The 121,896-nt window shown below is 42.7% G+C and overlaps 1 protein-coding gene across 6 annotated transcripts; it reads left to right on the top strand.

Annotated features, from left to right (window-relative positions):
* Nucleotides 1-609: 609 nt before the first annotated feature.
* On the top strand, nt 610-106,718 carry LOC140458166 (rho GTPase-activating protein 8-like). Of its 6 annotated transcripts, none has more exons than XM_072552360.1 (13): nt 610-916; nt 50,003-50,069; nt 50,870-51,013; nt 54,650-54,737; nt 56,196-56,327; nt 65,403-65,489; nt 69,688-69,786; nt 73,710-73,820; nt 76,877-76,950; nt 83,712-83,789; nt 87,279-87,407; nt 100,820-100,923; nt 105,357-106,718. In XM_072552360.1, the coding sequence occupies exons 2-13, from the start codon at nt 50,042-50,044 to the stop codon at nt 105,552-105,554; spliced, it is 1,272 nt and encodes a 423-aa protein (XP_072408461.1). In that variant the 5' UTR covers nt 610-916; nt 50,003-50,041; the 3' UTR covers nt 105,555-106,718. The 6 variants fall into 6 exon arrangements, with proteins under 6 accessions (XP_072408461.1, XP_072408459.1, XP_072408460.1 ...); XM_072552358.1 differs by having other exon boundaries at nt 611-916; nt 49,962-50,069; XM_072552359.1 differs by having other exon boundaries at nt 611-916; nt 49,950-50,069.
* Nucleotides 106,719-121,896: the final 15,178 nt, after the last annotated feature.

The raw sequence follows: 121,896 nt of genomic DNA, 5'->3' as shown, positions 1-121,896 counted from the left end.
GCCTTTAAAAAGTAGTAATAGCTGTGCATTAATGCACTTAGACAAAAGTAACTAACCGAAAGAACTCTGGTTGCTGTAAATCAGAGACATTTGTTAACATTAGAAATTACGTAGTTTCTTTTGTCAAAAATAGAAATTGCTGGAAAAGCTCAGCAGGTCTGGCAGCATCTATAACTGAGGAAGGGTCACTCTACTCATAACGTAACTCTGATTTCCCTCCACAAAATACAAAATCAATACCTAATATTGATGACTACAAGTTTAATACCTCAATTTCAAAGAACATATGAAACCTGTTTATTCTTGACTTAATTTTTAAAGGCACTTTATTTAAATTGTTTTATTTTTAAATAGTTTTAACCTTTTGAAAGCATGACGGTGCAGAAATACTCAGCCTGACTGGTGAAGTTTTGACAATGTTTTGATGTGAAATCAGCAAAACAAATGCCGATTGTCTCAAGTTGTTTTCTCTCTTACTTCCACCGCCTCCCAGTGGGGAGGAATTCATTAAGGGCATTTTCAGTCGGCTAAAGAAAATAGAAATCGTTCCCTTTAAAAAGAATAGCTGGTGGAATGTGTTGGAGGAGGTGTGTCGGAAATACCAGCTCCAGCGTTGAGCTGTAGCTGCTCTAAGTGAAGAGTTAGGAAAGTCCGCCTCCCAACAGGTCCTAAGTGGTGTTGGACCTTTGGCTAACTTGTGTTTGCCTGCATGCTGTCTCCTTGCCAACCGGCTGAGCTCGACGTTCACTTTTTGAAGGGCTGCTTTTGCCGAGGTTTATGTGATTCACCTCTTTCGACAATCCTCGCATTTCGAAAGTCCTACTAGAGTTTGCTTCTGTGCAACGGAAGGGAGAACATCAACACGCCGTCTAGGGAGCTGCTTCTCAGGGGTTACCTGGACGGACAGTCGGTACAGGTAAAACTCAGGCTTTACTATTTAGTCTGCACTGTGTAAAGTCCCGGCCCAGAAGCTTAAGTAAATGTTTTTATGTTGCAATAGATAAAAACTGTTACAGTCTACTATTGTCTCCCAAAAGGTTTACATTGGTTAAAAAATGTCTATGTCTCTCAAGTACCTTACAAAAGAATGTTACCACCAAATATTTTCGAAGTTGAAGATCTATTTTCAGAAACTGTTACAAAATAAACAATATAATTGATGTAACTTGGAGAGGTGCTGATCAGGCAAGTCACCAATCGTGTCCATTAGCAGCACAAGTTGTGCCATTGTTAGCAAGTATATCATATCTTAAAATACTCCATGTTGTTTGAAGCTGTGCCAAGTTCTTCAATAATTAACATTTAGTTGCTTTGTGTGTGAGGCAAGAGTTTTCTATAGAATCCCTACAGTGTGGAAACAGGCTCTTTGGCCCAACAAGTCCACACCAACCCCTTGAAGAGTATCCCACCCAAACCTATTGCCCTACCGTATCACTCTACATTTACTCCTGATTAATACACCTCATGTACGCATCCCTGAACACAATGGGCAATTTAACATGGCCAATTCACCTAACCTGCACATCTTTAGATTGTGGAGAAAGTGAGGACTGCAGATGTTGGAGATCAGAGCTGAAAATGTGTTGCTGGAAAAGTGCAGCAGGTCAGGCAGCATCCAAGGAACAGGAGAATCAACGTTTTGGGCATCAGCCCTTCTTCAATCTTTAGATTGTGGAAGGAAACCCATGCAGACATGAGGAGATTGTGCAAATGCCACACAGACAGTTGCCCGAGGCTGGACTCGAACCTGGGTCCCTAGAGCTGTGAGGCAGCAGTGCTAACCACTGAGCCACAGTGCCACCCCTTTTCTCCCCATACCTGCAGTGAGCAGTGATGGTAAGCAACAACAGGCAATATAACCAAAGGGCTTCTGGAGTCGACTTATATCTTGCCCACCAATCAATGTTTGCCCAGTGCGGATTCCACAGTACTAGTACTGGCTGGTGCTCAGGCACTAGAATAATGACAGTCACTGGGAAACAAGTCAGATTCGTCAAAAAGCTCATCAAGATCACTATGAGGTGAAAATGTGTTGCTGGAAAAGCGCAGCCGGTCAGGCAGCATCCAAGGAGCAGGAGAATCAACGTTTCGGGCATGAGCCCTTCTTTCAGAAAAAGGGCTCATGCCCGAAACGTTGATTCTCCTGTTCCTTGGATGCTGCCTGACCTGCTGTGCTTTTCCAGCAACACATTTTCAGCTCTGATGTCGAGCATCTGCAGTCCTCACTTTCTCCTACAAGATCACTATGAGCAGACTAAGTAGGGTGAAATAGATCAGGAGCACTGACACAAGACAGTAGAGAGACCCCTGACATCACAGGAAGGTCAGAGAGTTGATCATTTAGTAAGTATTTTGGCTTTGTTTCTCTTTCCCCAAAGTTGAAGAGTTGGTTTAAGGAGCTTGGAAATTGGCAGCAATGTATAGCATTTAGAGAAAGAACAACTCACCAAGGCTTCTTTACAGCACCTTCCAAACTCCTGACCTCCACCAAGGCAAAGGAAATGGATGTGTGGAATCACCACCACCTGCAAGTTCCCTTTTAAACCCCACACCATCTTGACTTGGAACCAAATCGCCATTTGTTCACTGGTGCTAGATCAAAATCACGGAACTTTCTTCTTAACAGCACTGTGGGTGTACCTGCTACTTGGGATTGTAGCAGTTCAGTAGGGCAGTTAGGGATGGGCAAGAAATGATGACCTCGCCAGTGATGCCTATATCCCATGCAAGAATAAAAAAAAATCAATTAACCTATCAGTGTTTAAGGAAAACTGAAAATGTGAGTAGCGAATGAGTTTTTTTTTTAAAAGCTTTTTTTAATTATTTGATAGATTCGGCCAGTTATAGGAAGGATGTTATTAAGCTGGAGAGGATTCAGAAAAGATTTACCAGGATGTTGCCAGGTGTGGAAGGTTTAAGTTATAAAGAAAGGCTTTTAGGCTGGGAGTTTTTTTCACTAGAGCATCGGACATTATTAGGTAACCTGATAGAAATTTATAAGATCATGAGGTATAAATAGTGTTAAGGATAGTTGTCTTTTCCTTGGTCTTGATGACTCCCATCCTACGGGCACGTTTTTAAAGTGAGAGGATAGTGATTTTAAGAGGTGAGGAGCAAATGTTTTACACTGAGGGTCGTTCACGTGTGGAATTAATGTCCTGAGGAAGTGGTGGATCTGTGCACAATTAGAACATTAAACTGGCATTTGGATAGGTACATGAAGGAAAAGTTTGGAGGGATATAGGCCAAGAGAAGGCAGGTGGACTAACCTAGTTTGAGATTATGTTTGGCATGGACTGCTTAGACCATAGGGTCTGTTTCTGTGCTGTGTGAATGGAAGGGCAGCTTTTGACCCTTAGAGTGCACAACCTATTCCACGTGTGAACTCCTGTCATTTCCTATATGCTGGGTAATCATATATACAGGAAATGTTGTTGGCTGCAGCATCTCAAGCTGTGAGCTCAGTGCGTGAGCTATAGCTGGCGTCACTGCAATCTCTCCATGAGGTTTGAGACCTTGCTGGCTAGCAACTTTACAGACATGGTCACCCTGCAGCTTAAACATATGCGCGGAGAGAGACAAAGGGTGATCACTAGACATCAGGAAGAAGTAGGTAGGTAGTGCAGGAGTGCATTTCATTCCCCAACCAGTGTTTGGTTCCGAATGATCGTGCATGTGATGGCACAGTGGCTCAGTGTTAGAGCATAAGGAAGACCATAAGAGCAATAGTAATAGGATATTTAATTGACTGTTGTGCAGACTAGAATCAGGATGGTTTATTGCCTACCTAGTATCAGGATCATGGATGACTGCAGATTACCCTGAGGGGGTGAGGGTAGACAGCCAGGAGTCATGATTCACATCAGTGTCATCAAATTACTGTAGGTAGAACGAAAGATGTGGTGCTAAAATCAGAATGTATGGGTTTTTAAAGTAAACTTTAAAAAGGAAACAGTTCCATTGATTGATTAGGATATGTTATGACGACATCATCTCTGTTAAAATGTTTTAAAAAATAAAACTTTCTATGGTGATGACATTATTTCTGATCAAATGAATACTGTGGTTGAGACATTGCAAGCTCCAACAGGTTCAAAACAAGTCACTGATTGTCGTGTAGCGGAAGAAATTACAAGCTTAATTCCCCTTGTCTTAGTGAGGCAGAATATGTTATTGTGTAGCATCTGCCAGTGAATAAATATATCCAATTGATGACCTCTGATTTAAAGCATAGTATACAACTGCCACAAACTCATGAGAAAATAGTGGAAATTGCTAGAGAAACTCAGCAGGTCTAGCAGCATCTGTGGAGGAAAAAGAAGAGTTAATTTTTTGGGTCCAGTGATCCTTCTTGAGAACTGATAATAGCTAGGAAAAGGTGGTGTATGTGTGCTGAATACAAGGGGTTGGGGGATGGGTTAAGGAGTATGCAATAAGTGGAATGCAGAGGCAGACAAAGGGATGGAGTTGGTTTTGATGTTATTGTCACGTTTATTTTGCAGTAAGAATACAATAAAATACAGTGGAAAAACTTTCATCTGTCACCATAAAATGGTGACATCATTTAAGAATAAGGGGGGAAAGAACTGATATAGCTTGAAGAGAATTCATTAGCCCTGAGCCAGTTCATCACCCTCAATGATGGCTGTACGTTATCCCGCCGGCAGCACTTCATCGGCATCTACACCAGTCCCAACCAACGTCAAAGTTGCTAATCCTCGGGCACCATCTTTGCTGCTGGGCCATACTCCTTCACCATCACCTCCTTGCCGATTGTACCAGACCAATCAATGTCAGAGTCACACCTCTCGCCCTGGGCCCACCTCATCGATATTGCCGCAATGCCCTTCCACCGTCACTTGGCTGATGTCGCCTCTGCTGATGTAACAGCTGTTGATTCCAGGTCCTGCGCTTGCTGCAGAAAACTAAGACAGGGTTCACTCTCCTCTGGGCTGGGCCTGTTTGCGGTTTGCACCCTGGGCCCGACTGGAAACCACACCACGTCCACACGCTGGGCTCTCACCAATGCCATCCAAGCTCAGGACAAGGTAAGTAAGTAACAATAAAAGAAAAGAGATGGAAAGGAAGAGCAGTCAGAGCGGACAATCTCTGGCAGAGGAGCTCTACACCACTGCCATCTTGGATGGAAGCAGAATGGTAATCCAAGAAGAAAGAAAAGCTGATGATGGGGTCCATGTGTAGGTGAGAATGGCCTGACTGTGCTGAAAGCAGTCCATGTGTTAACAAGAGCCAGGGGTGAGGGACTGGATAAAGGACATGGGGGAAGGTGTTCACTTCTAAAAGTATTGAGATTTCTTTTGTGTCAAAGTTGTATCTTGTTGCAATGATTCTGTGTTATGATTGAACGCAAGAAGCTGCTTGGAGGAAATTTTTTTTTTGTCAATCTTCCCACCCAATCATTTATCTTGTTCATTATTTGCCAGTATTAATTGCCCAGCCCCTATGTTTCTGGAGAAGATAGAGATGAGCCCTGTTCTTGTACCTCTGGAGTCTGTGCTGTCGGTCTCTCACAATACATTTGTTAGGGAGCTCTAGGATTTTGACCTTTTGACAGTGAAGAAACAATTATAATTCCAAGTCAGGGTGATTGTATAATTTTGAAGGGAATATGCAAGTTGCCGTATTCCCATGCCAGTATTGGCCTTGTCCTTCTAGGTGGTGGATGTTGAGCTTTGGAAAGTCTACGTAAAGGTAATAGAAACTAAACAATTACTTTACATTTTAACTTCATAGAAGAAGATGCAGAGAATCTCCCCAGAAATGCTGGGTGACTAGGACTTGTGTAAATGAAGAGCTAAAAGACATTAGTATTAGTAGAGAGGTGATACTGGGAAAAATTAGCTGATCTGATAAATCTCCCAGACCAGCTGCGTTTCACCCAAGAGTGTTGAAGGATTTGATTAGAGGGATATTGGATGCATTGGTGATTACCTTCCAATTCTGAAAGGTCCCTGCTGACTGGAAGACTGAAAATGTGACCCTACTGTTTAAGAAGGGAGGGAGAGAGGAGAACAACAGACCTAATGGTTTCTGACATTTTCCCTCAAATTGATATTAAGTTATTATAAAGGCTCTGATAACTGAACATTTGGAAAAAGAATGTCAACATTGTGCATAGTCAACATAGATATATGAAAGGGAAATTATATTTGACAAACTTGGAGGTTTTTAAGTATCTTTGTTTGAGCAGTGGCAAAGGAGAGTCGATGATTATGGTTGCATTTAGATTAGCAGAAGGCTTTTGATAAGGTCTCACAAAGAAGGTTAATCATTAAACTTCAAAGCACGTGGGATTGCAGGGAGCATTCTAGTACAGTTTAAGAGTTGGTGATAAGAAAGAGAACAGGAGGAATAAATGGCTCATTCTCTGAGCGGCAAGCTGTTTGTAGTGGAGTACTGCAAGGCCTAGAGCTAGGACTGCATCAGTTCACAGCACATATATAAATGATTGGGTGTGGGAGCCAATTATAGCATTTCCACATTTGCAGATTGCCACCCAGTTTGGTGTAATGTAAGTTGAGGGCGATGCAAGGATGCTTCAATAGGACTTGGGCAGACAAAGTGAATAGGCTAGAATATGGCAAACAAATAAACTGGACAGAAGTGTGAAATTATTCCCTTTTTAATAAGAAAAACAGGCAGAATAATTTTTATATGGAGAGCGGTTGGGAAGTTCGGGTGTTCTTGTCCATGACTCACTAGAAGCCAGTGGGTATGTGCAGAAAGAATTAGGAAGGCAAATGGTATATTAGCATTCACTTCAAAGTGAGGATTTGAGTAACAATGTCTTGCTGCAGTTTTATACTCCCTTAATGAGCAATCACCTGGAATATTGTCCACAGATTTAGTGTCCTTGAAGGAGGGGTATGTCTGCGATAGAGGGAGTGCAGTGACTGTCCACCAAAATTAATCTGTGGGGTGGCAGGTTGTTGTTGAGGAGAGCTTGAGGAATCAGGTCTGAATTCCCTCGAATTTCATAAATAAGAGGTGACCTGATTGAAACTTTGCAGAAATTCTTCGAGCATGTCCGGGTGAATATAGAAGATTTTTCTCTTGCTTCATGATTCTAGAACCAGGATAAAGGTTAAGACATTTAAGATGTGATGGGGCATTTGTTCATTCAGAGAGTGGTGACTTCTTGGAATTAGCAGTGCTGTGGAAGCTCTGTTATTGAGCGTATTTAAGACAGAAATTGAGACATTTTCAGACACTAGTGATTTTAAGGGATTTGAAAATTGTGCAGGAAAGTAGCATTGAGCCATGAAGATCAACCAAAATCTAATTGAATGGTGAAGTCTTGGCTCAATGAACAGATTGGTGTTCTCCTGTTCCTATGCTCTTGGGCGATTGGGGGAGTTGATGCAATGCACCATTTTCAAGAGTTTGTAGTGATGAAAAGAGTGAATTTTTCTGGTGAGTGCTGATCAAGCAGGCTTTCTTTCCTGGATGGTGTAAACTCCAGTTTGAGATGAATTTGTACAAGAAAATAATAAATATTCCATCATCCTTCTGACTTTGTGATGTGTAACTGGAAGAAAGACATTGGGGATTCAGGATGTGAGTTACTCACTGAACAACATCCAGCTCCTGACCTGCTCTTGTAGTTGCAGGATTCATGTGGATTTCAGAGTCCAATTAAATTGCTGGTCAATAGCTTCAAAACGATGTTGATGATGGGTGCTAACTGAATGCCAGGGGAAGAGGGAAATGCCTTCTTGTTGAGAATAGCCAAAGTGCAGAGAAGATTTACCAGGATGTTGCCTGGAATGGAGAGTAGGTCGTACGAGGATAGGTTGAGAGTTCTCGGCCTTTTCTCGTTGGAACGGCGAAGAATGAGGGGTGACTTGATAGAGGTTTATAAGATGATCAGAGGAATAGATAGAGTAGACAGTCAGAAACTTTTTCCCCGGGTACAACAGAGTGTTACAAGGGGACATAAATTTAAGGTGAAGGGTGGAAGGTATAGGGGAGATGTCAGGGGTGGGTTCTTTACCCAGAGAGTGGTGGGGGCATGGAATGCGCTGCCCGTGGGAGTGGTAGAGTCAGATTCATTGGCAACCTTTAAGCGGCATTTGGATAGGTACATGGATGGGTGCTTAATCTAGGATAGAAGTTCGGCACAACATCGTGGGCTGAAGGGCCTGTTCTGTGCTGTATTGTTCTATGTTCTATGTTCTATGTTCTTTTATCATCTGTCCTTGTCTGTCCCTCCCCAGCCTGGGTTGGTGACGATTAGCCACTGCCGGTTTGCCACCTACGTTTCTCCACTGGGGTCGTTTGATCTCTGGAGACTATTCACCACCAGAAATGTATATATGTACTGATTGTTTTCCCTTCCGCCTGTTCTTTCAGATTTCTCAGTCCCCTTTTATTTATGCAACAATATAGTACATATTGATTTAAAAAAAAGGTAAAATAAATATCATTTTATTGGTTTATATATAAAAATGAGTTACAAACTTTAACCAGAGAAAGGAAATATATTTTTTAAATCTTTATAATGGCAGTAAAATCTCACATTAATATTAAACAATGAAATTTCAGTTCATTTGATAGTTATGTGCTATTCCTGTAATTTTAATAAGGATGAATGGCAATTTCTTTTCATTGGAAGCTTCTCTACCTTTTCTTCACCCAGAAAATGCTGGAGTCTGATCAGCCCATTTTCATTCCAAATGCAGCATCTGTTTTCAAGTATGGAGGTGCCAGTGTTGGACTGGACTGTACAAAGTTAAAAATTACACAACATCAGGTTATAGTCCAACAGGTTTATTTGGATGTACAAGCTTACGGAACGCTGCTCCTTCATCAGGTAGCTAGCCTTCCTGGTGTTGTGATTTTTAACTATTTTCAGATAGACTATTTATGATTTTAAAACAAATTGTAAAGCGGAAATTTTAAAAAAATCAGACATTGGGCCGAAAGGTTGATTTTCTTTTTAAAGGATCGGGTGAAGGTTTTACGCTTGGGAAGGAAATTCTAGGAAGACAGACCGAAGCATCTGAAGACTTTGAAATCAGTTATTAATGGAATAGGATAATGGTACAGGGAATTTAAGTTATAAAGAAATTATGTAAATAGAACAAGGTGTTTTCATAGACAATGACTTTCCTTTTGAAGAAGACATGAGGATCTTTAATAATATAAGGTCTAAAGACTATGGTTTTGTTTCAGTTTTCTTAAGCAGTAAACTGTATTCCATTCCTCATCACTTTCCACTTACTAATGTATATGCAATAAAAAGCTTACATTTAATATTCTTTAGGAAAGAGCTGACTCATAAGAAATTGTGTAAAATCTGATTTCAAGCAGTTTTTTTTAAGAAATGATTTGACAGTGCCTGCTTAGCACTTTTTTTGTAGTTTACGAAATGTGAAGGTTTTGTCCAGAAATGGTACTTTTGGCCGAAAGATTTTTTAACAGCACCCTGTTGTGTTAGTGCAGCAATCTCATAATTCAAGTCAATCTTCCTGATTTGCTGTTCTCCTTTTCCAGTTGGCTGAATATTGGATGACTTTATTGGTACAATTACTTGCAGAAAAAGTTTCACTGAGGTAATGTAGTTTAATATGGTTTTGTAATTTGCTTCTTGAATGATGCTGCGACCTCCCCATCTCCAATTGCTTCTACTGTTCTCACCACCATTACTTAGTGCTAGTGTTCTTAACTTCATTGCAGTCTCCAGCAAATGTGAATGTCTGGATAAAAGTTATAATTCCTGGATGCGGAACAAGACCTAACGATAATTAGTTAGGAAAAGGTGTCATCATCTGATGTGTTTTGGTGAACCATTTTTTAAAAAATTATTATTATTATTATTATTATTATTATTATTATTATTATTATTAATTAATAATAATAATATTATTCTTTTACTGCCAACATGTATATTAGGTGCCTGTCATGCCCATCATTGTCTGGAGCACCGTACCCTGGCACCAAGGGTAGGCTTGTTAACACGAGCCCATATCAAGGCTGTATGGTTTTCTGAATCGATTCAGTGTTACTGAAAATTCGCAGGATCTTAAGCATTAGGGATAACGTTGGTCTTGAGATTTGTTGCGAGAATGGCTAGTTCTTATTATTGAGGAAGTTCCTCAGTGGGTTGATGAGCTTCAGCCACTTTCCGCTTGCTTCCACAACAAATCTGAGCAATTTGGGATTGAGGGGCCTCTGCTAATTCCTTTATTTGCAAGCCATGATGTTGATACTTGCAACATAATAGGATATTGATCAGGTGGGCCAATGGGCTGGGGAATGGCAGATGGAGTTTAATTTAGATAAATGTGAGGTGCTGCATTTTGAAAAGACAAATCAGAGCAGGACTTATACACTTAATAGTAAGGTCCTGGGGAATGTTGCTAAACAATGAAACCTTATGAGTGCAGGTTCATAATTCCTTGAAAGTGGAGTTACAGGGAAATAGGTTAGTGAAGAAGGTGTTTGGTATCCTTTCTTTTATCGGTCAGAGTATTGAATATAGGAGTTCGGAGGTCATGTTGCGACTGTACAGGACATTGGTAACACCACTTTTGAAGTATTGCATGCAATTCTGATCTCCCTGCTATAGGAAGGATGTTGTGAAACTTGAAAGGATTCAGAAAAGATGTCCAAGGATGTTGCCAAGGTTGGAGGGCTTGAGCTATAAGGAGAGGCTAAATAGGCTGGGGCTGTTTTCCCTGGAGCGTCTGAGGCTGAGGAGTGACCTTATCGAGGTTTACAAAATCATGAGGGGCAGGGATAGGATAAACAGACCAGGTCTTTTCCCTGGGGTTGGGGAGTCCAGAACGAGAGGGCATAGGTTTAGGGTGAGAGGGCAAGATATAAAAGGGACCTAAGGGGCAAGCTTTTTCACACACAGGTGTGTGTGTGCGCGCGGAATGAGCTGCCAGAAGTATTGAGTAGGAAGGGTTTAAAGGAATATGGGTCAAATACTGGCAAGTGGGACTAGATTAATTTAGGATACCTGTCAGCATGGACGAGTTGGACCGAAGGATCTGTCTCCATGTTGTATCTCTGTGACTCTATGACATAAGCCCACGCTGATTGATGATGTCACTTCTGCCCCTCACAATTCCTCATGCACCACACGTGACATCATTCTGCCCCCACATCATCGCTGATGTCACACGCTCAGTGACTTCCGCCCCCCCCCCCCACTGCTGTGTTTGCCACCACTTCCGCCCCTACTAACACCACTCATTTGCATTCTGCCCCCCACAGATCCCACTGTCACCATCCCCGCCCCCCCAGAACCCTGAGGAGAACACCACCCCTGCTCATGACTCCACCCCCATTCCCCCCAACACTGCACCCACTCCAGTTACCAGCTCCGCCCTCACTCCCAGCTCCACACCTCCACCAGATTCCAGCTCCCAGCCCTGCCAAGATTTCACCATCACTCCAGACCTCCCCCTCACTGAGGACGAACGATCAGTCCTTAGCAAAGGACTCACCTTCATCCCCCTCCGTCCACGCATCAATAGATTTAATACACGCCGTGACGTCGAACACTTCTTCTGCCGCCTCCGCCTCTGAGCTTACTTTCACAATCAGGATTCCCGCCCACCTTCCGAGGACCCCTTCGCCCACCTCCAACACACTGCATCCACCTGGACACCCCGCACTGGCCTATTACCTGCCCTCGACCTCTTCATTTCCAACTGCCGCCGGGACATTAACCACCTCAACCTGTCTACCCCCTCCCCCACTCCAACCTCTCACCCTCACAATGTGCAGCCCTCCAATTCCTCTGCTCCAATCCTGCAATCCAATCCTTGATGCTCCAACCATCAAGCCGGCAGATAAAGGGGGCGCAGTGGTAGTCTGGCGCACTGACCTCTACACCGCGGGAGCCAAACGCCAACTCGAGGACACCTCTTCCTACCGCTCCCTCTACCATGACCCCACCCCCCATCACCAAACCATCATCTCCCAGACCAAACAGAACCTCATCACCTCAGGAGATCTCCCACCCACAGCTTCCAACCTCATAGTTCGAGAACCCCGCATTGCCCGGTTCTACCTCCTTCCCAAGATCCACAAGCCTGACCACCTTGGCCAACCCATTGTCTCAGCATACTCCTGCCTCACTGAACTCATCTCTACCTACCTCGACACTGTCCTATCCCCCCCAGTCCAGGAACTCCCCACATACGTTCGAGACACCACCCACGCCCTCCACCTCCTCCAAGACTTCCGTTTCCCTGGCCCCCAATGCCTCATCTTCACCATGGATATCCAATCCCTCTCCATCTCCATCCGCCATGACCAGGGCCTCCAAGCCCTCCATTTCTTCCCAACAATACCCTTCCACTGACACTCTCATTCGTTTGGCTGAACTGGTCCTCACCCTTAACAATTTCTCCTTTGAATCCTCCCACTTCCTCCAGACCAAAGGGGTAGCCATGGGCACACATATGGGCCCCAGCTATGCCTGTCTCTTTGTTGGCTACGAGGAACAGTCCATCGTCCGTAATTACACTGGCACCACTCCCCACCTCTTCCTCCGCTACATTGATGACTGCATTGGCGCCACCTCATGCTCCCGCGAGGAGGTTGAGCAATTCATCAACTTCACTAACACATTCCATCCTGACCTTAAATTTACCTGGACCATCTCTGACACCTCCCTCCCCTTCCTGGACTTCTCCATCTCCATAAATGACGACCGACTTGACACTGACATTTTTTACAAACCCACCGACTCCCACAGCTACCTGGATTAGACCTCTTCCCACCCTACTTCCTGCAAAGATTCCATCCCATATTCCCAATTCCTCCGCCTCCACCGTATCTGCTCCCAGGAGGACCACTTCCACCACAGAACACACCAGATGGCCTCCTTCTTTAGAGGCCACAATTTCCTTTCCCACATGGTTAAAGATGTCCTCCAACACATCTTGTCCACATCCCGCACCTGCGCCCTCAGACCCCACACCTCCAAACGTAACAAGGACAGAGCGCCCCTGGTGCTCACCTTCCACCCTACCAACCTTCGCATAAACCAAATCATCTGCCGACATTTCTGCCACCTCCAAACCGACCCCACCACCAGGGATATATTTCCCTCCCCACCCCTTTCTGCTTTCCGCAAAGACCGTTCCCTCTGTGACTATCTGGTCAGGTCCACGCTCCCCTACAACCCACCCTCCCATCCTGGCACCTTCCCCTGCCACCGCAGGAATTGCAAAACCTGTTCCCATACCACCTCCCTCACCTCCATCCAAGGCCCCAAAGGAGCCTTCCACATCCATCAAAGTTTTACCTGCACATCCACCAATATCATTTATTGTATCCGTTGCTCCCGATGCGGTACCCTCTACATTGGTGAGACTGGATGCCTCCTAGCAGAGCGCTTTAGGGAACATCTCCGGGATACCTGCACCAATCAACCACCCCGCCCTGTGGCCCAACATTTCAACTCCCCCTCCCACTCTGCTGAGGACATGGAGGTCCTGGGCCTCCTTCACCGCCGCTCCCTTGCCACCAGACGCCTGGAGGAAGAACGCCTCATCTTCCGCCTCGGAACACTTCAACCCCAGGGCATCAATGTGGACTTCCAACAGTTTCCTCACTTCCCCTTCCCCCACCTCACCCCAGTTCCAAACTTGCAGCTCAGCGCTGTCCCCATGACTTGCCCTACCTGCCTATCTTCTTTTCCACCTATCCACTCTACCCTCCTCCCCGACCTATCACCTTCATCCCCTCCCCCACTCACCCATTGTACTCTATGCTACTTTCTCCCACCCCCACCCTCCTCTCACTTATCTCTCCACCCTTCAGGCTCTCTGCCTGTATTCCTGATGAAGGGCTTTTGCCCGAAATGTCGATTTTTCCTGCTCCTCGGATGCTGCCTGAACCGCTGTGCTTTTTCAGCACCACTCTAATCTAGACTCTGGTTTCCAGCATCTGCAGTCATTGTTTTTACCTCAATGACAAGTGTTTCATGTGTCCAGCATTCTGCTTTACTAAAAGCAACACTGAGTCATAAATTGCCACATTAAAATCCTGCAAAAACAAAATTATTTGGCAAGGTGTTCAGCAATTGTTTCTGTCATGTTAGTATCATCCATCCTTTAAACACCTCTGTCGAGCATTTTTCTTTGGTGTGCCAGGTTCACTCTGATCTGACCAAGCTGCTTCGTAGAATGTTTTCTTGATGCTGGTTGACAAAACAGGATTGCCATTTAATTTGCTACATTTGGGAAATGTAAAAAAAAATCAAGATTATCTGTTCAAAGATATGCTTTACTTATGCTTTTGATATTTTGATATTCTACATGTCACCAGTTTAGCTACTTGTTATGTATTAGCTGAGTGCTAGGATGATTAATTGAAGGTTTCATCTTTACTTCAGACTTTAAGTTCCAACCCTTCCACCCCAATCTCATCGCTGTCATCTCACAGCCATTTTTCTTCTTTTTCTGCGGGTCATTGTTCGTGCTGTTACCTTCCAACTTGTTATTTAACACTTTTTGGCAGAGGTTTTTATGAAAAAACCTTGCATTATCTCGAGAAGGTGACTTAAAAGAAGTTCTTGGATTTGCATATTAATGAACTGAAACCTGCAGCCTATGCTGAAATAAGAAAGACTTAACAGCAATCAAAGTTTGTTCAGTATATCATTTTAATTACATGATACTGTGATCTTTTACTATAAATTGTGCCTTATGATCTTCCAAATAAACCTGTTCAATGAGAACCTGGTGTTGTGTGAATTTGTTTTTAACTTTGTCCACCTCAATCCAACACTAGCACCTCCCATGACTTTTAAATGTTGTAATTGTATCAGCCTCCACCACTTCCTCTGGCAGCTCATTATACACACACACACACACACACACACACACACACACACAGTCCCTTTTATATCTTTTCCCTCTCACCCTAAACCTATGCTCTCTAGTTCTGGACTCCCCCACCCCAGGGAAAAGACCTTGATTGTTTCTCCTGTCTATGCCCCTCATGATTTTTTTATAAACCTCTATAAGGTCACCCCTCAGCCTCCAACGCTCCAGGGAAAACAGCCCCAGCCTATTCAGCCTCTCCCTATAGTTAACCCTCCAACCCTGCAACATCCTTATCAATCTTTTCTGAACCCTTTCAAGTTTCACGACATCCTTCCGACCTCCCAACTCCTCTACTCAATTCTCTGACCAACAAAGGAAAGCATACCAAATGCCTTCTTCACTATCCTATCTACGATTCTACGTTCAAGGAATTATGAACCTGCACTGCAAGGTCCCTCTGTTCAGCAGGACCTTGCCATTCCAGTCTTCACTTCCAACAAATGATTCCAAGATGGAATGACTCCTCCTTACTCCAACATCACTAAAGCACCTTCAATAATTGTTCCTCTTTCTCTGCTTCCATTCCCCTCTATATTTCTCCACTGTACGATCATTTAATTGCTTCTACATTTTATCCAGTCACTTGTCCTCCCAAAATTTGATTTGTATTGGCTCTGCTGCACCATGTCCTTCAAGTTTGAAGTACTTATCCATATCTGTTTAAAATCTCTGGCTTAACACTGGCCGAACCCTGCCTTCCCCTTGAGGAATCAGGAAAGTCTCCACCTCTGAGCATTGGCATTCTTGTGCTATGCCTTTTTTTTTCTACCTATCACCCCTTTTGACATTGCAGCTTTGTCATCCATTTTAAAATTCTCTTTCTAAAATAACTGATTGTTCTTACACTCCCTCACAAACACATTCTCTCTCAAGGGGATGGAGTGGAAAGTCCACATGGTCTGTTTAAAACATGAGGAAAAGACCAGGGGGCATGTTGGGTGAGTCCTGACAATGTGTAAAATCTTGTCTGTAGATGCGGGGCTTATGCCCTAAACATCGACTGTCTGGCTCGCTGGATGCTGCCTGACCTGCTGTGCTTTTCCAGTGCCACACTATTTGACTATAGATGAACACACATTGCTTAAGAAATAAAATGGATAGTTTGAAACATTAATTTAGCTTAAGAAACATGATTATAGTAGCCATTAAGGATCCTTTGAAATCTGCAGAGGTATATATCTTGAAAGCAATGGTATCTTTCTTCATTTTTTCTCTGGAAATAGAATAGAATATCCCTCTTTCAAATATATCCTTTTATTGTCACATATGCTCCTGTGCTGGAGTACAGTGTGTCATAAAGCTAGTCCCTTTTTTTCCTAAAAGCTGTTCCTTGGCTCAAGGAGACTCTGTCCTTAATTTTTATCGGAGGGGTAATAAACCGGGCCGGGTTCCGATCAGTTTGGTTTGGTACAGCGATGAAAAATATTTTGAGAGGCCTTTTGTTTATATGTAAATAGATGAGACTTCAGGCCAAAGTGGTCATGTTTTAGAAGTGACCTGTATAATGAAAGGGGAGTGGTCAGCTCTCCAGCTAACTGAACTGAGCAGTTCTAGTTCAGTCTTGAACTGGTGAGGAGTTCAACAGGGAGCTGTGTGAAGTCTCACTCTCGCTCTCACTCTTTCTGCCCTTCAACTTCAACTTGTAAGCATGTGTTCTACTTTATACTGGGGTTTTAAAGGGAGTTTGCTTATTGGGACTGTTGTGTATATTCAGAACAGCATAATTAAGTCTAGTTGGATAGGCTGAGTTCTGTAGGGGTTCTTTATTCTGTTCTTTGTGTTTTGTTGTGTAATTTTGTGAATACATGTTTGTCTGTTTTGAAAATCTAGTAGTCAACCTCGCTAACTTACTCTGGGTAATTTTCACTGTATGTTTACTGAAACAATTTGCAAGGTTATGGTCTGAGCTGCCTGCTTAAGAATGCTTTGAGTGGTCTGGCCTAGTCCATAGCAGACTGAGGGCCCTTTGCGGGATTTTAAACAGCGAGTGATAGGTGCTCGTGTCTTTATTTCGGGTGTTGGTTTGGTTGGGTAGACAAAACTTGGGGATAATAATGGCTCTTTCAGTCGCCAAAGGTTTTCTGGATGTGGATGCGATGACTTGGGAAGTTTTGCAAAAAATGAATAAGACCAGGTTGCAGGAATTAGCAGAGAAGCTGGTATTGAAACTGCCTGCTTCTGTGAGGAAAGGGTAGATAAAGGGTAGATAGCAAGAATTCAATTGCAAATGAAGCAGCTTGAGTTAGAGGTGAGAGATAGTGAAAGGGCAGCAGAAATGAAACAGTTTGAGTTACAGTTAAAAGCAGGAGAGAGTAGAGAAAGGAAAAGAAAGTGTTTGACCTTCAAAGACTGACACTTATAAAGGAAAACCAGCTTAAAAGGCTGGGGATAAAGGCTGAGGATAAGCTCAGTGAGGAAGTAATGCGAGTTCATGTGGAAGAGCAGAGAGTAAAGCAGCGAGGTTAGCAGCTGAAGTGGCTGATGAATATGAGCTGGTCCATAAAACATGGTTTGGCTTCCAGAATCAAGTTCAGTCCATGAGGGATAGAAATTGGGGCAAAGAGACATCCTCACTTGGAAAGGGATAGATAGATCTCAGTGAAGATCATCAGCATTACTTAACACAGGGTAAAAAAGAAACCCTTGAGGGGGACAAAGAAGTTAAAAAGCACCAGCGTTTCATTGTAATAAGGTGGGCCACAGGAAATAACAGTGGTGGGCTAGGAACAAGCCCGATCTAGGAAAACCAGACAAGTCTGGAAGTTTTATTGGACTAGTAACAAAAAGCACAAGGGAAGTTAGACAACTGCCTCAGAGCATACAAAATGATCAGAGATTGATTTAAGGATTAAAATACAAAGGCATTTTACTGGCCTGGACTACACAAAGATATAGTTAAATTTTGCCAGATGTGTCATACATGTCAGCTAATCGGAAAACCACAGGCAGCAATAAAATCAGTAAATTTAATAACTATTCCAGCATTTGAGGAACCTTTCACAAGAGTCTTGATTGATTGATTGCATAGCTCCCCTACCCCAAACAAAAAGTGGGAATAAGTATTTATTAACAATAATGGATGTGTCGACTAGATTTCCAGAAGCAATCCCATTACACAACATCACAGCTAAAAGGGTTGTAGAAGAATTACTTAAATTATTTTACAAGATGCGGACTACCAATAGAGATCCAGTCAGATCAAGGATCAAACTTCACATTCAAACTATTCAAGGAGGTTATGAATAACTTGAGAATAAAGCAATTCAAGTCTATCTACCATCTAGAATCATAGGGAGCACTAGAGAGATGGCATCAAACACTGAGGACCATGTTAAGGGCTTATGGTCAGGATTATCCAGATGATTGGGATAAAGGCATTCCATTTGTATGGCCTGCGATCAGAGATGCACCGAATGAATTGACCAAATTCAGTTAGTTTGAATTAACTTTTGGGCATGAAGTAAGAGGACCGTTAAAATTGATTAAGGAGAAATTAATAAATGACTTTGACTTTGATAAGGAGGTTGAGGGGTGGGTTAATAAATTTGCTGATGACACAAATGTTGGAGGTGCCGTTGATAGTATTGCGGGCTATTGCAGGCTGCAGTGTGACACAGACAGGATGCAGAGCTGGGCTGAGAAATGGCAGATGGCGCTCAACCTGGATAAATGCAAAGTGATGTGGGATCTGGGTGTTCAAGTGCATAGATCCCTCAAAGTTGCCACCCAAGTGGATAGGGTTAAGAAAGCATATGGTATTTGATAAGGTGCCACACGGGAGACTGCTGAGCAAGGTGAGGGCCCATGGTGTTCGAGGTGAGCTGCTGGGATGGATTGAGGATTGGCTATCTAACAGAAGGCAGAGAGTTGGGATAAAAGGTTCTTTTTCAGAATGGCAGCCGGTGACGAGCGGTGTCCCGCAGGGTTCGGTGCTGGGGCCACAGCTGTTCGCATTATATATTAATGATTTGGATGAGGGAACCGGGGGCATTCTAGCGAAGTTTGCCGATGATACAAAGTTAGGTAGACAGGCAGGTAGTACTGAGGAAGTGGGGAGGCTACAGAAGGATCTAGACAGGTTGGGAGAGTGGTCCAGGAAATGGCTGATGGAATTTAACGTGAGCAAGTGCGAGGTCTTGCACTTTGGCAAAAAGAATATAGGAATGGACTACTTTCTAAATGGTGAGAAACTTAATAAAGCCAAAGCACAAAGGGATCTGGGAGTGCTAGTCGAGGATTCTCTAAAGGTAAACATGCAGGTTGAGTCTGTGATTAAGAAAGCGAATGCAATGTTGTCTCTTATCTCAAGAGGGTTGGAATATAAAAGCAGAGATGTACTACTAAGACTTTATAAAGCTCTGGTTAGGCCCCATTTGGAGTACTGTGTCCAGCTTTGGTCCCCACACCTCAGGAAGGACATACTGGCACTGGAACGTGTCCAGCGGAGATTCACACGGATGATCCCTGGAATGACAGGTCTAGCATATGAGGAACGGCTGAGGATACTGGGGTTGTATTCGTTGGAGTTTAGAAGATTAAGGGGAGATCTAATAGAGACGTACAAAATAATACATGGCTTTGAAAAGGTGGATGCTAGAAAATTGTTTCTGTTAGGCGAGGAGACTAGGACCCGTGGACACAGCCTTAGAATTAGAGGGGGTCATTTCAGAACGGAAATGCGGAGACATTTCTTCAGCCAGAGAGTGGTGGGCCTGTGGAATTCATTGCCACGGAGTGCAGTGGAAGCCGGGACGCTAAATGTCTTCAAGGCCGAGATTGATAGGTTCTTGTTGTCTAGAGGAATTAAGGGCTACGGGGAGAATGCTGGCAAGTGGAGCTGAAATGCGCATCAGCCATGATTGAATGGCGGAGTGGACTCGATGGGCCGAATGGCCTTTCTTCCACTCCTATGTCTTATGGTCTTATGGTCTTATTTTGGCTTCCATTAACAGGGAGATAGAGTTTAAGAACCACTAGGTTTTGCTGCAACTCTACAGAACCCTGGTGACACCACAGTTTGAATATTGTGTCTAGTTCTGGTTGCCCTACTATAGGAAAGATACAGAGGCTTTGGAGAGGGTGCAAAGAAGGTTTACCAGGATGCTGCCTAGACTAGAAGGCTTGTCTTATGAAGAGAGGTTGACTAAGCTCTGACTTATCTTTCTGAAGGAAACGAGGAGGAAGAGAGGTGACCTGATCGAGGTGTACAAGGTAATGAGAGGCATGAATAGAGTCGATAGCCAGAGGTTTTTCCTCCAGTCTGGATTGACTGGCAAGAGGGCTCATTGTTTTAAGGTGTTAGGAAGGTATAGAGGAGACGTCAGAGATAGGTTCTTTACACAGAGAGGTGTGAATGCATGGAATGTGTTACCAGCAGCAGCAGCAGATTAGGAATAATCCTCAGCACAATATTGTGGGTCGAAGGGCTCAGTGGTTAGCACTGCCTCTCAGCACCAGGGAACCTTGAGCCTTGGGCAACTGTGCAAACTCTACACAGACATTCTCCCTGTGTCTATGCGGGTGTCCTCTTGAAGCTCTGGTTTCGCCCACAGTCCAAAGATGTGCAGGCGAGGTGGGTTGGCCATTGGAAATGCAGGGTTACAGGGATAGGACAGGAGGTTTGATTTGGTTGGGATACTCTTCAGAGGGTCAATGTGGACTCGACAAGCCAAATGGCTTCCACACTATAGGGATTCTGTGATTCAATGATTCTATGTATGGTTATATTGGAATAAAACAAAACTGCAGATACTATAAAGCTGAAACAAACAGAAATTGCTGGAGAGACACCTCCGTGAAGAGAAAGCAGAGTAAAAGTTTTGATTTCAGTGACTCTTTTTTGGAATGATCTTTTAAAAGATAGAAGGTTCTAAGCAGTGTTTCTTAAGGATAGACTACTTGAGAGGGCAGCATTCTTCCACCCCCTCCCTAAGGAATGGACAGAAAGCTCTGGATAATGGATAAACACATTAATGGTTCAAACGAGCTTCTCGGGGGTGTTATTTTTCAGTAAGGGCAGTTATGTTAACATTAAGGTGATGAACAATTGAACTGGCTATGTTCTTTTAGCACTAAAATGAAAATCTTTCGGGCATCTTTAAGATGCATCTTGGCTTTTTGTAGAAGGGGCAGCAATGATTTTGAGTAAAAAGCTTATCAATCAAACTATGCTATATGTTAAAGGTCTGAAAGATCAATATCAAAACAATGTTACATAGATAATTGGTCTGTCTGGTGTAATGTACCAAAAGTATAAGTGAGAAAAGGATCTTCATCCCTCAGGTCATTAATATAGATTGTAACTAGTTCAAGTCAGGTTTGCCATCTTGAAATGACACTTTTCATAAAATCCGTACAGTGTGGAAGTAGGCCATTCAGCCATTTGAGTCACAATGACCATCTGAAGAACATCCGATCCAAACCCACCCTCATACCCTTGCATACCCTTCTCTCCACGTCTCCCAATTTAGTTGAAATGATTCTTCATTGTTGCCTTAATGTTTCGTGTAGATGTGGGCTGTATCACTAGTTATTTCTATCCGAAGGTTATTAAGTTAGTATTGGATTTTTCAGCTACACATTTGCAGTTTTTTGTGGAAAAATGGGGTGTGAAGTGAAGCTGTGACCAAGCAATCTCATGAAATTAGGGCAACGGCTCGAAACGTTCAGGCTAGACTGTTTCTGGGTCGTAACTTCTGTTTATCCCTGGCCTTTTTTTTAAATTAATGTGTACTTTTGGTTCTTCCTCACTTGTTTAAACACTAACTTCAGGTCCTTTCTGGGAGAAAGGTGAGGCCAGACATACATATCATAACATAATTATTGGTTTGTACAAAAGCTTTTAGCTCAGTCGTAGCACAATGTTTATAAGTACTTTTGAAGTCATGTCTAAACAGCTTGTAGAGCTCAAACCATAGGGGAGCTCATAGTTTTCAACATTGCCAACATGTAGAAAATGATGTTTAAAATTTCCAGAGCAATTGCTAGTATTTAAATAAATTGCGTTGTAACAAATCACAGGCCTTGAGCAATGTATTGAATGTTAATAGCTGAAGAGATTTCCTTGGTAAGTAACCACGCAGGCAAACAAAAAAAATGTTCTTGTATGTATAGAGGAAGCTGCATGAGGTCAGAACTTTTATAACTGTAGAAGTTATGAAAGCTTCGTGGAACGGGACACAGCTGTTAAACTGTCACTGAATGTTTGTCATTCATTACTTGCAGGCTTATTGTGAGCCTTGCTTTCAAATGAAGTATGGATTTACAGAAAGTCAGACCATGGTGAATAGCAGAAAGTCTCCTGCAGATCCTCTGGTGTAAAATGTTTTGCCAGATTTCTGCACTTAGCAGGATACAATGATGAGACAACACAGCATCTATTCTACATACAGAACTTATGATAAAGTTTAGTTCAATAAAATGCATAACTCATGTAAAGTAGGCAAAAGGAGACCTTGCAAGAAAATAAAGCACCGAGCATGAGTGAAGCTGGGATTTTGTCAGCATTAAGCAAATTGGCAACAAAGGTAGGTTTAATTGAAGAACCATGGACAGCAGATGTTAAGTTAACTTCTTCAGCACTATGTTATGGACTGGATCATTGATTTTTTTTTAGAAAAGAGACCCAGTGACACTGGGGAGACATAGGTACTGATGTTTGCTGTCCATTTAATTCTATATAGAAGCTCAATCCTTCCATTGCAGGAATAATAATTCTGCACTTGGTTCAACCCCCTTTGTGAATTGTTCCCTGTGACCACTTTGGTGAAATGTTGTTTGTATTAGTGCTATCACTAGTGGAAGTCTGCCTTTAATGCTCCAGAATAAATAAGGCAGCTGTATCCTGCTTCCACAGAGGAACTGTGGAAATGTTTTTCTATCCTGAGCTAGAAGATTAAATTGGTATTATTGGTTACATGGACACATTCTTTTTGATCTGTGCCAAGCATCAGGAAAGGTTCAAGGCTTGAAATGACAACTGACCTTGGAACTTCTGAAGCATTTTGCACATGCAATACTATTCTTGATTTTGTATTTGTGTTGATTCTCTGGAATCTATTGCAAGTATAAACACTGAAATTTTTTTAATGGATGGTGACCAAGATACGGAAAAATTTGTGCATGCGTAAGTTTGATACATTAACATTGTTGGGTGTTTATTTCCGAATCTTCAGTGAGATTCTCAAATTTCCATTCCATGTTAGAAGTACTGAATAGTTCTGTGGTTTATGCGTTCAGGACCTCTATACATCAAATGAGAGGTTCTAATTTGATTATGTGGTTTTATAGTTGCTGCTGGTAACATTCAACCATTGAAGATACGAGAACAGCCATCTCCCAAAGAGTTGTTTCTCTTGCCTATGCCAGTAATGTCACTTTATGTTAACAGTGAATGTGCTAACTGAAGTGGCCTGTGAGCTGTTCTTAAAAGTATAAAAATCTGTCTGCATTTTGGATTTAGTTAAACGTCTTTAGGACTCTACTTAGTGTATATTGTCAACTTCCCTACCTTCTGTTAAGCTTTCATGAGAATTGGTCTTAATTTTTCCTCCTCGGAAATGAATGTTTTAATTGCTTAAGTCTGCACATAGGAACAAACATGTGAAATGGGATGTGTTCCCAAGATGTGGAGGGATTTAAGGCACACTCACCGTGCACCACAGAGGGTGAATGATGAACACACATGGGTCATTCAACAAAAAGAATAGAGAATAAATCTGATATGAAGCTAAAAAATCATAACTGTAATGAGATGGTACTGAGTGCATAGAGCAAGGTGAGTCTGACTTTATACTAATGAACAACCACCATCAGCTCCACTGTAGACATGAGTGGGTGGAGACAGCATTCCTGCAACACTCACTATCCCAGCAGTCATCACTGATTTATGATATTCATTAGCATAATCACTACCTATTATGCTATATTCTCCCCCAAGTGTTTTGTTCTCCCTTTTTTCAGAAGTCTTTTAATGAATAACACTCACATTTAAACAATATTTGATTAAACCTTAACACTCCTGTTACTCCACAACATGTGTCAGGACTGAGATGGTTTCTGACTCTGTTCGCGGTCGTTTTGGGAATGAGACATCGGTGATTCACTTTCTGCCAGTAGGAAGGTACATAATCCGACGTGAGCAGGGTCACCTGGGGCACATCGAACAGGGTGACTGCAGGGAACCGCTTTGGAAGGGTTAATGAGCAATAGACTTGGGCAAACCATCAGCACCTGTCCTGAGGAGTGCAAGAAACTGAACGGTGTTGACAGCTTGCGTCTTCTGGGTGTTGCCCATCTCTGTGAGTACCTAAATAGACAAAGTTAAAACTCTCACAACACCCAGGTTACAGTCCAACACATTTATTTAGCAAATGCAGTAAACCTTTTGGACGATAACCTGGTGTCGTGTGATTTTTAATTTTGTCCACCCCAGTCCAACACCGTTTCCTCCAAATCATACATAGACAAACACACTGCGGAGATACTTAGAGCTCTATAAAACACTTTATTTATTAAGTACTTAAATGAATAGCAGACACTATTAACGACCAGCGATATCTGAATCACTGTCTTTCACTGATTTCTGTAACTGACCCTAAACGATATTAGCTGAAAATGTGTTGCTGGAAAGGTACAGGTCAGGCAGCATCCAAGGAGCAGGAGAATCGATGTTTCGGGCATGAGCAACACATTTTCAGCTCTGATCTCCAGCATCTGCAGTCCTCACTTTCCCCCCAAACGATATTACCCAGGAGAGTTGGCAGCTGGCCAGACTGAAACTCTGCTTGATGTCTTCATGCCTGCTGACATGGGGTACCTCTTGCAGTGTGAATCTTCAAAGTTCTACTGAACAATCACGTTCTGGCAGCTTTCTACTTGTCCTCCAGACCCACTCACACACCATTATTGTATAACAGCAGGTACAATCAAACGCCTCATTCCTTTCATCAAGAGGTTTTATGCTGAAGAGATGCCACAATGAGTGCCTTAGTGTCAAGTATGTGCCTTAGTTAGAATTATCCACGCACCAATTCTGACTGTTTTGTCTGAATGTATGCCTTATTTGGTAGAAATAGCAGTTACTGAATCCCTGCGATCTTAGCTGACCTGAATGCCTGAGTCATTCCACTCCCATAACAACCCATTGTAAAGCCTCTTATCACTTCCTGTTAGCTTCAGCCTTATCCAACATAGGAGACTGTCATCAGCATCTGGAGAAAGTGGACCTTCTTTGAAGCTTTTGAGTAGGATACACTGCTGTAGCCTAAGTTTAGGTTCAAGTTAGAAATACCGAGGCTGTGTCTAGAGGTGTGCTGTTGCTTGAATTTCAAGGAGATTGAAGAAAAATGGAATGGAGCACCTTGGATGGATGTTCAAAGAACTCCACACAATTGACCCATTGTGGCATCACTTCAGCACAGAAACTCTTGTTGACAGGACTGGGCTATCTGACTGCGTACTTGATACAACATGGGGTAAAACCCTCTGCTAATTTAAACCCAACACCGAGAAGCTCACCTTGCACCATAATCTGTTAAATTTCGAGAGGCAAAGAACTATCCCAGAGGTCACTGTTTAAAGTAAAAATTAACAGTTTTATCCTTTAAGTCCAAAAGAGAACACTAAACAACTGTTTACAACTCATTTCTCTTAAACCTAACATTTACCTCCCACTCTATAACACTGGTCTGACTAAAAACCCTGATTAAGATTTACAAAAAAAATTCAAATTTCAAAACCAGCTAACTGTCAAATCTTCTCTTTGTATCTTCCTCTGCAGATTTTCCTCTCATCTTTTCTTCAGTATTCTGCTTCACAGGTCTTTCATATGAACAGATCCCCTTTAGACAGCTATTCAGCTAGCAGTCTGTACTTGTTGGTGCTTGGCAGTTCTCCCCCTAAATGCTCAAAATATCCAGTTTTATACCCCAAAACATTGACTCATTTCATTGGTTTGATGTTATCCCAAACAGTAAAATTCAAATTCGATTGGATTTTAGTATCCAGGACATAATTTCTACAGATTGGCTAAACTTGAATTTGTTTTTATACCATGGCAACACAACTCCAGCTCTTTGTTTTAACCAAGTGATACATTTTTTACCTTGTTCAGCACCCTCTGTGCTTTCAGTCAGTCCTTGCTAACTTCTCTCTTTTAAAGATACAGTACGCCTCTACACTTTCATAATGCAACAATGGTGTGTGAGTGGGTCTGAGGCAGGCGCAAAGCTTTACCAGTGAGTCAGTAAAAAGAGACCAGGGAGACTATGAATGCAGATTGTCAGTTTCTGTGCTGTGTTGAAAGCTCACAGCTAGACCCAAGATCATTACCTTCGAAAGAATCATCCGCACTGGTGGTATCTTCCTTCTCATGCTATCATCAAAGAGCACGTGCGGGTCAAATGTGGTACGCTGAGGCTAGCCACCCACGTGTTCACACACAAAATGAATGGAAGATCCAGAAAATTTGCCTGTGGTCCTAAAGGTGGAATGTGGTCAGCGAAGGGTAGATTGTAATTGTCTGTTAAGGCTGAGTAAAGAAGGTTAAGGATGAGATGGGCTTCTCCATTCACTAGAGAAGATGGTTAATTGGAAATGATACACAGAACATCCATGAATTTACATCCATTACAGTGAAGTGTAGTTTGCAGCTACCCATTAATTTTGATTTGAAGTACCTCCTAAATTTTGCAGTCACAGGTTAAAGGGTTTAAGAAGGTGTACTTTAGGCCAAAGGACATTAGGGAAATACAAACACACTGGCCCTGTATCTAAACAAAACATATGGTCTGGCCATTATCATAAACAATAGATGCTCAGGAGTCCTCTCCAAGTTCCATAGTTTTTCCTAGGAAAATAATTCATCTTGGTCTTCATTAGTATCTGCTTTTTGGGATGGGAATATACTGTTGAGATTTGGGGGTTTTATTGCTATTGTTCAATTCCTGCAGACTATTCTGAGCTGCATTTTTATTGAGTGTCACTCTGCATTCAGGACTGAGGTGTTTTCCCATCAGTGGGGATGTTTTCTGTTGCACTGTGAGCAAGGAACAATAATGGTGACTATGCCGTACTCCCATTGTTTTTGATGGGTACATGGTCAGGCTGGGTTACAATTATGCTGGACAGCCTCAGCTGTGGGCTCCCAGGGAAAAGCCTGCCCAGCTATTTGAACAACCTGGACCATGTCAGGTCCTCTCTCAGCTGTAAGAGATCAGCTCCATTTTACCAGAGCGGTGAGGAGAGAAGGAGTGGTGAAGCGAGGGCTGCCAGGAAGGGTGAGCTTTCCTACATTTAAAAGGGACTTACCTCAGGAGTCAGGCCTCCATTTGCCGAGAGGTGCGAGGGAGGAACGAAGGACTTCTGGGAAGTCATATATTTGTGTGATTGCATTACCCAAAACACTACTCAGGTAGTGTCTCCCACCCATCCTCCTCCTCTAAACAAAAAAAAAGGTTCAGTGCACCAGATTGGTAAGGTAACGAGTTTATTTTTTATTCCTTACTTTTTCAACAGTCTCTTTGGGAATTTCGAATAGTGGGAATGGAGGTTAGGGCAGTTGAATGTTCCTTCTGCAGAATGTGGGAGGTAAGGGTCACCACTAGTGTCCCTGCTGACTACATCTGTGGGAAGTGCACCCAACTTCAGCTCCTCGAGAACCGCGTTAGGGAGCTGGAGCTGGATGACCTTCGGGTCATTTGGGAGGAAGATGGATTTATTGAGAGGAGTTACAGGGAGGTAGTCACTCCTAAGGTACAAGAAAAAGGGGGATGGAAAGGGAACCGGCAGGCAGTGCAGGGATTCCCGGTGGCCGTTCCCCTCAACAATAAGTATACCATTTTGGATACTGTTGGGGGGATGACTTACCAGGGGAATGCAGTGGGGCACAGGGCACACAAAGCAGAATCTGTCCCTGCTGCTCAGAAGGGAAGGGGGAAGAGGAGCAGAGCAGTAGTCATTGGGGACTCCATAGTTAGGGGGACAGATAGGAGGTTCTGTGGGGACGAGAGAGACTCACGGTTGGTTGTTGCCTCCCAGTTGCCAGGGTTTGTGATGTCTCTGATCGTGTTTTGGGATCCTTAAGGGGGAGGGGGGACAGCCCCAAGTCATGGTCCACATAGGCACCAACAACATAGGTAGGAAGAGAGATGGGGATTGAAGGCAGAAATTCAGGGAGCTAGGATGGAAGCTTAGAGCTAGGACGAACAGAGTTGTTTTCTCTGGTTTGTTGCCCGTGCCACGTGCTAGTGAGGCGAGGAATAGGGAGAGAGGAGTTGAACACGTGGCTACAGGGATGGTGCAAGAGAGAGGGTTTTGGATTCTTGGATAATTGGGGCTCTTTCTGGGATAGGTGGGACCTCTACAAGCAGGATGGTCTTCATCTGAACCAGAAGAGTACCAATATCCTGGAGGGGGAAATTCGCTAAGGCTATTGGGGTGGGTTTAAACTAATCCAGCAGGGGGATGGGAACCAAAATTGTAGTTCGAGTATAGAAAAGGTTGAGAGTAGGGAGGTCCATAATCAAGTTTCGGGGATGCAAGATGGCACTGGCAAGCAAGAAGTTGGTTTGAAGTGTGTCTACTTCAACGCCAGGAGCATCTGGAATAAGGTGGGTGAACTTGCAGCATGGGTTGGTACCTGGGACTTCGACGTTGTGGCCTGGTTAGAGCTGGGACAGGAATGGTTGTTGCAGGTTTCAGGATTTAGATGTTTCAGTAAGAACAGAGAAGATGGTAAAAGAGCGGGGGTGTGGCATTGTTGGTTAAGGACAGTATTACAGTTGCAGAATGGATGTTTGGGGACTTGTCATCTGAGGTGCATGGACTGAGGTTAGAAACAGGAAAGGAGAGGTCACCCTGTTGGGAGTTTTCTGTAGGCCTCCAAATAGTTCCAGAGATGTACAGGAAAAGATAGCAAAGATGATTCTCAATAGGAGTGAGAGAGACAGGGTAGTTGTCATGGGGGACTTCAACTTTCCAAATATTGACTAGGAACACTATAGATGGGTCAGTTTTTGTCCAGTGTGTGCAGGAGGGCTTCCTGACACAGTATGTAGACAGGCTAACAAGGGGTGAAGCCACATTAGATTTGGTACTGGGTAATGAGCCCGGCCAGGTGTTAGACTTGGAAGTAGGTGAGCACTTTGGTGATAGCGAACACAATTCTGTTATGTTTACTTTAGTGATAGAAAGGGATAGGTGTATACCACTGGGCAAGAGTTACAGCTGGGGGAAAGGCAATTATGATGTGATTAGGCAAGATTTAGGAAACATAGGATGGGGAAGGAAACTGCAGGGGATGGGCACATTAGAAATGTGGAGCTTATTCAAGGAAAACCTCCTGAGTGTCCTAGATAAGTATGTACCTGTCAGGCAGGGAGGAAGCTGTAGGGTGCGGGAGCCGTGGTTTATGAAGGAAGTGGAATCTCTGGTCAAGAGGAAGAAGGCGGCTTATGTTAGGATGAGATGTGAAGGCTCAGTTAGGGCACTTGAGGGTTACAAGGTAGCCAGGAAAGACCTAAAGAGAGAGCTCCGAAGGGCCAGGAAGAGACATGAGAAGTTGTTGATGGATAGGATCAGGGTAAACCCTAAGACTTTCTATAGGTATACAAGGAATAAAAGAATGACCGAGAGCAAGATTACGAGGAGAAAGTGAGGACTGCAGATGCTGGAGATCAGAGCTGAAAATGTGTTGCTGGAAAAGCGCAGCAGGTCAGGCAGCATCAAAGGAACAGGAGAATCGACGTTTCAGGCATAAGCCCTTCTTCAGGAATGAGGAAAGTGTGTCCAGCAGGCTAAGATGTAAGGTAGGGAGGAGAGACTTGGGGGAGGGGCATTGGAAATGCGATAGGTGGAAGGAGGTCAAGGTAAGGATGATAGGCCAGAGTGGGGTGGGGGCGGAGAGGTCAGGAAGAAGATTGCAGGTTAGGAAGGCGGTGCTGAGTTTGAGGGATTTGACTGAGACAAGGTGGGGGCAGGGGAAATGAGGAAACTGGAGAAATCTGAGTGTGTTCATCCCTTGTGGTTGGAGGGTTCCTAGGCGGAATATGAGGCGCTCTTCCTCCAACCGTCATGTTGCTATGGTCTGGCGATAGAGGAGTCCAAGGACCTACATGTCCTTGGTGGAGTGGGAGGGGGAGTTGAAGTGTTGAGCAACTGGGTGGTTGGGTTGGTTGGTCCAGGTGTCCCAGAGGTGCTCTCTGAAACGTTCCGTAAGTAGGCGGCCTGTCTCCCCAATATAGAGGAGGCCACATCGGATGCAGCGGATGCAATAGATGAAGTGTGTGGAGGTGCGGGTGAATTTGTGGTGGATATGGAAGTATCCCTTGGGGCCTAGGAGGGAAGTAAGGAGGGAGGTTTGGATGCAAGTTTTGCATTTCTTGCGGTTGCAGGGGAAGGTGCCGGGAGTGGAGGTTGGGTTGGTGGGGGGTGTGGACCTGACGAGGGAGTCACGGAGGGAGTGGTCTTTTCGGAACGCTGATAGGGGAGGGAAGGAAAATATATCCCTGGTGGTGGGGTCCGTTTGGAGGTGGCGGAAATGACGAAGGAGATAGTTGTACATGGAGGTTGGTGGGGTGGTAGGTGAGGACCAGTGGGGTTCTGTACTGGTGGCGGTTGGAGGGGCGGGGCTCAAGGGCGGAAAGTGGAGGAGATGCGGTGGAGGGCATCGTCGATCAAGTATGGGGGGAAGTTGCAGTCTTTGAAGAAGGAGGCCATCTGGGTTGTACGGTATTGGAACTGGTCCTCCTGGGAGCAGATGCGGCGGAGACGAAGGAATTGGGAATATGGGATGGCGTTTTTACAGGGGGCAGGGTGGGAGGAGGTGTAGTCTAGGTAGCTGTGGGAGTCGGTCAGTTTATAGTAAATGTCCGTGTTGATTCAGTCGCCCGAGATAGAAATCGGAAGGTCTAGGAAGGGGAGGGAGAAGTCTGAGACGGTCCAGGTAAATTTGAGGTTGGGGTGGAAGGTGTCGGTAAAGTGGATGAACTGTTCGACCTCCTCTTGGGAGCATGAGGCAGCGCCGATACAGTCATCGATGTAGCGGAGGAAAAGGTGGGGTGTGGTGCCAGTGTAGCTGTGGAAGATGGACTGTTCCACATATCCTACGAAGAGGCAGGCATAGCTGGGGCCCATGCGGGTGCCCATGGCTACTCCTTTGGTTAGATTACGACCAATCAAGGATAGTAGTGGGAAGTTGTGTGTGGAGTTAGAGGAGATAGGGGAAGCACTTAATGAATATTTTTTGACCGTATTCACTCTAGAAAACAACGATGTTGTCGAGGAGAATACTGAGATACAGGCTACTAGACTAAGTGTGATTGAGGTTCACAAGGAAGAGATATTAGAAATCTTGTAGAGTGTGAAAATAGATAAGTCCTCTGGGCTGGATGGGATTTATCCTAGGATCCTCTGGGAAGCCAGGGAGGAGATTGTTGAGCTTTTGGCATTGACTTTAAATTGTTATTGTCTACAGGAATAGTGCCAGAAGTTGGAGGATAGCAAATGTGGTTCCCCTATTCTAGAAGGGGAGTAGAGACAACCCTAGTAATTATAGATCAGTGAGCCTTACTTCAGTTGTTGGTAAAGTGTTGGAAAAGGTTATAAGAGAGAGGATTTATAATCATCTAGAAAAGAATAACTTGATTAGGGATAGTCAGCATGGTTTGTGAAGGGTAGGTTGTGCCTCACAAACCTTATTGAGTTTTTTGAGAAGGTGACCAAACAGGTAGATGAGAGTAAACCGGTTGATGTGGTGTATATGGATTTCAGCAAGGCGTGCGATAAGGTTCCCCACAGTAGGCTATTTACAAAATGCGGAAGAATGGAATTGTGGGAGATATACCAGTTTAGATCAGTAATTGGCTTGCTGAAAGAAGACAGAGGGTGGTGGTTGATGGGAAATGTTCATCCTGGAGTCCAGTTACCAGTGGTGTACCGCAAGGGTTGGTGTTGGGTCCACTGCTGTTCGTCATTTTTATAAACGACCTGGATGAGGGCATAGAAGGGTGGGTTAGTAAATTTGCAGATAACACTAAGGTCGGTGGAGTTGTGGTTAGTGACGAAGGATGTTGTAGGTTACAGAGACATAGATAAGCTGCAGAGCTGGGTTGAGACGTGGCAAATGGAGTTTAATGCGATCAAGTGTGAGGTGATTCACTTTGGTCGGAGTAACCGGAATGCAAAGTACTGAGCTAATGGTAAGATTCTTGGTAGTGTAGATGAGCAGAGAGATCTCGGTGTCCAGGTACACAGATCCTTGAAAACTGCCACCCAGATTGACAGGGTTGTTAAGAAGGCATACAGCGTTTTCGCTTTTATTAATAGAGGGATCGAGTTTTGGAACCATGAGGTTATGCTCCAGCTGTACAAAACTCTGGTGCGGCCGCACTTGAGTATTGTGTACAATTCTGGTCACCGCATTATAAGAAGGATGTGGAAGCTTTGGAAAGGGTGCAGAGAAGATTTACGAGGATGTTGCCTGGTATGGAAGGAAGGTCTTATGAGGAAAGGCTGAGGGATTTGAGGCTGTTTTTGTTGGAGAGAAGAAGATTGAGAGGTAACTTAATAGAAACATATAAGATAATCAGAGGGTTAGATAGGGTGGGCAGGGAGAGCCTTTTTCCAAGTATGGTGATGGCGAGCATGAGGGGGCATAGCTTAAAATTAAGGTGTGATAGATATAGGACAGTTCTTTACTCAGAGTAGTAAAGGCATGGAATGCTTTGCCTGCAACGGTAGTAGATTTGCCAACTTTAAGTACATTTAAGTCAACATTGGACAAGCATATGGACGTACATGGAATAGTGCAGGTTAGATGGGCTTCAGATTGGTATGACAGGTCGGTGCAACATCGAGGGCTGAAGGGCCTGTACTGCGTTGTAATGTTCTATGTTCTATAGAGTCTTATCCAGGGTAATGTGGTGTCAGATAAGCCCATTTTATGGGATTATGGTGATCTGCTAAAAGCTGGAGGTTAGGTTGGAAAAAATCCATACTTATTCCTAGTTCCTGGCAGTGAAAATAAACCCTATGCAGACCATAACTCTTATGCCTTAGACTAAAAGAGGTATCAAGAGCTTTAATTAAAGCATCGTATTTTATAGATGTGTCTTCATCTATCTTGAATTGGGCAAGTTGTATCGGTAACAAGTGTCATTTCTTTTCATGCTTTTCTTTATCACATCATTATTGATGGTACATACATGAGTAAAGTAACCTAAGCATTAGCATGTTTAGAGGCCTGAAGTGTCATGGTATAAGGTAAACTGTCCACTGACACTCCTAGTCTTGACAAACCTCATGGTCCATAGGCTCAGGAAGGGAGTTGTTGAGATCTATTGAGTGAGAGGTCAGTTACCGCTGACAAACTATATGGTGAGATCATGTATTACTAAACCTTGATGAGAGTTTAATTAGATTATGTTCAGTCACAGAGTAATTTTTTTTCTGTCATACTGCCTGGGTGACTGCTATTGGAATGCTTTTAATTGTTCTCGTGCTTTAATCTGAGCCTGCTCAATTCCCGAGCTCATCTCCATCACTGTCAATGAAGCCAGTGTGTGTGTCTCTGCTTCTGACTGGGTCTTCCCCAAAGATTCATCTCGTGCTGTTAACTGCGTTGAAGGTTAACCCCATCAGTCAGGAGGTTTTACTGAGCAAGGGGTCCACTACCACTTTACCATGTAGTGAGATTGTACTGAGGTTGTAGAGAGAGAGAGAGAGATAGGTCTGTCTTCTTTGAATAACCTGTTATTAACGGTGGCGGCACGGTGGCTCAGTGGTTAGCACTGCTGCCTCACAGTGCCAGGGTCCCAGGTTTGATACCAGCCTTGGGTGACTGTCTGTGTGGAGTTTGCATATTCTCCCAGTGTCTGCGTGGGTTTCCTCCCACATTCCAAAGATGTGCACGTCAGGTGAATTGGCCATGCTAAGTTGTCCAAAGTTGTTAGGTGCATTAGTCAGAGGGGGGGGGTGGGTTACTCTTCGGAGGGTCGGTGTGGACTTGTTGGGCTGAAGGGCCTGTTTCCACATTGTAGGGAATCTAATCGACTCTTTACATAAATGAACAGGAGCGAGCAACCCCAGAATCTTGTAGGCTCAGCTCTACTTTGAGCTTTGACTTCACATGTCAGTGGGTAACACTGCGTATTCATTTGCAAGATGAATAATTCCACATGAGCATTTAGTAACTCATCAAATAGCTGTGCTGCAGAAGGGGATCTCCGTGTTAGTCATAAACTGGTGTGGGAATGGAAGCAGGAGGAATTCATTCCAAAGAAGACCAAATGCATCATGAGACCAGGAACCATCTACTGGTCTGATCTTGAGCAACATAGATTGGATTGGGTCTTCCACTCATTGGTGATGATATAACTGTTCCAGAAATGCAGTGTATGCTTATACAACTAAGTGGGTCAAATCAAACCCTATGGCCAGCAAAGATTTTGGAGCAACAGCTAATTGGTTTAGCAAATTATTTATGAGAATGTCCAGTGTTGCAGCAGAAGACCAGGATGTCTCTGAGACTAGCAAAACGCAGCCATGTCAAAACTACCAGCAGTTTGTCAGCAGGCACACGCACGTGCACCCACACATCCACAGCAGTAACATGGATGACATGGTCAACAGCTGAACAGTGTACAGAAAACATTCCAAAACAACTCCAGGAAACACTGTAGGAACTGAGGATAATCCAATCTGGATGGTATTAGTCTGCATGGAAAACAGTTAAAGATTATTGTCCTCTTCAAATGGAAATTCATGCTGAAAGTCACATTCCCTGCAATAGGAAATTTTTTTTCAAGTCCATGACAACATTGAGTAGGTGAGGATGGATTGTAATTGCAGATCAATAAAGTTTACCATAGACATCTGATGGGCTACACATTCAGTACAGTTTTTGTGTGGGATATGTTCAGGTCCAATTGAACTGATGAGATAAAGAAAAGTATGGAAAGAAATGACACTTGATTGTAATTATACCAAGAGGGTCAAACATTTGTTGATTGACCTTTATTTTCAGAAGAGCACTTCAACAAGTTATTAAAGGATTATGTTCGTGGTGGACTTTTCTTGCAGAAGACTTCACAAATTGTGGAAATACATGTGCCACCCTCCTTGACAATTTCTGTGGCTTTGTCATCAAGTGTGCATTAAAGACATGCCAAAAAACTGTTATCTGGTCATTCAAAAGATATGGAATATCCATTTTGGTGGATGGATAGGAAGATAATATTGCAACCAGAAATAGCAAATCTGAACCAGAGTGGGATAAGACCATAAGACCATAAGACATAGGAGTGGAAGTAAGGCCATTCGGCCCATCGAGTCCACTCCGCCATTCAATCATGGCTGATGCGCATTTCAGCTCCACTTGCCAGCGTTCTCCCCGTAGCCCTTAATTCCTCTAGACAACAAGAACCTATCAATCTCGGCCTTGAAGACATTTAGCGTCCCGGCTTCCACTGCACTCCGTGGCAATGAATTCCACAGGCCCACCACTCTCTGGCTGAAGAAATGTCTCCGCATTTCCGTTCTGAAATGACCCCCTCTAATTCTAAGGCTGTGTCCACGGGTCCTAGTCTCCTCGCCTAACAGAAACAATTTTCTAGCATCCACCTTTTCAAAGCCATGTATTATTTTGTACGTCTCTATTAGATCTCCCCTTAATCTTCTAAACTCCAACGAATACAACCCCAGTATCCTCAGCCGTTCCTCATATGCTAGACCTGTCATTCCAGGGATCATCCGTGTGAATCTCCGCTGGACACGTTCCAGTGCCAGTATGTCCTTCCTGAGGTGTGGGGACCAAAGCTGGACACAGTACTCCAAATGGGGCCTAACCAGAGCTTTATAAAGTCTTAGTAGTACATCTCTGCTTTTATATTCCAACCCTCTTGAGATAAGAGACAACATTGCATTCGCTTTCTTAATCACAGACTCAACCTGCATGTTTACCTTTAGAGAATCCTCGACTAGCACTCCCAGATCCCTTTGTGCTTTGGCTTTATTAAGTTTCTCACCATTTAGAAAGTAGTCCATTCCTATATTCTTTTTGCCAAAGTGCAAGACCTCGCACTTGCTCACGTTAAATTCCATCAGCCATTTCCTGGACCACTCTCCCAACCTGTCTAGATCCTTCTGTAGCCTCCCCACTTCCTCAGTACTACCTGCCTGTCTACCTAACTTTGTATCATCGGCAAACTTCGCTAGAATGCCCCCGGTTCCCTCATCCAAATCATTAATATATAATGCGAACAGCTGTGGCCCCAGCACCGAACCCTGCGGGACACCGCTCGTCACCGGCTGCCATTCTGAAAAAGAACCTTTTATCCCAACTCTCTGCCTTCTGTTAGATAGCCAATCCTCAATCCATCCCAGCAGCTCACCTCGAACACCATGGGCCCTCACCTTGCTCAGCAGTCTCCCGTGTGGCACCTTATCAAAGGCCTTTTGAAAGTCCAGATAGACCACATCCACTGGGTTCCCCTGGTCTAACCTACTTGTTACCTCTTCAAAAAATTCCAACAGGTTTGTCAGGCATGACCTCCCTTTACTAAATCCATGTTGACTTGTTCTAATCAGACTCTGCTCTTCCAAGAATTTAGAAACCTCATCCTTAATGATGGATTCTAGAATTTTACCAACAACCGAGGTTAAGCTGATTGGCCTATAATTTTCCATCTTTTGCCTTGATCCTTTCTTGAACAAGGGGGTTACTACAGCCATCTTCCAATCGTCCGGGACCTTTCCTGACTCCAGTGACTCTTGAAAGATCTCAACCAATGCCTCTGCTATTTCCTCAGCAACCTCTCTCAGAACTCTAGGGTGTATCCCATCGGGGCCAGGAGATTTATCAATTTTAAGACTTTTTAACTTTTCTAGCACTATCTCTTTCGTAATGGCAACCATACTCAACTCAGCCCCGTGACACCCTTTAATTTTTGGGATATTACTCCTGTCTTCCACTGTGAAAACTGACGCAAAGTACTTGTTAAGTTCTCCTGCTATTTCCTTATCTCCCATCACTAGGCTCCCTGCATCAGTTTGAAGTGGCCCAATGTCTACTTTTGCCTGTCGTTTGTTTCTTATGTACTGAAAGAAACTTTTACTATTATTTCTAATATTACTGGCTAGCCTACCTTCATATTTGATCCTCTCATTTCTTATTACACTCTTTGTTATCCTCTGTTTGCTTTTGTATCCTTCCCAATCTTCTGATTTCCCACTGTTCTTAGCCACTTTATAGGATCTCTCTTTTTCTTTAATACATTTCCTGACTTCCTTTGTCAGCCAAGGTTGTCTAATCCCTCCCCGGTTAATCTTTCTTTTCTTGGGAATGAACCTCTGTACAGTGTCCTCAATTATACCTACAAACTCCTGCCATTTTTGCTCTAGTGTCTTCCCGGTTAGCCTCTGCTTCCAGTCTATTTTAGTCAGTTCCTCTCTCATGCCCTCATAATTACCTTTATTCAACTGTAACACCATTACATCAGATTTCGCCTTCTCCCTTTCAAACTCCAGACTGAACTCTACCATATTATGGTCGCTACTTCCTAAGGGTTCCCTTACTTTAAGATCTTTTATAGAGTCTGGTTCATTGCAAAGCACTAGGTCCAGAATAGCCTGCTCTCTTGTGGGCTCCATGACTAGCTGTTCCAAAAAGCCATCCTGTAAGCATTCCATGAATTCCCTTTCTTTAGATCCACTAGCAACATTATTTACCCAGTCCACCTGCATATTGAAGTCACCCATGATCAATGTAACCTTGCCTTTCTGACATGCCTTCTCTATTTCCCGGTACATGTTGCGTCCCTGGTCCTGACCACTGTTAGGAGGTCTGTACACAACTCCAATTATGGTTTTTTTGCCTTTGTGGTTCCTCAATTCCACCCACACAGACTCCACATCATCCGACGCTATGTCATTCAATACCATAGATTTAATTTTGTTCTTAACTAACAAGGCAACTCCACCCCCTCTGCCCACCTCTCTGTCTTTTCGATAAGTCGAAAAACCATGGAGGTTTAACTGCCAGTCCTGACCCCCCTGTAACCAAGTCTCTGTGATGCCTACTACATCATAATCATTCACTATTATCTGTGCCATTAATTCATCGGCTTTGTTATGAATGCTACGAGCATTCAGGTAAAGTGCCTTAATGCTAACTTCCTTATTAGAGATGTTGTAAGTCATATGTCCTAAGTTATCCTTGCTTTTTTCTGCATTCTCAGTCTGCCTCAATTTTAAATCCGCCTGGAAACATGCTATCCTGCTGCTTATCTTTCCATTTACCTCCATACTCCCTGTTGCTTTCACTTTCCCTTCCCCCCAACTCAGAAGTTTAAAGTCCTACTGACCACCCTATTTATCCTCTTCGCCAGAACATTGGTACCTGATCGGTTCAGGTGGAGACCGTCCCAACGGTACAGATCCGCCCTGTTCCAAAACTGATGCCAGTGCCCCATGAAGTGGAATCCCTCTTTCCCACACCAATCCCTTAGCCACGTGTTTACTTGCCTAATTTTCTTGTCCCTATGCCAATTGGCACGTGGCTCGGGCAGTAATCCGGAGATTATGACCCTTGAGGACCTGTGCTTCAATTTCCTGCCTAGTGCTTCGTAATGCCCAAACAGGTCCTCCACCCTAGTCTTGCCTATGTTGTTGGTACCAACGTGGACCACAACAACTGGATCCTCCCCCTCCCGCTCCAATATCCTTTCAAGCCGGTCAGAGATGTCTCGCACCCTGGCACCGGGCAGGCAACACACCATGCGAGACTCCCGATCCGGCTTGCAAAGGATACTATCTGTCCCCCTAATTATAGAATCCTTTGGCCAAAGTGATTCAAAATGAATTCTTTGCATTTGATGCCAAAGACAATGATTTTTGTGTTTTAAAAGGTTTTAATAGTGATTTAAAGATATCCATCTGTTCAGAAAAGTATGTTCTCATTGACTTAATTTGCATTACCTCTTTATTTCCACATTTCAAGGGATCAGTTTTGCAGATGTTACTAGACATGACAGATGTAACATCAGAATTGCAGTCAACATTTTGAGATTATTGTTGTATTTTGCCTATCGGTTGAAGTTTTAGATTTCCCACACAACTGGGCACAGCCACTGTTTCGTCAAAATCAGCTTAATTCAAATATGCCATTAGCATTTAATGTTTTCAATTAAAATACAGTTTTTGAATTGGGGCTGTATGGTAGTATTCTTTCCCAGGTCGCTACATTGATTAGTGAACTAAACTGTTCAGATTGAATGGTGCTAGGTCCTACAATAGACAATAGACAATAGATGCAGGAGTAGGCCATTCTGCCCTTCGAGCCTGCACCGCCATTCAATATGATCATGGCTGATCATTCCTAATTAGTATCCTGTTCCAGCCTTATCTCCATACCCCTTGACTCCACTATCTTTAAGAGCTCTATCCAATTCTTTCTTAAAAGAATCCAGAGACTGGGCCTCCACTGCCCTCTGGGGCAGAGCATTCCACACAGCCACCACTCTCTGGGTGAAGTAGTTTCTCCTCATCTCTGTCCTAAATGGTCTACCCCGTATTTTTAAGTTGTGTCCTCTGGTTCGGCACTCCCCCATCAACGGAAATATGTTCCCTCCTGCCAGAGTGTCCAGTCCTTTCATAAGCCTATACGTTTCAATCAGATCCCCTCTCAGTCTTCTAAACTCAAGGGTATACAAGCCCAGTCGCTTCAGTCTTTCCGTGTAAGGCAATCCTGCCATTCCAGGAATTGACCTCGTGAACCTACGCTGCACTCCCTCAATAGCCAGAATGTCTTTCCTCAAATTTGGAGACCAGAACTGTACACAGTACTCCAGGTGTGGTCTCACCAGGGCCCTGTACAGCTGCAGAAGCACCTCTTTGCTTCTATACTCAATCCCTCTTGTTATGAAGGCCAGCATGCTATTAGCCTTCTTCACGACCTGCTGTACCTGCATGCTTGCCTTCATTGACTGGTGGACAAGAACACCCAGATCTCTCTGAACAGCCCCTTTACCTAATTTGATACCATTGAGGTAGTAATCTGCCTTCCTGTTCTTGCCACCAAAGTGGATAACCAGACATTTATCCACATTAAACTGCATCTGCCATGCATCTGCCCACTCACCTAACTTGTCCAGGTCACCCTGTAATCCCCTAACATCCTCATCACATTTCACCCTACCACCTAGCTTTGTGTCATCAGCAAATTTGCTAATGTTATTGCTGATACCATCTTCTATATCATTTACATATATTGTAAAAAGCTGCGGTACCCCACTGGTCACTGCCTGCCATTTTGAAATGGAGCCGTTAATCACTACCCTTTGTTTCCTATTAGCCAACCAATTCTCTATCCAATCTAGTACTTTGCCCCCAATCTAGTACTTTGCCTACAACTAACCTGTCAAAATTTTGGTGCTCTACAACATCCCTTGGGGCTCTTTTTATTAGTTTTCATTAACAAACCCTGGTCTGGTTATTGGCTGAGGACACGATTAGGCTCTATTATGACTTCCCAGCAGTCAGGTAGCTTAATATGATAAAGTCACTTGCTGATGGAAAGTAAAGTCATCCTAGTCCACCGAGACCACAGGGCGCCCCTCTCATTAGAGAGACAACTGCTGGTGGTTTAACAGAATGAGGGGAGAGTTTGAGGAGATAAGTCCTTCATAGTGGCTTCAGCTTTTATGGGAATTAAACCCTGCATCATAAACCAGTCATCCAGCCAACTGAGCTAACTGACCTTTGCTGATGTGGGGAGTAGCTGGAGCAGCAGAGTGAAATCTGATATTATTGTTGAGCTGATAAACATTGAGGGACTGTTTTGATTTAAGCAAAAAGTGAAAAGATAGAGAGTTAGGGCTTTTCATGGATTTTAAAATCTTTCAATTATTTTCAATAATGGAAATGGAAAAACAAATGCACACCAGTACTAAAAAAATTATTTGTGTTATTGAATACTGCAAGGAGACAAATGCAAGTATTTTCTTAGAATTATGCCAAATAATTGTGGAAGTACTATTTAATGGCAGATTAAATATTGTCATTGAAATACTAATTTTTTTTTCTCACATCTCTGGTGACAGGAAATTTATTTATCGTCTATTGTGCTTCATGAAATCCATTTGAGAAGTAATCAAGTTGCAAGTGAACTACATTTTATCACTCTGGCAACACTGGTTTTAAAAGGAATCCTTCAATTTAAAAACCAAAAGAGGTTCAGTGTTGTGAAAGGGTACATGCTGTGCTGTACATTTCATTTCTATTCTGTTCAGCCAAGAAAACTTAATGAAAGCTTATGATTTGGTAAATATATCATAAGTGAGATGCAGCATTATCATGGAGGAACAGAAAATGTACCTTCTAAAAAGCAATCAATTTCCTGCATCTGTTGAATAAAATCTTTTTAGCCTTCAAACATCCTGACTACTCTTATTAATATTTTGCATGTTTTAAAACCAGACAGCATCTTTTGTTCTACGAAGTAATTGGAAGTCTACAATCATTTAACTGTTTACTGGTATTTTAAAAAGTATTGGAACTAGCTTACGTGTTTTTGTCCTTTCTTGCCCCATGTGTCAGAAATTGATTTTTGAATTTGTAATAACTTTTGGTATCATTGTGTAGCCCTTATGTAACTAGACCCGACATAGGGCATTGAATTCTCCTCCTGGGCATGTTCAAGGTGGAGTAGGGATACCACCCACCAAGTTAATCTGCCGCTTTTGCGGATAAGTACATACATCATCAATGCAAATTTTGTTCTGGTGCTGGCTTTCAACAAAACTGGAGCCACTTAAAGGGCTTGCATTGCTTTCAGAGCTGCAGAAAGGTTCGATGTAGCAAATGGGATGAACCACTGAGATTTAATTGATGCTCTGAAATGAGGTGCCCCAAGAGGGGACAGAGAACACTGTAAACCAGTTTCAAATGAGGATGCAGAGGCAGTCAGTGCAGTTTGCATTGTCGAGTGTAGTATAGTGTGGCAGTAGTGTAACAGGTTACTTTCTTCTTAGGCACTCCCTTTTGGATTGAGAATGACATTGCCTTCCACTTCTCCTGTTGAGTGACCAAACGGTCAATACTGATCAGTACACTGGGCTGCAGGTGGTGGTTGCTGAAGTGGTGGGTAGTTCTGGATTTTGCACAGTCTTTCTGCTGTTTGGTCCAGATGAAGGACAAGTGCAATCAGACATGCTCAGTGCTTGGCTGCTGCATAGTTGCTTTCTGAATTGGGTGGTCTTGGGCAAGAGCTGAAAATGTGTTGCTGGAAAAGTGCAGGAGAATCGACGTTTCAGGCATGAGCCCTTCTTCAGGAAATGGGCAAGAGTCTTGGGCAAGAGTCGAGAGTGTAGTGCTGGAAAAGCACAGCAGATCAGGCAGCATCCGAGGAGCAGGAGAATCCATGTTCCGGGCATAAGCCCTTCATCAGGAATGAGGCTTGTGGGCCAGGGGGCTGAGAGATAAATGGGAGGGGGGTGAGGTTGTGGGAAAGATAGTTGAGAATGCGATAGGGTAGATGAAGGTGAGGGAGAAGGTGATAGGTCAGAGAAGAGAGTGGAACAGATAGATGGGAAGGTTATGGACAGGTCAGGAGGGCAGTGCTGAATTGGAGGCTTGGGACTGTGATAATGTAGGGGGAGGGGAAATGAGGAAACTGGTGAACTCCACATTGATTCCGTGTGGTTGCAGAGTCCCAAGGTACAAGAGTCTCCAGGCATCAGATAGTTAAGGTTTGGCGATTGGCGGAGGCCCAGAATCTGCATGTCCTTGGTGGACTGGGAAGGGGAGTTAATCTCCAGCGTCTGCAATTTTCACCTCCCTTGTTTTTACCTGTACGCCCACCAATGTCATCTACTGTATCTGTTGCACCTGGTGTGGTCTCTTCTACATCAGGGAGACCGGACGCTAACTTGAAGATAGTTTCAGAGAACATCTCTGGGACACCCGCACTAACCAACCCAGTGGCTGAGCACTTCAACTCCCCCCTCCCACTCCGCCAAGGACATGCAGGGTCCTGGGCCTCCTCCATCACCAAACCCCAAACATCCGATGCCTGGAGGAAGAACGCCTCATCTTCCACCTTTTGAGACCCTGCAACCACACAGGATTAATGTGGATTTCACCGGTTTCCTCATTTCCCCTCCCCACACCTTCTCCTGGTCCCAAGCCTCCAACTCGGCATCGCCCTCCTGACCTGTCCATCACCTTTCCCATCTATCTGCTCCACCCTCCACTCCGACCTATCACCTTCACCCCCAACTTCATCTATCTATCGCATTCGCAGCTTCCTTACCCCCCCCCAACCCCACCCCTTTCAATTATCTCTCAGCCCCCAGCCCACAAGCCTCATTCCTGATGAAGGTCTTATGCCCAAAATGTTGACTCTCCTGCTCCTTGGATACTGCCTGACTTGTGCTTTTCCAGCACCACACACTCGACTCTGATCTCCAGCATCTGCAGTCCTCACTTCCTCCCCGGTCTTGGGTGAGAGAGGCCCATGAGTCGGTGTGAATCTTGCAGTTTTTTGCTCAGGAAAGATTTGAGGGCATCCATGAAAATGTTCCCTTTCCTGTCCTGGTAACTGCTTGCTGTGACATGGATGATGTTCCTGCTCCCCCTAACAATGATTGATTGATTGTAACCAGTACCTCAGTGCTGGGGTTGTTTGCCTGGGAGATAAGACTGGAGTACCTGTCCTACAGGGGCGTTGCTGGTGATGTGTCCCAAGGGACTTGATGTGTCTGATGTACCTTTAATTAAAGTTTCTGATGCATATAACAGAGCTCTGACTCTGCTACCCTGGAAGTAAGGGTCAGGCTTGAGGTCTTTGTCATCAGGCACTCAGTCTCCAGTGTTCCTCAGATAGCCAAAGGCCATGAGAATAAATTTCATTGTCAATGTCTAGCTTCTATCTACCCAAGGTATGGATTTGATCCATATTTTCCAGTGGCTTGCAGTGATCCTGATGGTCAGGCAGTAAGTTTGTGCGGTGGAAGCAGACTGGAATAGGGCCATTTGTCTTCCAAATTACATCCTGAAGTGCACACTCTTATGTTCTGGTGAATGCATCAATGATCATTTTGGAACTCCGTCTCCTGGTCTGTGCACAGGCAAAGATTGTGTGTCAGCTATAGCTCGATGAGAGGTTCAGGGTGGAGTTGGTTCTGCACTGGAGGTTGAAGTTTCTTGCTCATCCTTCGATAAGCTCTAGTCGGAAGCTTCATGGATATGGAGTGGAATGTTCAGCTCAGGAAGATAGTGGAGGAAATTGGTGCAGCCACCCAGCCTTGCTTGACCTCGATTGGTCCACTCATTGGGTCTGTTAGTGAGGACCATAGTCCCTTACCATCATGCAGCAAGTAGGGAGTCTGGGTGGATTTCCATGTGCAGCCAAGTTGGAGGGCCCCACACCACACTCCTTCTCGGGTGACACTCAAACAACTTAACGATATCAACTAAGTCCATGTATACAGCTTGTTGCCGCTCTCTACATTTTTTTTGCTGTGATGATCATGACAAAATACTGAAAGTGGGCAGAGAAATTGGTGCCTCTTGATGGATGGAATCTGCATTGTGACTGATAGGAGCTTTTCAGGCAAAGACAGGAGGCAATTGAGGTGAATCCTTGTAACAAATGGCGACCAGCAGGAGATGAGGCCAAATTGCAGTAATGACAGAGTGGTGGTCTTATTGGTCTGTCGTTGCAAAGGCTGTTGCAAGGATTCTCCACAGTTGCTATCACGAGACACAAGTACTGCTTTGGTCATCACCAGCCTCCTCCAGAGATCTGAGCTGAGATGACCGACCTCGAACCAGCACAGCCATTTTCCTTTTTATGCCAGTATGACTCCAACAGCAGAGAGTTTTCACTCCCTTGGATTCCCATTGAATCCAGTTTTGTTAAGGCACCTTGAGGCCACACTCAGTTGAATGTCAAAGGCTGTCACTCTCAGCTCACCTCTGGAGTCCAGCTTTTCTGTCCATGTTTGAACCAAGGCTATAATAAGATCAGGACCTGAGTGACACTGGTGGGACCCAAACTGGGCGTCACTGAGCAGGTACTGTTTGATAGCACTGTTGATGACAGCTTCCATCACTTTACTTTACTGATGATTGACACTAGATTAAGGTGGTCCTTGGATTTGACCTGCTTTTCATGTACAGGACGTACATGGTCAATTTTTCACATTGCCATGTCCCTACCTGACAAAGTCCAGAATGTGAGTCTTCAATACTATTGGCAGAATGTTGTCAGGGCCCATAGCCTTTGCAAGATCCAGTGCTTCGAATTGTTTCTTAATAAGTGACCTGAAGTTTGGCATCTGTAATGCTCTGGGCACCACTGGAGGAGGCTGACATGGATCAACCACTTGGCACTTCTGGCTGAAGATTGGTGTGAATGCTTCAGCCACATCTTTTACTCTGTTAATAACGTAGGAACAGGAGTAGGCCCTTCAGTCCATAACGCCATTCAAGTGCGCTCATAGAGTCATAAGACTGATCTGTGTACTGATCTGTATCTCCATATACTTGCCTTTGGCCCATATTCTTTAAAACCTTTGTTTTACAAAAAACGATCTCTGATTTAAAATGAACAATTATGTCTTAGCTTTTCCATCAGTGAGGTTTGGGATATTTGGGGAGCCTCCTCCTCCAGTGAGTTATTTAAAATTGTCCACTACAACAGAGGATTGTGCAGGACTGCAGAGCTTATAGCTGATCTGTTGGTTGTGGGATTACTTGGCTCTCTCCATAATTTGCTGCTTATGCTGTTTGGCATATTCCTGTTTTATAGCTTCACCAGGTTGACACCTCAGTTTTAGGTTTGCTTGGTGCTGTTCCATTGTACCAGAGTTGAATTCCTTGCTTGATAGTAATGGTTGAGTGGGGGATATGCCGGACCATGAGGAGTGCAGTTCTGCTGCTGTTGATGGCCCACAGTGCCTCATGGATGCCCAGTCTTGAGTTGTTAGATCTGTTCAAAGTCTGTCCCATTTAACACCGCAATAGCACTACACAAAATGATGGAGAGTATTCTTAATGTGAAGGCAGCACTTTGTCTCCCCAAGGGCTGTGCAGCAATCATTCTCCATGTGGACAGATGCAGCTGCAGTTGGCAAATTGGTAAGGATGGGGTCAAGTATGTTTTTCCCTCTTGTGGGTTTCCTTCACCACCTGCCACAGACCCAGTCTGTGTTCTTTAGGACCCCACCAACTCGATCAGTAATGCTGCTGCCGAGCCCCTGTTGCTGATGGAGATTGAAATCCCCCATTCAGAGTACCTTCTGCATTCTTGCCACCTCCAAGAGCTTCCTCCAAGTATTGTTCAACATGAACTGATTTCATCTGCCAAGTGGGGAAAGGAGGCGGTTTCCTTTCCTGTGAAGGATGGGTGACTGAACCTCATCAAAGTCTGAAAACCATTTTTATATTTGTAAAGCAGTATTGTGAGGGAGATTGATAGCATGGATCACAAGTCCAGAAGGCTGTGCTGTCTACGCAGCACAGGGTATAGATAGCTGCTGTTGGCTGGAGAACCTGCAGTGGGAAGATTTGGATCCACTGGCTGTAGTCCATGTCGATGCTAATGAGATAAGTCAAAATGGGAAGGAGATTCTGCTCAGTGATTTTGAGGAATTAGGTGTTAAAATTTTATAAAAAGCACCTAAACTCCAAGGTAGTAATCTCTGGACTAATGCCTCTAGGTAATTGGGGTGAGTCAGCATGGTTTTGTGAAAGGAAAATCCCGTTTAACCAATATAGCCAAATTCTTTTGAAGGGATGGCACGTACTATGGATAAAGGGGAACCCATCAATGTGCTGTACTTGGATTTTGAAAAGGTATTTGGAAAGGTGTCACATCAAAGAAAGGTGTCACATCTGTTATTACCACAGATTAGGAGCTCATGGTGTGGGGTGACATACTGACTTGGATACAGTGTTGGCTAGCAGAAAACTGTCTGCCGAAACAAATCGGTTTAACATTTGCAGCGTGTGAAAAGGTCTACAATTCACAAATCACATTTACGAAACACGCATAATAGAAAAACTGCTTATATATCTTTTCTTAGATCAGGGTCTCAAAACTGTTCAAAAACTCCGCTTGTAGTCTAACTCGCATCTTGTACTTTTTTTAAGCAAAACCTATCTACTTTTTTTTATTGCATTCCCTTTGAAATAAAGGCCAATGCTGCATACTCTTTCTCTACTTGTATTGTAGAGATCTGTGCTGGTCCCTCAACTTGTTACAATGTTTTAATATCAATGAGTTGGATGTGGAGGTGAATGGCTTGGTGGCTAAATTTTCAGGTGAGACAAAGATAGATGGGAAAGACAATATAAAGACATTGAACAAATGGACAAACGTTCTGCCAGATGGAATATGATGTAAGAAATGGTGAAGTTGTTCATTGTTCAGTAGGAAAATTTTTTAAAAATTGAATGGTGAACAGCTGTAGAGAAGCGCTGATCGTAATTGTTCAAGAATCCTTAGATTCTGGAAAAGTCCCAGAGGAGCAGAAAATATTTTTCTAAATAAATCAAAGGATGAAGGTGTCACTGGCTAGAGTAATGTTTATTGTCCATCCCTAATTGACCAGGGGCAGTTAAGAGTCAACCACAGTGCTGTGGGTTTGGAGTCACATGTACGCTATACCAGGTCAGAACAGCACATTTCTTTCAAGAACATTAGTGAAACAGATGGGTTTTTCCCTCCCCAGCAATTGGCAATGGGCGTTATGGTCATCATTAATTTTTATTGGAGTCAAATTCCACCATTTGAACCCAGGTCCCAAGAATATTACCTGAGTGTGTGAATTAATAGTCCAATGATAATACAGCTAGGCCAACACCTCCCCATGCCAATGTAATACCTTTTTGTTTAAGAATGAAAGGAGACAAAAAAAGAGTAAATAGGCCATTTAGTGCAGCATCTGTTATTGGGAAAGTGTTAGTGTCTATTATAAAGGAGCAGAGTATTTTGAAATATTTAATATGATGAAGCAGAGTCAACATATTTTCACGAAGGAGAAATCTTGCCTGACAAATGAACTAACAAGCAGGATGGATAAAGGGGAGCAGCAGAAGTACTTTATTCGGATTCTTGGAAGGTATCACACATTAGATTACTTAATATGATTGGAGCCCATAATGTTCAATGTATATTAGCTTGGATAAAGGATTGACTAACTAATAGAAGATTGAGTTTAATATGAGGCATTTTCAGGATGGTAGACTGTAACTAGTGGTTGCTGGGGGAGGGGGGATGGCTACAGTTATTTGCAGTATGTGTTAATGACTTGGGTGAGGAAACTAATGCGCTATAGCCAAGTTGGCGGAATACAAAATAGGTGAGAAGCAAGTGGTGAAGATAGCCGAGTCTGCAGAAGGATATAGATTTGTCACAAACTTGGCAAATGGAATATTACGTGGGAAAATATGACGTTATGTATTTTGGCACGAAGAATAGAAGAATATTCATTTACAGAATAACTGCAGCAAAAAGCTCCAGAACAGAGGGATGTGTGTGTCCGCATCCTTGAATGACACTAACCTAGCATCCAATTTCAATGGGAAATAGAGAAAGAATATGGAGCGTTGGCCTCTATTTCAAAGGGAATGCAATATAAAAATAGGTAGGCCTTGCTTTAAAAACACAAGACACTAGTCAAACTGCAAGTGGAGTTTTTGAACAGTTTTGAGACCCTGCTCTAAGAAATGATATACAAGTAGTTCTTCTATTATGTGTGTTTTGTAAATGCAATTTCTGAGTTGTGGACATTTTTATATAGAGCAAACTCTTGTTAGTTATTGTGCAATGCCATCCCCTGTATTACCAGTCAGCTGTTATTTACTCTGCTGGCACATTTATTGCAACAGGTTGTCGTTTGTGTATTTTGTTTTGCTTCTATTTGCGACTAAGGTAGTTTCATTTATATCCATCAGTGAGAAAAACAAAGTGAGAGCCTCGAATCTGCTCCCAGGGCTAAGAGTTTAATTGTTTCAGGAGTAATACCACACCACTCTGGAATGCTTACTGGGATAATGCTTGGAGTTGGGGGATGGGGAACAAGGAGCGTAAAGAGAAAGAGGCAGTGAAAGAAGGTGTGAATGCAACAACGCCCAGCAAATGTTGGAGAGTAAGCAGAGCCTTTTATTAAGCTGAGACTCAGTTGCTGGCTATCTGAAGCTTCAACACATGGTGACTTCACAAAAGAAGGTGTATGTGTGTGAGAGGGGGGAGATTTTTAGGAGAACTACTTGTACAGGCATTGGAGGCAGTCAATGGAATGTTTATTAGGCTGATACCAGGTAGGAGGGATTGTCTTTTTAAGGAGTGGTTGTGTAGGTTGGGCCCGCACTCATTGGAATTTGGAAGAATGCGGGATGACCTTATACAAGACATATGGAGACTTGACAGGTCAGATGTTAAAAGGTTGTTTCCCCTTGTGGGAGAGTCCAGGAGAGGGCATAATCTCAGACTAAGGGGTCACATATTTTAAGATGGAAAGGAGGAATTTCTACTGTGGTAGTGAATTTGTGCAGTTCTTTAACACAGCGGACTGTAGACACCGGGTCATTAGATGTACTCAAGATTGAGACAGACAGTTTTTTAAAATCAGTAAGGGAATCCAGAGTTATAGGGAGAATGCAGAAAAATGGAGTTGAGAATTATTAGATCAACCATGATGTCATTAATTGGCAGAGCAGAGTTGATGGGCTGAACTGCCTCCTTCTGCTACTTGTTATGGTCTTATAGGAGGATACTATTTTTCAGAGTATGGTTCTTTTAGTTTTGGGTTGTGAAACAGCCTAAATGGAATTGGGATAACTTTTTAACTTACTACTGTTGTGAGCAGCCAATGTTTCTATTTAGATTGAACTATGGTAATGACATGAGCAATTATGAAACTAAATGTGTTTTTGAATGACTCACTAACTTATTTGTGAGTCAGGCATGCAATGAATTATGACACACAGCATACGTACTCATTGTTAGAGAGGAGGGAAAATCATTGGTCCTTGTATAGTAATGTAATCTACTTCTGTTTTTAAACAATTTAGATTTCTTTTCAGATTCTAAATTAATCAAAAGCTGTTTCTTCACTGGAAAAAAGACAATTGAACAACAACTCAGTGTGACTCAAGGACCTGACATGAACCTGGAGCAGTTGGCTGAGAAAGGTAAGTGGAGATTCAGAGTAATGGTTAACTTTGAAAGTGAGTTCAGTTCGCTGGAATTTGACATCAATGTCAGAAATGCCTACATGAAAGCCTGTGAGGTGTGAAACAATTGCATTAAGCTGTTGGCATCACCAGAGCTTTTTACAAAAGGATGTTAAAGTGTAACTTTAGCAAAGATCCTGAATAACAAGAGTCTAATAGTAAGTTGTTTTAATATGAAGGCAGCGTAAGGTCTTTTCTTATTTTGTTTTATTTCTTACTATTCTTCAATTGGGTTAATGTTCACTATCTTCCAGAGGCAATAACATTGCCCTTCATTAACTCATGCAGGACAGTGGACACAAATTAACATTCACTTATTATGCTTAGAGCCTAGCAGGAGCTCTGTACACTGGGACAGTAATGTGGTCCTTTTTCTTGAAGTTGGTGTCATTCCATTGTGTATGTAAATATGAAATGCCAGTCCTGTAAATTTAACTTTAGTTCAGATTTTAAAAAACCTCTTGACTCTTGCCTAAATCAATGGAAACATGCTATCATGAGACCAAATGTCTGTTAATAAGCAGCAACAGAAATAACGTGAGGAAGTTTTTCCAAAATCTACGGAAGATTACGTCAAACTGATGATTGACGTACTGCGAGTGAAATGTTCTATGTTACAATGGAAACCTTTCAAAAACAGCACGATGAATGTGGTGGAAGGGCAGAAAGAATGTCTTCTATTCTTTCGCCTGTAAAAAATCTGAGCAACGTAAGTAAATGTGGTGGTACGTAGTAATCTAGATTTCTTTTTTAATCAGAACTTTGTAAAGATGAGGAAGAGCAGAAGATTTTGAGTGGTGCAAGTTTAGTTTCAGTGCTTACTCCATTTGCGGCAGTCCCTCCCCTCGATCTCAGAGACCCATTTTTTGACGTTGCAAGGCATGGAATAGTCCAAATAGCAGGTGAGTAAATAAAATTTAAATGTCCTTGCTGTTGTATCCGTTATGGGACCAAGAATTTTTTTCTTAGATTCCTGTTTATTGAAAATGTAAATAATATGGTATGAAACAATATAGCTGAACTACACTGCAAATATAATCAAATTAGAGTTGAAGAAACAACAAGAGATGCTTATCTCGTGATTAACTTCAAGTCCAAATTATGTCAAAAGGCATGAATGTCACAATATCGCAACAATAATAGAGTGCAAGTGGTGATCTGAGGTTCAATACCATTATATAATGTGGCCACCCAAATCAAGGAGAAGTAACTATCCTTTAGAATCATGTAGCACCCCCACCCCCATCCCTTCCCAAAAAATATTGCATGCAATTCTGGTCTCCTTCCTATCGGAACTATGTTGTGAAACTTGAAAGGGTTTAGAAACGATTTACAAGGATGTTGCCAGGGTTGGAGGATTTGAGCTACAGGGAGAGGCTGAAGCGGCTGTGGCTGTTTTCCCTGGAGCATCGGAGGCTGTGGGTGGCCTTATAGAGGTTTACAAAATTATGAGGGGCATGGATAGGATAAATAGGCAAAGTCTTTTCCCTGGGGTCAGGGAGTCCAGAACCAGAGGGCATAGGTTTAGGCTGAGAGGGGAAATATATAAAAGAGACCTAAGGGGCAACTTTTTCACACAGAGGATGGTACGTGTATGGAATGAGCTGCCAAAGGAAGTGGTGGAGGCTGGTACAATTGCAACATTGTACCAGGCATTTGGGTGGGTATATGAATAGGAAGGGTTATGGGCCGGGTGCTGGCAGGTGGGACTAGATTGGGTTGGGATATCTGGTCAGCATGGACGGGTTGGACCGAAGGGTCTGTTTCTGTGCTGCACATTTCTATGACTATATATATTAGTTACGTTTAAGGGAATATGGAATTTCCTCTACAAAAGCAGCATGGAGCTTGATCATGTAAATCCATCCAAAGCACAATTTGAGAAAGAGCTGAGAATCTGTGGTGGCTGACTGTGGCAGAGTGAGACCTCAGAGAAGCTGTTATTGCAGATGGCCTGTCTCTTGCAGGAAATATTTACCTGTTGTACTGAAATGATTGGGAAAAAATAAATCTTCCCTTTGCAGTATGACCCAGGGATAAATTGTGAACCTCCATCCTGTATCAAAAATCATAAAGAAAAGGAAGCCATGTAGCCAATTATCAATGAAAGATGTGAGACTTTATTCATTCTGCTATTGCCTTCCCTTCTGTCCCTTCTCTCCATGTTGGTCTAATTCTCTCCTATTCACCTAACTGTACCTTGACCCAAAAGGTTCCTTTGGCTTTGAATGCAACACTTAAAAGATGAATTTAATAAGGTTTACATGCACTTCTGGCAACTATCCATTCCAAACTCCTATGTTCACATTCTGCGTGTGTGCTATGAATGACATGACGGTTGCTGATGTGAAGGTGCTGGTATTGAACTGGGGTGGACAAAGCCAAAAACCAGTCTGGCTCCAGGATGAGATACAAGCAGATTTGAAACGTGGCCTCACACCTAAAATGCATTGTCTGACCTAAGGTGTCACCTTTATTCTGATAAAACCTCAAGTTATCTTGGGGCAGCGATTTACATATTAATCAATCGAAACCTTCACCTCCATTCCTACTGATTAAAGACTTTAATTGTGGGCGGCACGGTGGCATAGCGCCAGAGACCTGGGTTCAATTCCCACCTCAGGCGACTGTCTGTGTGGAGTTTGCACATTCTCCCCATGTCTGCGTGGGTTTCCTCCGGGTGCTCTAGTTTCCTCCCACAGTCCAAAAATGTGCAGGTTAGGTGAATTGGCCGTGCTAAATTGCCCGTAGTGTTAGGTGAAGGGGTAAATGTAGGGGAATGGGTCTGGGGGTGTTGCACTTTGACGGGTCGGTGTAGACTTGTTGGGCCGAAGGGCCTGTTTCCACACTGTAAGTAATCTAATCTAATAGCCATCTAGGTTTGTTCAATAAATTTGCATAAACTGTATGACCCTTTGATCTTTTACATCTAAATTCTGTGCCTGATGTGTTCTCTCTCACTAACTGCCTGAGGAAGGAGCGAGGGTTCTAAGAGCTTGCAGTTTCAAATAAACCTGTTGGACTGTAACCCGGTGTCGTGTGATTTTTTTTTAAAGGTGGTTGATGCCTGTCTTGCAGCTAGAGTCATTCTCAACAGAGTCTCTTTCTAATTAGGTTATTAAGTAATGTAATTGATATATTAAATTATTAAAGAAAATATGGCAAAGCAATCCCATTCTTATTTACAATTAGGTAAAATGGCCAACACAAATCACTCTATTAATTTATTTCATTAAAACTGATAATGCACTGCAATTAGAAACTTATACCCTGTGACTAGTATTGTTGTTTGCTCATCATTTTAGAGTATGGGGGTTTCATTTTGCTGTAGGTTTTGAATAAGATAACACAACATTTACAACAATAATTCATCACTTCGTTTTAGATTAGACACAACTCTGTGCAACTTTGAACCATAATGGCCATTACCACCTGAAAGTACTCAGTCCTCCAGTATAAGATACTCATAGGGCTACTCTTGCGGTGTCTCTCTCTACCGGTAAAAAGAATTTATAGGATCAGTTTTCCAGATGAACACTATTGGCACTTTTTGTGATATTTGGCGCCTGTACCAGCCTGTAGTACTGGGTAGGGGTTATTGAGGTAGTCCCTTTTTACCAATCCAGCATTGTTATCTGAGACTATCCACTGATTAATGTTTGTAGCTGCACCACCAGGCAGTATATACAAAATGTAAGAAACTTTGTTGCACAGTTGCAATAACTACTGATCCTTTTGGCTTGGTATTGTTACTAGGATCTGGGACCTGGTACAGATAAACCTGCTCCATCTGAAAGTGAGTGGTGAACTCCTTGCCTCCACCTACCATGTGACATTCGTCATAGAATCCCTACAGTGCAGAAGGAGGCCACTCAGCCAATCTAATCCACACTGACCTTCTGAAAAGTATCCCAACAGACCCCTACCCTATTTCCATAAACCTACATTTCCCATGGCCAGTCCACCTAGCCTGCACGTTCTTGGGCGCTATGGGCAATTTAACATGGTCAATCTACCCAAACCACACATCTTTAGACTGTGGGCAGAACCACTGCAGACACTAGTGGAGTATGCAAACTCCACACAGACAGTTGTCCGAAAGTGGAGTTGAACCTGGGACCCTGGCACTGAGAGGCAACAGTGCTAACCACTAGCCACCGCATTGCCCAGTCGAATGGATGGAGTCAATTTAACAGACACATTAACCCCTTCAGAACCATTACAAATTGCTGGTACATTGTCCAGAGCAGTTGCTGTCCAATACTACAAATTTAAGTGCATAAATTTGCAGATGACCAGCAACTTGACTCAATAGATGCAATAGTCTGATCTGAGTATAAAATATTACTAGCCACAGCATAGATATACTTTGCATTAAATAAAAGCAAGGATTTTTACAGTACAAGAATAGCTGACAGTATCGAAACATGTAATGTATTTGGTCTGAAAAATCCTACCAGTGTCTCTTCTAGATGTATTATCTCTCTTCAGCTTTAAAGTGTTGTAAATTTAATTTAATCTGGTTTCTTTCCAATTAGGTGATGACAATTATGGAAGGAAACTGGTTATTTTTAGCAGTTGTCGAATGCCTCCTTCCCATCAGCTTAACCATCGGAAGTTACTAGAGTAAGTTCCAAATATCTTTCACAAAATCTTTCATTAATGATCTCAAGAATCCCATTGGCATTCCTGTACTATGCTTCCTATGTGTAATTTGGTTAAGCAACTTCCTCTCTTGTTCGGGAAATTTGTTTACTTTGAATTAAACTACGTTTTAAACTTTCTAAAATTTGACTTGCATATTAAACATGTTTCATGCTTAAAACTAATTTTCCACAATTTGTACTTTGGCAAGATAGGATTTTGTCAAATAGGTGACAGGTAGGATTTTGTTAAAAGCAATTTAAATTTGCTTGAAAATATCCCAACAAGTTGAACCCTCCTAGCATACTAGCTGCATTGTTAGTCATAATTATCAGTCTGATGCCTCTGTCTGCAAACTGATATGTTGGAATTTTTCAACCTAGACTTCGCTTTTTCATTCCGCGTTTGAATTAAAAATTGATCTGACAGTGCCACCTTGTGGTTTCTAGCACATGTGATATTGGTATTCTGATGAATCTATCCTGATTCTTATTTTGTCAGTAGTTTCTCGGTCCACTCCACATTATACTTGTTCCCAGCTAAGGCAATGAAGAAAATTGGATCTATTGTCACGTTTGTCTCACCATGTACATTCGGTCCACACCAAATGTAGTTGTTCTTTCCCTCTGTTCAATCATTGAGAAAAGCCACCAGAAATCTTCTATGTGAAGGAAAGAATTTGCATTCATTTTATTCATTTGGCAGTCCGTATTGTGAATGTTTTCATAAAATTATTTCTCTTAAAATGCACTTCCACCTAAAGGTTTTTCTTATCATGAGTTAACTCTGATTTCTATCTTCCAGCAATAGATTGCCTTTCTATAACTCTCCAATTTCACAAAATTGGCTTGAAATTTGTTACCTGAGCTCAATTTTATGAAAAGCATTGATCTGGCTTTGCTACATTTAGCATTGTGGAAAAGTAAGCTACATTTGATAGAACTTGCTTTCAAATCCAATGTTCTGGCAGTTACAATGTGTGGTCTGCATCCTTTGATAGCAACAACTATTCCTTCAGGATTTACAGATAAAAGGAGAGATGATTGGGGCAAGGAGTTGGTTTGAGTTGTAACCCTTGTCATTATTTGCCTTGGTGGGTCTGCAGAAGTTAGATGAGTACAGGCTTCGGTAGAGCAATAGTTCAAACAGTGTCACTGCCCCAACTATTTAAAAATATCAAACAGTTTGAAGGTGAAGTAATTTTCTCATTGGTGACTAAAATCTTTTCATTCCTGCAAACATTCTAGGGGCAAAGTTTGCTTTTATTTTAGATTGGATGGTAACTTTCTATCAATCAGTATCTTGCAAAAGTATTTTCAAAATCAGTCCCTGATTGTGTCACATGTCAAAGTGGAACTTCACATGGGCTTAAATTTTAAAAGTAACACTGACATTTAATTGCTATTTAAATAATTTGCTTTGCTTTCTCCACTGATGCAGGTACCTGAAGTACACACTGGACCAGTATGTTGAGAGTGATTACATTCTTGTTTACTTTCACTATGGGCTCCGGAGTAGCAACAAGCCATCTTTAAGTTGGTTACAGCAGGCCTACAAGGAGTTTGACAGAAAGTAAGGCAATTCGTTCCAAATCTTTCGAAGTGGATCTTTCTGTGTTTGCTTATAAATGGTGTAGGATGAAGGTCCCAGTTTCTTTGCTTGTTTTCCAAAGTATTTACTGCAATGAAAGGAATGTCTGTTTCTTTTCCCATTTTGAGAGAATTTTGCATAGTTCCCTCTTAATGACTGTATCAGCGATACCTCATGCTCCCATGAGGAGGTTGAACAGTTCATCCACTTTACTAACACCTTCCACCCGACCTCAAATTTACCTGGACCGTCTCAGACTCCTCCCTCCCCTTCCTAGATCTCTCCATTTCTATCTCAGATGACCAACTCAACACGGACGTTTACTATTAACCGACTGACTCCCACAGCTACCTAGATTACATCTCGTCCCACCCTGCCCCCTGTAAAATCGCCATCCCATATTCCCAATTCCTTCGCCTTCGCCACATCTGCTCCCAGGAGGAACAATTCCAATACTGAACAACCCAGATGGCCTCCTTCTTCAAAGACCGCAATTTCCCCTCAGACGTGGTTGACGATGTTCTCCACCGCATCTCCTCCACTTCCCGCTCCTCCACCCTTGAACCCCGTCCCTCCAATCGCCACCAGGACTGAACCCCACTGGTCCTCACCTACCACCCCACCAACCTCCAGATAAATCCTTCGTCATTTCCGCCACCTCCAAACAGACCCCACCACCAGGGATATATTTCCCTCCCCACCCCTATCAGCGTTCCGGAAAGACCACTCCCTCCGCGACTCCCTTGTCAAATCCACACTCCCCACCAACCCAACCTCCACTCCCGGCACCTTCCCCTGCAACCGCAAGAAATGCAAAACTTGCACCCACACCTCCCCCCTCACATCCCTCCAAGGCCCCAAGGGATCCTTCCATATCCGTCAGAAATTCACGTGCACCTCCACACACATCATTTACTGCATCCGCTGCACCCAATGTGGCCTCCTATACATTGGGGAGACAGGCCGCCTACTTGCGGAACGTTTCAGAGAACACCTCTGGGACACCCACACTAACCAATCCAACTGCCCCGTGGCTGAACACTTCAACTCCCCCTCCCACTCCGCCAAGGACATGCAGGTCCTTGGCCTCCTCCATCGCCAGACCATGGCAACACGACGCCTGGAGGAAGAGCGCCTCATCTTCTACCTAGGAACCCTCCAACCACAAGGGACGAATGCAGATTTTTCCAGTTTTCTCATTTCCCCTCCCCCCACGTTTTCTCAGTCCCAACCCTCAGACTCAGCCCCGCCTTCTTGACCTGCAATCTTCTTCCCGACTTCTCCACCCCCACCCCCTCTCCGGCCTATCACCCTCACCTTAACCTCCTTCCACTTATCGTATTCCCAACGCCCCTCTCCCAAGTCGTCCACCCTACCTTTTATCTTAGCCTGCTTGGCACACCCTCCTCATTCCTGAAGAAGGGCTTCTGCCCGAAACGTCGATTCTCCTGTTCCTTTGATGCTGCCTGACCTGCTGCGCTTTTCCAGCAACACATTTTTAAGCTCTAAAGTATTTTCCCTGGGGTGGGGGTGTCCAGGGGATGCTATAAATACAGCATTTAAAAGGCATCTGGATGTGTACATGAATAGGAAGGATTTCGAGGGTTATGGGCCAAGTGCTGGCAAATAGGACTAGATTAGGTTAGGATATCTGGTCAGCATGGACGAGTTGGACCGAAGGGTCTGTTTCTGATCTGTACATCTCTATCACTCTGTGACTTTATCAGTTTGTGATACAGTTCTGCATAGCTGACGTTTTGCAGAAATTCATGCTGAACGGGTTGTGGGGATCATCAGTGCAAGCATACTGTCATATTAAACAGAGTATGTAATGGTTTCAGCAGAGAAAGTGAGATGGTCATTGTGCCAATAATGGGTCCGGAGCTTAGATAAAGAAGTTGAGCTTTCACTTTTCTAAGGCAAGGTAGATACAGCTGGCAGCAAATATTAATACTAACAGCATCTTGAGCTTTAAATATATAATTGATAGTTGCCCAACTGGGACCAGCTTGGTATTATCTATTAATTGAATTGATTTGCTATGGTGTGATTTGACCCCATGTTCCCACAGCATTGGCCTGACCACTGGATTACTCATTCAGTGACATGGCCACAACATGACCATCTTTTCTCTGCTGCTGAGTAAAGAAAAGCCAAGGTTAGTTTAAAATGTACTGAATATGATCTTTATGAAAAGAGAAAATGTGATCAAATGAACTTGTATATGCATCTTTTCCATGCACTTAGAAGCACAAGGACAGCAAATGCATCAGAACACCACTGTAAGATGTAGGAGCAAGACATGGGCCAGGCTTTTGCATAGAAATGGTGCCCAAAACTGTTCAATTTTCAACTATGGTCTGACTAGTGCCTTGTGTAGTTTTACCAAGAGCTCCCTTTTTTGCACTCCATTCCTTTTGAAAGAAAGGCTAGCTTTTTGTAATTTATACAGAAGGACAGTCAAATCCCTTGTCTCTCTGGCTTTCTGCAGTCGTCTTTCATGTAAATGATATTCATATTTCTCTGCTTCCTGCTGAATGCAATACCTTACGTTTTCCCACATCTACCAAGTTTTTGCCGAGTCATCTAACTTGTCTGGATCCCTCTGTACACTGAGTAATCCTTACTACTTGCCTTCCCATTGGTTTTTCTCACATCTGCAAATTTCGCTATTGTTCATTTTCGTCAAACAAGTCATTGAAATATATTATCAATAATTGTAACTCTAGCACTGGTCCCTGTGGCACTCCACTACTTACAGCTTGGCATCCTGAAAATGCCCTTATCCCAGCTCTGTCTCCTGTTAGTTAGCCAGTTCTCCATACATCCTAATATACCTCCATCACTATGGGCTCCTATTAAGTAACCAAGTGTATGGCACTTCTCAAATCCAAACATATTACATCCATTACTTTTCCTTAATCTATCCTGCCCATCATTTCCTCAAACAATTGTAATAAATTTCCCTTTCATGAAGCCATGCTAAATATAATTTCTAGATTAGATTACTTACATTGTGGAAACAGGCCCTTTGGCCCAACAAGTCCACACCGACCTTCTGAAGAGCAACCTACCCAGACCCATTCCCCTACACCTAACACTATGGGCAATTTAGCATGGCCAATTCACCTAACCTGCACATCTTTGGACTGTGGGAGGAAACCGGAGCACCCGGAGGAAACCCACGCAGACACTGGGAGAATGTGCAAACTCCACACAGTCGCCTGAGGCGGGAATCAAAACCAGGTCTCTGGCGCTGTGAAGCAGCAGTGCTAACCACTATGCCACCCCATGTTCAGCTTTTTATCCTTTATTAAAGAGGCTTAATGTTTTCCCAGTTGCAGCCATTTAACTAACTGTTTTTGTCTCCTTCCCTTTATAAATAAATGTGTCACTCTGACAGTCTTCCAATCCTCTGGGACTTTTCCAGAATCTAAGGACTCTTAGAAGATTACTACCAGTCCATCCACTATCACTGTAGCTGCTTCTTTAAAATCCAACAATACATCTCATCAGATCCAGGGTATGTTCATGTATCCTGGTGGCTAGTTTTCTGCCTATTAGTCCAATGTAGTGTTTATTACAGTTCTTGCAAGGTATTTTGTAAATAGGTGCTAGGAAACTAAACAGGCTAATGACTTATCATACATGAACATAAACTAGCCATAAAAAGACATGAGCTACTCTCACTAGTGTCCTTACATACAGATGAAGAAGGGCACCATTTTGTCTTGGAAAACAGATTATCCTAGGGACAAGTCAAACAGAGACACGTACGAGAATTCCTAGAAGTACAGCATTCTAGCCGGAACTCTGTCAACAAACACATTTGACTTGGACCCCATTTACCACCCTCTGAGAAAAAGAACATGAAATGACATCACACCAAAGACATCACCCCAGGAAATGACACCACCAACCCAAGGAAACCTAAACACATAAATAGAAAGCGGGTCACTAGCACCAGTGTTTCACCAGAGGCTCACTGATGTTACCTAGTATGGTGACAAAATGTCTGAAAATGAGCCTTCCAGCTCAGCCAGCAAACTTACATCCAGAACCTCTTTCTCTAATAACAGTTAGTTAGTTTTTTTTCTTCTCTTCCTTTTGCCCCTTGATTATTTATTAATCTTGATATGCTATTCATATATTCTGTTGTGAAACTGAAGCAAAACATTTAATCAATTCCTTTACTATTTTCTATTTATTTTGATCTTTTTATTTCCCCAGCAGTCTGTATTACGTTTGGCCCCTCTCTTCTGTTTTTATATATTTAAAGAAGCTCTTGCTGTCCAGCTTGATATTACTTGCAAGTGTACTGTCATAATTTATATAGTGATAATGACCTTGGCTCTGGGCCTAGATTCAAGTTCCATCTGCTTGAAAGGTTTGTAGTGACATGTCCGAACAGGTTAATGTAAAAACATTTACCTTCAAAGTTTATCTTCACCCTCTGCAACCAAAAAAATTGCTTTTTAAATGCAATTGCTGTGGTTTTATAAATGAACACAGCGGCAGATTTGTACATGGCCTGCTCCTGTTCCTGTTTGTTATTTGGCGTCTCTAATCCATTTAGTCTTTCAGTTACATAAATCCATGTCTTCTCTTTTGCCAAATATTCCTTGGAACCTCTGGTTAGAAAAATGTACCAATCTAATTTAGAATAACACAAGTATTGAATTCATTTTATTCTAGAACATAACTGAAAATTGTATTTTAATGTGCAATGAAAAAGGTTTAATGAACTGTCTTGTTGTACAGGGTCCCTTGGGGAAGAGTGATCATAATATGATAAAATTCTTTGTTAGGCTCGAGTGAAGTACTCCTATCTGAAATGAGAATCCTGAGTCAAAGTAGAAGCAACTATGAGGCTATGTGATGTAAATTGGGGAACCTTACTAAAAGGATTGATGGTGGAAAGGCAATGGTTTATATTTAAAGAACATGTGTGTGAATTACAACAATTATTCATTCCTTTCTGCAAAAGTAAGAGAAGAAGGTAATGCACAGTGACTTGTGGGTGCTGCAAGGATCAGTGCTTGGGCACCAACTATTTATGATCTATATCAATGGCCTGAGTGAGACAACCAAGTGCAACATTTCCAAGTTTGCCAATGATGCAAAATTGGGCAAAATTTAGATTGTGAGGAGGATTCAAGGAGGCTTCAGCGTGATTTAGACAAGTTGAGTGTGTGGGCAAACACAATGCAGAGTTGTAGTACAATGTGAATAAATGTGAAATTGGTGTGAAAGACAGAAAGAAGGAGTATTAGTTGCTTAGTGGTATATTGGAATGTGTGGATGTACAAAGGATTCTGAGTCTCTCTCTTTGTACACCAGTAGACAGGCAGGTGCTACAAGTGATTCAGAAGGCAAATGGTAAATTAGTACTGATAGCAAGGGAATTTGAGTTCAGAAGTAGGGATGTTTTATTGCAGTTGTATGGGACCTTGAGATCACACAGAGGGAGTGGGGTGGGGTGCGGATACTGCATACAGATTTGGTCTCCCTACCCAAGAGGTTCACTGTGCTGATACTGGGGATTGTAGGGCTGTTGTATGAGGAGAGATTAGTTTGAATAGGTCTGTTTTCATTTGAGTTTAGATGGATGAATGGGGATCTGATTGAAATATCTAAAGTTCTAACAGGGCTCGACAGGATGTTTTCCTCGTTGGCGAGTCTAGAACTAGGGGACACCATCTCAGGGTGTGCGGAAAATTGTTTTGGACTGAGATGAGGAAACATTTCATCACTCAAAGGATAGTCAACCTGTGGATTTTTCTACTGCAGAAGTCTGGAAGCCTAGCCACTGAATATATTCAAGAAAGAGATTGACCCATTTTGAGATATTAAAGGCATCAAGGTGTGTAGGGAGAAAGCAGGGATATGGCATGGAAGCAGGGTGCCAGCCATGATCATATTGACTGGCAAAGCAGACTCCTGTTCCTAGTTTCTATATTTCTATTTTTATTGTTATGTCATGTAGGATGAATTGTAAATTTTGTAGACTTTTTATTTAATTTAAATGTTGTTTAGTACCTCCTTTAGTGATCCATGGGTGTTTTGTTTGACATCTAGAACTCCAGTCCTTAGGATATGAACTCCACTCTTTCTCACAAATTCACTCTTGACCTTCCTGACCTTCTGTCTCTTTTTCCAATTCCCATAATTGCCCACTTTAATGTGGACTGTCTCTGACATATTGCATTGATGTCAGCCTTGCATATATCAGGAAGAACAGCTGATGTTTTATGTTTCTTTCTTTGAAGCCCTACTATGAACTTGATTTATATGTTGTAAAGAGCTATTTGATAACCTTTTCATGAAAGGTTTCGCTGTTAATTTAATCTGACTCGTGATTGATTTCTACCTCTAATAGCAAGGTCTCCCAAACAGTAAGGACATCGGTTGCAATGTAGTTAGTGTTTTGTTGGTGTTGACTGAGCGATATATTTTAGGTGAAACTCTGTGGAACTCCCCTTTCTCTTCCTTGAATAGAACTTCAGGATTTTCATGTTGACCTGGAATAATAAGACAGGATCTTGGTTTAAGTTTTCATTTGCAAGGCAGTATCTCCTACTTTGGTAGTCTCCATCAGTCTTGCAGCATCTGCCTAAGTTATATCTCAATTCTGGAATTGTATATACGGCAAAAACATTATGACTTGGACAAGAGTTCCACCAAGGCTATAATCACTGGGTACAATTGTAATGTGTCTGTCCAAACTATCAACCAAGGGTCCCCTTTCAGTTGCAAAATCTGTTAAGGATTATTCTGTTTCTCTATTTCTTCAAGTGCTTCAGTTTGACATCTAGTCAATGTGACTTGTACAAAACAGTAACATTGAGAAGAAAGATATGTCAGTTAGCAATTTCTCTTTTACTTATTGAATAAGTGTGTCCTTGTGTCCCGAGTGCTTCGAATTATTTTGAGCAAAAGTACAGCTTGTGCTATATCATTTTGTTTTGTCATTGGGGATGTACCAAGAATATTGCTGGTGTGCATTTTCTAACTTATATTGGGAAATTTCATTTTCTGCCAAAAGTTGACATTTAAAAAATGTAAAGTGGCATAAAATGATTTTGGAGGCAGAGAGTTTGAAGTAATGAGTCAGAGGAAGCTGCAATAAGTTTCTGCTCTGAAAAAAGGCTTTGAAAATTTTCTAATGTGCTCTCTAATTGACTTTTTGTTGTGTACTTTATATTGATCTTTTGTTTCTGTGACACTCTGATTATATTCAGCTCAAAATTAGTAACATCATCGAAGATGTTTGTAACCATGATGGACCTGTAGATAAATCCATGACTTTATTGCTATTTCATAAATCAGAAGTCCACTAAGATATTTTCTTATCTCCCCAAGCCTTTTATATCAATAACCGCCTGGAAACATGAAACAGTTGACAGCTTACCATCCTCAGCTGAAAAACGATGAACAGTGAATGTCATAATATATCCTTTTTACCTATTGGGAATTGTCGAAGATAACGCTTGGGTCTTAATAGATAACTGAATAAACAGTAAATATATCCATAGAAACAAAGGAATGAAGAACTTTGTATGGACAATTCTTGACTACACTGTTTAGTTTAACCTATGATAACAGGGAGAGCGCAGAGCGCAGTCACATTATGTTGATGACAAACTCCACATATACTCAATAGTTAAATTGTACTGAACTCCCCAATAGTTAAATTGGTAAAGGCATTTGTTAGTTTGGGGCTAACAACCCCCCCCACCTCTTCCCACCCCCCCCCCCCCCCCCCCCCACCCCACCAGAGTCTTTGACACACACGGCGCAGAAACAAGCCCTTCAGTCCATTTCATCCATGCCAACCAAGTTTCCTAAACTGAACTAGTGCCATTTGCCTGTGTTTGGCCCATATTCCTCTAAATGTTTCCTATCCATGTACATGTCCAAAGGTCTTTTTAAATGTTGTAATTGTACCCCCCTCTATCACTTCCTCTAGCAGCTCATTCCATATGTGCACCACCCTCAGGTGCCTTTTAAATCTTACCCCTCTCACCTTCAACCTGTGCCCTCTAGTTTTGGACCCCCCCTTTCCTGGGGCAAACATCTTGGTTATTCAACTAGTCTATGTCCCTTGTGATTTTATAAACCTCTATCAGGTCACCACTCAGCCTCCTATGCTTCAGTAAAAAATGTCCCAGCCTCTCCTTGTAACTCAAACCTTCCAGTCTCAGTGACATCCTTGTAAATTGTTTTGGCACCCTTTCCAGTTTAATAACATTCTTCCTGTAGCAGGGTGTCCAGAATTGTACACAGTACTCCAGATGCAGCTTTACCAATGCCTTGTTCAGCTGTAACATGACATCCCAACTCCAGTACTCAATGCTCTGACCGATGAAAACAAGCATGCCAATGCCGCCTTCACCACCCTGTCTACCTGTGATACCACTTTTAAGGAACAATCCCTAGGTCTGTTTGACCAGTGCCCCTGGGGCCTTACCAGTAACTGTGTAAGTCCTGCCCTGTTTTGTCTTACCAAAGTGCAGCACTTCGCATTTATCAATCCATTAATAAGTTGGGTTAAGTTACCAAAGATTGGGCATGATGCCTGGGATTAATTCTCCTGATTATTAAAATGTGCTGAATAGAACTTCATAGATTGGTTCGCCAACTGGTGTGCTTTTCTGCAGACGTTTCGTCACCTCTCTAGATGACATTGTCAGTGTGTGTTCGATTATGGAGTTGGTGATCTATCCTGCCTGGTATTTGTGTCTCTGCTTTTTGGTACTTCTGATTCTGTATCTGAGTGGTTTGGAGATGGGGTCCAGTTCAATGTGTTTATTGATTGAGTTCTGGTTGGGGTGCCAGGTTTCAAGGAATTCTCTTGTATGTCTCTGTTTTGTCTGTATCATGATGGTTACATTGTCCCAGTTGAACTCTAAATCTAAAAAAAAACTTTAAATCAAATGCGCTGTTAAAATTTCACTTCCCTCCAAACCAGCACTAATGAAATGATTTGACGCTACAGTAAGATAACTTGTATTTTTCTGCTGCATTGATTCAAAGATGGCTTTTCCTTTTCTCTAGATACAAGAAAAATCTCAAAGCCCTTTACGTTGTACACCCAACAAATTTTATCAGAATCCTTTGGAATATTTTCAAGCCACTTATAAGGTATGTTTAGCAAACATGTTGGGCTGCCCTATCGCTGGGTCAAACCCCCTAAGAGCTTATATTCTACAAGCTAACAATCTGAGATTCTACGGAACGAAGGATGGAATCATGGGAAGTTTAAGGTTAGGAGGTCTCTGAGATTGCTGACAAAGGTGATGTGGCAAAATGCTTTGTCCAGGTTTCTTGTTGCAGTGGAACTGTGGATTTTTCTGACTGCTGTACACTTGTCTCAGCCACTTTTATGATGGTATTGGGCAGTGATTCTGACAGAATGAGGAGGCAATATCGCTGATTTGGATCTGACTTTTAAAATGAGTTTGAATCAATATCGCAGTATTCTGGTAGCAGGGGAAACATCACAGTTCACAAACGCCTGTGCTTTTATTGAAGGTTTCAAAGAAACTAAGTCAGCTGACTGCACCTTTTATGTGACACAGCGCTCTCGCTCTCACTATCTCTCTTCACTCCCAGTTCTGTAAATTCTTCAAGTTTTTTATCTTTTTTTCTTCTTCTCCCCATCCTATTTCTGCTCTTTTTAATTAAAAACACTCTGCACCCCAACGCCCCTTTCCTGATTTTGAAAGTTCTTGAGTCCCCTTTGCCAACCCCAACCCCCATCTTAATTTTCATAATTTTCCTGTTGGTGATTCTGCAGCCCTTTTTCTTGTCAAATTCCTGAAAACTTGAGACAGGTGTTTGGCTGCTGTTTATTGGCTTTACACAGAGTCCAAACAGACCCAAAAGTGGATGTGAATTTGTAACAGTTTGGTGTCAAGAAAACGGATGGCTGTCAGAAACCAAGCTGCAGTCAGTTGATGAGTGGCTTCTTATGTTGGCTAGTGCTACGTGGCTGGCAACTTATATCTTTTTGGTGACTGACTGATTGATTGATTGATTCCTGCTGATGTGCTGTTGTGTTGGTAGCTGCTTGTCATTTGGCTCTCTTTGATCATAAGAAATAAAACCACTGACTTATCAAACCTGTCCTACCATCCAGTAAGATCTTGGCTGATCTGATTGTGGTTTTCACTCCACTTTCATGCCTTGTCACTATCCCCTCCACCCCTCTACCTCCCTTAAGCCCAGAACCCTTATCATCCTTGTCAATCAAAATCCAGTCTTAAATATATTCAGAATCCAGCGTTCACTGGGTCCTCAGAAGAAATTCCTTCTCATCTTGGCCTTGACTAGGTGATCCCTTGCTTTTAAACTATGCCCCCTACTTCCTTCCCAAGCTCCTTCAGAATCTTGTATGTTTTGTGAGGATGTCTCTCATTCAGATTTAATGAGGATAGACAGATGATAAACTGTGTTCAATCTTTTCTCCCTAGCCAACCCCTTAGTCTTAAGAATCCTCCCAGTGACCTTCTTCTCTGAACTGCTTCCAATGCAGTAAGGAGACTAAACTGTACATAGTACTCCAGTTGTAGTCTCACCAATGACCTGTGCAGTTGTAGCAAAACCTCCTTACTTTTTGTACTTTGACTCCATTTTGTAGTAACGGTGATCACTCTATTTGCCTTCCCAATCATTTTTTTTTTTGTTCTTCACCCTGTGTCACAATGTGTCAAATCTGTGAAATGTTTTGCCTGTTCCCAATTAATGTTTTCATCTCCCTTTTGTGGAACTTTGAATCCTCCTTGCACCTTGCTTTCCTGTCTATCATCTGAAGATTTGCTTCAGTACTGTCAGTCCCTTCATCCATCTCATTATAGAAATGGCAATTGGTTGAGGTGCCAGCACAGATCTCTATGGTACTCCACTTATTATGGTTTTCCACCTTAAAAATAATGAATTCATTCTGTTTCCTTTTAGTTAAGTAAGCCTCCTATTAAGCCAGTGTATCTCATCTAAAGCCCTGAGTTCTTATCTTGGACAATAATCTTATATGTAGACTGTGTCTAATGTTCTTTGAAAATCCAAAGACATTGAATCTACTAATTTCCATGTATCTTCTCCGAACGCTAATAGATTATCAAATACAATTACCCTTTCACATAAACGATCAGAATAAATATTGTATTATGATTTATAAGTGGACTTTTACTACCTCCTTAATTAATGACTGGTATTTTTCCAATGGCAAATGCTAAACTGGCCTATTATCTCCCCTCTTTCTTGAAGAGAGGTGTTATATATATGGACTTGCAACCTGCAGGGACCTTTCCAGAGCTTTGTGAATTTTGGACGATTACAATCTGTGCAATCTCTATCCCTGCAGACACTTGCTTTAAGGCACTGGGTTGCAAACTATTAGCTCCAGCAGATGTGATAGCCCTTAGTCCCATTAGGTTTCCTAATACCTGACCCCTCTAATTCTCTCTCTCATTTTGCCTCTTCGTTTTCCATTATTTTTGGAATGCTTTCTATGCCTTCTATTGTAAAGAAATATTCAAAATACTTGTTCAAAATCTGTAATTTCCTTCCTAATTTCTCCCATCTCACTATCTAAAGGACCAGCCCCTCACTTTAACTACTTTCTATATATTTGCAGAAGCTTTTAAGTTCTTAATCCATCTTGCTAATTTTCTCTCCTCCAGTTTCTTTTTTAAGTCATCCCTTTTCTGATTTCTAAAATATTTCCAATCTTCTGAACTACTCCTGATCTTTGCTGCATTGTGTACATTTACTTTCAATTTGATATTATCCTTAACTTTCTTGGTTGGCTTTGGGTTGTGAACCCATCTCAGAATCGTTCTTTCTCAATGAAGTGTATCTGCTCTGAGGGTTTGACATGTCTCCTTATAGATCTGCCTTTGCTTCTCAACTATCTTGTATATTAATGTATTTTCCCAGTCTACTTTGTTAATTATATATTCATACCCATGTAATTGTGTTCATTTGAGATTAAGACTCTGGTTTCAGAACAAGATTCCTCACCCTCAAGCTGTAAGTGAAATTTTATCGTAGTCTGATTGGTTTTGTCAAAATATCCTATTACTATGAGTAATAGTAATTTGTCACACCCCATATTACTAGGTGGATGGTAACCGGTCCCTGATTGGTTCTGCAATATATTGTTCTAAGAATCTGTCCTGAATACAGTCTTATGAACTTGTCCTTCATCTATCTTTGCCAATTTGATTTAACAAATCTCTGTGAAGATTAAAGTTGCACGTTATTGTAGTAGTTTTCTTATAAACTACAATTATTTCTTGATTTATATTTGCAATGTAGCTATAATCAGTCTATAAATTACTTCCACTTTCTTTCCTTTGCTGTTTCTAATCTAGATTATTTCTCAATACTGCAATGATCTGAATCTATATTAGCGGCGCTTTCTTGCCTCCTTTTCCATTCTTCCTGTCCTTCTAATTACCAGATTCCCTTAAACCGTTAGGCCCCAGCCATGGCCACTTTGCCATTACAATGTCTGTATTTCTACTGGTGCCCAAAGTGGTTCAGATGCAGCCATTTCATGCTGCAGCTCTCTCTTTGCTGAGTACTCGTGCCTGTGTCCAATGGATCAAAAGCCTTTCCCTCCACATTAATCTTTTGAGTTCAGCCCTCTAGACTTCTACACTTGATACCAATTTGCCTCTAAATCAGGTGAATGCTATCCCTTCTGATCTCCAACCCTAAGTAGATGTGTCTAATGTAGGCAGGCAGCATGTGCATTCTTGGCTGCAGAGAACAACATCTCTCCTGTTTAATATGTTATCCTCTCCAACTATATTCATTTTACTCCCTTTGCAACGTGGTGCTGGAACTGACTGTTTGGTCGCGTTAAATGCTGGGTGGCTTCTGGTGGTAGATTGACAATATTCTGATCTACCTGCGACTAACCTGATCAATTCTCAGCCAGCAAGGGAGTGCCTTTTTTGTGTTTATTGTACATAGTGAAATCCTAACTGTATAACATACAACTTCTGCAACTGTAAATCCAGTCTGTTCAATTGCTGCAAATAAAATAAATTAAGTGTAAACAAAAAGTATATATTTCAGTATATGACAAACCTTCAAACACAAGCAGCAAAGAAACCTCCTTTTTGATGTACAGTGCTTCCACCTCCAAAATTAGCAATTCACAACTAATTTTTGCTAAAATAAAATCATCTCCATATCCTGAAGCATTTTTCTTAAGCTGTTCTATAGCAAGTTCAAATATTGGTTCGCAATAATAGATTTTAAAATAATGTGTAATCTCATAGAAATGGCTCTTTTTAGTGTTCTAATTCATTGTTTAATTTTCTTTCAGTCATAAATTTGGAAAGAAGGTAATATATGTAAATTACTTAAGTGAACTGCGAGAACATCTGAACTGCGATCAGCTCCTCATTCCTTCTGAAGTAATTAGGTATGTATTGAGGTAATGTCCAAGGGCACTGATTCCATTTTTATATAAAGTGGTGTGGGTGTCTTTTCTAATGGTACATCTCTCATTGCTGCAAGGCACGAACTGTGGGAGGGTTTAATCTTATAGGTTTCCCTTTCCTCTCTCTTGCTGTTGTCACCTGTTCCCTGAAATTGAAATGTTCTGTTGCTGGAGGCATTTCATCAGGCCCAGCTGAGAGAAGATGGAATGCCTACTCAAGGCAGCTGAGTTCTAATGGTGAATGGGACTCCCAGCCTGTTTTACCACTTGACCGACTGGCCTAAGGGTGTACAATCTCGTACACAATCAAATGGTTGGACATAAATAAGGAAGAAATGAGCAATAAAGTTTGAGATATTTTTCATTTTTACAGTTCTCCAAAAGTGAATTAACTCTTCCAAATTTTTATTTAATTACTATAGCTTATCATTTCTCAGTTTTGTACTCCCCTTTAAGTATTCTGTACTAAGTTCAAATCATCTTGAAGATTCCCAGCAGGGCCTTAAAATGGGAATATAGGATCAGTTATTCATTGTATAACTGGCTAGATCTTATAAAGAATTGCGAATGCTGGCAATCAAAAACAAAATCAAAAACCCAGCAGGTCAGAACAGTTCTGAAGAAGGGTCACAGGACCCGAAACGTTAAATCTGCTTTCTGTCCACAGATGCTGCCTTACCTGCTGAGTTTTTCCAGCAGTTTCTGATTTTGGCCAGATCAGTTTGAAAGCAGACTGTATCATGGTTGGTCATTGTGCTACTGATGGACTGAGGTCCATGCCACATGTTAACTCTTTGTCACAATATCTCTAAGTCAGTGAACCTAAGTGAGCAAGTATTAAAGAACCTAAGGCATTATGAATCACAGCACATGTCATATCATTGCTTCAGTTCTGTTTCCCTCTCCTCCAATTTCTATACTTTTCGCATTTAGAAATATTACAGTAAATCTGCTGAAATAGTAACACATTTCTATGCTTTAATAAAAAAACCTTTTGAAAAAATTTTGAGTTTTTGAAAAAAACACAATCCTTGGCTTTATAGGTAGAACAATATAATACAAAAGTAAGAAACGTGTATGCTAAGTCTTTGTACAGGCCTTGACTGGAAAGTTGCTCATAAATTTTGATAACCAAATTTTCAGAAGGCTGTTAAGGCACTTGAATGGGACAATGAAAGTGTACTACGTTAGTAGGGGTAGGGTTAGGTGAGGGACGTCAATTAAATTGAAAGGTGGTGGAAGCTGGTCTTGTTCTCTTTAAAGCAGAGAAGGTTAAGAGGAGACTTGGTAGAGATATTTAGAAGTCATGAATGGCTTTAACAGAATATATAGGGAGAGAGTTTTTCCACTGTCACTAACAGAAAATAGGAATGCCCTGTCATTCGGTATGACCATGGCTGATCATCCAACTCAGTACTCTGGTCAGTCCCTTTAGCCCTAAGAACTATCTATAATTTGTTCTTGCAACATTCAGTGTTTTAGCCTCAACCACTTGTTGTGTGCAGAGAATTCCACAGGCTCATCACTCTTTGAGTGAAGAAATTTCTCTTCATCTAAAGTATAACTGGTCTACTCTGTAACCTTAGACTGACCCCTGGTTCTGGAATCCATGGTCATCAGGAACATCTTTCTTGCATCTACCTTGTCTAGTTCTGTTAGAATTTTATTGGTTTCTATGAGGTCCCCCCATCTTCTCCTAGACTGTAGTGAATATAGTGCTAACCAATCCAGTTTATTTTCATATGTTAGTCCTGGCCATCCCAGGAATCAGTCTGGTAAACATTTTGTTGTATTCCCACCATTGCCAGAACATTCTCCTTCAGATTAGGTGACCAAAGCTGCATACAACAAATATGGTCTCATCAAGGCTGTGTATAATTACAGCAAGCCTCCCATGTTCCTGTATGCAAATCCTCTCATTATGAAGGCCAATATACTGTCTGCATTCTTCAATGACTGCTGCCACTGCATGCTTGCTTGCAGCAACTTGTGTACGAGGACAATCTGCTCTTGTTGCACCTCCCCTTCCCAATCTGTTGACCTTCAGATAATAATCTGCCATCCTGTTTTAACTACTGAAGTGGATAACCAGACATTTATCCACATTTTACTTCATCAGCCATGCATTTGTCCACTCAGGTAACCAGAGAGTGAAGATTTAAGCAAAGTAATGGGGAATATTTTTGTGACATGTTTTGAATGCACTGTGTTCAACAATAGTGGAAAGATGCAAGTGACTATCAAAATGAAATATTCTTGTGAAGGAAATAAAATTGCAAGCCTGTGAAGAAAGACAAATGGAGTAAAATAAACTGGCATACTCTTACAATCACAATAATGGGATTGAGTTGTGTTGTATGTTTCTTTGATAGACTGCTATGCTATTGTAAAGCCATTCTATAGAATCATTTGGAACTTTGTTTCTAAAGATCTCTGTGTCCTACATATCCTACCTTGAAGCTAGCAAAACTAAATGCAACATAGCAACTACTGAGTGGCATTTGAGCAAATAACTATAAACATTTCATAGAATGTGGGAGCACTTTTAATAAAGTGATAAATTCTGTTGTGATATGACATGAGCCAATAAAATCTATCTACTGGACTTGCATCAGATTTATTGTTACATTTACTGTACCTTTTAGGAAGAGAAGGAAAAGGCAATAATTTGTAGTATACACAAAAACACTACACTTGTGAATGGTACTAGATTTGGAATGATAAAAGCTTGATCATTAGTCTGAACCATTGAACCAAGCAGCCATAAATCACAGCACATGAAGAAAATCTGTTCCCAATTTACATTGAGACAGCTGTTGAAATATTTGTTTTTGTAGAAAATTGGAGTGTTTTCAGATGACCATAGGAGCTATCTGGTGTATAATTGAAGCTCTGCTAGTTGATCTGTGTATAATATTGCACTTTTGTTTATTCTTTGCAGAAGGTTAAGTTGATTGTATTAGTTGAATTGTTTGTTTTTAACAATTTGGAAACCAGGCGAGATTCAAATTTTTGATGTGGAAGTGTAAAATGTGATAAAATCATCCTGCTGGCTTTAGCTTCTAGGTGCATTTCTGCAGTTTACCTAGGACTGTGAGGAGGCATAAGATGTGTGGAGTTGTTTTGCCAGCTCACTGACCTCTTTACACCCACTTAGGTGATATTCTGTTTGGGCCAAAGAATTTTTCCGATTCTTCCTTTGTCTCCCTCTATCCTTTGCTCATCTGTCTCTTGTCTTCCTTCCTTCTCTCTCTTTTCACTTTAACTTTTTTTCTTCTATGTCATTTTGTTTTTGCATCACTGCTACTCACTGCAAACCCAAGTTAACACGAAAGTAAATCAGATTCTGTAGTCTACACTCAAGGACTTTAAATACAAGAATTTGAAAATGAATTTGAATGTATAAAAGACATTGGACAGAATTGATTTAAGAGTATTAGATGTTGTTCTGGGCAATACAAATTCATGGAAGTGGTAATGTGATAAAGCAATTGTAGTTACAAGCAAAGCTAGAAAAGATTTGGACCTTTTCACTGGAGCTGGGCAAGTAAAGGAAGATCTAATCAAAGCTTTGAAACTTTATGAAATGTTTTGAGTGCAAACCTGGTGAACAGTTGTTAGCCAGGCACAGCAAGTTGCACCTGAATTTGCTGATTTTTAAATTTGGAGCAATTTTCAGAAATCATTTTAAGTCTCCAGGTGTACAGTGGAGTTGGAGCTCACCATCTCCATTGAAGGAGAATGGCTCCTTGAGGTTATGGAGATGGAGTTCCTGTTGTTGAAATCACGGAATGGCACTGAGTGAAATTCACTGTACATCTTCCTCTCAGCAAGTCTAACCAATAGGAATTTGAAGGAAGGATTGTGGTGGAGGAATAATTATTCCTGACTGTATCTTCCAACAGGTATGATGAAAACCTAAGAGCATCTCAAAAGGGAGCACCACCTAGACCAGCAAAGACACCCCCACCTCGACCTCCACTTCCCCAGCAACAATTCGGAGTCAGTCTGCAGTAGTCAGTTTTCATTTGTTTCATTTCTGTTTTTACTGTGATTAATTTTACAATGTTTTCTTAAGACCTTCTTGTTTCCTGTATGAAAAAAAGTAGAACTTGTGTACATTGCCAAGTTGATTGCTGAAGTAGAAAACTGATGGCTAATTCTCAAAAATATGATTGCAATGTATTAAATTAACAAAAAATGATTGCTCTTCTACCCTTCCCCCTCTTTGAGATTCCAAAACCCCAATCTTTGCGATGACGAGAGTGTGTTCACCTGAAGAATCTCAGGATGGCAGAGTTTGTTGTGTGGATCTGCCTCGCTGGTTGGGACAAAGCCCATGATCAGGAGACTAGGAGCTGAAGTAGGGAAGTGTTTGTTTTGGTTCAGAAAGGCAGGGGAAGGCTGAAGGCTGTGGAGGTGCCCCTCCTGGAAACCTCCTTAGCCATGTAAACAACTAGCTCCCATCTGTTTCAATGAGTTTTCTAACCTGCAGGAAACATGTGCAATAATTGGTTCCAGGTCAGTGTCACAATTGCACTTGCCCAGTTAGAGTCAACACCCTCACAGGGGAACTCTAGTTGCTTGTTATCCTTCACAGTAAAATGGTAGCAAGTGGGTATATGCCATGTCGCAGATCAGGTTACATGTATTTCATGTTTGAACTGTTTCTCCAACCCTCGCCCACCCATCTTGAGGACTTCGTATCAACTCCTAACTTTCTCAAGCTCTGATTCCATATTATATAGCTTTCTAGAGAAGAACATTCTTCATTTGCGTGTCTGGACATTGAATATATGATTTCGTTTTTTAGAAATGCTATTTGATCCCATCCAAATCTGAGAAACAGTAACATTTAATGATCAAATGCAATGGGAACCCTGATGTGTCTCCTTGATAGTGTTGGGGCACATGAATAAATTGTGTAGTACCTTCAGTACAGATTTGGGATTGACTTCTGTATGATTCTTGGCTATTTTATATTTTTGTTTCAATTTTTTTGTCATTGTTCCAATCAGCATAGTTTGTGTGCAACATCATGCTTAAAGCTGACAAGAAAATTACTACAAATGTACATTAATGAATATACAAGAAATATTTGCATTGCTGTGTTCTGTAATCTAAACCATACTGTATAGATCCCTGCCTCCTCCTTTCCCACACACCTGTCAAAATGTTTATATGTTTACAAAGCTAGTGATGGCATAATAGCAATATCATTTGGACTAGGAATCCAGAGGGCAGTCTAATGATTTGGAGGCATGCCTTCAGATCCCGGCACAGCAGATGGTGAAATTTGAAATCCCCTAATAAATCTGGAGCTAAAAGCTAATTCACTGAAGTGCTTTAGGGAAGGATATCTGCAGTCCGTACCTCACCTGATCTTATATGACACAGCAATGTAGTGCTCTTGACTGCTAACTGTCCTCTGAAATGACCTTCTACCCCATTTGCTACAGAGGAATGAAACCAGATTGACCATCTGGCATTAACATGGGCACCGGAAATGACAGTTGCAAAACTGTCAGCCCTGCAAAGTACTCCTTGGTAATCTGAAGTCTTATGTAAAAATTCGGAGAGCTGTCCTAGAGCCTGACAGTGTCTCGAAGCCACCATTCCATGTGTATGTGCCAGTCCCCTGTCAGGATAGACCCACCAGTGGTGGCAGCACACTGGGAGTCACTCAAGGCAAAGTTGCTCTGGGAGTTCTCATCAGTGACTTCAGTCTGTATGAGGTCACATGGCATCACATCAAATATGGGCAAAGACCCCTTCTCCAAAGATATTTCCATTCAATGAATGATTAAAATAAGTGAAATGGCCACATATTCACTGTGGTAGTGATGTTTGTTGGTCCTAACACTTGCAAGTTTTTATCAAAGGTGTGCATCTCTTTCAATTACATCAAGTTCCGAACCACTTTATCAAAGACTTTAAATCTTATCCTATTCATTTCTCTCCATTCCTGTGGTATATTTAGTGCAGTGTGACGAACATTTATAGAAAGAAAGTTTTCTCAAATTCCTAGGCTGTATTATGTCTGGATCTTTTACTTAAAGCTCTTTAGAATTTGGGCATTGGTTATTGGAGAAGTAGTTCAAATTGTGAAATATAAAAGTCCGAACCAATTTTGATATTACACCTTCAGAAATATTTAATTGCAGCCAGAGCTGCTTTACGAATGGCTTCTTAGCCTCTTCCTGCAACATTTACTTCCTGGTGTCCCTCAAGGGTCTGTCTTTGGCTGCTTTCAATCCTGCTCTGTAGACTGCCCTTGGTAACAGAATTTGAAAGGTTTTGTAAAGAACAAAGTGTTCTTGGTGTAACTTTTACCATCACATCTGTGGACTTCTGTGCATCTGGCTGACTGCTTGTTTGAAATCAAGTCTTTGTTGAGCCAAATTTTCCTCCAATTAAGCGTTGTGAGAACGCCAGAATAATTACCTTCAGACCCATTCTGTCACTACTGATCCCAGAGCCCACCCTGTTCACTGCCTTGAAGTGAAGCAGACTGTTTGATGTGAAGCTAACTTTAATTGTGTCCATTGTCAAGACTACTTTCTCCCACCTCTATCGTATCACCTTGTCCATCTCATTAAATCTGTAACCATCCACAATCCCTTCACACCACTCCTCCAATTCTGACGCTTCATGCATTCCTTCTTTCATTTGCCCCAAGATGTCTGCACTTCCAGCTATCATAGCCTTTAGCTCTGTATTTGCCACTTAACATTTTCTTTACCACACGACCTTGGCCACACTCACATCGGCAATTGGGAATGGATAATCATTGGATTCAACAGTTCTCCTTGCAGACTTCCCTTTCCCTTTATGCTTTGGCTGAAACAGCTTCATGACCACGTTTTTGTTCTCCTTCATTTGTCTCAAGGTCCACCGCACCTACTGTGAAATGACTTGGGATGATTTACTATGATGCTACCTGAATCCACATTCTTCTAAGTTGCAATTTCCACAACACTTTTTTTTTAAAGTTAAGATATTTTAAGAACAGTGATTTCCATGCAACTAACCTTTGACAGATGTGACCGTGTTACTTTTTTTAAAATGGTAGTCTCCGAGACAAAGGAAATGGAGATCTCATTCCTCTGGTAGTGAGACAGACTGTGCAGTTCCTGAAGCAGAAAGGTATGTTTCTTGCCTTGTCTCTGTGTATTAACAATGATAAGAATGTTGCCTCCTATTGTGCTTATCTTTGAAGCTTTACTTCCCTCTGAGAGTATGAATTTGAAACCATTTACTTTAATCTCTTTTTTTTGTGTCAGACCAGCTGCTACCTCTTGTCAGTCATCCACCATTTTTGTCCTTAGTTTAGCAACTTCTTGCACTCACTACTTGTGTGGACATTGTGCCACTGTTCATTGCTTTACCTGCATTAGGATGGTTCATTTCATTTCTCAACCATTTAAGAAAAGATGTCCTTGTGTGATACCTTGGTGAGACTGCAGCTGGGGTAGTTTGTACAGTCTTGGTCCCTTTAGCCAAGGAAAGATTTACTTGCTGTAGAGGGAGTTCAGCAGAGAGGATCACTGAAGTATTTCCTGGGATTGCTTTAGCAGGAGTGGTTGAGCAGACTGAGACTGTGTTTCCTGGACTTTTGAAGAATGGGGGGCTGACCTCCTTGAAATGAACGAAATTGTTAGTGTGGCAGGACGGAATTACAGCAGCCAGTGTTGGACAAACACGACAGATCTGGCAGCATCTGTGCAAAGTGAAACTGCTTAGAGTCTAATACAACTTCTTTGAACCACAGGGTAGATTTAGATGGTGTGTTTTCTGGTGGGCTCTCAAACCAGGGCCATTTGGAATCAAAATGGAATTTCTCGTTCCAAGGGTTTTTTAAGTTTAGAATTGGCTGCTCCAGAGGGCTGTGAACCTCAGTATAATGTGTGTATAACACCGAGATCAGTGGATTTCTCGATATTAATGACACTAAAGGGTACAGAGATTACAAGGAACAATATAGGTAGGTGTTCAGCTGTGATCTAGAACAATGAAGGTAAGATCGAGGAACTGAATGTGCTCCTCTGTTCCCACAATCTAAGGTTAATTTTATGTCAATATTACTTGTTGGCTGCCTTTGATCATGTTTGTGATTCTCCTCTTTTCAGAAGTAGGAGAAAGCTTGTTTTCTGGCTGTTCCTGTTTTGCTGTTGCTGCCAGCATTTCTAGCCTTTTAGTTTTGAAACATTATGATGGTTATTGTTCCTCTGAACTTTGCTTCCATATCCTTTACAAACTTCAAAATTAAACATTCAATAAGCTTTTGGTTGCATAGTCTTTTGTTGAAACTAATGAACTTCTAACGCCTCAAATCTGTGTTTTACCTTAGTTTTTCCTTCTTCCTAAGGGACATTTTAAAATCATTGTTTGACATCACCTAATCATTTATAAATGATTTGCCTCAAAGTTTTTGAAGTTAGTGAGTTTTAATCTTCCTTCATAGGTTGACAAGTTGACTAATTTTTACTTGAGCTAGGCAGCACAGTTAGTTTGGTAGGGACATTAAAATAGGTGTGCTGCACCTACCACCCATCTCATCTGCTACTGTGTTTCCAGGAATATTCTACTGTTAGCCTAGAGACCACCTGAATGCAGTGGGAATGCTGGGATCCTATGCATGTAGAAGCTGGATTCGGTTTAGAAACAAAACTGAGTGCCATCTGTGGAGGAAATACAGATAACAATTTTCAAACTGTAAACTGTGTTGTTCCCTGGGTTAATGTCAAGGACAGTCTTTTTTTAATCTCCGTGCTTAGAATGGGCTCAGAATTGTGTTGCACATTATTGACATAGAGTTCTTGGCTACTTATTGACAGTTGCTCAAGGTTAGTTAGATCTTGTTATTTCTGATCATTCTTCCCCATCACACACACACACACACACACACACCCCATCTACTCTATGTATCTTTCAACACTCTATACCTCCAGGGCCAAAATGTCCGGCCATCATAGAGTCCTAAGGATGTACAGCACAGAAACAGAGCCTTCAGTTTGACTTGTCCATGCTGACCAAATATCCTAACCTAATCTAGTCCCATTTGCATCATCCTTTAATCTTATTGCAAATTGAGTTACTTAGAGAGATTAAAGATATACAACCTGAGATCACATTTTGCTCTAACTTTCCCTCTCAATTCCCCATTTCACATCCCTGTTGGAAATCTTTTGTTCACCTTCCCCATGACATTGTAACTGAGTGAGAAATGCTGCAGTAAATTGTGAATAAAAGCTGCTTCCTGACTTCTAAGAAAAGCACCATGAATAACAGCTGACAAGTACTGTGCTGATCTTACTATTGTTCAGGGCTAGAATCTATCTCAAACTTGGGATTTAAAATACATTCCAACACTTTTTTTTGTAATTGTCTGCCATGTTGTCACTTAGGCTGTCTGATAGTACTTCTGTACCGATCCTTCTCAGTTTGAAGGGACATCAAATTTAACCAAAAGAACCCTTATTATGTTTGACACAGTTGCTGTACATATTGGGAAGATATTGCAGATAGAGTCACAGAGATGTACAGCAAGGAAGCAGACCCTTGGTCCAACTCGTCCATGCCAATCAGATTTCCTAACCTAATCTCGTCCCATTTGCCAGCACCTGGCCCATATCCCTCTAAACCCTTCCTATTCATATACCCATCCAGATGCCTTTTAAATGTTGTAATTGTACCAGCCTCCATCACTTCCTCTGGCAGCTCATTCCACACACACGCCACCCTCTGCGTGAAAACGTTTTCCCTTGGGTCCCTTTTATATCTTTCCCCTCTCACCCTAAACCTATGCCCTCCAGGGAAAAGACCTTGTCTATTTATCCGATCCATACCCCTCATGATTTTACAAACCTCTATGAGGTCACCCTTCAGCCTTTGATGCTCCAGGGAAAACAGCCCCAGCCTATTCAGCCTCTCTCTATAGCTCTAATCCTCCAGCCCTGACAACATCCTTGTAAAACTTTTCTGAACCCTTTCAACTTTTACAACAACCTTCCCATAGAAGGGGGACCAGAATTGCCACCCAACTCCTGTACTCAATGCTCTGACCAATAAAGGAAAGCATACCAAATGCCACCTTCACTATCCTATCTACTTGCGACTCCACTTTCAAGGAGCTATGAACCTGCACTCCAAGGTCTCATTGTTCAGCAACACGCCCTAGGACCTTACCATTAAGTGTATAAGTCCTGCTAAGATTTGCTTTCCCAAAATGCAGCACCTCATATTTATCTGAATTAAACTCCATCTGCCACTTCTCAGCCCATTGGCCCATCTGATCAAGATCTCATTGTAACCTGAGGTAAACTTCTTCGCTGACTACTACATCTCCAATTTTGGTGTCATCTGCAAACTTACTAACTGTACCTCTTATGCTCGATCCAAATCATTTATGAAAATGACAAAAGCAGAGGACCCAGCACCGATCCTTGTGGCACTCCACTGGTCACAGGCCTCCAGTCTGAAAAACAACCCTCCACCACCACCCTCTGTCTTCTACCTTTGAGCCAGTTCTGTATCCAAATGGCTAGTTCTTCCTGTATTCCATGAGATCTAACCTTGCCAACCAGTCTCCCATGGGAACCTTGCTGAACGCCTTCCTGAAGTCCATATAGATCATGGCCACTGCTCTGCCCTCATCAATCCTCTTTGTTACTTGCTCAAAAAACTCAATCAAGTTTGTGAGACATGATTTCCCACGCACAAAGCCATGTTAACTTTCTCTAATCAGTCCTTGCCTTTCCAAATACATGTAAATCCTGTCCCTCAGGATTCCTTCCAACAACTTGTTGACCACTGACGTCAGGCTCATTGGTCTATAGTTCCCTAACTTGTCCATACTCCCTTTCTTAAATAATGGCACCACATTAGCCAACCTCCAGTCTTCGGGCACTTCACCTGAGACTATCGATGATACAAATATCTCAGCAAGAGGCCCAGCAATCACTCCCCTAGCTTCCCACAGGATTCTAGGGTACACCTGATTAGGTCCTGGGGATTTATCAATTTGTATGCATTTCAAGACATCTAACACTTCCTCCTCTGTAATTATGGAAGTTTTTCAAGATGTCACCATCTATTTCCCCACTTTCTATATCTTCCATGTCCTTTTCCATGGTAAACACTGAAGCAAAATACCCGTTTTGGTATCTCCTCCATCGTCTGCGGCTCCACACAAAGGCCACCTTACTGATCTTTGAGGGGCTCTATTTGCTCCCTAGTTACCCTTTTGTTCTTAATGTATTCGTAAAAACCCTTTGGATTCTCCTTAACCCTATTTGCCGAAGCTATCTCATGTCCCCATTTTGCCCTCCTAATTCCCCTCTTAAGTATACTCCTACTGCCTTTATACTCTTCTAAGGATTCACTCGATTTCCCCTGTCTACACCTGACATATGCTTCCTTCTTTTTCTGAATCAAATCCTCGATTTCTCTAGTTATCCAGCATTCCTGACACCTACCAGCCTTTCCTTTCACCCTTACTGTCTCTGGATTCTCGTTATCTCATTTCTGAAGGCTTCCCATTTTCCAGCCGTCCCTTTACCTGTGAACATCTGCCCCCAATCAGCTTTTGAAAGATCTTGTCTAATACCATCAAAATTAACCTTCCTCCAATTTAGAATTTCAAATGTTTGATCTAGTCTATCCTTTTCCATCACTATGTTAAAACTAATAGAATGATGGTCGCTGGCTCCAAAATGCTCCCCCACTGACAACTCAGTCACTTGCCCTGCTTTATTTGCCAAGAGTAGGTCAACATTTGCACCTTCTGCAGTAGGTACATCCACATACTGACTCAGAAACTTTTCTTGTACGCACTTTTACAATAGATTAGATTAGATTACTTACAGTGCCCAACAAGTCCACACCGACCCCCCGAAGTGCAATTCACCCAGACCCATTCCCCTACATTTACCCCTTCACCTAACACTACAGGCAATTTAGCATGGCCAATGACCTAACCTGCACATTTTTGGATTGTGGGAGGAAACCGGAGCACCTGGAGGAAACCCACGCCGACACAGGGAGAATGTGTAAACTCCACATAGACAGTTGCCTGAGGCGGGAATTGAACCCGGGTCTCTGGCATTGAGACAGCAGTGCTAACCACTGTGTCAGGGTGCCGCCCACCACTTAACAAATTCTTCTTCATCTAAACCCTTAACACTAAGGTAGTCCCAGTCTATGTTTGGAAAGTTAAAATCTGCTACTGTGACCATCCTATTATTCTTACAGATAACTGAGAACGCCTTACAAATTTGTTGCTCAGTTTCCCGCTGACTATTATAGGGGTCTATAATACAATCCCAATAAGGTGATCATTACTTTCTTATTGCTCAGTTCCACCCAAATAACTTCCCTGAATATCCTCCCTCAGTACAGCTGTAATGCTATGCCGCCTTAAAAACGCCACTTCCCCTCCTCTCTTGCCCCCTCTTTCTATCCTTCCTGTAGCATTTGTATCCTGGAACATTAAGCTGCCAGTCCTGTCCATCCCTGAGCCACATTTCTGGAATTGTTTTGATATCCCAGTCCCATGTTCCTAACCATGCCCTGAGTTCATCTGCCTGTCCTGTTAGGCCTCTTGCATTGAAATAAATGCAGTTTAATTAATCAGTCCTGCCTTGTTCTCTGCTTTGTCCCTGCCTGCCCTGACTGTCTGACTCGCTTCTGTTCTCAACTGTACCCGTCTCAGATCGATCTCTTTCCTCACTATCTCCCTGGGTCCCCCCCCCCCCCCCCCCCCCACCTTACTAGTTTAAATCCTCCCAAGCAGTTCTAGCAAATTCCCCTGCCAGTATATTAGTCCCCTTCCAATTTGGGTGCAATCCGTCCTCCTTGTACAGGTCACTTCTATCCCAAAAGAGATTCCAATGATCCAAAAATGTGAATCCTTCTCCCATACACCAGCTCCTCAGCCATGCATTCATCTGCTCTATCCTCCTATTCCTACCCTCACTAGCTCATAGTACAGGGAGTAATCCAGATATTACTACCCTCGAGGACCTCCTTTTTAAATTCCTGCCTAATTTTCTATATTTTTACTTCAGAATCTCACCCTTTTCCCTTCCTATGTCGTTAATGTACAATGAACTCCTGCTGGGCCCTCTCTCCCTTGAAACATTCTGCACCCTCTTTGAGACATCCTTGATCCTGGCACCAGGGAGGCAAAGACCAATTTTCTTTCGCTGCTGGCTGCAGAAACATCTGACTGTGCCCCTGACTAGAGAGTCCCCTATCACAATCGATTGCTTAGAACCCGATGTACCCCTCATTGCATTAGAGCCAGTCTTGATACCAGAAACTTGTCTGTTCTGCTTCATTCCCCTGAGAATCCATCACCCCCTACATTTTCCAAAACTGCATACTTGTTTGAAATGGGAATAGCCACAGAAGTCTCCAGTACTACCTGCCTCCCTCTCCTAACTTTCTTGGAGTTAACCCATCCACCTGACTGGATCTGTGACTTTTCTGCCTTCCTATAACTGCCATCCACCTCCCCCCTACTCCCCCTCTTACCCCCCCCCCCTCTTCAGCTCTTGCAAATTCCTCATTGCTTCTAACTGTCGCTCCAACCAATCCATTCAATCTGACAGGATTCACAACCAAAGGCATTTGCTGCAGATATAAGCCTCAGTAACCCGTAAACTCTCCCATAATTCCCACATCCGACAAGAAGACATGTCACTTTTCCTCCTCACTTTCATGAATGCGTGAGAAATTGCACTTGTTTCATGACAGTAACCATATATCGAGCTCTTTACCAGAAGGAAGATTTCCGAAAACACCATGATGTCTGGCGTATGTTTTAAATGTGTCCATCAGATCTAATATATATGTCACTGTAAGACAGCACAGCTTGCTGAAAACTTTCAATATTTTATTCACAGCACTGAAAACTGAAGGTTTATTCAGACGATCAGCCAACATCCAAGTCATCAAGGAAATCCAGAAACAGTATAATCTGGGTAAGTGTCCTATTGGCCATCTGTGTCACTGTAATCACCAAAGCGTTAGTTTACAATGCTGGAAGAGAAATAAATAAGATGTAGAGTACCTAGCATTGTGACCTTTTATGTTCCACGCATGTATTTGATGGTTTCCTCGGGCTGTTAGTAACTATGCACAGCAATTTTTTTCTGTTTGTTATCTATTCATATCCAGATGATGAGGGATTTCACAAGTGTGGAATATTGGTTTGATTCTCCTTCATGTGGCAACAATGTTAAACGTGTGTTTATACTGATGCGTGATTAGATGAAGTTCTGGGTGACCGGACAGAGTGGACTGGCTCCTGGGTAAACACTTCCTTCCTAACCCTATTTCAGATGAATCAGACACACTTTACTTTTCCAGCATCCGAGCAGGATAGCGGCTGGACTCCTGTCTCTAAATATTAGAAGAGTTAGCTTGGAGGCCAGTCACTTAGAAGCCGCGTTGAACTAATGACACTGGGATATGGAATTGTATCCCTCAAAGAAAAAAAGCTGATTTGGAGTTCAGGTTTAAATATTTAAATTTAACGTTTATTAAATAATCCATGTATAAGCTATTTCCAACATTCTGTGAGAATGTGTGAAATTTACAGAATCCAGATCTGTGGTGTCAAGTGTGGAGATTTAAGTATACTAATATTGTTTAGTGGCATGTGGACTTTGGTCTGTGTGGATGAAGGGGTTGAATAATTAACATGGCAGTCTTTCTGCAATCTGGATTTTAAACCATTTGTGTCCTCAAGCAGTTGACAGGATGATAATAGGTCGTTGTTTGTGTTGTGAGAGATTTACAATCGGAAAGAATAAACGTTGAAAAGCATTAGTTCACTTTTGGTTTAGAAAAATCAGAAACTTAGTTTTGCCTGCTAGGGGATACAGACTGAAACAGTTCACAGAAGACTTGGCTGGAGTTAAATGTAAAAACAGTTTTTTCTGGAGAAAAGAATTATTTAGGAGCTCAGTCACCAAGATGTAAGGCTTTACGTTTGATCGTTTTGAGTAGAAATGTTTGGTTCGAAACATGAAGAGGTAACTTGAAGCTAAGAAAGTTTAAATACAGCTGTGTAAATAACCAGGGCAAAGCTATCAAACCCTCAAGACTAGGAACTACAGAAATCATTAAATCAAACTGATAGATGTGATAGAGAAGGGAATGTTCCCTGGTAATTGAGAATGATAATTGAGATGGAATTGGGAGCGATGCCATGTTTTCCAATATCTTTAGAACTGTGTCATATGTAAATAGTTTGGATTATTTTAGTTTATCATCTTGCCTGCGATAAACATCTGTTTTATTGTTAAAACCAAATCTGCCACACTGCATGCTTATGTTTCAGTGAAAGGCCATCCCACCACATTGAATTTCAGAAAATGATCTATCAAGCTAGATTTTAACCTGAGACTAGATGTGCCCAGTGATAACATCAGCTGGGAATATACCAGTTCCAGGAGTAGTTAGAGAACTACATTCAATTCTGCCCTATGATCACGGAGGGGCTTTTAGCAAGGCTTTCAATAGGTCACTTGGGGCAGTTCAGAGGTCACTGAAAAGCAGCTCCAGGGACAAGGCTAGACAGAAACAGGGCAGGCTCCCAGGTTTGGAATGCTGAATTTTCACTGTCATGCAAAGAAGAAGGTAGAAACAGTTAAGCAGCTCTGTGTAGTTGGAACTCAGAACAGGTGCAGGGGAGCTAGGAAAATATGAAGGTCACTGGCTCTGTGTGGGTAGCTCTGAGGGGCTGGGAAGAATCTTGTGAGCATTAATACTTCAGTCCAGCTGAAAGAGTAGGGGGTAGAAAAGCCCAATGGCAGCATCTATTTCATACAACTCAATGAGGTTGGAGCTCGGGAGAAACCCAGGGCTATATTCAGCTTGGTGAAGCCAGCTGCTGTTGGGCCAGTGAATAAGTACTGACGTGTAGCTCGAGTCAAGGGCAATGAGAACCCAGGATTGGGGGGGAACCACGAAAACAGGATCAAAGCGAATGAGAACTCGAGATCGGAGGATACATGGGCCCAGGATCAGAGGGAATGAGCAGCCAGGATTGGAGGGAACACGAGCTGAGGATTGGAGGGAACGGTGGCCCAGGATTGAAGCGAGCGAAAACCCTGAAACGGGTGGGATCACTAGCCCAGGATCAGGCGGAATGAGAAGCCAGGATCGTGGGCCAAGTGGGCCCAGGATCGGAGTAAATGGGAACTCAGGGTCAAAGGGGACACGGGCCCAGGATCAGAGGCTGATTAATCAAAGCAGGAGTAGGTGTTGGGGCCATCCATGACAGAGCAGTTTTTAAATGGTATGTTATGGCTAGATCAGCATGATCAAAGAATTGTAACCCATTAAAACCATTGCATTTGCATGTGATGGTATTGAATAAGTTTGAATCTGACCTACTCCCTTGCCCAAGTTCATAATTCTTGAGGGATGGACCAACTATATGGATTTTTTAAAAATCATCTAGCAACTGGTAACTTCACACTAATTTACAGGGGTTAGAAATACAATGGGAAAAGATGAGTGCTGAGGGTTGGAGCAGTAAAAGGTGTAGGGAGACGGCGGGAAGTAATGCAACCGAGGCCAAGGGAGTGGTGGGAAAAGTGGGCATAGAGAGTGAGAGTGGTCAAAGCCTTTAGAAACATGCGGAGATGCAAGGTTTCACATTGGAGTGTGAAGTGGTAACAGGGAGTGCTGGAAAGGAAGGTGCATTTAGTAAATGAATAACTGAACTAGTGCTTGGGACACTTGGATGTGGGGGTAATGCAAGGGGCTGTGATTGGAAGGGGAGTAGCAAAAGGTATGAATGCTGGGGGAAGGAATCATGGCTGAAAGAAAGTGTGGCACTGTGGCATCAAGCTCAGTGATTCTGATGTTTAATGGTGAGAGTAGCCAGTATGTGATAGGACGGCAATCTGCAGTCAGGATATGAAATGGTGAAAGAATTAGAATGGCTGGGTGTAGATTAGGGAAAGGTGGTGAGAGTTTCTCTGGAGGGATTTATACAGATGAAGGTTTTGTTGGGTCTGCATTAACCTGACAGGATTGTCGAGAAGTCCTGGTGCCGAGCATTGAGTAGGAGCAGGCACTGATGAGGAACCAAAGGGAGCGGACATTGGGGTGGCGATAGAAGCAGGGAAGAGGCAACAATGTTGGGTGGGTTCACACATTTCTGGTGAGGATACTCACTGATGGAGCAGCCGTGCTGCTGACACATGAGACTGGCCAACTCTCCCTCCAGTGTCTTTGAGATTATAGTCAGGAGAATAAAACTAATCAGCATCTGCGATGACACCAATCAATCAACAGGAACCAAACGTTAGGTATATATGGTAAGAACAGACAGCTAATCCTAGTAAGCAATTAGGAATGGTGAAATACAAAGAGTACACTACATGTAAAGCTTCTGCTAGAAGTCTTCTGCCACTCTAATCTTTACACATTATCATCAATTGCATCTTTTTCAGGAAAACCAATTGAATTTGAGGAGTATGGAGATGAGCATATTCCAGCTGTCATCTTGAAAACTTTCTTCCGTGAGCTTCCACAGCCACTTCTAACCTCTCAGATTTACGACCAGGTCCAAAGCATTGGAAGTAAGCTAAAGGATTCTTCTCTCCACTTTACATCTTAATTCAGGTGCACAATCTGAAATCGGAGTGTTATTCATTCTTTGGCTGTTTAATGAATATAGATATAGTGCAGTGGCCTCTCCGGGAACGGTGCATCCTCTCCGGGGACGGTGCGGCCTCTCCGGGAGCGGTGCATCCTCTCCGGGAGCTGTGCATCCTCTCCGGGGACGGTGCGGCCTCTCCGGGGACGGTGCGGCCTCTCCGGGAGCGGTGCATCCTCTCCGGGAGCTGTGCATCCTCTCCGGGGACGGTGCGGCCTCTCCGGGGACGGTGCGGCCTCTCCGGGAGCTGTGCATCCTCTCCGGGCACGGTGCATCCTCTCCGGGGACGGTGCATCCTCTCCGGGGACGGTGCAGCCTCTCCGGGGACGGTGCAGCCTCTCCGGGAGCGGTGCATCCTCTCCGGGGACGGTGCGGCCTCTCCGGGGACGGTGCGGCCTCTCCGGGGACGGTGCATCCTCTCCGGGGACGGTGCATCCTCTCCGGGGACGGTGCATCCTCTCCGGGGACGGTGCGGCCTCTCCGGGGACGGTGCATCCTCTCCGGGGACGGTGCGGCCTCTCCGGGGACGGTGCATCCTCTCCGGGGACGGTGCGGCCTCTCCGGGGACGGTGCGGCCTCTCCGGGAGCGGTGCGGCCTCTCCGGGAGCGGTGCATCCTCTCCGGGGACGGTGCGGCCTCTCCGGGGACGGTGCGGCCTCTCCGGGGACGGTGCGGCCTCTCCGGGGACGGTGCATCCTCTCCGGGGACGGTGCATCCTCTCCGGGGACGGTGCATCCTCTCCGGGGACGGTGCGGCCTCTCCGGGGACGGTGCGGCCTCTCCGGGGACGGTGCGGCCTCTCCGGGGACGGTGCGGCCTCTCCGGGAGCGGTGCATCCTCTCCGGGGACGGTGCATCCTCTCCGGGAGCGGTGCATCCTCTCCGGGGACGGTGCATCCTCTCCGGGGACGGTGCGGCCTCTCCGGGAGCGGTGCATCCTCTCCGGGGACGGTGCGGCCTCTCCGGGTGCGGTGCGGCCTCTCCGGGAGCTGTGCATCCTCTCCGGGAGCGGTGCGGCCTCTCCGGGAGCTGTGCATCCTCTCCGGGAGCGGTGCGGCCTCTCCGGGAGCGGTGCGGCCTCTCCGGGGACGGTGCGGCCTCTCCGGGGACGGTGCGGCCTCTCCGGGAGCGGTGGATCCTCTCCGGGAGCGGTGCGGCCTCTCCGGGAGCGGTGGATCCTCTCCGGGAGCGGTGTACAAGATCCTGGTGTGTAACTGGAGTTGTTTTATTTTACCTCCAGCTTTTGGTTTGTAAATATAATATGAAGCCAGTGTAGAAATCTGTCCACACTACATGGTGATGTAATTTCCTTTGTGACACTGCTATAAAGGATACGGGGAGAGTGCGGGTAAGTGGTGTTGAAACGTCCATCAGCCATGAGTGAATGGCAGAGTGGAATGGCCATAATTTCACTCCTATTTCTTATGGTCTTATATTTACTTAATGCTACAAAGCTGAGCTTCCTTGAATTAGTCACACATCCCTTTACAGCTTCCTGAGCTACCTGTGGTCCTGTACCCCTATCAGCATGTCGGTTTGATATTTCAACCTCTTTAATATCCAAGCATTCAACAAAGTGTCCAAGATTTTTTTTAACATACTCCTACAACTTCAACAATGCCTTGAAAATGCTACTTGCTGTTTTTGTGACAGATATGGTTGCTTATTTGATTTACTTTATTATTGCATGTGTCAAGTTACAGTGAAAAGTATGCTAGCCAGGCAAATCATACCTTACCAAAGTATGTTAGGGTATAATGATGATAAAAGATGTGACGGGATGATCTGCTTAGGAGAGCTCACAAGGAGCCCCATACTCTGGTACCATCTTGGTTTAAACAAAGGAATGTAATGTTTCAGGTGATGATAAGCCATAAGTTCCTTTCTGCATGAGGATTCTAATAACTTTGAATTCAAGAGAGTGGTGAAAGTATATGTTTGAGAAGCAGGTTATAGATTAACAGTATCAATGCCTTTGTAACACTGTCCATTAATTTGGGGAAATTTGCTCTCATTTGGACCCAAAGCCCAGCCAATCTATTTTTTTAACTCAGCCCTGAAATGCTGATGAAGTTCTCTTATTGGCAAGACCAGTGACCGTGGCAGTGCAGACACCTGAGTGAAAAGGTGGCAGATCCAGCTGTTTGCTTCCCCCACTCACTGTAGAGGAGAGATAATTAGGTATTGGTTCACCCGTTCAGCGACCCATACTGTGTAACTGCGTGCTCCGTCTGTGGTCATGAATTTGGGCACCTTGGGGAACAATACCTTGTTCAGGTTGTTTTCCGTCACAACGCAAGCTCGGGATTTCAGGGGTTCCAGTCAGCTTGCTCCCAAGCTATGAAGTCCCGGATTTATTTCATTCAAGCAAGAGCAGTCTCTGCCAAGCGGTCCACAATGGGCACCAGCATGTGTAATACAGAGAGGAGGAATGAGCAGTCATTCAAGCGTCAATTCACCCCGAAGTAAAGATCAAAGTCACATTGCCATGGAAGCTCTGTGTGAGGTGTTACATTGACCCGCTCACTTCCCACCTCATTTGGTGGAGAAAATTCTGGAATTCCGAGATCAAGCGATTATAATATTTTGCAGCACCTCCTTCAAGTTGGTCAAGATGCTATTGACAGTGAGTGTTTTTCTATGTGTACTACAGTACACCTACATTACCTTGGGAATAATAGCATTTACTGTGCAGAAAGTATTAGTTACTCTACCATGGTGTGAAATCCTCCTGACTACACGACTCTATATTCTGAGGCTTCCTGTGTCATAATGTTACCATTTCTGTAGAGGTCAATAACTTTATTTTAAAAATACTTTTGAATTTCTAGTGACCAGCCTGAAGGAATCACATGGTAAGATTTCAGGATTTTTAAGATCTTTCATTGCAACAGTCGAGTTAAAAGCAATGTTGACTAAATCTTACATGTAAGCAGCTAATACTCTACACCGTAGAGATGATAAAATAAAAGAGAACCGCAGGTTCTGCAAATCTGAAACAAAAGTAGAAATTGCTGGAGCAGCTCAGGTTGAGCAGCATCTGTGGAGGGAAAAAACAAGAGTTAACCAGTGCCCCTTCAGAACATGGAACTCAGAACATTAACTCTGTTTCTCTGTTCCCAGATGCTGCCAGACCTACTGAGTTTCTGCAGTACCTTCTGTTATTGAAATGGTGACCCTTATCAATTGCCCCATGTGAGATACATGTACATTACAACACACACACTTCACACTATTATAGTCTTTCTAGCAAACAGCCACTCCCAGGTTCTAATGGGTTCATGTCTTCCTGCTTCACTGAGTTGTAACATTGAGTCCCTGTCGAAAAGCAATTCCTGGTCTCTCTCTCTCTCTCTCACATGCTCCCTCTCAGACACTCCGTGTCTGTCCATTGTTAGCCTGGCTGTTCCTGTCTTTCCTGTCAGCTGTATATGTTTTGCAGTTTACTCTCAGCGTGGGTCTCCTATTTCTGTGGTAACCAAGCCATTGCTAGGCTAAGTTCACAGCTGATAACAGGTTTTCTGCAAGCTCGCATTTTATTTTGAATATAGGAAACTGGTCCAGAACATCGTCACCTTACAAAACCTTGCATTCATAACGATTTTGTTGTCAGTAACCGGGGGGTGGGGTACACAACGGTCTCACTGACAGAAAAGCTGGGCATGCTCTGTTCGACAAAAAGTGGCAGTTAGTCCATGTTTTCTTCATGCTTTAATACAAGTGTACAAGAGATGGGCTGGGGTATCATGGTTCGGAAGACGGATGAGCAGAAGAACACTGCTTAGTCCATTCTTTACTGCACTGCCATTTAGTGAGATCATGGCTGACCTGATGATCCACAACTCCACTTTCCTGCTTTTCTAAATGTCTGTCTGTCTCAGCCTTGAATATACTTAGCCCAGCATGGACAGCTCTCTGTGGTGAAGAATTCCACTGATTTATTACCATCTGAGAGAAGAAACTCATTGTTTTCTCTCTCAAAAGTAGGCAATCCCTTTCTCTGAGGTTAGGCCCACTGGTCCTAGACCCTTACACAAGAGGGGACAAGCTTTCTGAATCTATCCTGTCACGTCCCCACAGAATCTTGAATCAAATTTGAATTGAATTGATTGTCACGTGTTTCGAGGCACGGTGAAAAGCTTTGTCTTGCGAGCAATACTGGCAGATCAGAGTTAAGTAGCATAGCTAAGTAAATAATAGGTAAACAGTGGCAAAAACAAAAACACAGGTACGGGCAAATGCTAAGAGTTTGTGAGTCCATTCAGTATTCTAACGACAGTAGGGTAGAAACTGTTTCTAAACTGGCTGGTGCATGTGTTCAGGCTTCTGTACCTTTTCCCTGATGGTAGAGATTGTCAAAAAATATTACGAGAGTGGGATGGATCTTTGAGAATCCTAGCAGCCTTTCCTTGACAGAGGGCCTGGGAGATGGATTCTATAGATGGGAGGTTGGCCTTTGTGATTGTCCGGGCTGAGTTCACCACTCTCCGTAACCGTCTCCAAACTTGAATGGTACAGTTGTCAGTGATACATCCAGATAGAATGCTCTCGATGGCGCACCTATAAAAATTGGCAAGGGTATTCGCTGTCATGCCAAATTTCCTCAGCTGCCTGAGGAAATCTTAGATGTTTCTATAAGGATTCCTCTCATTTTTCTAAATTCCAATAAGTACTCTACTCAACCTCTCCTCATAGGAAGTCATATCTGGTATCAGCCTGGAGAACCTTCTCAGGGTTGCATCCAAAGCCAGTAGATCTTTCCTCAGATAAGAAGTCCAAAATGTCCATAGTATTTGAGCTGTTTTTGACTGGTGCCTTGTATTGTTTTGGTAAAACCTCCCCATTCCCTTTGAAATAAAGGCCGGCATTTCATTTACCTTCTCTATTACCCATTGAATTTGGTTGAAAGCATTTTGTGATTCATGAGGGAGGACCCCACCCCCCGATTCCCTCAAGGCTGTAGCTTTCCACAATATTTACCCACATAAATCCTATTCAGTCTTCTATTCCTCCTGCCAATTGTATTACTTCACATTTTCCCATGTTATATTCCACTTACTATGTTTTTGTTTTTTTTATTCATTCATGTGACGAGGGTGTCGCTGGCTAGGCCAGTATTTATTACCCATCCCTAATTGCCCAAAGGGCAGTAAAGAGTCCACTGCATTGCTGTGGGTCTGGAGTCATATGTAGGCCAGATCAGGTAAGGATGGCAGTCTCCTTTCCTAAAGAATCTTTAGGGTTTTTTTCCGACAGTCGATTCATGGTCGTCACTCGACTCTTAATTCCAGATTTTTATTGAATACAAATTCCACCACCTGCCATGGCAGGATTCAAACAGGGGTCTGCAGGAGATCACCTGCGTCTCCTGGATTACCAGTCCAACGATAAAACCCTAGGCCATTACCTCCCCCTACTCTCACCATCTATAGACTTTGTCTATCTCACTTTATGCATTCTCATGTATTTTTGTGTCATCTGCAAATGTAGCAATTGTACATTCACTTTCCTCATCCAAGTCATTCATACATATTCCAAATAATGTGGGCCTAATACTGATGCCTGAGTTACTCCACTAGTTACAAGTTGCTAGCTGAAATCGTCGCCTTTATCCCAACTTCTGTTAGTTAGCCAGTCTTCAATTCAAGCTAATATATTTCTCCCAGTGCCATGGGCTCTTACTAATGCCTTTTCAAAATACAAATATATTACATTTGTTGGTCCCCTCTATCTATCCTGCCTGTTACCTACTCCGAGAATTCTATAGCATATGTCAGGCATATTTCCCCATCATGTGTCCACGCTGACTTTGCTTGATAATATTATATCTTTCTAAATGCTCTGTGTTATTATAAGCGACGCTTTTCTCAGGGACACATGTCAAGCTAACTGGCCTATAGTTATCTGTCTGTTTAAATTTTAATTTCCCTTCCTTTTTGAATAAGAGTGATACTTTCGTGGTTTTCAATTCCCTGGGATTTCTTGAAAGGTTACTTACTACCAGTGTGCCAACTACCACCGTACCAACTCCCTGGGAAAATCCTAGGATGCAGTCCATCAGGTTCAGGAGACTTATCAGTTTTCCTAGTAATTCTTTTTCTTGTGTTAAGTACTGTGTTTATTTCCTCTTCTCATCACCACCCTCAACTTTAGCCCCTTAATTTAGGAACTTTGGAATGTTATTAAGTGTTCTTTCATGAAAAGATTTTCACAAAATATTTATTCAACTGTTACACTATCTGGAGGTTGGCTAACTTGGTGCCACTGTTTAAGGAAGGTGGTAAGGACAAGCCAGGGAACTATAGACCAGTGAGACTGACATTGGTGGTGGGCAAGTTGTTGGAGGGAATCCTGAGGGATAGGATATACATGTATTTGGAAAGGCAAGGACTGATTAGGGATAGTCAACATGGCTTTGTGCGTGGGAAATCATGGCTCACAAACTTGATTGAGTTTTTTGAGCAAATAACAAAGAGGATTGATGAGGGCAGAGTGGTAGATGTGATCTATATGGACTTCCGTAAGGCATTCGACAAGGTTCCCCATGGGAGACTGATTAGCAAGGTTAGATCTCACGGAATATAGAGAGAACTAGCCATTTGGATACATGAAAATCGATGTTTTGGGCAAAGGCCCTTCATCAGGAAATGGTGGGACTTTGCCTGATGAAGGGCTTTTGCCTAATACGTTGAATTTCCTGCTCCTCGGATGCTGCCTGATCTACTGGGCTTTTCCAGCACTACTCTAATCTTGACTGTAATCTCCAGCATCTGCACCTCCGCCCAAATGAATCCCACTCGAGTGTAAGTTTTGTCACATTTTAGAGAGAGAGAGAGAAGCTTTGTATTTGTCATTTCCACCATATACAACTGATCCAGTAAAAACAAGACCGCGTTCCTCCTGGACCAAGGGTGCTACGTGGACAACACAAACTACACAATTGTACACGGCATAAAGTGCATTAGAAGTGCAAAACACACAAGTTACAGTATAATAGAAGAATGATGCATAATAGACATTTTTCTAGCAGCAATTTGAAGTCGTGCAAAGAAGTTCAGATAGAAACGGTCCAATCATACTGTGTTAAGGAGCCTGACTTGGGGAAGAAACTGTTGCACAGTCTGGCTGTGAGAGACAGAATACTCCGGTATCTTCTGCCAGATGGCAGGTGGGGGAAAAGTTTGAGTGAGGGGTGTGTGGGGTCTTCCACAATGCCATTAGTCTTTCAGATGCAGCATGTGGTGTAAACATCCGTAATGGAGGGAAGAGAGACCTTGGTGATCCTCTCAGCTGTCCTCACTATCTGTTGTAGGGTCTTACAATCTGAGACAGTGCAATTCTCGAACCATGCAGTGATGCAACAACTCTCAATGAACCCTCTGTAAAATGTGATGAGGATGGGGGGGGGGGGGGCTGTGGAGATGGGCTTTCCTCAACCTGAACAGAAAGTAGAGACACTGCTGGGCTTTCCTGGCTATAGGGAGAAAGTGAGGGCTGCAGATGCTGGAGATCAGAGCTGAAAATGTGTTGCTGGAAAAGCGCAGCAGGTCAGGCAGCATCCAAGGAGCAGGAGAATCGACATTTCGGGCAATTCCTGAAGAAGGGCTTATGCCCGAAACATCGATTCTCCTGTCCCTTGGATGCTGCCTGACCTGCTGCGCTTTTCCAGCAACACATTTTCAGCTTTTTCCTAGCTATGGAGCTGGTGTTGTGGGTCTAGGTGAGATTCTCCGCCAGGTGTACGCCAAGAAATCTGATGCTCTTCATCACCTCCACAGGGGAGCCATCGATGTTCAGCGGAGAGTAGTCGCTCTGTGCCCTCCTGAAGTCAGCAACCACCTCTTTTTGCTTTGTCCACTTTCAGAGGCAGGTTGTTGGCTCTGCACCGGTCCGTTAGCCCCTGCACCTCCGCTCTGTATGATGACTCGTGTATCCTGATGATGAGACCCACTATAGTCATATCAGTGAACTTGATGATGTGATTCGACCTGTGCATTGCTGCACAGTTATGTGTCAGCAGGTAAACAGCAGTGGACTGAGCACACAGCCTTGGGGAGGGGGGAGGGGGGTGAGGGGGGTGGGGTGCGTGCCATGGTATTCATGCGGTTGCCAATCCAGACTGACTGAGGTCTCCTAGTCAGGGAGTCCAAGATCCAGTTACTTAGGTATTTAGACTCAGCAGACTTAGCTTTCCAATCAGGTGCTGAGGAACAGTAGTGTTAAATACAGAACTGAAGTCTACGAACAGTAGTCTGATGTAGGTGTTCTCCATCTCCAGGTGGGTGAGGGCCAGATGGAGGGTGGTAGAAATGGCATCATCTGTTGAGCGGTTGGGTTGATACATGAACTGCAGGGTGTCCAGTGAGGGGGCAGCAGAGTTTTAATATGCCTCATCACGAGCCTCTGGAAGCACTTCATGGTGATGGGTGTGAGTACAGCAGGGCTGTAGTTGTTGAGACAGGATGCTAAAGGCTTCTTTGGGACGGGGATGATGGTAGCGGCCTTGAAGCACATTGGAACCATGGCACAGCTCAGGGAGATGTTGAAGATGTCCATGAGAACATCTGCCAGTCTGTCAGACCATCCTCTGAGCAGTTTGCCAGGGATTTTAGCTGGTCCAGCAGCCTTCTGTGGTTGACTCTGCATAGGGGTTTTCCTCATTGTTGGTCATGTTAGGACACACTACCTGGTCATTGGGAGGGGGTGGGGGGGGCAGGTTTCCTCGTCGCCACATCATTCCATGCTTCAAACCATGCAGAGAAGTTGTTCGACTCATTCGGGAGGGAGGTGTCACTAGCACAAGCAGGCGATGCTGTCCTGTGGTTGGTGATGGTCTGGATGCCCTTCCACACGCTCCGCGTAAACGCTGCTGTCCTGAAAGTGGCTGTGTATTCTCTGTGTGTGTGCACGCTTTGCCTCTTTGATGGCCTGGGTGAGGTTGGCCCTTATGTCTCTGATGTAGACCCTGTTGTGTTTCTTGTCTCAGCATTTTGCTCCATAGCATGGGATTTGCATCTTGAATCAGTAGTTGTCTCTCTCACAATGTCAGCTGGTACTGATGTGAAAAATTCATTACTATGTTCCTTAACATTGATAACCTCTATGTTTTCCTTCATGTTATCTGTCTTTAACTGTGTGTTGATTTTTCATGGTCACACCATGGTAGGTATAATGCACACAACTGGGGAAAAGAAAGCACTTGAGTCTGTTCTGAGCTCACTTCGTTTGGACAGTTGCTACGCAACTGAAGCCCCATTATAGTGTACAGTGAGTAGAATTGAGGTCTGTGTATAATGTGTTACCTGTGGTTCTGTACCCTCTTCAGTGCGTGCTGATTTTAATGAACTATTTTATATAACATTCCCACAGTTTCAGGACTTGGAGAAATTCATTACAAAAATTCATGAAATAAACAAAATCCTGCCACGGATAATTGTCTCTCTGTACCCTCTCCCAGCACCCTACAGTGATGTCTCGAAGTAGCCCCTTTTGGAAATCCTTGATGTATATCAGAACCTGCCCACTAGTGACAGCCATTAGTTTTATGAACAGAACCCTGTATACCTCATTGCTATCATCTACCTATTGTTAATACTTATATAATTGTGTGGAAAACGTGACGATCCAACTTTATCTTGTACTCTAGGAACTTTCATTTCCTCTGATATGGAGTCACATTGTGTCACAATCCTGTTAGGGTCTCTTAATGTTTGTAAAAGAAGTCTGAATACACAGCAATTACCTGACAGATCTCCGCTACAGATTTCATGTTTTGAACACACCAAACATTACCATTTATATGATGAGAACTGAAACAAAACAAACCATTAACTTCACTTGATAGTTTTATGAAATTATGTTATAAAGCCAGTTTTATTCTTTCCCCAAGAGTTCACTTAACTTGTGAAATTTTAAACGCCTTTTTTTTAATTTCTGGGACCAGCCCAAAAGATAACAGCACCTCTGGAATTTCCTGAGGTACAAATTATACAGCAATTCACTTTTGGCTTAGTGATTCTCCAATATCTTATAAAGACCTCATGACTTGATCTCTTCAGCTCCATGTGCAGCTGAAGACAGTTTTGTCCATTCCCCCTCTGATGGTTCCTTTACTGAGTTGCAGGCTGGAGCAAATCTTCCAACTGCTCTTCCCTTACAAAGCCCCGACAAAACTATTTGCTTATGTCAGCAAACACACTGATTCATTAAGCAGAAACCAGATATACTCCCTCCTTGAAGTAGCATGCTTTCAGATGATTCAAACAAAAACGCCAACAAATTATTTTACCTCCAGCACAACTGGATGATTCTGCAACCAATGTGAATAATTTCTGTTGCTCATAGATTTTTTTACAACTCGTCCAGACTCCCTGGTTCCTTCACAAACTTCAGAAAATTAATTATTCATCGATTGTGTTACATTTACTTCGAAGTTCGTTTCACCAGTTTCCCATTTGCATAGTTAAAACTTTATAATAGCGTTTTGTTTTTAATTTTTAAAACTTATGAATGATGAACTAAATATTCACAACATGGAGTGGTGAGTGCGTGGAATGTACTGCCAGTGATGGTAGTAGAAGTCAGCTACATTAGGGATATTTAAGCGACTCTTGCACAGGGATGTGGAAGGTAGTACAACGAAGGGTTATTTAGGTTAGTCTGATCTTGCAGTAGTAGTTATCTCACAAAAAGAACTAATGGTTTTCTGAGTAACCTGCAAGGTTAAAGTGGTGAGGAGTAATGTTTCTGGTGCAGTGTGAAATGTAAGCTGAATCTGCTATTGTAGAGATAAATGCATGAAAAATGGGTATTACAATAAGGTGCAATAGGTTGCTTAGTTTTTGTGCAAGGGCTGAGGGATATCTTGTAGGTTCAGCGTTACAGTTAGTGTTCCACAGAGACACCACTAACGAGCTGTCACCTTGGCTGATATCAACAGCTTGTAACGAATGAACCCAGATCAAAGCCGTTGGAGTTGCAGTAAGTTAGTACTTTTGCATCACCAAACAAATCTGTAACAATTGCCATTCAATCCGTAATTTGTCCTTGGCTTCAAAAATAGCTGATAATTGCAAAAGCAGTTTTTTTTTTGGCCTGTATTGGTTTCATTATATTTCAACAGATTGACAATGTAGACTTTCCTCTGTCCTGGTGTGTCTACTCTAAGCGTACAAATCAAAAAGGACCCTTTTAAATTTCTGCCCTGTGCTATACTTTGTACTAGTGGCCTGTTCAGCTGTGAAGGTTGCTAGAGTGGGTGAAAGGTAACAAATTTGTTGGGAATGCCATTTTGAGAAGTGGATATTTATGCATGGACCTTAATGCTGATATCACCACAAACTGCTGGTACACAATCTACAGGTCAAACCTGAAGAGGTCAACTTACTTCGAGGAGCACTGAAACTCTCTAACTGTTGAGTACTGAAGGGCTGACAGGGGCTGTATACCAGCCACCATTGTCAGGACTGACTGTGCCTAATTGTATCCCAATGTGAAACCTTTCCTTCAGGAGACATAGGAAATAAATGGGGGTATTACAATCGATTACAGCTACAGTCGAAATTTTCACAACGCTCTTGTGTGCTGTATACAGAATCTCTGAAAGTGATGTTTGTTTTTATTCGAAGTAAGACTGAAGTCTCTTCTCAAGTGAGAGAAGAGTAGACTGCAATATTTGAATTCTGCGTCCCTGAGTTCAGAAGTAGAAAAAATGAACTTTTTTGATCACTGCTGGGTAATCCCTGTCCAAATTGTACATGCTAATTTAGTAAATCTGGATATGACGCCCGCAAGTTCATTGTGCGAGCCACAACTGATCAGCTAAAGGACAGCTCACTGGATGACGTAGCAGAAAGGATTCTGCTGTCGACAAGGAGAGAAAGTGAAGGAGCAAACAAAGAACAGAGCTCGACAGCCAGGGAAGTGACACTCTTTTCATATTTGGCTGAAAATCAGACAATTATGGAGATAGAGGGTACTACATTCTGCAACATATTTTGAACAGAATGCTCCCGCTAATAAAATGCTAAACCCAATGTCTTCATGCAAGGGACCACTTTCTGTGCTGTAACCCCCCTCCAGATTTCCTTAAATAAATGCCACCACCAAAGCTCCTCAAAAACTGCTCAGTTGCTAAAGTGACAGCCCCAGGGCTCTATAGTCTGTGGCACTGCCTGTGAAGATCCTTTTATTCATAGAATTCATAAAATCCCTACAGTGTGGAAACAGGCCATTTGGCCCAATAAGTCCACATTGACCATCCGAAGAGCCTCCTACCCAGACCCACCCCCCTATTACTTTGCATTTCCCCTGACTGGCACTGTGAGGCAGCGTTGCTAACCACTGAGGCACTGTGCTTTATTTTAAATATTTTAAAGCTGTAGACATTTGGCTGATAGTTTAACAAACAGTGAAAACTATAAAATAACTTTGTCAAATGGGTCATAATGAGATTGGTTAATGCGGATCAGTCAGCAGGAAATCTGCGCTATTAAAGCGATTAAACTGTTCTCATTAAAAGAAAACTGCCAAAATTGCTCTGCTTCATCACTCAATATACAGAACTATTCTTTCTGATGGTGCAAGCAGAGGTATCTATATATGTGCTGATGAGAATGAAATGATCATTGCATTTGCATAACAATTGGATACAGTTAGGAAGAATGCCTGGGGGCAGAGGGTAAAAGCTGTGTTGTACACTCAGAAAGGCAAAGTCCAAGATAATCTTTTATTGTGAGAGACAATGTGGGGTGGGAATCTTTTGATCTGTTGGTAATTTAGTAAGATAATATAAAAATGGCATTAACTGTCACTTATGAAGTTTCAAGATTGACCTACTTCCTCCTTTTACCACTGTTAAAGGTTATGGAGCTAACTACGTAGTGAATAGAGCAAAGAGCTTTCTCTGTGAGACTGACAAACTTGGGAAGACTTTTATCAGTGAAACTGAATAAGTTCAGCCATGGCCACTGAGGGAGTGCTTCTGCTGCTTGGCAGCTGATGGCCAATGTGTAGTAAGGTACTTCACACACACATCATGTCACCACCAGCTTCCTGCTCCTCAGGCAGGTGCACCTTCACTTGGCTAGAATGAGGCAGAACCTCAACACAGGGCCTACAGACAAAGGCTGTATCTGCACACCAGTACATCAGCAGCTCAGACTGTCACACCAGGTTACTGTAGATAATCTGAAGCTTCCTGGTACAGGACCAACTCCCTTGTGGTACAAGTGGGCACATATTGTTAGCAGCTGACAAGGTACGTTGCTGCTGTTTTCATTTATGCAGTTGACTTGAGCTTTAACTGATGCGTTCACTTTTAAAACAATTCTTTCTAGGTGTTGAAAGCAGTCTACGAGTAACTCGATGCAAACAAATAATCCAAAAACTTCCAGAACACAACTACATTGTGGCAAAATACCTGATATGCTTTCTTAACATGGTGAGTATTGAAAAAGAAACTGTGCACTGCTCTATGTGTCATTTGTAAAGATTGATATTTAGTTGATTGTTATATGTATGTGGTTTCATAAGTACAGTGATATGCAGTGGAGTAGAGCAGCTTAAATCAGATTTGTAAAGAAACATTTGCAGAAACCTGGTGAGCTATCACAATGTTGAAAGGGTGTTCTCCAACAGCAACAGGGAAGTGGGCACTGTACCACTTTGTGCTGCACCTTGATCATTCTCCCTTCCTCACCCCCGTCAGGCTTTCTCAGTGTTTATTTTTGTTAGACCATTGTTCCTCTGCATTAGGCAATCTTTTCTTAAAACAAAACATCTTCAAATTGCCAGAGCTTTCATATCAGCCTGGATGGTAGATGGCTGTGGCCTATTCAAACTGCGATGGAATTGGGTCTGGTCCCTTTCTCTAAAGGCCAGATGTATGATTTTCAGCAGAGGTCACCAGATGGCAGTCTGACTAACTCCACCCCTCTCTCACACAGAAATATTACTGTCAGGGAATTCAGCACAAGTTGGGGTTTACACCTGCGGCCTTCAGTATCTGTAGGCCTTTGGTGGATGCATAACCCTTGCACAGCTGTGCAGCATGGAGGTGCTGTTTGAGGCATTGCTGGTCTGTGAGATGGAGGAGCTAACATGGTATACACCCATCAATAGACAAATCACTGAAATGCCCAAGATTAATGGCTATTTATGTTCATGGCAAGGCAGTTCTGAAACAGAATTCTAGTTCTTTGGCCTATTGATTTGATTCTGATGGTGATACTAATACTTTAAACTGGGAAAACAGTTGAAATCGTTACTGAATTTTGTACTGTTCTGAATTAATTGCCTGCAGCCCCTCAAGCTGAAACTGCTAGTTGCTTTAGTCTTTCAAATCCCGATACAGTATTTGGCTTCCTGGGTGCACATAAAGACCCACTACTTAATTCACCCATGATGGTTACATTTCCAAAGACAGCCGCGATGTGGAGGAGCTGCTGTTGGACTGGGGTGGACAAGGTCAGAAAGCACACAACACTAGGTTATAGTCCAACAGGTGTATTTGAAAGCACAAGCTTTTGGAGCGCTCCTCCTGAATGAGGTGAAGCCTTCACCCCATGAAGAGGCAGCACTCCGAAAGCTTATGATTTCAGATAAATCTGTTGGAAGATGATCAGTTGTCATGTGACCTCTGACCTGCTCAGATGGGGTGAGACATTTTTCTTTTCTCTGGGACTTGTTCATCTTTGGAATGCTGCTTCCGCCGTCTTTTCATAAAGGAAGTCTTTGATTGTCTTCTGCTCCTTTGCTTGCTAACAATGTATTCCATTCCGTGTTAAAAGTATCCAGTGCTAGGTGGGAAGGTAGGGTTGGAAGTTACAGTAGGATCAGCCATAACCTTCTCAAGTGGCAGTGCAGCGTGAGGGGCGATAGATAGATGGTTGAGACTGCTGGTGCTGTGATGCCATCAGTGATGCAGGGAGTGAATGTTTAAGATGCTGGATGAGGTGACAGTCAAACAGGCTACTTTATCCAAGACGGTGTTGAGCTGCTCATTGGCCTGTTCTTGCTCACTGTTTTTATGTAAACTGCTTGTTTTTAAAAATGCGGTCATCCTTCAACAATCTTTGGTTTTTAAACCAGCTCCTTTCACATTTCAGTCTGCAATCAGACAGACAGAAAAATGAAAAGATACCATCTTTATACTCTTTGGTATAAATTCTTGAAGTAGTTGATTTTTGTTGGCCTGAGAAACACTTGAGCAACATGCAATGGCATTCCATTTTTCAAAGACCTGGCAGGCCCCATCAGTTCACACCATTCATTTTTGGAAAGTGTTTGTATATTTGGAAACATTTCTTTCACCATGGTTCAATGAGACAGCGAGGCAGACCTTGTTCCTCTGGTGTATAATGAGATTTCTGGCTGTTATCACTGTGCCAGTCTGGGCCATGACGTGTCAATATGAATTTTCAAAAGTCCATTTCTCCTGTGTACTGTGTGTGTGTGTTTCCATGTCACAGGGCAGCATTTGTTGCCTATCTTAATTGCTCTTCAGGATGGGAGGTGAGCTGCCTTCTTCCATCACTACAGTCCACATGGTATAGGTACACCCCCACAATAATCTTTGGAAGGAAGTTCCAGGTTTTTAACGCAGTAACAGTAGAGGAGCAAAGATATAGTTCCAAGTCAGCATGGAGTGTGCCTTGGAGAGGAACTTGGAGGTAGTGGTGTTCCCATGTACTTGCTGCCCTTGATAGAGGTGTCGATTTCAAAAGTGTTGTCAAAGGAGGCTTGGCGAGCTGCTGCAGCATCTTTGATAGATGGTTGAGACTGCTGGTGCTGTGATGCCATCAGTGATGCAGGGAGTGAATGTTTAAGATGCTGGATGAGGTGACAGTCAAACAGGCTACTTTATCCAAGACGGTGTTGAGCTGCTTGAGTGCTACTGGAGTTGAACCAGATAAGTGGGGAGTATCCCATCACAATCCTGACCTGTGCCCTGTTAATTGTGCAAAGGCTATGGAAAGTCGGGAAGTTACCCATTTCAGAATTCCAAAGTCTCTCACCTGCTGTGTGGTTGTATATTTATAGGATTGGTCCAATTCTGGTCAATGGTAACACCCCAGATTATTGATGGGAGGGGATTCAGTGATGGGTTTTCCAGTGAACATCAAGGAGGCAAGATAAGATTCTCACTTGTTGGAGTTGGTCATTATCTGGCTTTCATGTGATCCAAGTGTTTATGGCACCTTGTCTGCCTATGCCTGAATATGGTTCAGGTCTCTCTGCATATAGACATAGGCTGCTTCTGTATCTGAGGAGCCGCAGAATACTGCGGGACATTGTGCACCTAGGAGAATACCTAAGAGAAAGTGAGGACTGCAGATGCTGAGATCAGAGTAGAGTGTGGTGCTGGAACAACACAGCCGGACAGGCAGCATCTGAGGAGCAGAATTGACATTTCGGGTATAAGCTGTTCATCAGGAATGAGGCTTGTGGGCTGACAAAAGGGAGGGGGGTGGGGTTGTGGGGGATGGTTGCTGAGAAGGTAATAGGTAGATAAAGATGAGGGAGGTGGTGATAGTTTGGAGAGGAAGGTGGAGCGGATAGATGGGAAAGGTGATGGACAGGTCAAGAGGGTGGTGCCAAGTTGGAGGCTTGGGACTGGGATAATGTGGGAGGAGGGGAAATGGGAAAACTGGTGAAATCCAGATTAATCCTGTGAGGTTACGGGGTCCCAAGGCAGAATATGAGGCATTCTTCCTCCATGCTTCGGGCGGTTAGGGTTTAGTGATGGAGGAGGTCCAGGACCTGCATGTGCTTGGTGGAGTGGCAGGGGGAGTTGAAGTGTTCAGCCACAGGGCGGTGGGGTTGGTTGGTGCGGGTGTCCCAGAGATGTTCTCTGACACGATCCGCAAGTTGGTGTCCTGTCTCCCCAATGTAGAGGAGACCGCATCAGATACAATAGGTGACATTGGTGGAGGTACAGGTAAATTTCTGTCAGATGTGGAAAGATCCTTTTGGGGCCTTGGATGGAGGCAAGGGGGAAATTGTGGGCGCAGGTTTTGCACTTCTTGCGGTGGCAGGAAGTTGGGCGTGGGCTGGTGGGGCGTGAATCTGACAAGCGTGTCACGGAGGGAATGCTGATAAGGGTGGGGAGGGAAATGTATCTCTAGTGGTGGGGTCTGTTTGTAGGTGGTGGAAGTGGCAGAGGATAATGCATTGTCTCCAGAGGTTGGTGGGGTGGTAGGTGAGGACCAGGAGGGTTCTGTTCTTGTTGCATTGAGAGGGAGGGGGGGGGTTAAAGGTGTGGGAAGTGGAGGACATGCGCTGGAGGGCATTGTCAACCATGTGGGAGGGAAAATTGAAGTTCGTATCTTGTGATGGAAGGAAGCAGCAGCTTGGTGATGGTTAGGCCTCGGAGATTACTCTGAGGAACTCCTGCAGAGATGTCTTGGGGCTGAGGTGATTGACCTCTGACAATGGCAGCCATCTTTCTTTGTATGAGGCATGACTCCAACCAATGGAGAGCTTCTCTTTCCTTTTGAAAATTGCCATTTTGCATTAAGATAATTTTGATGTCTGTAAGTAAGATGTGGGCGCTGTAAGACAGTCTTGAAAGTGAATAATGGGCTCTCAAAATCAAAAATGATAGCAATGAAGTATATGTCAAAATCTATTCCTTGTTTATTCCCTAACCTATTGTCTTTTCAAAAGCACCAATAATGCCAAATTATCCCAAATTACATTGAATCTCCAACCACTCCATATTGAGCTGCTCTGAGGATACCATCTTTGCCCCATACTCATGCCAGAACAATTATTAGACTAGAACCATAACAACTCTTAACTAACTCTGTAGATAAATCTTCATTTTGCATTGATATATTGCAAAAATCTAATAAAGTCCATTGTGTCTTATAGGTATCGCAGGAAAGTATCTTTAATAAAATGAACCCATCAAACCTGGCATGTGTCTTTGGAGTGAACCTGATCTGGCCCACGAATGGACCTGCAACGTTGCATGCTCTAACTCCAATAAACATGTTTACTGAGCTACTGATTGAGTACTACAACCAGGTCTTCACCTCTAGGATTCTGCCTAATGAGGTGCTGCCATAAACACTATTACAAACACTGCAACTCACCTCAAAGTCAACTGATCTTAATGGGTATCCATGTTATTGATAGAACAGGCAACAGCAGTTGTCTGTTCTGTATTCTGTTACATAAACCACAGGGCCTGATCGAATGGTTCTCACTTTTTGATGCTTGAATTTTGTTTGTCTCTTGCTTCTTCACCATCTTTGTATCAGTAAGTGATAAAATGATCAAATGTTGTTTCAACTGGCTAGTTAAAAGTCATTCAAATCGTCCTCAAATTATCTGTATAAAACACGAAAACTAAAGCAAATAATCAGCGTTTTTGTTTATTATGCAGTGAAATTGTTTAGAAATGTGGTAGACTTTTGATATGCCTGTTACTTTGTCCTTTTGTTGATCTAGTTTTGCCTTTACAGTAGGGGAGGTGCAGATTTGTACTTTGCCTGCTGAACTATGGGTGTGTAGTGCAAGGATTAAAACAAGAAAATGATATTTCTTAGTATTCAACATTTGCGAAAAATCTGCAATTTCTCATGTGTTGTCCAGATAGAATCTTAGTGTGACTCGCGCATTTGTACCATAAAGTAGTATTAATCTTCTGTTGCACATAGTTGTTAAGGAATGTTTTCCTTTCCAATAATGTAAAAACGAAGTATCTAACAAGAGTAAATAAGGCCAAATGTATTTAATGTCACTCGCGTTTGAGGGCAGATTGTGGGAAAACTGACTTCCCAAGGTCAAGGAATGGTCATACTATATCGTGCCTGCAACAAATGTACGGAAACTGGTGATGGATCTGTCAAAGAAAAGCAGAAAGCTTCAACACAAAACATTTCTTCCCCTGTCCTAGTTTTACCTTACGTTCTGCTTGGGAATCCTCCTTCTGAGTTCTCAGTGAACATTAATGCTGAAATATGAAGACTTTAAAATTAAGATCTTGAAGCATTAGCAGCCAAGGTGAGACCATTAAGTTTTCTTTCACATCAGACTGTTCCAGGTGTCAGAGTAAAGACTCTTAACTCCGCACACTGGGTTTGCTCCAGTCTGAGGTGCTGGGTGAAAGGAGACTGTCAATTTGTGGCACAAGTGGGCTAATGTGTATTTAACAGGGAAGGAAGTTTTTTTATTATCCACTATGTATTTATATTTTTGTTAATTTAATAAAATGTGACATTGACTGCATTGTCTGGTTTTGTAACTATTATTTTTATACAAGAAAAAAATGTATCTCTCTGTTCTGATTGTGATTCTGCCCAGGGTTTGTGGTGGTTATAGTTGCTGTGGTGGTCATAGCTGCTGGTTTAATAACAGTGGGGATGGAATATGTTTGACAGCATTCTTTTTAGCACGTAGCTGTCTCACACTTCAATGAAAGTGTAGTTCATTAAATCAACACAAATAAACCAATTACAAAGTTTTCAAATGAAAGAATGAGAAATTTTGTTACTTGCTAACTTCAAGTCATAAAATTCAACATTGAACACATGAATAAACATAGGTACAAATTTTAAAATGCACCTAGTACAGCGAGGAAGAGTGAAGACGCTGCAGTTTTAGAAGTCCCTGGCGTCGTTAAGGTTAAGTTTTAACTTGCGACCGTGATTGTTTAATTAATGAGTTGTATTCTCAGTGGTGGCAAAATATGCAGATATGAATTGTCAGTTACAGAGTCATAGAGATGTGCAGCATGGAAACACACCTTTCGGTTCAACTCGTCCATGCCAACCAGATCGCTTAACCCAATCTAGAACAAAGAACAAAGAAAATTTACAGCCCAGGAACAGTCCCTTCGGCCCTTCAAACCTGAGCCGATCCAAATGTACTGTTTAAACCTGTTGGTCAATTCCTAAGCATTTGTATCCCTCTCTTCCCCACCTACTCATGCATCTGTCCAGAAGCATCTTAAATGAATCTACCGTGCCTGCCTCTACCACCTCTGCTGGCAATGCCTTCCAGATGCCCACAATCCTCTGTGAAGTAATTGCTGTATGTATCCCCCTTAAACTTTCCACCTCTCACCTTGAAAGCATGACCTCTCGTTATTGAATCCTTCACCCTGGGAAAAAGCTTGTTTCTATCCACCCTGTCTATACCCTTCATGATTTTGTTAACCTCAATCAGGTCCCCCCTCAATCTCCTTTTTTCTAGTGAAAATAAACCTAATCTACTCAAACTCTCTTCATAGCTAGCGCCTTCCATACCAGGCAACATCCTCGTAAACCTTCTCTGCACCCTTTCCAAACCGTCCACATCCTTTTGGAAATGTGGCACCCAGAACTGTACACAGTATTCTAAATGCGACCGAACCAATGTCTTGTACAATTTTGACATGACATGCCTGCTCTTATACTCAACACTCCGTCCAATGAAGGCTAGAATACTATATGCCTTCTTGACCACTCTACCCACCTGTGCAGCAACCTTCAGGGTACAATGGACTTGCACTTCCAGGTCTCTCTGCCAATCAACTTTTCCCAAGGCTCTTCCATTCACTGTATAATTCGCTCTAGAATTAGACTTGCCTAAATGCATCACATCACATTTGTCTGGATCGAAAACCATCTTCCACTTTTCTGTCCAACTGTCCAGTCTACCTGTATCCTCCTGTAATCTCTGACAGTCCCTTATGCTTTCTGCTACTCCACCAATCTTGATATGATCAGCAAGTTTGCAGATGACACAAACAGTGCCCTCTTCCAGATCATTTATGTATACTACAAACAACAGTGGCCCCAATACTGACCCCTGTGGAACACCACTGGTCACCTTTCTCCATTTCGAGAAACTCCCTTCAACTACTACTCTCTGTCTCCTGTTGGTCAACCAGTTCTTTATCCACTGAGCTAGAACACCCTGCACACCATGTGACTTCACTTTCTCCATTAGTCTACAATGGGTAACCTTATCAAATGCCTTACTAAAGTCTTATGTATATGACATCAACAGCCCTTCCTTCATCTAACAACTTGGTCACTTCCTCGAAGAATTCTATTAAGTTGGTAAGGCATGATCTCCCCTGCACAAACCCATGTTGCCTATCACTGATAAGCTCATTCTTTTCTAAATCTAAATAGATCCTATCTCTCAGTACCCGCTCCAGCAACGTCCCCACCACCAACGTAAGGTTCACTGGTCTGAAGTTACCCGGAATATCCCTACTACCCTTCTCGTACAGGGGGACAACATGACCAACCTTCCAGTCCTTCGGCACCTCACCTGTATTTAACAATGCCACAAAGATATCTGTCAGGGCCCCAGCTATTTCCTCTCTCACCTCCCTCAGCAACCTGGGATAGATCCCATCCAGTGCTGGGATTTGTCCACCTTAATAACCTCTAGTATACCCAACACATCTTCCCTACTTATGCCAACGTGATCCAGACTAATCAAACTTCTATCTCTAATCTCAAGATTCATCATGTTCATAGACATAGAACATAGAAAAATACAGCACAGTACAGGCCCTTCAGCCCTCGATGTTGCGCCGACCGAAGCCTACCTAACCTACACCAGCCCAAAACCTCCATATGCTTGTCCAATGCCCGCTTAAATGACCATAAAAAGGGAGAGTCCACCACTGCTACTGGCAGGGCATTCCATGAACTCGCAACCCGCTGAGTAAAAAATCTACCTGAACACTGATGCAAAGTAATCATTCAGAATCTCACCCATTCTCTCAGGTTCGACACACAGCCTTCCTTCATTATCTTTTAGTGGACCAATCCTTTCTCAAGTTACCCGCTTGCTTCTTACATAAGAATAAAATACTTTGGGATTTTCCTTAATTCTGCTTGCTAAAGCTATTTCATGACCCCTTTTAGCCCGCTTGATTCCTTGTTTAAGACTTGTCCTACTCTTCCGATATTCCTTCTGGGCCCATTCTGTTCTTAGCTGCCTAGACCTTATGTTCGCTTCCCTTTTCCTCTTGGCTAGTCATACAATTTCTCCTGTCATCCACAGTTCACTAATCTTGCCCTTCCTATCCTTTGCCTTCAACGGGACATGCCTTTCCTATGCTGCCGTTAACCTATCTTTGAAAGCCTCCCACATCTCAAATGCGGACTTCCCTTCAAATAGCTGTGTCCAATCCACATTTCCCAGTTCCTGCCTAATTTTGATATAATTGGCTTTGGCCCAGTTTGGTACTCTTCCCTGAGGACCACTCTCTTTATCTGAGTATTCTAAAACTTAGAGTTGTGGTCACTGTTCCCAAAGAAATCCCCCACCTCAACTTCTACCACCTGGTCTGGCTCATTCCCCAGTACCAGGTCCAATATGGCCCCTTCCCTCATCAGTCTATTCCCACTTGCCAGCACTTGGCCCATATCTCTCTAGACCCTTCCTATTCATATACCCATCCAGATGCCTTTTAAATGCTGTAATTGTACCAGCCTCCACTACTTCTTCTGGCAGCTCATTCCATACACGCACTATCCTCTGTATGAAAAAGATGTCTCTTAGGTCCCTTTTAAATTTTTTCCCCCTCAGGTTTAAACCTATGCCCTCTAGTTCTCTACTCCCCCACCCCAGGGAAAAGACCTTGTCTATTTACCCTATCAAGACCCCTCACGATTTTATAAACCTCTATGAGATCATCCCTCAGCCTCCGATACTCCAGGGAAAACAGCCCCAACCTATTCAGCCCATTATAGCTCAAATCCTCCTATCCTAGCAACATCCTTGTGAACGTTTCAAGTTTCACAACATCCTTCCAATAGGAAGGAGACCAGAATTGCACGCAATATTCCAAAAGTGGCCTAACCAATGTCCTGTACAGTTGCAACGTGACCTCCTAACTCCTGTACTCAATACTCTGACCAAAAAAGGCAAGCATACCAAACATCTCCTTCACTATCCTATCTACCAGTGACTACTTTCAAGAAACTATTGTGACCAAACTGATCTTTTATCGAATTTATGCAATCCTTGGCTTTTTTTTAAGCGAGGTCATAAATGTCACAGACTCTGAAAAGCCTGGAGGTTAAAGGGTTTTAAGGTCAATTGATCAATAGCTAACAGATACTGCCTCAGGCAGAAGGCTTTCCAGTTTTAAATAAAACGCTTGTACAATGACAGGGGAATGGCCAGTTCTCTCAGCTCTGCTTTTCTCTGGTTTGGTTTGGTTTGAGCAGGTAGTGTGAAGAAAGGCAGCTGGACAAACAGAAGCAGGTCCTTGCTGGTGTTCTCTCTCTCTGACTTCTATCCTGTCAGAGCTTGTGTTTGATTTTACCTTTTTATTCCAAGGGGTGTTTATGGGGATTGTTGCAAGTATTTGAAACAGCATCATTAAGTTGGGATAGTCTGTTGGGTTTTCAGATTGGATAAGTTATTCTGTTTTCTGTTGTTAGTGTTTCATTCAGTAATCTTGTAAATAAATTCTGTTTTGTTTTCAATTAAGTGGTTTGACCAGCTGATTCTCTCCTGGAATATCCACTGTACACCTGCTTAAAACAACGAGCAAAGTTAGGGACTGGATTACCTTCTTGAAATGTTTTGAGGGAGTCTGGTCTATGAACCTGCACTCCACTTTGTTCAGCAACATTCCCCAGGACCTTACCATTAAGTGTATAAGTCCTGCCCTGATTTGCCTTTCCAAAATGGAACACCTCACATTTATCTAAATTAAACTCCATCTGACACTCCTCAGCCCATTGACCCATCTGGTCCAGATCCTGTTGTACTCTGAAATAACCTTTTTCGCTGTCCACAACACCTCCAATTTTGGTGTCATCTGCAAACTTACTCACCATACCTTCTATGTTCATATCCAAATCATTTATATACATGACAAAAAGTAGTGGGCCCAGCACCGATCCTTGTGGCACTCCAGGCCTCCAGTCTGAAAAACAACCCTCCACCACCACCCTCTGTCTTCTACCTTTGAGCCAGTTCTGTATCCAAATGGCTAGTTCTCCGTGTTCCATGAGATCTAACCTTGCTAACCAGTCTACCATGAGGAAGTTTGTCAAACTGAAGTCCATTTGATCATGCCTACTGCTCTGCCCTCATTAATCATCTTTGTTACTTCTTCAAAAAACTCAAATCAAGTTTGTGAGATATGATTTCCCACACATCAAGCCATGTTGACTATCCCTAATCAGCCCTTTCCAAACACATGTACATCCTGTCCCTCAGGATTCTCTCCAACAACTTGCCCACCACCGATGTCAGGCTCACCGGTCTATAGTTCCCTGGCTTTTCCTTACCATCTTTCTCAAATAGTGGCACCATGTTAGCCAACCTCCAGTCTTCCAGCACCTCACCTGTGACTAATGATGATACAGATATCTCTGCAGAGGGCCCAGCAGTCACTTCTATGGCTTTTGATGCAAAAGAACAAGATTAGGAGAGAAGCAAAAAAAAAATTGGTAAAATAAGCTGTGAGATTAAATAATGGAATAGGTAATAAAACAGTAAAGATTCTTACAGGCATATCAATATTAAAGCAACAGTTGTGATGGGGATAGGAATATTAGTAGAGACTGCATAATATACCACATTGAGAAATGGCAGAAATAGTAAATAATTATTACACATTTTGGTAGTTACCAAGGCGATCAATCAGGTAGATATATTGAATAATGATATGAATAATGTGGTAACGCACTTAAGATAAGCAGGATGTTTTAAACAAATAAAATAAATTCAAGTACGACAAAGACCCTGGTCTGGATAGACGGCATCCATAAAGTTTCAAAGGATTTAAAAGAAGAGATAATAGAAACATTGACTCCTATTCAATAATTTGTTAGAAAAATGTGTAGTGCCAGTGAACTTGTAGATAGTAATGTAATTCCTACATTTAAAAAAGGGGACCAAATATCCCTAGGAAATTATTGATCAGTCAGATTCACTATCAGTGGTAGGAAAGATAACTGAATCATTAGTAAAGGAGTAAACAGAAAGTCAACACAGATTTCAGAGGGAAATTTTGCTTGACTAAATATTTAACGTTTTGAGGAGGTAACGAAGAATGTAAACAATGCTGACAATTAGTACAAATGATTTGGATTTTAAAGAGACTTTTGATAAAATTCCGTGTAATAAATCTGTATAAGGCCACAGAATGTGAAGTTGGGCCAAATGACAATGGACTGTGTTGGACTTTGGCTCAATCTACCAGCTTACTTTCCTCTATGTGTGAGCCGAGTCCTGCGTGTTCTTTCAATGAAGCAATAGGAGAAGATATTCGGTTTCAACCTCTTAGTTTATTTTAGCAGTAAGTGGATAAAGTGTACAGAGCTCTGGGTCTAGGTCTTCCTGTCCCTAACAAACAGCAAAGTGTGTCAGTTCACGAAGTCCGACCTATTCCTGTCCCTGACCCAGTCTTTTATACAGTACAGAACGTCATGCAATCACTGAGGTGGGATTGTCTTCTGATTGGCTGTTGATCTGACTCCATTCTCTGCCTTCTCACGTTCCTGGATGTCTGACCCCATGTGACCTCCTCCTGCCCGCGAAACAGTCTCCACGTGACCTCCTCTTGCGCGCGAAACAGTGTCCACACATCCCATATCTGTATGCACAGGGCAGTAACACCGTTGCTGTTTATCTCGTTCCCCCGACCTCAACCGTGGCCGCTCCCACCAAGCCATATACCTACAACTGTTAATTGGCTTTGAGGCAGAAAACAGAGTGCTGTAGCCATTGCTGGTCACAATTTATATTAAGGATTTGAATTTTAAAAATACAAAACTCCTTAAAAGTAGTCATTGTGTGTATGCATGATAGTTCATGTTCAGGACTACATGTGCTGTGTGTATACAATATTGTCACTTTTCCTAGCAGTGTGGCTATTTTGGATTTGCAAGAAATCCAGTTGCTTGCTGTACAGTCTACTTCATAATTTATAATGAGTTCTACCCACAGTGAATCAATCTGTTATAACAACAACAGTGACATCAAATTTTGGGTGGGGGAGAACATAGTCAATACTAAGAAGGTCTCCAATCTATGGGACATTACTTGCGGATTCTGGAAGTTTATTAGTTCGCAATTGAAGTTCACAGATAAATGGGAGGCATATATTTTCTTTGGTTAAAGCAGGAGATTAATTATTACTTGGAAGGTGTGAAGCTAAGTAAGATAGAGGAATGAAGAGATCTGGGAATGTCAATAGATCAATCATTGAAAGTTGTGTCATAGGTGCTCAAGGCAATAAACAAAGCAAATCAAGTCCAGAGTTTTATGTCTAGAGCAATGTGCTTAACAAAAATTCGGAATTTCGGATAAACCAGTATTGAACCTCAGTTAGAGCACAATTATTGTTGCTTTGTTTAGAAAAGCAGACAGAAGCACTTGAGAAGATAAAAGATTTACAAAGATGAGACTGGAAAGTTTGGGTCTGTTGCAAACGTCACTTCTTGGTGAGATCAAGGGCATGTAGCACAGTGAGGACCTGACAGAGGGAAAGCAGCAGCTGCTTTGAAAAATGGCACCGCTTATAGTCTGCAAACTGAAGGAAAAGGAATCCAGCATTGGGAGGCCTGAATCATCAGAGGGGTGGAGGGGAGTAGGTGCAGCAGCAGCCTTGTCTCCCAGCTCCAGGAAGGACTGCTCTCTCCCTGGGCAAATTGACAGGAGTAGCTGGAAAAGGTGGAATGATTACAGTCCTCAAATACTTCCCGTGGCCTGAACTAGCAGCTGACAGCATGGGCTGCATGGAAATACTTTCCAGGACAGGGCTGACAGGCTGCCTTCCTTTTCACTTAAAAAGGCTGAGGGCTGAACTAATAGAAATCTTTAAATTTATGAAGTTCTGATGGACACAACAGGAAGTATGTTGTGGAGTGGGTCACAACCTAGAGGCCATTGGGCCACTTCAAACTGATGCTGGAAGCCTAGTGATGGGAGATAAGGAAATAGCAGGAGAACTTAACAAGTAGTTTGCTTCACAGTGGAAGACATGAGTAATATCCCAACAATTAAAGGCAGCCAGGGGCTGAGTTGAGTATGGTTGCCATTACAAAAGATAAAGTGCTAGAAAAGTTAAAAGGTCTTAAAAGTGATAAATCTCTTGGTCCCCATGGGCTACATCCTAGAGTTCTGAGGGAGGTGGCTAAGGAAATAGCAGAGGCATTGGTTGAGATCTTTCAAAAGTCACTGGAGTCATGGAAAGTCCCGGATGATTGGAAGATCACTGTTGTAACCCCCTTGTTCAAGAAAGGATTAAGACAAAAGATGGAAAGTTATAGGCCAATTAGCCTAACCTCCGTTGTTGGTAAAATTCTAGAATCCATTATTAAGTATGAGGTTTCTAAATTCTTGGAAGAGCAGAGTCAGATTAGAACAAGTCAACATGGATTTAGTAAGGGGAGGTCATGCCTGACAAACCTGTTGGAATTCTTTGAAGAGGTGACAAGTAGATTAGACCAGGAAAACCCGGTGGATGTGGTCTATCTAGACTTCCAAAAGGCCTTTGATAAGGTGCCACACGGGAGGCTGCTGAACAAGGTGAGGGCCCATGGTGTTCGAGGTGAGCTACTGGGATGGATTGAGGATTGGCTGTCTGACAGAAGGCAGAGAGTTGGGATAAAAGGTTCTTTTTCAGAATGGCAACCAGTGACAAGCGGTGTCCCGCAGGGTTCAGTGTTGGGGCCGCAGCTGTTCATGTTATATATTAATGATCTGGATGAAGGGACTGGGGGCATTCTAGCGAAGTTTGCCAATGATATAAAGTTAGGTGGACAGGCAGGTAGTACTGAGGAAGTGGGGAGGCTGCAGAAGGATCTAGACAGTTTGGGAGAGTGGTCCAGGAAATGGCTGATGGAATTCAATGTGAGCAAATGCGAGGTCTTGCACTTTGGAAAAAAGAATACTTTCTAAACGGTGAGAAAATTCGTAAAGCTGAAATACAAAGGGATCTGGGAGTGCTAGTCGAGGATTCTCTAAAGGTAAACATGCAGGTTGAGTCAATGATTAAGAAAGCGAATGCAATGTTGTCAATTATCTCAAGAGGGTTGGAATATAAAAGCACTGTTGTGCTACTGAGACTTTATAAAGCTCTGGTTAGGCCCCATTTGGAGTACTGTGTCCAATTTTGGTCCGCACACCTCAGGAAGGGCATACTGGCATTGCAGCGTGTCCAGCGGAGATTCACATGGATGATCCCTGGAATGGTAGGTCTAACATACAAGGAACGGCTGAGGATCCTGGGATTGTATTCATTGGAGTTTAGAAGATTAAGGGGAGATCTAATAGAAACTTACAAGATAATACATGGCTTGGAAAGGGTGGACGCTAGGAAATTGTTTCCGTTAGGCGCGGAGACTAGGACCCGTGGACACAGCCTTAGAATTGGAGGGGGTAAATTCAGAACAGAAATGCGGAGACATTTCTTCAGCCAGAGAGAGTGGTGGGCCTGTGGAATTCATTGCCGCAGAGTGCAATGGAGGCCAGGACGCTAAGTGTCTTCAAGGCAGAGATTGATAAATTCTTGATGTCACAAGGAATTAAGGGCTACGGGGAGAATGCGGGTAGGTGGAATTGAAATGCCCATCAGCTATGATTGAATGGCAGAGTGGACTCGATGGGCCAAATGGCCTTACTTCCACTCCTATGTCTTATGGTCATCAATCAAGAAATCCAAAATGAATTTCAAAGGACCTTCAGCCAAAAGATGGCGATAGGGAGTCATTGACATGGCTGGTGTTGATGCCTTCATGACGTTAGACAGGTTTTTGAGGAGAGTGTTTACAAAACGAATTTAGATAAAATATGAGAAACAGCTTCAGTGAAGAATAAATTCCAGCAATGGGGCAAACGGACTTTCTCTCTGCTGTATATCCTGTGTAATATTAAAAGCCAAAAATCTTTGAAAATTGGTGGCTTAAATCTAAGTTGCATAAGTATAAAGAAATACAATGGTTCACCCACACAAGCTACCTATGCTCAGAGTTTTGCTTTCTTTTTCTATACCATCTATATCAATCACTAATCATTAACTTCTTTTTGATGAGACAGATCAACACTATGATCCTACGTTTGTATCTGGGTTTGCTCTCACCTGTTCACATATGGCTCTGCCTTCAAAACTGTGGCATGGAAGATGTAAATATCGGATAGAAAATGAAGGAAGAAGCTTGTAAAAATAACCCCAGTGGAGCAGATAGTAAGCATAATTAAAACAAAAAATGCTGGAAATCAACTCAACAGGTTAAGCAGAATCAGTGGAGACAGAAACAGAGCTCATGTTTCATGTTGATGCCTTTAATCTTATATTCTTTCTATTCTGATGAAAGGGCATTGACCGGCCACATTAATCTGTTTCTCTCCACAGATGCTGCCTAACCTGTAGAGTATTTTCAGCACTTTACTGTTTTTATGTCACATTTCAAGTAACTGCCATATTTTGCATTTTTAACTTAAATTTCCAGTGACCAAGGAACCTAGGAACAAAATGCAAGTCAGCATCAATGATGCGCAGTTACCTCACAAGCAACTATATTTGATGCAGGTATCCACTCCAAACTGCCAGTATATATCAGAACTTGCTCATGAACAAATGGGAACTAAAGTTATTAAAACTAATATTAAGGTCAGAGGGTCATGAACTGCCTCTTTGATGATGTAGCTGTATGAACTTCCAATAAGCTTCATTGGAACAGTGCCAAGTTAAATCGAGGCTAGAATGAGATAGGGAATGAAATAACAGGGAGGAATTGACTGAAACATGTTCCACTGAAAAACTATGTAAACTCTCTTTGAGCTCTGATGAAAGGTTTACACATTAAACAGTAACTTGTCAATATACACGTGATTTTCCAATCAAAAATTCATTCCTTTTCTCAACCACAAGATCTTCATTATATCACGGTGTAATTTCTTATGACCATGAAAACAAGATTGCAAAAGGGATAATAACACAACTTCGATAAAGCCCTACATGAACTAGATGGATGACACTGTAGTTGAAAGCTCTGGTGTGGCACTGACCTTGTTGATACTTAGAACTTCCTTAGAAAAAAAACTCAAAGTTTTAGTAGTTTACTGAATGAATGAACCCATGAAATTCCACAGTTTAAAACAAAAGAATTTTAAACTTTTCAAGTCAAATCAAACACCCATCATGACCTGAAGTAACTTCTTGAACTGTGGACCCAACTCCAAAGCTAGAAAACTGCATTACAGCTACCCCAAGGAAACTACACAAAGCAGGCAAAGTTCACAAGACAGACCTCCAAAGAATGAACCAGAAGGTTCCAAAACATCCTGTCTCACTTCCCAGTCCACCGACATACAGACTAGCAAAGGAACTGCAACGCAAATTGTAACACCTATTAGAAGACTAAATATGAATTTGAAAGTGAATTGGAGCTGATTATAAAGTATAAATTAAAGCATTCCAACCTCTGAGCAAGAAAGTCCAACTTCAAGTCCCATCTCTGTATGTGATGACCATGGAGATGTGTCTTAACACTTCCAAACAGGTTGTTTGAAAAAAAAACAATAAACTGCATATTAAATAGCAGATACAATCAATACAAATCTTAGGAATTAGCCGATCAGTCTTGTCAGCATAAAGATCATCAACACAGAGCCCTTCAGAATGCAGTTTTCCTCCGAAGCATGTCAATTCCTCTTCCAGAATTTAATTGGATCCTCAGCTATCTGTAGCAAAGAACCAACCTGAGTTCTACAGGCATGATCTTCACCAAAAATGACTAAGTGAAGTATACTTACGAGGATCTGGATCGCATAGATCCATCAACGATATCAAGAAGTAACACAAACAACAGCAACCACAATCATTTCTTATTCACAGCTTTGGAATGTCTTCTTCAGCTTGCTGGTACTGCACTGCCTTACTGACCTCTGATAGGTAACTGGATGACTGGGAACAGGGCTATTAGCTTATTCCCTCCTGGCACCTTACTCCCTCATCACCTACTTGCCCATTTGGCACAATAACACACGTGGCCCACACTGAGACCTACTGTGAAGGAGTATGGAGAGTAGAATGTACTATTGGATACTTAAATAATAGAATACAGCACACTATACCATTCTTACCATTGTCCAGAAACTTAACTGAACTAGCCATATACAAATGGTGGCTACAAGCGCAGGTCAAAGGCTGGGAGTATTACAATGAGAAACTCACCTTCTGCCTTCCCAAAACCTGTTCACCATCTATAAGGCACAAGTCAGGAGTGTGATGAAGTACTCCCCACTTTCCTGGATGGGTGCAGCTCCAACAACACTGAATAAGCGCGACACCATTCAAAAGAAAGCAGGCTATTTGACTGGCACCACATCCTCAAGCAACCACCCTCTTCCCCACTGATGCTCAGTAGCAGCAGTGTGTACCATCTACAATATGCACGGCAGAAATTTAAACAAGGGTCCTAAGACAGCACTTTCCAAATCTATGGTCATTTCAACAGGGACAAGCAATAAACACTGAATCAGCCAATGATGTCTAATCCCACGAGTTAATAAAAAGAAACTTAGCACTGTAAAAGACAACCTAGTTTCTAAATTGATCCTCTTTCCTGTTGGTCATGAATATCGAATATCTTTTATTGTCACATGCATCTTATATAAAATACAGTGACAAGTGTGTATTGTCACTCATACATAACTGCCATTCACAGAACAAAAAAGATAACTTAAAGACAGTCCAATACTTCCCTTCTCTGCTGCTACAGCATATCCCTGTGTCCCGCTCCAGGCTTAGGTCATGCCGCAGAAAGTATCCCACTCTGAAATTCCCAGCCTACGCCATGCTACAGAGAGTATCCCACTCTGAACTTCCCAGTTTAGTCCATGTCACAGAGTATCCCACTCTGAAATTCCCAGCCTACGCCATGCTACAGAGAATATCCCACTCTGAACTTCCCAGTTTAGTCCATGTCACAGAGAGTATCCCACTCTGAACTTCCAACCAGTCCATGTTTAGATTCTTGGATGGGGAGACTCCTGTCCAGGGGTTTCCAGTGGGGAATTCATCTAAATTCTGAAGTCACCTTTAAGACTTGAAGGAAGAAACATAAAAGTTTTCTCAAGATTAATGTTTCTAATTTTCTCACTGTCTCCTTTTTTTCCTCGACATTTGCTCACACTACATCAGGAAGGAAAACACTCTGCTCCATATTTCCCACCCTCATTATGCAGAAAATGACAAAGATACAGTAAGGACAAAAGGGTAACTAGGCAGAGAAGAGGGCCCCTCAAAGATCAGCAAGGTGGCCTTTGTGTGGAGCCGCAGAAAATGGGGGAGATACTAAATGAATATTTTGCATCAGTATTTACTGTGGAAAAGGATGTGGAAGATGTAGACTGTAGGGAAATAGATGGTGACATCTTGCAAAATGTCCAGATTACAGAGGAGGAAGTGACTATGAATGATACAAATATCTCAGCAAGAGGCCCAGCAATCACTTCTCTGCTGCCCATAGAATTCTAGGGTACACTCAATCAGGTCCTGGGGATTTATCCACATTTACCCATTTCAATACATCCAGCACTTCCTCCTCTGCAATCTGAACATTTTGCAAGATGTCACCATCTATTTCCCTACAGTCTATATCTTCCATATCCTTTTCCACAGTAAATACTGATGCAAAATACTCATTTAATATCTCCCCCATTTTCTCTGGCTCCACACAAAGGCCGCCATACTGATCTTTGAGGGGCCATCTTCTCTGCCTAGTTACCCTTTTGTCCTTAATGTATTTGTAAAGATTCTTTGGATTCTCCTTAATTCTATTTGCCAAAGCTATCTCATGTCCCCGTTTTGCCCTCCTGATTTCCCTCTTAAGTATACTCCTGCTTTCTTTATACTCTTCTAAGGATTCACTCAATCTATCCTGTCTATACCTGACATATGCTTCTTTCTTTTTCTTAACCAATTGGCCATGGTCAATCAGGCCATGACCCTACCTGTGTTTGGGATTGAGCCACAGTCAGCCCTTCAGATCAAGTGAAACTAGTCCAGGTTACAGGGAGATCAGCTGGGATACTGTGGAGGCATCAACCATTTGGGTAGGCCAATTTCTCCTACAATGAAACAAACAGAAGGTCTGAGTCCAAAGATGTGCAGGTCAGGTGAATTGGCCATGCTAAATTGCCCGTAGTGTTAGGTAAGGGGTAAATGTAGGGGCATGGGTGAGTTGCGCTTCGACGGGTCGGTGTGGACATGTTGGGCCAAAGGGCCTGTTTCCACGCTGTAATGTAATCTAATCTAACTATGATGGAAGTGGATGCAAGAGTAGTTAGCAGTGTGGTATGAGCAGAAGAGATGAGGTGTCCCACAGTGAGTGCAGTTTGGGTGGATAAGGTGGGTAAGAGCTATTGAGTGGACATGATACATGAAATAGTGAAAGCTGAAATCTATAAGGCTTAGTGATAACTATGCAGTGGTAGAGTGATAGCTCCATGAGTGAGTTAGCTTGTAGAGGGCAGAAGCCATTGACATTCTTGCCAAACTGTTGTGTCTTATTTCATCTAGGACACAGCACCAAATCAGGCTTCAATTAATGGTCAAGGTGTTTTGGTCTGGTGGTGTGGTTTCCTAGGTTATTCCCCAGTACACTCGTGCAGATAAGCTAATGGAATTGGGAGTGTTAGCCTCTGGAGCAAATTGGGTATCAAAGATGCCACAAATTTTATAGAATTGCCTATTTTCTACACTATTCTAGAAAATTTGGAATAAAGTACATTTGAGGAGGTCTGTACTCAATATTTGTTATCCATGCTGCATTCCCATGTTGGTATATTCATAACCTGAAGCAGCAGATAACTGACAAGGTTGGATTACTGCCAAAGCTAAAAATCACAACACCAGGTTATAGTCCAACAGGTTTATTTGGAAGCACTAGCTTTTGGAGCGCTGCTCCTTCATCAGGTGGCAGCGCTCCGAAAGCTAGTGCTTCCAATTAAACCTGTTGGTCTATAACCTGGTGTTGTGTGATTTTTAACTTTGTACACCCCAGTCCAACACCAGCACCTCCAAAACAGAATTACTGCTAGTTTACACCACATCTGATTCAATCTTGAATTCACCATGGGTAGGTTAAGTTAAAACTTAACCCTTACATTTTGCATGTTGAGACCTAACTCAGTGCTCAAATCCTCCCTTGGGGATAGCTAGTTACTGCATATCATAAGCCTCAAATAATTTATAGTTTTAGCTTGTCAGCAGCCTCATTTACATCAATTGCATCCATGGATAATCATGTATGATTCTGCATAATGCATCTTTACTTCTGGTAAGCTGAAGCTAACAAGACAACTTCAGTTAGAACAAACATAAGATTAATGAGGCTGCAGCTTGAGCATTCATGATGTGTTTAAAATCTTGATGACCAGGAACTGGACTATTGAACATTCCTTGTTCTGTTAGTTAGTGGATGCCTTC

Source organism: Chiloscyllium punctatum, chromosome 32 (assembly GCF_047496795.1).
Source record: "Chiloscyllium punctatum isolate Juve2018m chromosome 32, sChiPun1.3, whole genome shotgun sequence".
Taxonomy (NCBI): Eukaryota; Metazoa; Chordata; class Chondrichthyes; order Orectolobiformes; family Hemiscylliidae; genus Chiloscyllium; species Chiloscyllium punctatum.
The sequence above is the reverse complement of the archived record's forward strand: the minus strand, read 5'-3'. Positions and strand labels throughout refer to the sequence as shown.

What these genes read in the sequence shown, in the direction of transcription:
- LOC140458166 (XM_072552355.1), top strand. Translation starts at nt 49,748, where the DNA reads ATGTTTCTATTTAGATTGAACTATG. An exon ending in GGAGCAGTTGGCTGAGAAAG is followed by an intron (nt 50,070 to 50,869) that starts GTAAGTGGAGAT and finishes TTTTTTAATCAG; the next exon opens with AACTTTGTAAAGATGAGGAA. An exon ending in TACAAGGAGTTTGACAGAAA is followed by an intron (nt 56,328 to 65,402) that starts GTAAGGCAATTC and finishes CCTTTTCTCTAG; the next exon opens with ATACAAGAAAAATCTCAAAG.